Raw genomic sequence first — 143,249 nt, 5'->3', positions numbered from 1 at the left:
ACCGAGGCTAGCATCGACTTCTGGAGTGTTGCACTGTGGGTAGCTATCCCATAGCTATCCCATAGTTCCCGCAGTCTCCCCCGCCCATTGGAATTCTGGGTTGAGATCCCAATGCCTGATGGGGCAAAAAACATTGTCGCGGGTGGTTCTGGGTACATGTCGTCAGCCCCCCCCCCCGTGAAAGCAACGGCAAACAATCGTTTCACGCCTTTTTTCCTGGGTTACCTGTGCAGACGCCATACCACGGCAAGCATGGAGCCCACTCAGCTGACCATCACCATATGTCTCCTGGGTGCTGGCAGACGTGGGACTGCATTGCTACACAGCAGCAGCTCATTGCCTTTTGGCAGCAGATGGTGCATTGGAGAAATTGGAGAGGGTCCAGAGAAGAGCAACAAGAATGATTAAAGGTCTTGAGAACATGACCTATGAAGGAAGGCTGAAAGAATTGGGTTTGTTTAGTTTGGAAAAGAGAAGACTGAGAGGGGACATGATAGCCGTTTTCAGGTATCTAAAGGGGTGTCATAAGGAGGAGGGAGAAAACTTGTTCACCTTAGCCTCTAAGGATAGAACAAGAAGCAATGGGCTTAAACTGCAGCAAGGGAGGTTTAGGTTGGACATTAGGAAAAAGTTCCTAACTGTCAGGGTGGTTAAACACTGGAATAAACTGCCTAGGGAGGTTGTGGAATCTCCATCTCTGGAGATATTTAAGAGTAGGTTAGATAAATGTCTATCAGGGATGGTCTAGACAGTATTTGGTCCTGCCATGAGGGCAGGGGACTGGACTCGATGACCTCTCGAGGTCCCTTCCAGTCCTAGAATCTATGTAAGGAGTTTAACTTGAGCCAAGTCTAGTTGGTTAGGTTGTCATTATTGGGAAGTGTTTTATCTTCATGTCTCTTGTAATCATTTCTGACTTTAATGTCTTATACTTGTACTCACTTAAAATGTTTCTCTTTGTAGTAATTTAAACTTGTTTTATTCTTTAATCAAAACTAATCTAGTGTGGTGCTTTAACTGAATGGTTTGGTAACTCCAGTTAAAGAGCAAACTGTTGAATATTGACCCCTTACAAGGGTGTCGGAGAAAAACAGAGTTCTCACTCTCTGGTTGGGTGAAGCAAAGTCAGATACTTTATTCTTAAGCAATTGCATAGAGGGAGAGAGTGCACTAGGACACAGGGTTTCCCCCTCCTAGGCAGGTCCCTCTACAGGTAAACAATTACAGCAAGCATTTATACCTTTTGTTACATACAATAATGAGCAACAGCTGCATTTTGTTTATACATAGGTCATCCTGATATCTTATTTTTCACATCTATTTAGACTCTAGTCTACATTCCATATTTATCTACACAAGGTCGCAACAATTTCTCACACAGTTCTTTCCCATTCGCCTCAAACAATCCTCGCTTCTACAAATCTCGCGTTATTAGGCTAACAGCTAGCCTGACTCTTGCTCACAGAAGAGACTGTTTGCATCGAAATCCCCTTCAAATCCCTGTCAGTTCTTTCTCTACTTCCACAAGGGCAATGGCCCTATAATATCTGACCTGCCCAGGAGAGAGTGAGACAGCACAACACACATTTTGGGGACAATTTGGGAGTGTATTGGGGGTCACCCTATAAGCAGTAACCACGGCTGGTGGAAGCCAGAGAGTGGCTGGTCTGTTGCTGACAGGCTCCTGGGGTCAGAGTTGCTGGACCAGGGCTGTGACTATTCACAGACACTCAGGGTGTGACCTGCATGCTGTTTGTGAGTGATCCAGGTTGGGAGCTACATCAGCAAAGTATTGCAAGGCACCTGAGATTGACAATTCCCCACTGGTCTGGATTGCACCCCAGAATATGAATGGGAAATTGCTGTAAATTCATTCAAGAAACGGATTGACCATGCAGCTTTGCCCAGCATGAGTAGGATGGGGATCACACAGCATCGTACAGGGAGGAAGATGGGGATATTGTGGGATAATGTGGTGAAGAGAATGGGACCTCATGGTATCACACAGCAAAGAGAAGGGGATTGCGTGGTGAAGAGGTGAACATAACATAAGAATATAAGAACATAAGAACGGCCGTACTGGGTCAGACCAAAGGTCCATCTAGCCCAGTATCCTGTCTACCGACAGTGGCCAATGCCAGGTGCCCCAGAGGGAGTGAACCTAACCGGTAATGATCAAATGATCTCTCTCCTGCCATCCATCTCCACCCTCTGACAAACAAAGGCTGGGGACACCATTCCTTACCCATCCTGGCTAATAGCCATTAATGGATTTAACCACCATGAATTTATCCAGTTCTCTTTTAAACGCTGTTATAGTCCTAGCCTTCACAACCTCCTCAGGCAAGGAGTTCCACAAGTTGACTGTGCTCTGTGTGAAGAAGAACTTCCTTGTATTTGTTTTAAACCTGCTGCCTATTAATTTCATTTGGTGACCCCTAGTTCTTGTATTATGGGAATAAGTAAATAACTTTTCCTTATCTACTTTCTCCACGTCACTCTTGATTTTATATACCTCTATCATATTGCCCCTTAGTCTCCTCTTTTCCAAGCTGAAAAGTCCTAGCCTCTTTAATCTCTCCTCATATGGGACCTGTTCCAAACCCCTAATCATTTTAGTTGCCCTTCTCTGAACCTTTTCTAGTGCCAGTATATCTTTTTTGAGATGAGGAGACCACATCTGTACGCAGTATTCAAGATGTGGGCGTACCATCTATTTATATAAGGGCAATAATATATTCTCTGTCTTATTCTCTATCCCCTTTTTAATGATTCCTAACATCCTGTTTGCTTTTTTGACCGCCTCTGCACTCTGCGTGGACGTCTTCAGAGAACTATCCATGATGACTCCAAGATCTTTTTCCTGATTCGTTGTGGCTAAATTAGCCCCCATCATATTGTATGTATAGTTGAGGTTATTTTTTCCAATATGCATTACTTTACATTTATCCACATTAAATTTCATTTGCCATTTTGTTGCCCAATCACTTAGTTTTGTGAGATCTTTTTGAAGTTCTTCACAGTCTGCTTTGGTCTTAACTATCTTGAGCAGTTTAGTATCGTCTACAAACTTTGCCACCTCACTTTTTACCCCTTTCTCCAGATCATTTATGAATAAGTTGAATAGGATTGGTCCGAGGACTGACCCTTGGGGAACACCACTAGTTACCCCTCTCCATTCTGAGAATTTACCATTTATTCCTACCCTTTGTTCCCTATCTTTTAACCAGTTCTCAATCCATGAAAGGACCTTCCCTTTTATCCCATGACAACTTAATTTACGTAAGAGCCTTTGGTGAGGGACCTTGTCAAAGGCTTTCAGGAAATCTAAGTATACTATGTCCACTGGATCCCCCTTGTCCACGTGTTTGTTGACCCCTTCAAAGAACTCAAAGGGGTGCAGGTGGAAGCGGGGGGCTATGGTCTGTGAGGGGGGAATGTCGGGGGGAGAACAAGAGCAGTGGAAGCATGTGACCGTGAGAAGCAGGCCAAGGAAAAGGAGGGCTAGTGAGGGGGAAATAGAACTCAGGAACAGGTTTGGGTGTTTGGCTAACGAGGAGGGGACGCAGCAGGTGGTAACTGATGGTGGGAGGCAGAGGAAGAAAAGAAGGGCAGCTAGTCCAATAGACAGGGGGGAGGAGTTGATGGAGACAGCATCAATACTCGGCCCCGGGAGGATACAGGATGGCAATAGGGGGACTATAAGGGAAAATGGAGACAGACAGGAGTTACGGCCGCAGGGAACAGGGGATAGATTGGTAGATTGCGCTGCCCCTAGGCAAAGGCAGGTTTATGTGATTGGGGACTCCTTACTGAGGAGGTTAGACAGGCCTGTGACCAGGGCGGACACAGAAAACAGAAGGGTGTGCTGTCTGCCGGGCGCTAAGATACGGGATGTGGACCTGCGGTTGAAAAGGATCCTAAAAGGAGCAGGTAAGAACCCCTTGATCGTCCTTCACGTAGGAACGAATGACACGGTTAGGTTCTCGCTAGAGAGAATCAAGGGAGATTATGCCAGGCTGGGGAAGACGCTTAAGGAAGTTGAGGCTCAGATTATCTTCAGTGGGATTCTGCCTGTTCCTAGAGAAGGACAGCAAAGGGCAGACAGAATTGTGAGGATAAATAGCTGGCTGAGGGAGTGGTGCTATAAGGAGAGCTTTGGGATGTATGGCCACTGGGAGGCTTTCGGGGACAGACAGCTGTTCTCGCGGGATGGACTTCACCTGAGTAGGGAAGGAAATAGACTTCTGGGAGGGAGGCTGGCTCATCTCATCAAAAGGGCTTTAAACTAGGAACTTGGGGGAGACGGTTGGGAGATGTCCAGTTAATCTCCACGCCAGATTCCAACACTGAAAAAGAGGGCGAAGAGATAAGCACAGATATAGATAGGGGTAGGGAATTGGACATTAGAAGGAGGGGGCGGATGGACACTACGGGGTCCGTACCAAAGTGCATAACTAATGGGAGAAAGGATAGACAGCATACGGTAAGATGTTTATACACCAATGCGAGAAGCCTAGGTAACAAAATGGAGGAATTGGAGCTCCTGGTCCAAGAAATGAAACCTGATATCATAGGAATAACCGAAACATGGTGGAACTGTAGTCATGACTGGAGTACAGGTATGGAAGGGTATGTGCTGTTTAGGAATGACCGGAAAAAAGGTAAAGGTGGGGGTGTGGCACTGTATGTGAATAATGAGCTAAAATGTAAAGAAATAATAAGTGATGGAATGGATAAGACAGAGTCTGTCTGGGCAATGATTACACTGGGTAAAAGAACTACTAGAGCCTCCCCTGAGATACTGCTTGGGGTGTGCTATAGACCGCCGGGATCTAGCCTGGATGCGGACAGAGAACTATTTAATGTTTTTAAGGAATTAAAAACTAATAAGAGCTGTGTAATCATGGGGGACTTTAACTTCCCGGACATAGATTGGGGAACAAATGCTAGTAACAATAATAGGGCTCAGATGTTCCTAGACGTGCTAGCAGATGAATTCCTTCATCAAGTAGTAGCTGAACCGACGAGGGGGGATGCCATTTTAGATTTGGTGCTGGTGAGTAGTGAGGACCTCGTTGAGGAAATGGTGGTAGGGGACAACCTTGGCTCGAGTGACCATGAGCTAATTCGGTTTAAACTAAATGGAAGGATTAACAGAAATAAAACTGTGACTAAGGTTTACGATTTCAAAAAGGCCAACTTTAATAAATTAAGGCAGCTACTTAGGGAAGTGGATTGGGCTAACATACTTAGAGAGCTAAAGGCAGATGAGACCTGGGATTATTTCAAGCTGAAGTTGCACGAGCTGTCCGAGGCCTGTATCCCGAGAAAGGGGAAACGGTTAGTAGGCAGGAGAATTAGACCTAGCTGGATGAGCGGGCGTCTCAAAGTGGCGATTAAGAAAAAACAGAAAGCGTACAAAGAATGGAAGAGGGGACAGATCGGCAAGGAAACCTACCTTATTGAGGTCAGAGCATGTAGGGATGCGGTGAGAAAGGCCAAAAGCCGTGTAGAGTTGGACCTCGCGAGGGGAATTAAATCCAATAGTAAGAGGTTCTATAGTCATATAAATAGGAAGAAAACAAAGAAAGAGGAAGTGGGACCGCTGAAGCATGTAGATGGAGTGGAGATTAAGGATAATCTAGGCATGGCACAATATCTAAATGAATATTTTGCATCGGTGTTTAATAAGGCTAATGAAGGGCTTAGGAATAGAGGGAGCGGGACAGAGGGGAATAAAGGAGGGGCGATTGCAATTACAGTATCAGAGGTGGAAGCCAAACTTGACCAGCTAAATGGGACTAAATCGGGCGGACCGGATGATCTCCATCCTAGAATATTGAAGGAGCTGGCGCGAGAAATTGCAAGCCCCTTGGCGATAATTTTTAATAAATCTGTAAACTCGGGGGTGGTACCAATGGACTGGAAAATAGCTAATGTGGTTCCTATTTTTAAGAAGGGGAAAAAAAGTGACCCGGGTAACTACAGGCCTGTTAGTTTAACTTCTGTAGTATGCAAGGTCTTGGAAAAAATTTTGAAGGAAAAAGTAGTTAAGGACCTTGAGGTGAATGGCAATTGGGACAAATTACAACATGGGTTTACGAAAGGCAGATCGTGCCAAACCAACTTGATCTCCTTCTTTGAGAAAGTAACAGACCTTCTAGATAAAGGAAATGCGGTGGATCTAATTTACCTCGATTTTAGTAAAGCGTTTGATACGGTACCGCATGAGGAATTATTGGTTAAATTGGAAAAGATGGGGATCGATATGAAAATCCAGAGGTGGATAAAGAACTGGTTAAAGGGGAGACTGCAGCGGGTAGTACTGAAAGGTGAACTGTCGGGTTGGACGGAGGTCACCAGTGGGGTTCCTCAAGGTTCGGTTTTGGGTCCGATTTTATTCAATCTATTCGTTACTGACCTCGGAACCGAATGTAGGAGTGGGCTGATAAAGTTTGCAGATGACACAAAGTTGGGAGGTATTGCCAATTCGGAGAAGGATCGGGATATTCTGCAGGGAGACTTGGATGACCTTGTAAATTGGAGTAACAATAATAGGATGAGATTTAATAGTGAGAAGTGTAAGGTGATGCATTTAGGGATGACTAATAAGAATTTTAGTTACAAGTTAGGGACGCATAGGTTGGAAGTGACGGAGGAGGAGAAGGACCTCGGAGTCCTGGTTGATCGCAGGATGACTATGAGTCGGCAATGTGACGTGGCTGTGAAAAAAGCTAATGCAATTTTGGGATGCGTTAGGCGAGGTATTTCTAGTAGGGACAGGGAGGTGCTGCTTCCGTTATACAAGGTGCTGGTGAGACCTCATTTGGAGTACTGTGTGCAGTTCTGGTCTCCTATGTTTAAAAAGGATGAACTCAAACTGGAACGGGTACAGAGAAGGGCCACTAGGATGATCCGAGGAATGGAAAACCTTTCCTATGAAAGGAGACTCGAGGAGCTCGGTTTGTTTAGCCTAACCAAAAGAAGGCTGAGGGGGGATATGATTGCTCTCTTTAAATATATCAAAGGGATTAATACCAAGGAGGGAGAGGAATTATTTCAGCTCAGTAGTAATGTGGACACGAGAACAAATGGATATAAACTGGCCGTGGGGAAGTTTAGGCTTGAAATTAGAAGAAGGTTTCAACCGTCAGAGGGGTGAAATTTTGGAACAGCCTTCCGAGGGAAACGGTGGGGGCGAAAGACCTTTCTGGCTTCAAGATTAGGCTTGATAAGTTTATGGAGGGAATGGTTTGAAGGGATAACGTGATTTTAGTCAATTAGGCATTAACGTGCCATCACGGGTAAAATGAGGGTCCGGCTGTAGAATCTTGCCTGTATGCTCGGGGTTCTGCTGATCGCCATATTTGGGGTCGGGAAGGAATTTTCCTCCAGGGTAGATTGGCAGAGGCCCTGGAGGTTTTTCGCCTTCCTCCGCAGCATAGGGCAGGGGTCGCAGGCTGGAAGATTCTGTTGTGGGTGGGTCAGCTTTTGTGGCCTGCATCATGCGGGAGGTCAGACTAGATGACCATATTGGTCCCTTCTGACCTTAAAGTCTATGAGTCTATGAGTCTATGAACTCTAATAGATTAGTAAGACACAATTTCCCTTTACAGAAACCATGTTGACTTTTGCCCAACAAGTTATGTTCTTCTATGTGTCTGACAATTTTATTCTTTATGATTGTTTCAACTAATGTGCCCGGTACTGACATTAGACTTACCAGTCTGTAATTGCTGGGATCATCCCTAGAGCCCTTTTTAAATATTGGCGTTACATTAGCTATCTTCCAGTCATTGGGTACAGAAGCCGATTTAAAGGACAGGTTACGAACCATAGTTAATAGTTCCGCAACTTCACATTTGAGTTCTTTCAGAACTCTTGGGTGAATGCCATCTGGTCCCGGTGACTTGTTAATGTTAAGTTTATCAATCAATTCCAAAACCTCCTCTAGTGACACTTCAATCTGTGACAGTTCCTCAGATTTGTCACCTACAAAAGCCGGCTCAGGTTTGGGAATCTCCATCTTTGGATGGGGACAGCGTGGGATTGCCTGGTGAGGAGGAGGGCCATGGGGAAAGAAACCACATGGGATTGGCCAGTGAGGATGAAGGCAGCAGAGACAGGGAACAGGTAAGATCACCTGGTGAGGGGGTCACTGAAGTTTCCTGGTGTTTATGGGGGTGCTGCCCCTGTGGTTTGATCCCCAGGTCTGGTAGTTACCTGGGCTAGCAGGGGAGAACTGATGATCTGGATTACCTCACTCCCCACCCTTAAATAGGATTTGCATAAGGTGGGAGTCCTTTGTTTCCTAGTTTGACCTCCCCCCATCCCCAGCTTCTGTGGAAAAGTACAGAATTCAAGATGGGTTCCAGTATCAGGTGACATGATCACATGCCTCTGTAGGGCCCCTGTAGACATTCTTCACAGGCTGACCCACACGTTCACAGGAAGATTAAGCTCTTTTACAGTCCATTGTTTCTTGCACTGTTGGGCTTTTTCGTTGTTTACCTGAAGTGTTAGAGGGGGGCATCATCCAAAGTAACATAGTTGAAATGTAGATACATAGTCAATATTCCTAACTTCAGACACAGAAATGATACATGCATACAAATAGGTTAATCATATTCAGTAAATTCTAACCTTTCCAATGATACCTTACAAGATTTATCTTGCATAAAGCATATCTTAGTTATGTCATATTCCTACCACAAGCATATTTTCATAAAGAATATAGAGTATAATGTCACAGAGGGTCACACTGTCTGAGGATCCTGCTTGGGCTGGGAGGCCGTGGCGTTAACAGCGAGGGGAGAACCCAAATGATGGGAACTATTGATTGAGGTGGGTGCGGATTTCCTGCCCTGTTTTGTTGGAGGGAGAGGGAGGGGAAGGAGGAGAACAGCAAACCCTTGGGGGACACAGAAGTAAGCACTTTATGCTTGATAACCCAGCAGTGACAAAGTCAGCACTGCTCTGAGGTGGAGCAAGGCCTCCAGTATTAACCCTTAAAGTGTCTCCCAGCTCAGGAGCTGCCTTGATCTGTCTTCCAGTAAGCAGAGCTGTTGGGAACATGGTGCATTTCACGTTATGATGCCTGGGGCTCTTAATCTCCTTCCAGACTTTCAACTCCATCCCTCGTGTCCCAGAGGGCTATTTCTTGCTGGCTTCAGAATGGGAAAAAGCAGCAGCAAGAGCTGGGTTGAGTGGTTATTTCAGTGTTCTGCTGGAAGTCTCCGCCCTCGGTGTCTGAGCACAGCTCCAGTGATCCAGAGGCAAAAGGTTTAAAAAAGCCACAACAGGAGGGTGTTCTGTGAGCACAAATAACCAGGGCTGGCCTTACCATGAGGCGAACTGAAGCAGACGCCTCAGGTGCCAGACTGTGGGGGGCGCCACTAGGACCCAGAGTGTAGAAAATTGTGTCTGCTGCTGGTGCATATGTATTCTCTCTGCTCTAGATGCACAGAGTTGGTGGAATGCTGTGCTGGAGGAAGGAGGGCACAAGAGACATAACAGGCAGGCAGGAGAAAAGGTGAGAGGGAATAACAGAAAGCAGCAGGAGCTGCAGGGAGAGAGAGGAGGAGGAGCCTCTTATGTACCTCTCTAGCACCCCCAGGAGCCTGGACTGATTAACACCAGCTTCTCAGGGAGCTTCCTGTTTCCTACTGCTTCCCTGAACCCACTTGAGAAGAACAGGCAGTCAACTGAAGTAGTAGGAGCCAGTTAGGCCCTTAAGATGCTGATATCTTCCCTCACTCAGGCCCTGCTACCAGCCTGCTTATTTGTCCCCTTCAATTGAGTGTTGAGAGCCACTATAGCTGGCACAGGACAGCAGTTGTGAGTGAAAGAAGAAGATGCCCCTCTGGGGCAGCATTCAGAAAAAGAAAGAAAGCAAAGGAAGCTTTTCTATCTAAGCAGGAAGGAGCTCTCCTGAGATATATAGACACAAATGTTCATGGTGAGCCTTCCAGCCCCAGTGAGGATGTGAGTGGTGAGGAGATGCCTGATCTTCCAGTTAGTCAGAGTGCAGGTGACCTGGCAGCTACTGCAGCATCCATATCTCCATCTCAAATGGATGTAACCATGCACATTCCTGAAGAAAAGTGTAGATCAGAGAAGAGTGTGGTAGAGGCACAAGAAACAGCTGCTGCTGAGTTTAGTTCCTTAAGTCTAGATGATCCAGGACTGTGGACCCACTTGAGCAGTAGCCTGAGGGACTTCCTTGTACTGCATGGGCCATAGCAAGTGAAAAACTTCATGTTCCCCCAAAGACAATGAAAATAGAAGTTTCCATCCAACACATTACTGGTGTGAAATCCCCAATGGTGACAAAGTGGAGAGGCCATGGCTTATGTACTCAAAAACCCAGAATGCTGCATACTGTTTTTGTTGCAAACTCTTCCAGTCTAATGTTCCAGCCACATTGGGTTCTACAGGAGCAAAGGACTGGAAAAATGTGGCTAGAAATCTGGCATGCCATGAGAAGGCAGCAAATCACCAGAGAGCATTCCATAGGTGGAAAGAGCTTGAGACGAGACTAAGGTTAAAGGCCACCATAGATGATCAGCATCAAGAGAAGATTGCATCAGTCTCTTTACTGGCAAAATGTTCTGAAAAGGCTCATTGCCATTGTGAGAAAGCTTGCTACCCAAAACCTAGCACCGCGTGGCACTTCAGATCAGCTGTATGTGCTAAACAATGGAAACTTCCTTAAAATTGTGGAGCTGATGGCTGAGTTTGATGCTGTACTCCAGGAGCATCTAAGAAGAATCACCACACAAGAAATGTACACACACCACTACCTTGGAGTAGTTGAGCAGAAACATACATAACTTCAAATTTCTGTGCGGCTTAGTGTTGTGGCATGACATACTGTTTGAAATAAATGTTGTAAGCAAGAGACTCCAAGGTGTTGATCTTGATATATCTGGAACAATGGAACAACTGGACAAAGCAAAGTCATACCTACAGTCTTACCGGTCAGATGAGGGATTTCAAAACGTTCTGAAGCGTGCACAGAAGTTGGCAAAGGAACTTCACACTGAAGCTATCTTCCCACCCATTCAAGAATACAAGAGTCACCGAAGAAGAAGACATTTTGATTACGAGGCACAGGATAATCCCATAAGAGACCCCAAACAACAATTCAAAGTTGAATTCTTTAACCAGGTGCTAGATTGTGCAATACAGTTAGTTGAAGAACGTTTCATGCAGCTCAAGGAACACAGCAGCATATTTGGGATGTTGTATGATATTCCAAAACTCCTCACTATACCTGAAGAAGACCTACACCAGCAATGCAGGACACTAGAGACAATGTTGACACATGATGACATGCATGATATTGATGCGAGTGATTTAAATGATGAACTGAAAGCCCTTTCAAGATACATTTCAGCAGGATCAACTCCAAAGGCTGTTCTGGAATATATGTGCACAAATAAGATGACTACCCTCTTTCCAAAGGCTTTTGTTGCTCTGCGCATACTTCTAACACTTCCTGTAACAGATGCCAGTGGAGAACGCAGCTTCTCCAAGATGAAGTTAATAAAAACACATCTACGCTCCACAATGGCACAGGAGAGGCTGGTCGGCCTTGCAACCATCTCAATAGAGCATGAGCTGGCCCAGACTGTGGACCTTCGGCATGAAGCAGTTCAAATCTTTGCAACCAAGAAGGCACGAAAAGCACCACTTTGATTATTCAAACAGATAAAAATGCCAGTGTTTACTATGCAGACAAGAAAAGTTACATTTGCTGTTCAGGCGTTTGAAAGTTAAGTGTTACTTAAAATTTTTGAACAACGCATTTTAAGTTTAGTTCTCCTTTATTGGGGTAGGTAGCAGAGCAGTACCACGAGAGGAGTAGAACAGGAAGAAGGCAGAATTGAGACCTTTCAAAGTTTTGGCCCAAGTGAGGGGGCATGGGGATGTCATTTGAGCTCCCCGCTTCAGGTGCCAAAATGTTGTGGGCCAGCCCTGCAAATAACAGTCCTGAGGCAGCCAAACCACATCGGAATTCGGAGTGGGCAGCATGCTCCAGTCAGATGCTGCCCTGCACATCAGTGCCTGTGTTTCCAGGCATTGTGCAAGACCCCCTGCAGCCTGCTAGCATCTTTGGAGGTGCTGCCCTGACTGGCCATGACCAATCAGGATGCTGCAAGAGTGAGGAAATTATTGCTATGAGACTGTTACAAGTGTTTCTCAATCTTTTTGATACCAGGGACCGGCTTGCTGCCTTCCTAAACTGTATCAGGGAAATTTCAGGGACTGGCTCTGGTCCATGGACCAGTCATTGAGAAACACTGGCTTAGATTAAGAGTAAGACTGTTTCCCAGGTAGAAGGAGCAGCCCATGATCCCCAACATGCTTCGAAGGCAAGCTGCACAGGTAAACAAAGTGAGGTTGTGCCTTTGTTGTATAAAGATGACCTGAAAGTGTTAAAAATAATTCTGCTTGTCTTTTATAGAATCATAGAAGTCGGACTGGAAGGGACCTCGAGAGGTCTTCTAGTCCAGTCCCCTGCACTCAAGGCAGGACTAAGTATTATCTAGACCAGGGGTTCCCAAACTTGGTTCATGGCTTGTTTAGGGTAAGCCTATGGCGGGCCACAAGATGCTTTGTTTACCTGAGCGTCCGCAGGTACGGCCGCTCGCAGCTCCCATTGGCCAGGAACGGCGAACCACGGCCACTGGGAGCTGCGAGCAGCCATACCTGTGGATGCTCAGGTAAACAAAGCGTCTCATAGGCAATTTATTACAGTGCTTAATTACCCTGACAGTTAGGCTATGTCTTTACTACAACTTATGAGGTTAACAAGAACAATTTTTCTCCTTCCTCCTTGTAACAACCTTTTACGTACTTGAAAACTGTTATCATGTCCCCGCTGCCCCCAGTCTTCTCCAGACTAAACAAACCCAATTTTTTTTTCAGTCTTCCCTCATAGGTCATATTCTCTAGACCTTTAATTATTTTTGTTGCTCTTCTCTGGACTTTCTCCAATTTGTCCACATCTTTCCTGAAATGTGGCTCCCAGAATTGGACACAATACTCCAGTTGAGGCCTAATCAGCGCGGAGTAGAGTGGAAGAACTACTTCTTGTGTCTTGCTTACAACACTCCTGCTAATACATCCCAGAATGATGTTCGCTTTTTGGGGGGGCAACAGTGTTGACTCATATTTAGCTTGTGATCCACTATAACCCCCAGATCCCTTTCCACAGTACTCTTTCCTAGGCAGTCATTTCCCATTTTTTATTTGTGTAGTTGATTGTTCCTTCCTAAGTGGAGTACTTTGCATTTGTCCTTATTGAATTTCATCCTATTTACTTCAGACCATTTCTCCAGTTTTTCCAGATCATTTTGATCCTATCCTCCAAAGCACTTGCAACCCCTCCCAGCTTGGTATTGTCCGCAAACTTTATAAGTGTACTCCCTATGGCATTATCTAAATCATTGATGAAGATATTGAACAGAACCAGACCCAGGACTGATTCTTGTGGGACCCCAATTAATATGTCCTTCAGCTTGACAGTGAACCACTGATAATTACTCTCTGGGAACGGTTTTCCAACCAGTTATGCACCCACCCCATAGTAGCACCATCTAGGTTGTATTTCCTAGTGTTTTTATGAGAAGGCCATGCAACACAGTATCAAAAGCCTTACTAAAGTCAAGATATACCACATCTACCGCTTCCCCACCACCACCACAAGGCTTGTTACCCTGTCAAAGAAATAGGTTGGGTTGACACTATTTGTTCTTGTCAAATCCATGCTGACTGTTACTTATCACCTTATTATCTTCTAGGTATTTGCAAATTGATTGCTTGATTATTTGCTCCATTATCTTCTCAGGTACTGAAGTTAAGCTGACTGGTCTATAATTCCCCGGGTTGTCCTTATTCCCCTTTTTATAGATTGGCACTATATTTGCCCTTATATTTGGAACTAACAGGAGCATCAAGTCTGTTTTTCCCTGGTGGAGCTGGAGGACTCATTAGAAGTACCACATGTGGATGGAGGCCCCAATTTGTCCCTATGCAGCACAGGGATGGAGGGGAGGTAGACTGTGCTCCCCTGATCATGGGGCTGCTTCTCAGTTCTCAGGATTGTCTGAACTTATGTCTGGCTCCCTTGTGACAGCCATGGAATGGCCTGGGTGCAGGAGTTCCCTGGCCACACCATGACACTCCCCTGGAATGCCGCCTATACCCCGGGCAGGCTACATGCAGAGGAGATTCCTCAAGGGTTGAGTGGGTGCATGGGGGAATTTACAATCTCTGAGTTGGCATATTCTGCACAAAAGGAGTCACAAGAGACTGTTGAATTGCTCCTGTGAGCTTTCTTGGCCCTTTAATTGAAGTGCAGGGAGTACTAAATCTTTCATAAAAATATATTTTCTCCTAAACATTACTCGAGTCAAGCAAGTGGATATTACACACACACAATATATATATATAGCCTTAGACAATTTGAATTAAAAAGAAGTCACATCCTCTCTCAGTTAATCATGTTTCACTTGGATCAACCAGCCCTACCTGGTCTCCAGTCAGCCCAAGAGTTTTAGGAAAAACAGGCCAGACAAGGCATGGCTCCATTCACACTTCCTTCCTCTGTCTGTGAGCCCAGTTTGAAATTCTTTGATGGGCTGATTTTGCACCTTTGGGAGCCTAGTGGGCCCAATCACACAGCCACCTCTCTTTAAAAGAGAACTGCCCCAAACACTCACGGCAAACTAGAGACGAGAGCACAGTTGTTTCCTTTTCCCCTGTCATTTCTAGGCGTTCCGTTGTCAGCCTTGCTGCTTGCTGACTCTTTAATGAGAAGGGTTTCTTCCATCTCATAGTTTTCTCTTCTCCTTTGGTGCTGTATTGGGCAGAGATTGTGCTAGATCTTACATGCTAAAGCAAGGCTTGGCCTGCTCATTATTTAGATGGGAGATGCGGGATACAGAAGAGGTAAATGAATTTGCTCTGACATCTGGATAATGTAGAAGTGGTTCCCCAGGATGAAGGTCCTGGTCCCCTACTGATGGTTAGCTGTAGGCTCCATGCAGCTCTGAGAGACTGTTTGCATGTCACTACAGTGTTCTGTGCTGCCCAATAACTGATTTCACCACTGTCAAGCAGTTCCTGAGCTCACTGTATCCAATGGAAAAGCATTCCTGAGATGTTCTGAGAGCGGCTGTCAAAGCTGATTCCCCACTTTGAGTGCAGCAGGTGGGGGCCTGCAAGGATTCTAAAAATTAATACTGGCCACTCCAGGCTAGTATTAAACTCCCAAGGTCACAGCTTCTTTCTGTCCTTGGATGGGTAGATGCTGCCACCACCCAAGTGCAAAAAACCCCTTTGGACCTGGGAAGGCTCACTTGGGAATTCCTCCCTGTGGGGTGCCCTCAAGCAAAATCAGCCCATCAAAGAATTTCAAACTGGGCTCACAGACAGAGGGAGGAAGTGTGAATGGAGTCAGTGCTGAGCACGAGTTTAATTCAGGATCATCACACTCCCTTTAGATTGGGGCAGGACTGCATTGTTCCGCTCTGGCACTGGAGCCAAGCAAACCTTCTGTCATGTGCTTCCACTAAAGCCCTTGGAGGGAAGGGCCTGGGTGCAGGGAATGAGGTGTGTGTCATTGACAGTGCAGTACCAGCTCCCAAATACTTGCCTGGAATCCAAATATGAATGCAGTTTGCAGGAAATCAGAGCTGGTCTGACCTGCCAAGGACCGTCCATTGGCTACTTTGGAGCAAACAGAGGCCCTTTCCATGCCCTGCACATCCTGCCAGAGTGGGGGGAGATTTGTATTTTATTGATTAAAAGAAAATTTGCAATCAATTTTAGTGATTATGATTCAACTGAGTGACTGATTGTACTAGCTGCATATTGACTACAAAGGAAGCAGGTGCTGCTCTAAAGCTTCCCCTTACACAACTCTGCTAGTGCAGCTCAGTCCTGAACTGCAGCCCCTGCTATTCCAAATCTGACCTCCCTACATATTTCTGCCAGCACATCTCAATCTGGGCCTATAGTACCTCCTGCCATTGCCATTTTGAGCCACTCCTGAGCAGAGATTCTCATAGTGACAAATACATGCTGTTTTTTGGATAAAGACAAGTAGCCACTGGGCCCAGGTGAAAACCACTTATTTTAACAAAGCAGCTTCCCCATTGCTGTGTCTATTTTCATCATAGAAACAGAGCTCATCACAGAAACAGTCAAGTGTCTGGACTCAGACTGTGGCAAGTGACTGTGATGCTCTGTACCTCGGGGGAACACCCTCCACCCCCATGTTCATCCTTAAAATATGACTGTGTGGTATCCAATGCAAAGTTTGTCATGTCGGGTGTCTTCGGAAGGCTCATGATGCACTGAGCATCCAGTGGGCATAACTAGACACTGCAAGACAGAGGTTCCTAGGGTTGTGTCTGGGATCAGAGATATTGGCTAGTGTCATTCGGCTGCACAATCTGAGGAGCAGCTTTCATGCCAGAGGCTATGCGTCAACAGCCCAGGAGAGCAGGGTAAGGCTGGCTCCCAGAGTCGGGGATTGGAATGACCTAGCAGATCACTGGTCCAGATAACACCAGCGGAACGTCACAGTGGCGCAGCGAGCAGGGTGTATGTGCGGCTTGTTACTCCATGTGGAGTTCACATTTAAGCACTGATATTTGTGATTTTCAGTGAGTCTTAAGTGCAGTGGCTAAGAACAGTCAGGTGGAGGTCACAGTTTTGTTATTTTTTGTTTGTTTATTTCAGGTGAGGGAAATAAGCACAAGAAAGCAGAAAAATGACTAGCAGTGAGGCAGCTACAAAAAGCTGGCCAGATTGGAAGCGGCAGAGAAGGCAAAGGACCACGAGTTTCAAATGTGGCAGGCAGAAATGAGGCTCAAAGAAGCAGTTGCAGCCCGGGAAACTATGGAGGCAGAGGCAGCCAGAGAGGAGGCTGCACACAGAAGGGCCATGGAAGAAAAAGAGAGAGAGAGAGAGAGAGAGAGAGAAGAAAGAGAAAGAGAGTGGGAAGAAAGAGAGAGAGAGCAAAAACACCAACTGGTCCTGCTAGAGAAGCAGAACCAGAACCCCTCGACCCCAATGACTCCCATCACTCCAAAAATCCACAAATGGGAACACTTATGTCCTTCATACAATGAGGAGGATGATATTGCTGAATATCTGACTACCTTTGAAAGGCTGTGTGTAATACATGAAATCCATGATGATAAGAGAGTTCCTACCCTGATTGCGAAATTAACTGGTAAAGCTCGAAATGTATTCCATGGAATACCTATTGAAGATGCTTTAGACTATTGTAAATTTAAAAATACTGCTTTGTGAAGTTTTCAGATTAGCCCCCAAACATATCGAATTAAATTTAGGAATCTTAAAAGGGATATTGGGATGAGTAATGGGGAATAAGTAAACAAAATGGAAGATTTGTTGGGAAAATGGGTGAGGGGTAAAGAGGTGGTAAGTTTTGAAGGGATGCTTGATCTTGTTGCTTAAGAGCATTTCTTGAGCATAAGTAAGGCTGATGTAAAGCAATGTCTATGGGATAAAAATGTAAAGACTGGGGTGAGATGGCTCTTTTAGCTGATGCATTTGAACAGACTCAGGCATCTATTGAGGGCAGGCCACAGAAAGAGGAGTTTAAAACTGGTGGGAAGGGAGGATCCATTTTGCCCCTGGGAAGAGAGAAGGGGATTGGGAGCCTAAACATTCTCTTACCCAAAAACATTCCTCTAACCCTCATCCCAAATCTCCTGTAAAAGCAGAAGAGCCCAAAAGGTGCTATCAATGTAATTCCACTGATCACCTGAGGAATAAATGCCCTGTGCTAGGAGGAAGCAAGCAATCAGTAGCTCATGTTAGTTCTGCTGTCCTCAACACAGAAACCCCCCAAGCAATTGAAACCTATCATATTGGTTTTCTGAGATTAGCCTCTGCAGAACCAGATATGGAGCATGTTAAGGTTGTCCAAATTAATGGCAGGGAATGCTTGGGGCAGAGGGATACAGGGGACCAGATCTCTGGTTAAGCAGAGTGTGGTCCCAAAGGCCAGTATGTTACCTGGCCAAATGGCAGAGATTGTAGGGGTGGGCGAAAGCAGATTCCTTGTACCACTAGCTAAAATCCATGTGGTTTGGGAAGGTTTGGAAAGTGTTTTGACTGTGGGGGTAATGGAACACCTCCTAGTTGACCTGCTTCTTGGTAATGAATTTTTCCATGTAGCTCAGGTTTAAAGTATTTGCCTGCAGCAAGTGGGAGCTCTATGCTGGGACCCCTGAGGGAAAGGGTAAGGTCTCAGGAACTGCTGAGAGAATGGGAGCGAGTCTCCTTGATTCTTCTACAGCAGGGGGAAGCCACAGGCTTCCAGGTGGGAAGGTGGTTGAGACCAACTCCTGCACTGTAGCTGGAGGCAACACCACATCAGGAAGGGATGGGGGTGTAATGCCTGACAGGGAGAGGACTGTTGTTAGCTGCCAGCAGGCTGCAGCTGAACCAGAGATAAACCCGGCTCTAGGGAGCATAGAGCAATTTGCCCCAAGAGGAGAGCCCAGAGAAGGGGTAGGGAATCTCAGAAACCACAGAGGTGGGCCAGGATTCCTGTGATTCTGTAACACAGGGAAGCAGGGTGCTTCCAAGTATGGGAGGGGCTGAGATTAGCTCCTTTCCAACAGAAGACAACATGCCTTCAGGCGCAGTGGCAGAAGAGGTGTTGTCAGTGATTAAGGAAACTGTCCCAGTTGTTAGCTGGCAGAGTTTTGCAGATGAACCAGGGACAGAACCCTTCCTAGGGAGCACAGAGAAATGTGTCTTAGGAGGGGGCCCAGAGGAAGAAACTGGGGGTACAGGAATGTCTCCTCACTAGTCACTTGGGGCAGGATGCCCAGGACACTAAGAGGATGGCTGGGTCAGCATCTGTGCACCCAGGCACTCAGCCTATGACACAGGTTAATTTAAATTAAATTAATGGAGATATCCTATCTCCTAGAACTGGAAGGGACCTTGAAAGGTCATCAAGTCCAGCCCCCTGCCTTCACTAGCAGGACCAAGTACTGATTTTGCCCCAGATCCCTAAGTGGCCCCCTCAAGGATTGAACTTACAACCCTGGGTTTAGCAGGCCAATGCTCAAACCACTGAGAAGGAAATGTGTAACTGACCTCCTGGAGGGGAGCAGTCACACAGCTGATTTCTCAGGGACAGAGAAAGGGGTGGGTGAGGGTACCCCAATCCAGGTCATAGAATATCAGGGTTGGAAGGGACCTCAGGAGATCATCTAGTTCAATCCCCTGCTTAAAGCAGGACCAATCCCCAGACAGATTTTTGCCCCAGTTCCCTAAATGGCCCCCCTCAAGGATTGAACTCATAACCCTGGGTTTAGCAGGCCAATGCTCAAACCACTAAGCTATCCCTCCCCCCAATTTTTCAGGATGCTATTTCTGATAAGTTTTTGGAAAGTAACTGTGTCTCTTTAAATCAAGATGCAACTCCAATGCCTGTGATAACAGAGGACCAGGAAGTTGCCAGGTGGTAGTCTGCCAGAATACAGATGACCCAACTGACGGCAGGCATGGGGGGTGTCTTCCCCCACGCTGGTGAGACACAGAAAGCAGTTATGGGAAAGCTGCTGGGAAAAGGTGCATCTGATCAAAGGGTAAACACACCTCGCCCACAGAGCACAGATCATAGTCCTTTAGGAAAAGTGAGCAAGGAAGGACTCAGTGCTGGGAGGGGGAACACCGGGTAACCCCAAAAGGGGAGCTGGATTTTCTGCATATGTCCAGTCCTGGGGTTGGGAGACCGCTCCCCAAAGGGCCAGCCAATGTGCAGGATCCCCCTGAACACCTATCTTGCCAGACCCTGAGATACCAAAATTCCAGAAGCATGATTAAATTAAGAGCCCACACAGAGGGGAACACTGAAGGGAAAGAAAAGCCAGTGACTGATTACATGGGAGAGAGTCAAAGGACACCATGGGTAATGAACAAACTAACCTCAAACTACACTATCTGAACAGAGGGCGTGGTATCATAAAGATACTTGTAAACACCCATCTGTGATAAAAAATTTGGTCTTAATGTTAAGTTTTGGGGATAAGAATTTTGACACAGATGTCAAACCTTATGATAATGCTACTTTTCAATTAATACTGTACCTGTAAACAGACTTAAAGCTTACCACAGCGGATAAACCATAACAAACCTGGTTTGCTGGGTGAGGGGGAAACTGAGGCACACTGCCTCTTGGCCTTAATGGCTGGATGACAAGAAAACTATAACACAAACTGCCTTCGAGATAGTCAGAGACTAACCCTCTTGCAGTAAACTAAGGGGGTGGGGTGTGTCGCTTTGTACCTTGGGGGAACACCCTGCACCCCCATGTTCATCCTTATAATATGATTGTGTGGTATACAATGCAAAGTTTGTCATGTCGGGTGTCTTCGGAAGGCTCATGATGCACTGAGCATTGTTGTTATAGTAATGTTATAGATTGTAATTTCATGTATATAGTTATGAGGATGAAAACGTGTCCTCATGGCGTAAAACAAGCCCAGGCAAAACTCTCCAGGAACAGAGGGGGAGTTCACAGCTCATCAGGGCATGTATGGGACAAACCCAGCCCAGCCTCACAGGAACAAAGAATGCTGGCATAGGCATCAACAAAGGATCTGTTGGACTCTTGAGTGAGTCATCCCCCTTCCCTTGGTCAGTTGGGAACTACGATGAGGTAATGCTCACCTGACTCTCTCTCTTCCATCTCCATCTACAGACATCACCACCAAGCGACTGAAGTGCTGATCAAAGGGGAAAGTCTGGCAGAAGGGCAACCAGCCAGCCTGTGGTGAGAAGCATCTAAGTTTGTAACTGCATTGAAAGTGTTAAGATCAGCTTAGAATGCGTTTTGCTTTTATTTCATTTGACCAAATCCGACTTGTGCTTTGACTTATAATCACTTAAAATCTATCTTTTGTAGATAATAAATTTGTTTATTCTACCTGAAGCAGTGCATTTGGTTTGAAGCGTGTCAGAGACTCCCCTTGGGAGAACAAGCCTGGTACATATCAATTTCTTTGTTAAATTGATGAACATATAAGCTTGCAGCGTCCAGCGGACATAACTGGACACCACAAGACAGAGGTTCCTAGGGTTGTGTCTGGGATCAGAGATATTGGCTAGTGTCATTCGGTTGCACAATCCAAGGAGCAGCTTACATGCTACAGGCTGTGCGTGAACAGCCCAGGAGTGGTGGTTCTCACAGCAGAGCAGGGTAAGGCAGGCTCCCAGAGTCAGGGATTGGAGTGACCTAGTAGATCACTGGTCCAGATAACACCAGGGGAACATCGCAGTGACTCACCCCCAGATCAGATCCATCTCCAGTGCATGTCCCAAGGGTTTCATGTCTGTGCCTCGTGAGCGAGCAGGATTTATGGTATCTCAGACACAGTCTATCAAAAAGGCTATGGAGCTTGAAGTCAGCAACAACTCTGCCTTGTGGGCATGTGGCTGGCATGGATCGACTCCTGGCAAGGCCTTGATTCTCAGTCTGCCATTTGAAGCAGCCTGAGGAATCTGCTTCCTGTCTTTCCTCATTCCTTTGCTCTCCACAGACCCAGTGTTGCTAGCTTTGCTTGCCCATTCTGCCCCCCCCTTTTCCTCACCCTCCGCATATTATTTTTCTTGTCCTAGGTCAGGTTCTGGGACTGGCCTTGGGGCAGTCAGTGAGTGGAGCGATTCCCTACTGCTCATTAAAAATAACCCAGCCTCTGGGCTGCAGCTGCTTTGTTCCACACTGGTGTAAAGCCAGCCAGTGAAGGAACTGCTGAGGCTGATGACATCACCAAAGGGGTGGAGCCTACAGGGGTTGGTCAAGGTAACAGTTGGAGACAGAGTGGATCTCCAGGAGGGAGATCTGGGAATGGTGACAGAGAAAGCCGTTACAGGGGGTCAGACAGAGGGTCTGGCTACACTTGTCTGCAGAGAGAGGGCTACCTGTAGAAGGGTTGTCTCTGAGGAGGGAACTGGAAGATAGCTCAGCTTGGCATCCCGAGCCCCAGAAGCTCCAACATAGGTAGAGCATAGAGTGCTTTGGAGGGAAGAGATTCCTCAGTGAAAGGCAGGGTCCCAAGGCCATCCCAGTTACCCAGCAGCAAAGGGCTGGTGCTCGGAGGCAACATCAGACAAGGGCAGTTGTCATAAATATAAAGAAAAGGATAGCATAAAATCCCTCCTTGGCAGCTGTAGTGAATCACTTTACCTGTAAGGGGTTAAGTAGCTCAAATCACTGAGTTGGCACCTGACCAGAAGGAGCAATGAGGAAAGAAGATATGTTCAAATCTAGCGGTGGGGATGGAGGGTGGCAGAATTTGTTTGTGGCTCTCTTTTTGTTTGTTCCCTCTCCGGACCGAGGGAGAGACCAAGCAGGTACATCTCCTGAAAACATACCTGGAATGATCCATCTAAAATTACAGAAATTGTAAGTAAGGCAAGGAAATGTGTTAGGTTATCTTATGTTTTGGCTTGTGAATTTTCCTATGCTACAAAGGTAGTTTTATTCCTGTTTTTGTAACTGTGAAGCTGAGTCCAGAGGGGAGTCCTCTGTGTTTTATATCTTTTTATTACCCTTTAAAGTTACCTTCCATCCTGATTTTGCATCCTGATTTTAGTGTCCTAAAGATAAAGGGTCTAGTCTGTACTCACATTGCTAAGGCAATTAATTGGTATATTATTTACAAGCCTACCCAGGAAAGGGGGTGAAGGGGCTTGGGGGGATATTTTGGGGGATATAGATTCCAAGTGACCCACCCCTGAATTTTTGTGTAAATCACTTGGTGGTGGCAGCAATACCATCCAAGGACAAGGAAAGGAATTTGTGCCTTGGGGAAGTTTTTAACCTAAGTTGGTAGACTATAAGCTTAGGGGGTCTTTCATGTAGGTCCCCACATTTGTACCCCAGAGTTCAGAGTGGAGGGGGGAACCCTGACAGCAGGTCATGGCCCAATGTGTTTATATATTTGTAAATGATTCAGAACCTCAGTATGCATTGACACAGACAGGATAAGCAGTGTGGCTTCTGTGTATAAAACTGTTTCTTTAATGCCTCCCATTCCCTGTTAGATTAGGTTTGTTCTTGGTGTAATAAATAAGAGACTTTGTTTTCACTAACTGCAAGACTAAACCTGAGATGTGTTACTAGCCTGAGGGGTTGTGAGCCTTGGAACAGTCACAAGGGTAAGCTCTCTCTCTCTGACTCAACCACGTGCTACCTATCTCTGCTCTTTACAAAGGGCTTTCTTTTCCCTTTTTCTGCCATGTTCTCTCTTTTAACCTATCTTTATACTTTTCTCTTTTGTTTAACCCTTTTTAGATACTCTTTTCTTAACCTAACTTTATATTTAATATTTTAAATGCTTTTCTATTAACCTACCTTCATATTTTTTACCATGTGCTTACTAAACAGTCTTCACTTTATAAAATTCCCTTTTTTCTGCTATGTGCTCTTTTTTAACCTAACTTTATATTTAATAAACCTTTTACATCTATTTTAAATGTTTTTATTCTTTAATAACATGCAAACTAGTCTTTTAAAATCATCTCTCCTTACTAAACCTAACCAAACAATCTTTCTTCTGTTTAATAACCTTTCTTTCCCTTTTTCCTCTAAACCTAACGAAAGCTTTCTTTTTTTAATCTTTAAGCTCTCACTCTGTTCTTACAACCTTTTTCTCTAAACACTCAACCAAACGTATCAAAGCACTAGCATGCAACAATCCCCCTATTCAAATATAAAAAATAATAATAATAAAAAATTCAATATGGCCGACGGCACCAAACCTCAACACCAATGGAAACAGGAATGGAGGGCGAGACATAAGCCCTAAATAGGGCGTGGAAACCTGTAAAAAAATACATGGTGATGAATACTATCGAGCCGTATACTTCTACTGTCTGTGAGCTCTTTGGTCACAGCTGAGGATCTGGGGCTATAACTTTCCATTTAGAGATCATTTTTCATCTCAAAGGATCATGAAGTTCTTTACAGAGTGTCAGTGTTCACTCACTCATCAATGGAATGCAGTCACCTCTGGGGTGGAGCACAGCAGCCATTGTGTGCCAGAAAAAACAAACATACAACCCTTTGAAGGAAGAGAGAAGAAGAATAATTTCTCCTGATAAAACTACAGGGGGATTTAGGGAGATGGAAATTGGCTATTACCTGAGTTGGAGTTTAGCCCATCCACACTACTACCCTCTATTGGATGAGATCAGAACTACTTAGCTATGTGTGGTAAACCCTATATGGATGGGAACTAGCAGAGATTCTCCTTTAGCTTCTTTGGTAGATGTCTGTGTCTTTTGGAGCCTGAGTTTCTGTCTCTGCTGTTGCCCTGAAATCCCAAGTGGCCACAGTGTAAAATGCTAAACATCCACACATTTGTTGCCAATGATCTAAGCCTATAGGTCTAACCAGCTGTTGAATGAAAAAAAGAACAAACATTAGTGCCTCCCAGATAAACGGGGGGGGAGAGCTGAGAAGCAGAAAGCTGACCCTCAGCCCACTCTCTTTGCTTTGTGCTCACTATCTCCATGTCACTTCTGAAGCCCTGTCAGAATAGTAAGATCTTGCCAAGATAATGAAAACTTCCCTTCCAGCTTTCACTTGGATCCTTGATCAAATATTGGATGAGTGCAAAATTAAAATTGCAGATTGCTGCTTTTTCCTCTCTCTCTCTCTTTTGGTGGAGGGGGCGATGGCTTCATTATTAAGCACATTTTTATGCACATACCTTAGATGGTTCATTTTTTGAGAAGGGAAAATTAGCCAGAAATAATCATTTGGACAAAGAACATACAGTTTTTAAATTCCTTCCCTGCAACCCCTTTATTATTAATTCCAAGCAGGCCTGGAAGGATCTAATTTAAACTTTTAATTTAATTTCAATTCCTCAATCTGCCTTCATTTTCAATCATTTCTTTTGAGTTTTACATTTGTTTGCAGTGGGGAAAAAAGTCAACAATGCTCAGATACTGATTGTTACTTCCTCAGAGTCTAATGAGGGCAGTCGTCAGGATCTGTGGCAGACTCGGAAGTGAAATCCTAGATGAAAACTATGCTATCTGATAATATTGATATTTAGAGAACCGATTGCCAGATGGAACGAACAGCCAACCCCCCCCCCCCCAAAAAAAAACAAAAATCCCAAAAACAAACAACCAGCACCAGTTGCCTACAAGTGCTCTATGTTGCATGTAAGCTCTTTGTGGATAGGGACTGTTTATTTGCTCTGTGTTTGTATAGCACCTAGCACAATGGGGTTCTGGTCCATGACTGCAGCTCCTAGGTGCTACTGCAATATAAATAATGCTTTTAACTTAATCTCTCCAGGCCTTTTGATGGCTCAGGATATCAATTGTTTTTTGCATTGAGGTAGAAACTGACAGTGACAGACATTTACTGATTACAATCAAATTCTGCCACTTTTAATCACTTGAAAGATCTGATCCTGTAAGGTGCTGAGTGCTTGCAACTCTCTCTGAAATCAACAGGGCTTATGAGTATTCTGCACGTCTCAAGACCAGGCTTTTCCTTGGGGGAAACTGAGGCACAGAGTTTACTGCCAAATGTGACTCTGGGTGCCCCAATTTTTGGGTGCTCAACATGAGACAGCTTGTGTCTGACTTTCTGAAGTGCTTTTCCCTCCAGTTGAACTCAGTGGCAAGTGTTCAGCACCTCTGAAAATCAGGCCGCAGGTATCTCAAGTTGAGCACCCAAAAAAACCCCAGTTGCATTGCTGACTTGCCCAGCATCAAATAGAACCCAGGTCTCCTGATTTAGGACTTGTCTACACTACAGAGCCTTTCCCAGTATAACTAACTATGACAGCAAAGCCTCCTAGTAGAGACACAACATATACTGGCAAAAGGAAATCTGCCAGCATAGCTACACCGCTTCCCAAATGACCTTAGCTATGCTGACAATGGCACTCTTTTTTCAGTACAGTTGCACTTACAGCAGGGGATTTGCTGGCACGGCATACTACATCCACTGGGATGTGTGTGACTTTTTCACACTCCTAGCCAACACAGCTATTCTGGCAAAAACTGTGCTGTGCAGACTAAATCTCAGTCCTAGACTTTCGCAGGAGGATTATCCTTCCCCTCATTCATATGAGCCATGACCTGGGGCAAGCCAAGCAGCCAGTACTGCCAAGCCCAAGGACTCAAAAATCCTGAGTGAGCCCCCCTCAGATAATCCTGAGATTATTTTATAATCCTGCGATTATAAAAATAAAGAATGTCAGATTCTTTTTGAGTTCTTTGATTTCATCTTTTCTTCCGAATCCTGCGGGCTAGAAACTTCCTTTTTTTAAAAACAGAAAGCCAAAATTTTCACTTAGTCACCTGACTCCTGGAGCTGGGGCTTCAGGAACAAACACAAAACACCATGAAACTCATGATCAGTTCACAAGAGCTGGCGACACTGATGCGTCCATAGAGCCTGTCAGCCAGGCTGGAAACCAGGTTAAAAACAAGAAGCCATTTCCTGTGGGGAAACACATCTGACGCACACTTGCATGCATCTGAAAATGAGCTCCTCTAAGAAAATACATCACATAGCCATCATCTGAGCAGAGCTTCCTGGCAGAAATACATCACAAGCACAGAGTCCCCCCATAACAGAATGCCCCCAACTCCACCAGCACACCCCACTTACTCTTCTCTTACCAAGGGACCTTTCTCCTGTTTCCCTCTCCTATTCCCTTCCCTGTTTGATTGGATATTTCTCTGTCCCCAATCCCCACCCTATTATATGTCCATGCTCCTTATCTACCCCAGCCATTTCTGGGAGTGGAGGGTTGTGGGGTCCTGGCTGTATTCACAGAGGCAGATTGTTCTTGGTCACAGCTGAAAGGGATCACATTGTGTGTGTGTGTGTGCAGGGGAGGGGGCAGTTCTCAATCCTCCCCCTCTTGGCAGCAAGCCAATCTCACTAGCTTCAGCAATGTTTTAAAAATTGGAATGTCACAGTGTTGAGCTAAGATCCATTCAGGGCTTGAGTATTTGCTGCAGTTGGTGTGTTCCCAGGGAAGTAGGGCTGGGGGACAATAAAGCCTGACAGTCACAAAGATGGAGGGAGATTTTTGGTTTGCATTTGGCAAATACAAACTCCTGGTGGTAGAGGATTAAGGATCAAACTGTGCTCTGCTAAATTGCTAAATGCTAAATTGCTAAATGCTCCAAAGCACCTGAGATCAGGACCTCAATGTGCTGGGCGTTGCAATGACACAGTAAAGGGCAGGAACTGTCTCCAGGAGTTTACCATCTAACTAGCCAGGACAGATAAAGGATTCAAGGAAAAGCAACTTGCCTAAGGCCATTCAATCAAACACTGGCAGACCAACATTTAGCACTCAGGACCCTAGAGCCCCAGTCCTGTGACCTATCCACTGTACCACAATGGCCCCCACACCTCATTGTACCCCTACCAGATATAAATGGTTTTGAAGCCCCACTAATTTAGATGGACTAAAAGGGCCCAGAGAGTTTGCCCTGGTCTACACTACGAGTTTAGGTCGAATTTAGAAGCGTTACATCGATTTAACCCTGCACTCGTCCACACGACAAAGCCGTTTTTTTCAACTTAAAGGGCTCTTAAAATCTATTTCTGTACTCCTCCCCTGATGAAGGGATTAGCGCTGAAATCGACCTTGCTGGGTCGAATTTGGGGGTAGTGTGGACGCAATTTGACGGTATTGGCCTCCAGGAGCTATCCCAGAGTGCTCCATTGTGACCACTCTGGACAGCACTTTGAACTCAGATGCACTAGCCAGGTACACAGGAAAAGCCCCAGGAACTTTTGAATTTCATTTCCTGTTTGGCCAGCGTGGCGAACTCAGCAGCACAGATGACCATGTAGTCCCCACAGAATGTTCTATGTTCCCCCATCATCTCCGTCCCTGAGGTTATCGCAGATTAGAAGGCAAAAAAAACGCACTCACGATGACATGTTTTCCGAGCTCATGCAGTCCTCCCGCACTGATAGGGCACAGCGTAATGCATGGAGGCATTCAGTGGCAGAGGCCAGGAAAGAATTGCTGTGTTTGCTTAACAGCAAAAGTATCATGCCTCGCTATCGATCCTGCCTGAGCCAGGTCGCTGTGTCAGCCTTGGGCGGGGGCATCACCGCTTTGTGAGCAGGAAGGCCATAGATATAGACATTGCATTAGGTAGTGTTGCAGGCACAGAATGCCCGAGGCAAAGCAACAGCGAAGGTTCGTGGCCCGGTGTGCTTCGCGCCAATAAACACACCAGGTGGAGAAGCAAACAAAGTTTATTTGAGATCTCAAAGCGGTGCTAGGAGACAGGCACGTCTCAAATCCAGCACACTAACAGAAACAAAACTTTTTTCCTTTATACCTTTTGCAGTCAAGCCTCATTCCCCCCCTTCCCCCGCTACCCCTCCCTTTCTCCCCCCCATTTTTTTTTTTTTACCCCTCCTGTTCCTGGTAACAATTACTAAGCAAATAGCAATTACATTTAAGCAGTTAGTTTATGTTGGCAGCTATAGGTTCAGCTCGTTAGTAACACTTCTTGAACTACTATCTTGTCCCGTTCCTTTGATTTATTATTTTTTCTTCGGCCTGAGGTATGCAGGCCTCATTATTACCGCTTGGTACTGCAAAGGGGGGTTTACCACTGATATCAGGCTGCTTACACATTTCACTTGCACCTGGCTTTTGAGGTCGATTAGAGTTTAAACATGGAAGGAGTTTGGTTCAGGCCTAGTGCAGGAAGGCTTCATTGACACTTGTGATTTTCCACCCTCCTGAGTTACCTAGGGTGATGGTGATGCCTGGTGACGTCAACAACTCCCTCCTTTGAGAATACTCAACAAGCTTTTGGCTGAGTTTTCTTATATTCTGTGGACAAGATATGATTGAGTGCTATTAAGCTGGGGTTCTCAATGAGAGGGTATGCTGGGACTTCTGGGGAACAGGTGGCACAAAGCTTACGGAGGAGCATTTTAAAACAGGCAATTAGGAGGAGGGTGACCAAGCACAGTACCACGCCTGTGAGGAGGAGACGCACAAGGCTATTTCCCAATCCTCCTAGGTTGGGCAGCCAACTCCAAAGGGAATCGAAACCTGTGGGTTCCCTTTCCTGGGCCTTCCACTGCTCAAAAGCCTGTTCGGCTGACAGGACGTGCTTGTTAATGTCCTGTGAGTTTTCCGGAACATAAGTACAACATTTACTTCCAATAAGGGCACACACCCCGCCCTGGGAGGCTAAAACATAATTTAAGGCCTGTCTATTTTGCAGGGACAGCAACCGGAGCTGGTAAAGCTCTGAGTTAAGGCTTTTCTCTATGGCCAAGGTTTCATTGGCGAACTTGGTGAGAAACACAGAGAGCCTGCGATAAAATTGGGTTAGCCGTCCTACCCCATAGGATGGGAGGAGGATCATACCCAACCTGTCTTCTTCTGTAATGGGCGCTGGGGTGGCATACAAAGATCTACGCTGTCTGGGGCGGCCAGGGGGCAGTTTAGGGAGAACACGAAGGGGAGGGGCAAGATAGCCTACATAGCAGCTTCCATACCACCGATGCGGTAGCCACTTATAGGCAGAAATTCCGCAAATATAAAAGGAGTGGCCATTTCCTACCAAGCCATTATAACCGCGGCGCCATCTATTTGTTTCTTTGTTATTAAACGTTGCTAGCCGGGCGGTAGAGTCAGATTTGCCATTAACATAGACAGGGACAGAAGCATCACTGTCAGGGGATACATAATACTGACAGGTGCTATTCCCAGCGGACCAGGTGTGATTGCTGGACTTAAACTGTCGATAGCACACCAACCCGGGGGCCACTGACCGCAGCCTAATAGGGGAAGGGATCTGCGTTGAGTTGGCCCGCGGCTCCCAAGGGTCGTCCCTTAATGCATACTGGGATTCAATGGTACAGTTTTGCGACAAGGGGGTACCCGAGGTATTTTTTCCCCTACTGAACCATCCCCAACAGATATCTGACCAATTTTGGGGAACGGCCCTCCAGGGTAACCCTGCTGCGTGGTGCGGGACTTGGGAGCATACCCAGCAGTTAGAGAGGTTGAACTCTTGGGCAAAGCAAACCTTCAAGGACTCATATGTGTTTGTTTCCAAGTTAGTAGGGATTTTTTTCCATCCCGCATGTGGTCGGGGGGAAACGGGAGGTAACGAGAGGAGTGTCCCTATGGCAAAGAGTACCACTGTGGCAGACCCTGGACCTGAACTCATGCTGGGCAGGTGACCCTAGGGCCTGACAATTACAATTCCCCAAATACCCACAAAATAACAATTACCAATAGTAGGCAGATTAAAAGCAAAAGGGACCAGGCCACCAGGTTAGGCCGGCCCTGTGAGAGTAAACACAACCAACGCTTAGAGTTTTCGCAGGGAGTGCGCTGCGACTGTCCAAAGAGATCACAGGGCATTCCCAGCAGGCCTTATTGTCTTTTGAATAACAGCTTAAGTCCCAGGTCGTCGCTGGCAGTCTTCTCTGCAGGCTGGACGGTCCACCGTTCAGGAGCAGGCACTGCTTTCAGGCGAGAGTGATGAATCCAGTTCTTGTGTCCTTCGACCTTTGCTGCTGTATGGGAGACCAGCAGGACGGTGTGGGGTCCCTTCCACTTCTCTTGGAGAGGCTCGTCCTTCCAGGTCCGAACGAGTACGGAGTCACCTGGCTGCAAGGAGTGGATCGGGGCATCCAGCGGGAGAGGCTGCAAATCTTTGGTGTACCTGTGGAGAGAACAAAGAACAGCAGACAGAGAGCACATGTACTGAGATAAGAAACCACAGCCTACCTCCCACTCCCCTGCCAGAACCGGTGTACCGTTCATAGGCCATGCCCTTCCAAACATAATCTCGAAGGGACTGAGCCCTAACCTGCCCTTTGGGAGAGCGCGAATGCGGAGCAAAACAAGGGGTAGAGCATCAGGCCACTTAAGGGAAGCCTCTTGGCAGACCTTTGAGAGGTGCCGCTTAAGTGTCTGATTTGTGCGTTCCACCACCCCACTGGCCTGCGGTCGCCATGGAGTGTGGAGCTTCCAGGGGATTTGCAGGGCATCCGATATCTTCTGAACAACTTGGGATGTGAAGTGTGTTCCGTTGTCAGATTCCATCCACTGGGGGAGTCCGAAGCGGGGAATGATTTCCTTGACAAATTTAAGAGCCACCGTTTTGGCAGTGTTGTTACGACATGGGAAGGCTTCAGGCCATCCGCTGAATCGATCCACTAAGACGAGAAGGTATCTGAATCCTTGGGTCCGGGGGAACTCAGTAAAATCTATTTGCCAAACTAGTCCTGGGCCTGGGGTAGGTTCCAGAGTGGCTGGTGGCACTGACACTCCTGGTCGAGGGTTGTTTTTTTGGCAGACTAGACATTTAGCCTGCACCTGGGAGGCCAGAGGCCTAAATCCAGAGGTTAGAAAGTATTTATTCATAAGCTGGGTAAGACCCTCCCTGACAGCATATAATTCTTTGTCTCTTCACCAGGGTCAGTTCTTAATGTCTTTTGTAGTCAGGAATTCCTGGACTTTGTGGTTTCAATGAAGCAAATGTTTCTTTTTCTCTTTTCCTGAAACAGTGTGGTTTAGCATCATACAGGGGAGAGGTTACTAGCACTTCACCCTGTAATAGTTTTGCTTCTTTTTAGAAAAATCCAAAGGCACAGTAGGTCTGTCAGTGGACAAGGGAGAGGTTACTAGCACTTCACCTTGTCTTTTTACAGTGAGAAGCATGGGTCCAAGTAGGCAGTCCTTGGCACTTCACAGCGGTGTTAGTGGTTAACAGGACTTGGAAAGGGCCTTTCCAGTGTGGAGGCAAAGCAGTTTTTCGTTGATGGACTTTACGTAGACTCAGTCTCCTTATTTCAATGAATGGCAGGGCTGCTAGGGTCTTTGGTTAGCACTTCTTTTATCTGTGAGAAAAGAAACCTTACACATTTCATTAATGCCTGGCAGTGTTTTGCAGCTGTGGACAATGTCCTTGGATGGTGCCAGCACCTTATCTTTGGACTGAGCTTGCTAGCTATATTTTTTCCTCAGTTAACTTGTTCTGTTCTTTTTTCTTCTCTCCTTCTTGGCTTTTTTTAACTTACAAAGGAAACTTCCACTCTTCACTTATACACCTTTTCCCAACAATGAAGACATACACATTGCCATTATACACCTTTCCAGTAAAATAACTTCTATACAGAGCTTTGGAGCAACAAACCAGGATGAGCACACCCACTTTTGAAGAGTCCAACAAAGTTCAGGAGGCTCACAGTGGCTTTAAGGCAAGGGGTGAGACCCACAGCGGCAATTAACAAGTCATCCACATATTGCAGGAGGAGGACTTTGTCCTCATTGTCCCACTCCTTCAAGTCTCTGGCCAAAGCCTGGCCGAACAAAGTGGGGGAATTTTTAAATCCCTGGGCCAGCACAGTCCAGCAAAGCTGCTTTTTAACCTTTCTGTTGTCCTCCCACTCGAAGGAGAAAATCTCCTGAGATTGGGTGTCGACCGGGATCGTGAAGAAGGCATCCTTCAAATCTAGGACAGAAAAATGGGTGTACTGCCCCCCTATAGAGGCCAACAGTGTATACGGGTTTGGAACAAGGGGGTGCAGAGTCTTAACCCGCTCATTAACTGCCCTCAGGTCCTGAACCAGCCGGTATGTGCCATTGGGCTTTCGCACAGGCAGAATGGGGGTGTTCCAAGCTGACTGGCATTCTCGTAGTACACCGCACTCTAGGAACCGATCTATAGTCTCTTGCAGTCCCTCTCTGGCTTCCCTCTTAATCGGATACTGTTTGATTCGCACTGGGCTTTTTCCTGGGAGAAGCTGAATATGAACAGGGGTCTGATGGTTTGCCTTCCCTGGGACCCCTGATGCCCATACTAGAGGAAAAACCTGCTTTTCCCACTGGCTCCATTCTGGGGCTTGCATGGCTGAGGGCTCAGTTGCAAGAGTCATTATCCAGGCATTCTCTGGGGGTAAGGTGAGGGTTATTTCATCTTGGGTGAAATGCAGGGTGGCACCTAAGCGACAAAGCAGGTCCCGTCCCAATAGAGGCGTTGGACAATCGGGGAGGTAAACCAGTTTGTGAGATAGAGTTTTGTTTCCCAAAGCACATTCCGCTGGGGCATATACTGGGCACTTAGTTCCTTTCCCTGTGGCACCCACCACAGTGAGGGAATCTGCCACAGGCAGCTGCAGGGGTTGGTTCACAGCGGTTCGTGCAGCTCCAGAGTCTATTAAAAAGTCTATGTTTGAATCTCCCACCCGCATTTTTACTCGGGGTTCCGGGGGCAGGATAGTCCGTCTCCCCTGACACCCCTATTCTTGATCCTCCGCTGCCATCATAGGGGTACCTTTCCTTTCGGGACACTCATTTTTCCAGTGTCCCTCCTTTCGGCATCTGGCACACTGGTTGCGACCCAGACGCCTTTCCTGTAAGCCAGGGCACCCACGCCCACGGCCTTTCATTCCCCGGCCCCTTCCACCTTCCTGAAATCTTCCCCTGCCACCAGCCTGTACTGCTGCAACCATCATTTTCACTTGCCTCTTTTCCTTTTCTTTAGACACAACCTGATTACGCTCCACCTCAGACAGCAGGGTCCGCATAAGGACATTACAATTATTACAATCAGGCTTACAGCTAGCCAGGCACCCTTCAAAGACCGAGATAAACTTGCTTTTGCTAGGTCCACCGGGTTAAAAGGCACATGGGTGTAAACCTGCATAGTAGTGTCCTGATTCCTATCTGAGCCATGTCTGGACACCATGGTCTCAGTGATCAACGGATAAAATTCCACCGAGGGGGCAATCTCTGGGACCTGAGACACCTTGTCTTTATATGGTGGGGGTGTGATAGCCGAAGGGGACACCGACTCTGCCATCACAACCGGAGGAGGGTTCTGGGGACTAACAATAGTTACTACCGAACCTGTCGGAGTCAAATTACACTTTTGCAAAATATCTAACCTATCTCTTAGCAACATAAACCACTGTACATACATATGTTCATTCCATTTACCCGTTTGCTGACAAAACAGAAGTAATTGAAGGATCGTATTATAATTAAGTGATCCCTCCGGTGGCCACCTTTCCTGGTCCTCTAGCTGATATTGAGGCCAGTCTACTGTACAGAACCTTTTCAGTTTACTTTTAATCAACGGATCCGATCCAAACACTTTCCAGTTCACCAGAATGCATTCCAAGGGTGTACACCTTACCCTGCCTGCCGTACTCTGTCCCTGCCCCATATTAGGGAGACTCTGGGCGTCCCCAAGTCAAAACAGGTAGACACTGGGCGTCCCCAGGTCAAGACAGATAAAGTCCCCACTGGACTGTTCCTACCTTATCCACAGGACCGGTTCTGCACCGTCGCCCTATCGACGGTCCGTCGCCCTATCGACGGGACCGGTTCCCCACCGTCGCCCGCGGCCACAGCTGCTTCTCCACTACTCAAGCGCGTTGCACCGTTGTGCCCTCCGGGGCCGACCAAACTACGTCTCTGCCGAGGCCCCCCGATGAAGTTACCGGTGAGCGCTCTGGGCGTCGGTTGTCGTCGCAATCCGTCGGCCACCAGGAGGGATCCGGGCAAGGCTAAATTTCAGCCTCGAGCCCACCCAGGGACGCCAAAACTGTTGCAGGCACAGAATGCCCGAGGCAAAGCAACAGCGAAGGTTCGTGGCCCGGTGTGCTTCGCGCCAATAAACACACCAGGTGGAGAAGCAAACAAAGTTTATTTGAGATCTCAAAGCGGTGCTAGGAGACAGGCACGTCTCAAATCCAGCACACTAACAGAAAAAAAACTTTCTTCCTTTATACCTTTTGCAGTCAAGCCTCATCCCCCCCCTTCCCCCGCTACCCCTCCCTTTCTCCCCCCCATTTCTCTCTCTTTACCCCTCCCGTCCCTGGTAACAATTACTAAGCAAATAGCAATTACATTTAAGCAGTTAGTTTATGTTGGCAGCTATAGGTTCAGCTCGTTAGTAACACTTCTTGAACTACTATCTTGTGCCGTTCCTTTGATTTATTATTTTTTCTTCGGCCTGAGGTATGCAGGCCTCATTATTACCGCTTGGTACTGCAAAGGGGGGTTTACCACTGATATCAGGCTGCTTACACATTTCACTTGCACCTGGCTTTTGAGGTCGATTAGAGTTTAAACATGGAAGGAGTTTGGTTCAGGCCTAGTGCAGGAAGGCTTCATTGACACTTGTGATTTTCCACCCTCCTGAGTTACCTAGGGTGATGGTGATGCCTGGTGACGTCAACAGTAGCTTCTGTAGCTAGAGAAAACATTCCTGTGCATTTGGTAAAGTCTATGGCAAAAAAAGAGAAGCCCTGTAGTGTAGTGGTGTAACCCCCAAGGAGATTACATAGATTCCTGGAGCTCTGTCTGCTGGCAGCTCAGGGAGGAGGAGCCAAGGCAAACTCAGAGTCTGCCCGGCAACCAATAGGGAGTGAGATACCCCTCCAAGGGAGTTCAGGAGAGGGGAGAAGCCATTTTTGGAGAGGCTGGAGCCAGCCAGGGCAAGGGCAGGACTGGTTGTGTGGGGAGCTGGTGAGTCCCAGGCCTGCAAGCAGGGTTCCCCCTGAGAACTGGCCTCTAGGGACCTGACAGCCGATCCCTCACCTGGGTTTTCTTTCCCTACGGATGAGTCCCAATTGGTAGCATTCGCTGAGAAATTTCCCCAGCCAGGCTGGGTTCACCTCCAGCTCCCTAGGTGAGACTAGTCACCACATTGTCAGCTCTGCTAGTCCAGGGAAGCTGCCTGCTGAGTGTGTGACTGGAGGCTGGGCTAGGAGGCTACAGTTTGGACGTTAGGGTAGTTGTATAATCTACACCTTGAGCCCTGCACCCCTTTGTGGTGAGGGGAAATCCTGGGACCAACGCAGCCTGATTCCTGCTTGAGGAGGATCCCTGACAGCAGACAGCAGCCCCTCTGCAGTGACTGAAGAGTCCAGCGTCATCTTCAAACCTGAAGATCATTCATGGAGTTCGTGAGTGCACCATCTTTTAGTTAGTTAGTCAGGGAATTTGTTTTGGGGACCCCCTACTCCCTGAACTGTGGCCTCAAGCCAGGGAGTAAGGGTTTGAGGATTTTATAACCTGCTGCTTATTATACCTGTGGAGGGATTCACCACCTCCTCCCACTTGTGGGTCCTTTGGGCTGTACTGAACGCAGTCAGCCACACTGCTAAACCACTGCAGAGAATTTTATAGGTCATCAAGGGCCCCAGCAAAGTACGTGTACCAACAGGACACTAATTTTACACTTGTTACATCAAGTCACGGGTATTTTCAGTGTGGGCACCGGTGACCCTAAAAATAGTGTTTCACCCTGTTATGTTGTATTTGTTGCCTGTTTAATATAATTATTATGTTGATGTAAGCAGAGTCAGGATGAGCTCTACCCTGACATCTGGTGGTGAATTATGGCGAGTGTGGAAAAGAACTCCAGGGGCTGATCTTGTTTGCATAGGCACACCCACCCGCTTGGCATGAGACAACAGCAACTGAAAGTGGTTACTTTGGCTGGTGTGGGATCCCCAGTTTCTCTGTTATTGGGGCAGGAAGAATAAAGTTTTGTTACCCTGATTCTGTGAATCAAGGCCAGTGGAACTGTTGTATGACAGAAGGACTCACCATTAACTAAGTAGCACTTGCTTGACAAGGGGCATGGGTTAGCAAACCTAGTGAATTGAGAGAGAATGGGAACAGGTATTTGTACCTGATGGTATGGGCCCCCTTTGAGGGCCTGAAACACTAATTGCACCACCTTCTCTCTCTCCACTGTTGAATGTCAGAGCTAACTTTGATTCCATTAGGAGTCTAGTTACAGGCTGCTGAGCTGAATTCACTTTGGGCCAATGGTACACCAGCATTGGGGCTCCCTTACTATGAGCTGAACTCACTAAGAGCTGAAATCACAAAAGAACTAAAGTTACTAAGCACTGAGATCACTGAGTGCTGTGTTAACTAGTAGGGGAGCCTAAAGCTATATTGCTAAGCAGCTGGTGGAGCAGTTTGTGGGGATGGCTGGAGGAGCGGCGCAGAGCCTTGCGGGGACGGTTGGAGCGGCCCAAGGAACGGCGAGTGGAGCCGTTTGCGGGGACGGCTGGAGTGGCTCACAGGTCGGTGAGCGGAGCCATTTGCGGGGATGGCTGGAGCGGCTCACAAGTCGGTGAGTGGAGTGGAGTAGCTCGTGGGACGGCAGGACTGGCTTGTGGTGAAGGCTGCGGCGGAACCCCACGGCGAGACGGCTGGTCGGCCTCGGATCACGTAAGGTGCCCCTTAACACCCTGCATGCCCCCCTTTTACTCTGGGGCTGCACTGACCAGGGACAGAGACTTTGGGGGTTGTTGGACTTTTGGGACTTTGGGTGGTTGCTGGACCCAAGAGACCTTGGGGGTGTTGGACTTTGAGGACTCTGGGTGATTTTTGGGTTGCTGGATTCAAGAACCAAAGGGAAAGGACACAGCTCAATTTGCTGGGGTGGGTCTTTTGCTCATGGTTTGTGTTATGAATCCTGTTTGTGGCGTTTTTTCCAATTTAATGCTGATGTCGTTTACCTCATATTATTAAACATTTTCTGCTACACTCAGACTCCATGCTTGCGAGAGGGGAAGTATTGCTTCTTAGAGGCGCCCAGGGGGTGGTATGTAATTGTCCCAGGTCACTGGGTGGGGGCTCGAACCGGTTTTGCATTGCGTTATTGAAATGGAACCCCTAGATACAGAACCCGGCCCTTGTTGCTGCCAACTTAGATGGGCAGGAGGGTTACATTGAATATATTTTTATGTGTTGTGTTATTTCTTGGAAGTCTCCAACTATCTGGCAAGTAAGTGGGGATTACTCTGTAGTTAGAATTTTCCACCCAAGCTGCCCTGGTGACACTGCCAGGAAGGAGCGAGGGGGGTGGAGGCACCACCAAATAATTTCATAGAAAAAAAAAGAAAAAAGATTCACCCTGCTGAGTGGGTGGCGGGATCCAAAAGAACCCAGACCTGTCCATCAAAACCTGTAAGCGGATTGCCATTAAAGGAGGTAACCAGGTAGAGAGGGGCGCTACAGTGGTTATCATGTTCACCTAACACACGCAACATCACTGGTTTGAAACTGGGTGGAAACAGGTCACTGTTCCTTTTTCTGACTCCCCTCCTGCATTTTTAGTCTTAGAACAGACCACGCTATGAAATTTTACTTTGAATTATATTAATTATGAGTTAAATAATATGGAACCTCTGTCTCAGTTATAGTCCCGGGTTCCTTACCCTTTCAGCTGCTTAACATTTTTGTTAGCGGTGGGGGGAAATTTTCATGAAGCCTTTTATAGGGACTAATGCTATCTAAGACTCTGAAATAATCTTAACGTGGCCCATAGAGTGCAATCCTTCGTTCTGGATTTGTCATTCCACAAGTTGAACTGCTCCTTACTACTGTCCAGGCTTCATGAGCCATGGGAGCAAGGGGCAGGTTGGGGTAGGTGCGACCGCGCGGTAATGCTGGCTGGGAGAGCAGCCTGAGGCAGAAGCCTCCAGCTCGCATGATATTCCAGGCAGGACTGAATCTCCATGAGACAAAACTTAAAGAAGAGAATGACCGGGCGTCACTCCCATTTGGTGCTCTAAGAGGAGGATAGCCATGTCTGTCCAGGCACCCTGATCGACCTCACCAAGGTCTGCCAGCTGAGCGGGGCTGAGTGGGACCCCGGCTGGCAGGAGCCGACGGACGGAGCCCCAGACCGGCAGTGGGCTGAGCTGCTCACCCCGCTGCCGGTCTGGGGCTCTGTCCGCTGACCCGCTCAGCCCACTGCCTACCTGGGGTTCCGATCATCCAGGCAGGCAGCGGGCTGAGCGGGTCCGGTGGACGGGACCCCGGAAAAAAGGCACAAAACGATTGTCTGCCGTTGCTTTCACGGAGGGAGGGTGCGGGACTGACGACATGTACCCAGAACCACCCGCGACAAACTTTTTGCCCCATCAGGCATTGGGAGCTCAACCCAGAATTTCAATGGGCAGTGGAGACTGCAGGAACTGTGGGATAGCTGCCCACAGTGCAACGCTCCAAAAGTCGACGCTAGCCTCGGTACTGTGGATGCACTCTGCTGAGTTAATGGTCTTAATGGTCTTAAGTGGGGACACACACAACACTGGTCTACAATTTTTGAGAAGTCGTCTGCTTCAGAGATAAAATGTGCTATTTATTATGTATTTTGATGTGCTGAATTCAAATATGACAATTAAAACAACTGATTGGCTACTGTTCCTAAGATATTTAAGTTTTTACATTTTATGTCTATGTATATTGTGTAGATAGTAGAGTTTTAATCATAAATTGTAAACCTAGGTCTTTTCATGTGTTTATGGTTGCTTTACATGATAATATTTCACCTGTCCTGTTTATGTAACACTTTAAAAATCTGCAAAAGGGTTATATAAATAAAATTTATTATGAAACAAAAGGCAAAAAACTATTATGTACATAGTTTAGTCCTATTCAGTGTCTACTCAGCGCTTCTTGGCTTGTCTCTTGTATTCATTAAATGGAGCATCTCTTGTCACTGTCCAGCAATAGTCTGCAAGCATTGATGGGCTCCATTTGCCCTGATAGCGTTTCTCCATTGTTGCAATGTCCTGGTGAAATCGCTCGCCGTGCTCGTCGCTCACTGCTCCGCAGTTCGGTGGAAAAAAATCTAGATGAGTGCAAAAAATGTATCTTTAGTGACATGTTGCAACCAAGGCTTTTGTATGCCTTGAGGAGGTTTTCCACCAACAACCTGTAGTTGTCTGCCTTGTTGTTTCCGAGAAAATTTATTGCCACTAACTGGAAGGCTTTCCATGCCGTCTTTTCCTTGCCACGCAGTGCATGGTCAAATGCATCATCTCGAAGAAGTTCACGAATCTGAGGACCAACAAAGACACCTTCCTTTATCTTAGCTTCACTTAACCTTGGAAATTTTCCACGGAGGTACTTGAAAGCTGCTTGTGTTTTGTCAATGGCCTTGACAAAGTTCTTCATCAGACCCAGCTTGATGTGTAAGGGTAATAACAAAATCTTCCTTGATTCAACAAGTGGTGGATGCTGAACACTTTTCCTCCCAGGCTCCAATGACTGTCGGAGTGGCCAATCTGTCTTGATGTAGTGGGAATCTCTTGCACGACTATCCCATTCGCAGAGAAAACAGCAGTACTTTGTGTATCCAGTCTGCAGACCAAGCAAGAGAGCAACAACCTTCAAATCACCACAAAGCTGCCACTGATGTTGGTCATAGTTTATGCACCTCAAAAGTTGTTTCATGTTGTCATAGGTTTCCTTCATATGGACTGCATGACCAACTGGAATTGATGGCAAAACATTGCCATTATGCCGTAAAACAGCTTTAAGACTCGTCTTCGATGAATCAATGAACAGTCTCCACTCATCTGGATCGTGAACGATGTTGAGGGCTGCCATCACACCATCGATGTTGTTGCAGGCTACAAGATCACCTTCCATGAAGAATAGACTCATAGACTTTAAGGTCAGAAGGGACCATTATGATCATCTAGTCTGACCTCCCACATGATGCAGGCCACAAAAGCTGACCCACCCACTCCTGGAATAATTCTCTCCCTTGACTCAGCTGTTGAAGTCCCCAAATCGTGATTTAAAGACTTCAAGTCGCAGAGAATCCTCCAGCAAGCGACCCCTGCCCCATGCTGCAGAGGAAGGCGAAAAACCTCCAGGGCCTCTGCCAATCTACCCTGGAGGAAAATTCCTTCCCGACCCCAAATATGGCGATCAGCAGAACCCCGAGCATGCGGGCAAGATTCTCCAGCCAGACCCGCATTGACCATTGATACTAATTACCAGCGATGGCACGTTATTGACCTATTGACTAAAATCACGTTATCCCATCAAACCATCCCCTCCATAAACTTATCAAGCTTAATCTTAAAGCCAGAGAGGTCTTTCGCCCCCACTGTTTCCCTCGGAAGGCTGTTCCAGAACTTCACCCCTCTGACGGTTAGAAACCGTCGTCTAATTTCAAGCCTAAACTTCCCGACGGCCAGTTTATATCCATTTGTTCTCGTGTCCACATTAGTACTGAGCTGAAATAATTCCTCTCCCTCCCTGGTATTTATCCCTCTGATATATTTAAAGAGAGCGATCATATCCCCCCTCAGCCTCCTTTTGGTTAGGGTAAACAAACCGAGCTCCTCGAGTCTCCTTTCATACGACAGGTTTTCCATTCCTCGGATCATCCTAGTGGCCCTTCTCTGTACCCGTTCCAGTTTGAGTTCATCCTTTTTAAACATGGGAGACCAGAACTGCACACAGTACTCCAAATGAGGTCTCACCAGTGCCTTGTATAACGGAAGCAGCACCTCCTTATCCCTACTAGAAATACCTCACCTAATGCATCCCAAGACCGCATTAGCTTTTTTCACGGCCACGTCACATTGCCGACTCATAGTCATCCTGCGATCAACCAGGACTCCGAGGTCCTTCTCCTCCTCCGTTACTTCCAACTGATGCGTCCCCAGCTTATAACTAAAATTCTTGTTAGTCATCCCTAAATGCATCACCTTACACTTCTCACTATTAAATTTCATCCTATTACTATTACTCCAGTTTACAAGGTCATCCAAGTCTCCCTGCAGGATATCCCGATCCTTCTCCGAATTGGCAATACCTCCCAACTTTGTGTCATCCGCAAACTTTATCAGCCCACTTCTACATTCGTTTCCGAGGTCAGTAATAAATAGATTAAATAAAATCGGACCCAAAACCGAACCTTGAGGAACTCCACTGGTAACCTCCCTCCAACCTGACAGTTCACCTTTCAGTACGACCCGCTGCAGTCTCCCCTTTAACCAGTTCTTTATCCACCTCTGGATTTTCATATCGATCCCCATCTTTTCCAATTTAACCAATAATTCCTCATGCGGTACCGTATCAAACGCTTTACTGAAATTGAGGTATATTGGATCCACCGCATTTCCTTTATCCAAAAAATATGTTACTTTCTCAAAGGAGGAGATCAGGTTGGTTTGGCACGATCTGCCTTTCGTAAAACCATGTTGTAATTTGTCCCAATTGCCATTGACCTCAAGGTCCTTAACTACTTTCTCCTTCAAAATTTTTTCCAAGCCCTTGCATATTACAGATGTTAAACTAACAGGCCTGTAGTTACCTGGGTCACTTTTTTTCCCCTTCTTGAAAATAGGAACCACATTAGCTATTCTCCAGTCCAACGGTACCACCCCCGAGTTTACAGATTCATTAAAAATTATCGCTAACGGGCTTGCAATTTCTCGCGCCAGTTACTTTAATATTCTCGGATGAAGATCATCCGGTCCACCCGATTTAGTCCCGTTAAGCTGTTCGAGTTTGGCTTCTACCTCGGATACGGTAATGTCAACCCCCCCTCCTTTATTCCCCTCTGTCACGCTGCCTCTATTCCTAAGCCCTTCATTAGCCTCATTAAAGACCGATGCAAAATATTCGTTTAGATATTGTGCCATGCCTAGATTATCCTTAATCTCCACTCCATCTACAGTCTTCAGCGGTCCCACTTCTTCTTTCTTTGTTTTCTTCCTATTTATGTGGCTATAAAACCTCTTGCTATTGGTTTTAATTCCCCTCGCAAGGTCCAACTCTACCCGGCTTTTGGCCTTTCTCACTCCATCTCTACATGCTCTGACCTCAATAAGGTAGGTTTCTTTGCTGATCCCTCCCCTCTTCCACTCTTTGTATGCTTTCTGTTTTTTCTTAATCACCCCTCTGAGATGCTCGCTCATCCAGCTCGGTCTAAATCTCCTGCCTACGAACCGTTTTCCCTTTCTCGGGATACAGGCCTCCGACAGCTCCTGCAACTTCAACTTGAAATAATCCCAGGCGCCTTCCGCCTTTAGATCCGTAAATATGTTAGCCCAATCCACTTCCCTAACTAGTCGTCTTAATTTATTAAAGTTAGCCCTTTTGAAATCGTAAACCCTAGTCTCCGATTTAATTTTGTTAATCCTTCCATTTAGTTTAAACCGAATTAGCTCATGATCACTCGAGCCAAGGTTGTCCCCTACAACCATTTCCTCAACGAGGTCCTCACTACTCACCAAAACCAAATCTAAAATGGCATCCCCCCTCGTCGGTTCAGCAACTACTTGATGAAGGAATTCATCAGCTAGCACGTCTAGGAAAATCTGAGCCCTATTATTGTTACTAGCATTTGTTCCCCAATCTATATCCGGGAAGTTAAAGTCTCCCATGATTACACAGTTCCTATTAGTATTTACTTCCCTAAAAACATTAAAGAGTTCTCTGTCCATATCCAGGGTAGATCCCGGCGGTCTATAGCACACCCCAAGCACTATCCCAGGGGAGGCTCTAGTAGTTTTTTTACCCAATGTGAGTATTGCCCAGACAGACTCCGTCTTATCCATTCCATCACTTATTATTTCTTTACAGTTTACCTCATTATTGACATACAATGCTACTCCCCCACCTTTACCTTTGTTCCGGTCGTTCCTAAACAGCACATACCCTTCCATACCTGTGCTCCAGTCATGACTACCGTTCCACCACATATTGGTTATTCCTACGATATCTGGTTTCATTTCTCGGACCAGGAGCTCCAATTCCTCCATTTTGTTACCTAGGCTTCTCGCATTGGTGTATAAACATCTTAATTTTTGCCATTTAGCCTCTCTCACATTAGTTATCCAATTTGGTACGGACACCGTACCGCCAGTATGACCTATTAGTCTAGCATCCATCCCCCCCGTCTTCCTTATGTCCAGTCTCTTCCCCCCGGCTATATCAGTTCTTGTCTCGTCACCCTCCTTCTCAATGTTGTAATCTGGTGTGGAGATTAACTGGACATCTCCCAACCGTCTCCCCCGAATTCCTAGTTTAAAGCTCTTTTGATGAGATGAGCCAGCCTCCCTCCCAGAAGTCTATTTCCTTCCCTACTTAGGTGAAGTCCATCCCGTGAGAACAGTTGTCTGTCCCCGAAAGCCTCCCAGTGGCCATACATCCCAAAGCCCTCCTTATAGCACCACTCCCTTAGCCAACTATTTATCATCACAATCCTGTCAGCCCTTTGCTGCCCTTCTCTAGGAACAGGCAGAATCCCACTGAAGATGATCTAAGCCTCGATTTCCTTAAGCGTCTTCCCCAGCCTGGCATAATCTCCCTTGATTCTCTCTAGTGAGAACCTAGCAGTGTCATTCGTTCCTACGTGAAGGATTATCAAGGGGTTCTTACCTGCTCCTTTTTAGGATCCTTTTCAACCGCAGGTCCACATCCCGTATCTTAGCGCCCGGTAGACAGCACACCCTTCTGTTCTCTGGGTCCGTCCTGGTCACAGGCCTGTCTAACCTCCTCAGTAAGGAGTCCCCAATCACATAAACCTGCCTTTGCCTGGTGACAATGCGATCTACTAATCTATCCCCTGTTCCCTCTAGTCGCAACCCCTGTCCGTTCCTATTTTCTGTTATAATCCCCCTTATGCCATCCTGTACCCTCCCGGGGCCCAGATTTGGTGCTGTCTCCATCAACTCCTCCCCTCTTTCTATGGGACTAGCCGCTCTTCTCTTTTTCCTCACCCTTCCCCCTTCAGTTACCACCTGCTACACCCCTTCCTCGTTATCCAAGAAGAATGGGACAAGATCCTTTTGACGGTCATGGAACATGGAAACCCTAACATCACCTGCCAGGAGATTCCACTGCTGTAGTCTGGAGCCCAACAGCTCTGCCTTACTCTTGGGTAGTTCCAAATCCCTGACAAGGTCATTCAGTTCACCTTGTGTTATGAGGTGTGGTTCAGAGGAGGAGGATGGGAGAAAATGTGGGTCCTGTGACATTGATGGTTCAGGACCAGAAGTTTCATCCTCTTCCTCTTCCTCGTTTGACTCAAGTGAGAATGATTCTGGTGCATCAGGAACCGGCAGTCCTTCTCCGTGGGGTACTGGGCGTATAGCTGATGGAATGTTTGGATAATGCACAGTCCACTTTTTCTTCTTTGACACACCTTTCCCAACTGGAGGCACCATGCAGAAGTAACAATTGCTGGTATGATCTGTTGGCTCTCTCCAAATCATTGGCACTGCAAAAGGCATAGATTTCCTTTTCCTGTTCAACCACTGGCGAAGATTTGTTGCACAAGTGTTGCAGCATATGTGTGGGGCCCACCTCTTGTCTGATCTCCAATTTTGCAGCCAAAATAAAGGTGATAGGCTGTCTTAACCATAGTGGTTATACTGCGCTTTTGTGATGCAAAAGTCACTTCACCACAAACATAGCAGAAGTTATCTGCACTGTTCACACAAGTACGAGGCATCTCTGCTCACTTTGGCTAAACAGAAATGTGTCCCTTTGCAAAATCAAACACTGACAAATAAGAGAGCACGACACTGTATGATTTCTAGAGCTGATATAGGGCAATTTGTTCCGCAGGGTGATGTAAGCTTCGTTATGATTGCATCATCCATGACTTCTAGGAATAACATGATGCAATTCATATCATGTATGACGCAATACCAGCTTCAGATTGCATCATTCATTGTTTTGCCAAAAAAGGAAGTACTGTCCAAACCCAGTCATAGATTTATTCATAGATCCAGTCAAAGATGTATTTTAGTCATTTCTGGTTTAAATTGAGATCCCTTCCCTTTATAACTCACTTATCCTCCGCCATTCCCAAGTCAAGGGTCGTATATACTGACCCAATAGCATATCTTGAAAACTAGAGCCAATCAACAATTTTAAGCATCATTTTCGTTCTCAGTGACCCAGAATTAGTAAAGTTTGACTACATTTATTTCAGAAGCATTTTGGCTGTAGAGCAGTGCAATCGACTGTATAAAAGCGATTTCTAAAAAATCGACTTCTATAAATTCAACCTAATTTTGTAGTGTAGACATACCCTTTGTAACGAAGCTGCCCTTGGTAGGACACAACTGAGAGTATCAATTCAGGACGAATTGCTTAGAGCAGGGCAGTCATAGCCGAAAGCTGGGTGTCCTTTATTATTAAGGTACGCCAAACCAGCCAAACAGAGAGGACTTTGGTTTTACCCCACTGACTAACCATAAGTCACACAAGCAATTCCTTAGACACTCCAGTTTCCCAGTATCGCCACCAGCACTGCTCCTTATGGGAATGACTGGTTATGAAAACCGATACCCCAGTAAAAGAAAAAGGGTTCTCCTGATCCCAAAGGACCAAGCCCCAGACCTAGGTCAAATGATAACTTAGATCTTACCCAAAATACATGCTTATAGCCAATTCTTATTAACTAAACTAAAATTTATTAAAAAAGAAAAGAGAGGGAGTTGGTTGAAAGATCAATATACATACAGACTTGAGTTCAATTTCTTGAGGTCCAGATACATAGCAGAGATGGTGAGTTTGTAGTTGCCAAAAGTTCTTTTAGAAATAGTCCATAGGTTATAGTTCAATGTCCATATTCAGGGTGACTCCAGTCAGTGACTGGGGATCTCAATTCTTATGGCTTAGGGTTTCCCCTTCTTGAAACCCAAAGCAGATTTGAGATGAAGAAGGATTGTGTCCCAAGGTTTTTATACATTTCCAGCAGCCTTTTGGCCTGAGAAAACAATAGGCTTAACTTTCCTTCTCCCAAACATCATGGTAATTAGCATAGGGTAATTTATCCATTAAACAGTTCAGATACAGGTTACCACAACCTTCAAAGAGACATATAGACAATAATACTATTTCACTCAAGTGTCTTTCTAAATATTAATACTCCTTTTTTTGATCTTTGAATCAAAGCCATAGTAATTGACAAGACTTGTTTGCTTACATCACAGGACCCGAGCAAACAGCTACCCTTCTATCTCTAACAATGCAGGCTTGCATTTCAAAGCTCTATTCATTTACATATCTTCCTAACAAGTCTTTAAAGTTTGGCCATGGGTCATGTCAGCCTGTGAGTTAATTAACTCTTTCTGGCCCTGTGTCACCTTTCAATGAGATATTATATTACACTCATAACATCACAGAGTTAAAGGTGTAAACAGGAGCCTTTAAATGTCCAACATTAAATAGCGTTAAACACGGTTCAGTGTTTGGCACACAGAGACCTCAGCCTGCTCAGTACCATGGTAAACACACCATTGAATGTCTTTGTAACCTTTTAGTAAAGATGCAGAAAAAGAAGGAAAAACGTTAGAGCCTTTGAAATGTAAAGTATTAAATAAGGCTTCCATTTTAACAGCATCCCTTGTTCCTGTAGCTATAGACATGTTTCAGAGTGGTAGCCGTGTTAGTCTGTATCAGGGTATGTCTACACTATGAAATTAGGTCGATTTTATAGAAGTTGATTTTTAGAAATGGATTTTATACCGTCGATTGCATATGTCCACACTAAGCGCATTAAGTCGGCGGAGTGCGTCCTCACTACTGTGGCTAGCATCAACTTACGGAGCGGTGCACTGTGGGTAGCTATCCCACAGTTCCCGCATTGGAATTCTGGGTTAAGCTCCCAATGCCTGATAGGGCAAAAACATTGTCGCGGGCAGGGTTGGCTTTAGGCCGATTCCCCCGATTCCCCCGAATTGGGCCCCGCACCTAAGAGGGCCACATGCAGTGCCGTAACAAGGGCGAGGCGATCAGGCAGCGTCCCTGCTGGAAGGAAAGCTGTGCGGCTCTCCCGGAAGCAGCTGCTGCTGCTGCTGCTATGGCAACAAGAGACGCTGACGCTGGCCAGCAGAGGGCTGAGGCAGAGGCAGCGGCTGTTGCACGTCAGGGGTGTGGGGGGGGGGGGAGGACGGAGGCACACACGTACTTCACAACCCTCCCCTTCCCTCCCCCGGCACCCACCTGGAGGAGATGCCGAGGGGGCTTCCAGTCCGGTGAGAGATAGGATCATCTGTAGTGGACCTCACTCACCTGAGCAGCTCTTGGGGCTTCGGTGAGTGTTTGAACCTGTGATTCCCCCCCAGCCACCACTCCTGCAAACACTAGGCAAGGGGCAGCCCCATCCCCCACCCCCAGTGAGGCTATGGTGAGGGGCAGCAGAGGAAGGAAGCCACATGTGATGGCAGTCCCCTCCCCCCCAGCACCCACCACCCCGTCTCCGGCCCCCAAACTCTGTCCCAGAGCCTGCACCCAGCCCTCTGCACTCCCTCCCAGAGTCTGCACCCCTCCACCACCACACCCCGTGCCCCAGCCCGGAGCCTGCACCCAGCACCCAAACTCCATCCCAGAGCCTGTACCCCCACCCCCCCTCCAGCACCCAAACTCTGTCCCAGAGCCTGCACCTCTCCCCCTCCCCACACATCCCCTCCTGCACCCAAACTGTCCCAGAGCCTGCACCCCTCCCCCCCTCCCCACCCCCCCCCTCCTGCACCCAAACTCTGTCCCAGAGCCTTCACCCCAGACTCCATCCCAGAGCCCAACCTCTCAACTGTCCTACACCCCAATCCCCTGCACCAACCCAGGGCCTGCACCCCAGACCTCCTCCCCCCACCCAAACTCCCTCGCAGAGCCTTAGGCAGGTGGGGGGCAGAGTTCGGGGGGGGGCGGGCTCTGAGCGTTCTGGGCACCACCAAAATTTCTACAAACCTGCCGCCCCTGATACTTGGGGGGGGGGGGGGTGTGAGGAGGTGGTTTTTTTTTTTTTAGTCATCCCTGCCGGGGCTCCGTCAAAACTGTTCAAATTGGGCCCTGCACTTCCTAAAGCTGGCCCTGGTCGCGGGTGGTTTTGGGTAAATATCGTCATTCACCCCTCCCTCCGTGAAAGCAACGGCAGATAATCGTTTCGCGCCAGACACCAGGGTGATTAGAAGAGCACAGCAAGGCACGCTGCGCATCAGAGAGGCTTTGAAAACCAGTTTCATGACTGACCAGGCTTCGGTGTGACAGTTGTGTGTGTTTCTTCTTGATGCAAACCCACCCCCTTTGTTGATTTTAAGTCCCTGTAAGCCAACCACCCTCCCCCTTCGAAATAAAGTAACTGTTTTGAAACCATGCATTCTTTCTTTATTAATTAAAAAAAAAAAAAAAGAGATAACGGACAAGGTAGCCCGGGTGGGGTGGGGGAGGAGGGAAGGACAAGGCTACATTGCTTATTGTAGCCACACTAAAAATCAAACTGTTTGAATGACAGCCTTCTGTTGCTTGGGCCATCCTCTGCAGTGAAGTGGCTGGGTGCCCGGAGCCTCCCCCTCCGCGTTCTTGGGCATCTGGGTGAGGAGGCTATGGAACATGGGGAGGAGGTTAGGCGGTTATACAGTGGCTGCAGCGGGGGTCTGTGCTCTTGTTGACTTTCCTGCAGCTCCAACAGATGCTTCATCATGTCCGTTTGCTCCCCCATTAGCCTCAGCATCACGTCCTCCACTCTTCGCGCTCACTTAATTCTTTCCTGGCCTCTGCCACTGAATGCCTCCATGCATTAAGCTGTGCCCTATCAGTGTGGGAGGACTGCATGAGCTCGGCAAACATGTCATCGCGAGTGCGTTTTTTTCGCCTTCTAATCTGCGATAACCTCAGGGACGGAGATGATAGGGGGAGCGTAGAAACATTCTACGCTCTACGATTCTGGGGGGATTGCATGGTCACCTGTGCTGCTGAGTTTGCCACGCTGACCAAACAGGAAATGAAATTCAAAAGTTCTCGGGGCTTTTCCTGTGTTCCTGGCTAGTGCATCGGAGTTCAAAGTGCTGCCCAGAGTGGTCACAATGGAGCACTCTGGGATAGCTCCTGGAGGCCAATACCGTAGATTTGCGTCCACACTACCCCAAATTTGACTCACCAAAGTCGATTTTAGTGCTACTCCCCTCATTGGGGAGGAGTACAGAAGTCGATTTTAAGAGCCCTTTAGGTCGACGGAATGGGGTTGGTTGTGTGGACGCATTCATTTTTAAATCGACCTAATGCGGCTAAATTCGACCTAACCCCGTAATGTAGACCAGGCCTCAGCAAAAACAACGAGGAGTCCTTGTGGCACCTTACAGACTAACAAATTTATTTGGGCATAAGCTTTTGAGGGCTAAAACCCACTTCATCAGATGCATGGAGTGAAAAATACAGTAAGCAGTATATATATTACAGCACATGAAAAGATGGGACTTACTTACTTACTGTATTTTTCACTCCATGCATCTGATGAAGTGGGTTTTAGCTCATGAAAGCTTATGCACAAATAAATTTGTTAGTCTCTAAGGTGCCACAAGGACTCCTCGTTGTTATATATTGACCTGGGTCTGGGGCTTGGTCCTTTGGGATCGGGAGAACCTTTTTTCTTTCACTGGGGCATTGGAATGGAATTGTTTGTATGACTTATGGTTAGCCAGTGGGGTGAGACCAAAGTCCCCTCTGTTTGGCTAGTTTGGTGTGCTTTATTAATAAAGAACACCCAGCTTTCAGCTGTGACTGCCCTGTTCTAAGCAATTTGTCCTGAATTGATACTCTCAGTTGTGTCTCACCAAAGGCAGCATCATTACACCTGCTGCAGGGATCTCCATCTGCTGATCCAAGCCATCTGCTCTACAAATAGTGCTGAGGTGGGGGGATGAGGATAAGGATGTCATGTTGTGTTTTTTGCTGTTCTTCACTGTTGTTGCACAACGTCACTTCTCCCTTGGGGTATGGGTGTCTCTCCCTGTCCAGAATCAGCGCAAATTCCTTTCTTAGCTATTCCCAGGTTGGACTGCTCCCACAAGCCTCGCAGCTTGGCAGCATTTGGTGCTAGTGTAGTGCAATCCCACAATAAAGTGGGTGCCACATTCTGTTATTCAGTGCAGGTGAATCGAGATGGTCTTTTCTAGGAGTGTGCTTCCCAAGGGCCTGATGTCCTTCCTTTGTATGCAGGGCTAGGTCTGAGTCTCAGGCAGCACATAACCCCGTGGCTGCACACAGCCCTATAGTTTGGGGTTCCTGATTTGTCAGGACCCTCCCCCCCACTATAGAACCCTCTATAACCCCCATAAGAACATTTTACACTTCTGGATCAGCTGCCACAACAGTCTCAAAGCACTTCCCAGCCATTAATCCATTAACCCTGACAGCCCCGACAGGCAGGGGAGACTCCTTTGCCACATTTTCCAGATGAGGCAAAGAGCAGGGAACCAAATTAACTGAGGTCACTAAGAGAGTCACTGGTGAGAACAGAACTGGGCCCTTTGGCCATCCCCACCCCACTAAGCACTTTTCCTCTGCTGGGACCCTGGTGTCCCCTGCCCCGAGTCCAGCTGGGAGCATAGGCGAAGGAAACCAGGTCTCCCCTCTGATGCCTGTTGGAACGCAATGGAGGGGAGATTGGAGTAGGAGGATGAAGGTTTTGCTGTAACACAGGCACCGTCTCTCCCAAGCTGGGGCATTTGGCATGTCCACCGGCTGCTCCTCACCCCACCAGCGGACACTTTCCCCTTGCCAGAAGGGGGAAGGGAAATCAGGACCCTAAGCCTGACAATCCCCAGGGAGAATGGGGAGAGGCCAATGCTCCAGGTCAGCCTAATTGACAGGGCGGGCAGGCTAATGAGGGAGTCAGGAGGCTAGAGGGGTCCCATCCTCCTTGTGAGCTGGAATTGCTTGAAACAGAGTGGGGCCGAGCAGGGGCCTGAGTTAAGCTGGGGAGCAGGGCTGTGCCAGCTAGAGAGAACCAGAGAAGCAGCCCAGGGAGCAGAGACACAGCAACAAAAGCCAGAGAAGCAGCTCAAGGAGCAGACCTGCGCTGGGAGGAAAGCTGCAGCAACGCGAGCCAGAGAAGCAGCTCAGGGGGCTGGAGGCAGAGCAGCAGCAGTGCTCGGGCTGGAACAGTCTGGAGCCAGGTGCGATGAGCATCTGAGGAGAGCGAGGGGGGACTCTGGGCAGCGGGTCCAGTGCAGGGAAGATGCCCCCACGCAAGATGCCTTGCAGGCCAGACTTGGAGGGGGATTGTAACCCCGATGGGGGCAGGGAGGCTGACGCTGGGAAGAAGGGCCCTACCACCTCCGCAGCAAGTGGCTGACCTGCGGCATCCCTGCAGCACAGCCAGGGCTTGGGCAGGAGGCCTGGGATATGTGAGGAACAGACTGTGAACTGCCCTGACATTTCAGCCATGGCTGTTTGTGGTTCCCTGTGCCCACAGAGTGGGGTGATGGGTTTTCCTTTAACCTTTCCCATTCCCCCCCCCTTACTTTTTGTAATTAGTTGCTATTTAATAAATTGTATTTGCTTTAAACTGTATGTAATATCAGTGTGTCAGGGAAGCGTCCAGAGTGGAGAGAATACCCTGGAGTGGGGACACCCTAGTCCCTGTCTTAAGTGACCATGACAAGATTGGGGGTCAAGCCCCCAGGAATCCTGGGCCCAGCCTCGTTGGGGTTAAGAGGACTCTGCCACACTGGAGTGTGGAAAGGGAGCCCTCAAGGGCAGGGAGGCCTCTGGGTAAAGGGAGTGAGGACTGATCCTTTCACTAGTCCCTTTCACTGGGGGCTAGCAGTCCTTCCTGCGTATAAGCCAGGAAAGTTCCCCACAATAGCGGGATCATTCCCCCACTTATACAGGTCTCCCCTCTGATGCTCCTGGGAACCCAATGGAGGGAAGGTTGGCGTAGGAGGATGAAGGTTTCGCTGTAACACAGGCACCATCTCTCCGAAGTAGGGTAAGTTCAGTTGGCATGACCACTGGCTGCTCCTCACCCCACTTTCCCCCCGCCAAGAACCCGAGCCCCGCCTGCAGCCCCCGCTCTCACTGCCGCAGCCGGGGTCCCCTTCACGGGCAGCGCGGTGTCTTCTTCTCGCCCCGGCTCGGGGTTGCCCGGCCTCGGCCCCCAGCCCTGCCCGGATCCGGGCCCCTCCGGGGGCAGCCGGCCTAGCCAATCGGGTAGCTCCCCCGCAGCCTGGGGGCCGGGATGAGATCACTCCCGGCCCAGGCAGGCGGCCCCTGCTGGCGCTGCGCCAGCCTCCGCCTCTGCCCTCTTCGCCCGCGGAGTTCGCTGCGAGGCCTGCCTTGTCCGGCCGGCTCGGAGCCCTGACCGCCGCCCCCCCTAGCAGGCGGGGGAAGAACCCGGCCGGTTCCTCTGCGAGTTGCTGCCGCCGACCCTGGCAGGGTGAGTGCTCGCGGGGCCATTGTTTGAATGAGAGGCCGGGAGGGGAGCAGCCCTCAGCTGCTGGAGGGAGAGAAACTGGGCCCGGCCGGGGGGGGGGGGGGTGTTCAGCCGTCGCCGCTTGCAGTTCCCCTGCGAGTTTGCAAGGAGTGGGCTGCCCCATGCTTGCGGGCAGGGTGGGGCTAGCCAAAGCACCAGGGGAGTTAGGCGGTGTGTACCTAACTCCCCTGGGTGCTTTGGCTAACCCCACCCGAGCCACGCACCCCTTTATAGTGTGTAGCTCTCTTGCCACATATTTATCTATGCCTATCTACGAGAGACGCGCTGCAGTACGCGTCTCATAAAAATCACTCATTAACTTCAGTCTTAGAACCCCTAGGAGCTCTGCCTGGCTGCGGGACCGAGACATCCCTAGGAGTTTCCTGCTGGATTGGGAACATTTTGATAGGGAGCAAAGAGCCAGCGTGGACTGGACTGGCTTTCGGAGCTGGAGGCTGCTTGGCGTGGTCCGCAGGCAGTAGGGAGTACTGTGGAGTTCAGTGCGGGAAGAAGCTGGCTAGCTGCTGTTTCTCTGTCACGTGCCTAGAGCAGGCGGGTTGCTGGCCAGAGCGAGATGCCTGAGTGACTGAAGGGACGGGGGGATCCAAGGCATCAATATAAGATTCTCTGCCTAGGGTGTCCTGGGGAAAGGGAGGGCCACACTTCACACTCCCCCATCTAGACAGGAATCGGACCTGCTTGGGAGACTCTGCGCTGCTGGGAAGGGATTGGATTCTCTGGCTCCTGGTTAGGATATTATGCTATCCACCACTGTGGGCACCATGTTCTCTCCCCCCACCCTCTTATGGTTCCTGGAAGTAGCTGCCTCAGTAGCATGGTGCATGTGGCAGTACTGTGGGGAAATGCTGATTGCAGAGCTTTGATGTCAGGCTGGGAGGCGGTGCTCACAAAACTGCAGGCACACAGCATGGGTTTAGTGGCATTGTTGCAGGCACAGGGTAGGCACTTGACCCCAGACCTAGTTCCATCAGGGAGCTCCGTGTGAAACAAATCTCTGTGTGCAGTTCCCACTAGGCAATGGGTGCCTATAAGTATGCCAATTGGCTCCAGTTAAAAGGGACATTGCCAACTTGAAAGTTATATTTCCCTCTGAAAATACCTGCTGTTGTTACAGATCACACTTTGATTCCTATTGGTGAAAGAGACAAGAGGTGGCAACAACTCTATTTCTTTTCCAGTTCATTTTGTGCATTTGACAACAATTGCTGTGTAGCCGGTTTCATTGTTTTGTTGCAATCAGGTGCACTTCTCATCTCACAGCTTAGCATGAGGACATCATTCCTAGTCCATACTCCTCGGCAAGGTGCTCACTTATGGCATGCTCTGTCCCAAGCCCTGGTCTGCAGGAAACTCACCCCTTCACATCTTAATAGATTTATAAGGCCAGGATGGATCACTGTGATCTAGCCTGGCCTGCATGACACAGACCTTAGAATTTCCCTCAGTGATTGCTCATTTAAACCCTCTCTTCTGGGTGAGCAAATGTGTAAGTACTTATATGGCCCCCATCATCACAGAATGCACTCATCTTCACAAGTACCATCACCCCCATAAGGTGCCACCACTCCCCTAAGGTGCCACAAGTACTCTCCTGTTCTTTTTGCAGATACAGACTAACACGACTGCTACTCTGAAACCTATCATCCCCATAGTCTCCCTGGTGGTTGGTCCCTAAGTCACTTGACCAAGTCCCCCACTCTTCAGCACAGCAGGGAATTAAACCCAGCTCTCCTGAGTCTCTAGCTAGCAGTGGACAGTCCTTCCTGTGTACCAGGCCCTGCAAGAGGGTGGTCAGCAATGGAGCTGAAACAGAAACCAAAGAGGCAGCTGGCAGGAGTGTGCAGAGTGGAAGGGCCTGAGCATGTTTATTGGTATTGGTCTCCGTTCCACCCCAAAGACCCTTCTGAACACGAGCAAGACAACACGAACCCCTCTAACAGCTTTAAAGGAATAGGGATATTTTAAAATCAATACTATTTAAAGGGGGATCTTAAAAAAAAAAATCCAGTTTCTGATAATTTGACAATTAGAGTGGACAGTATCCCTGTCACGGAGTAAGGGGGGACTCAGGGCCCTGCACCCCCGGCTTCCTGCGATTCACCATGACTCTCAGCCAGCCAGTAAAGCAGAAGGTTTATTTAGACGACGGGAATACAGTCCGAGACAGGTCTTGCAGGCACAGACAACAGGATACCCCTCAGTTAGGTCCATCTTGGGGTCCTCGGGCACCCCAGCCCCCCTCCAGAGGTCAGAGCCCTCCCTGCCTGCCAGCCACCTCACCAGCCAGCTTCCCAGACTCTGCCTTCAGCGACCCCTCCCACAGCCTTTGTTCAGTTTCCCGGGCAAAGGTGTCACCTCGCCCCAGCCCCCTCCTGGGTTCTCATGTTACAGGCTCAGGTATTTCCAGTCAGTCTCCCATCCCCCAATGCAGACTATCCCAGCCACACTCCCGTCAGCACTCACAGACCGCAGTAGGAACAGTCCCAGTTCGTCACATCTCCCCCCTTCGAGACCGAACTGAGCGGGGTCACTTCAGCCAGTGACCCGGGGAAGTTCGAACCTACCCCCGTTCCCATGGATGCCCCAGCATCCCTCCCATTCCTTGGTGAGAATTACACCAGGCCCCTCCAGTTTCACGCCCCCCCTTAGGTCGGGGGTGCTCGAGGGCATTCGCAGTTCACATGTGGGAAGGGTTATGCGGCCTGTGCCCTTTTCCCACCCCAATACCCCTGGGGTTCCAACTGGGCTGTGGTCTTCTCCCAGCGCTCCAGTCTGGAGGTCTGTGCTTCGGGCTCTCTTGGTTCAGAGCCCCCCTTTTAACCTTGGCCACCCTCCGGAAAGGCTCCTCTATGCTGGGCAAGGGTCCTAAAGCCGTTTTCCCCTTGTCCCGGGCCTTCCTTCCCCTCTGACAGGGGTCACAGGATCGGCAGTACTGCCGGACAGTAACAAAGACCCCAGGCCAGTAAAAGCTCCGTAGCAGCCTCTGCTAGGTACGCCAGGTTCCCTGGTGCCCTGAGAGGGGGGTGTCATGGGCCCGGTACAGCAGCTGGCGGCGATACTTCTGGGGTACCACCAGCTGCCTCCTGATCCCCCCTGACTCCATTTTCCCTGGGGGAGCCCATTCTCGGTACAGGACCCCCTTCTCCCACAGGAACCTTTTCCGGCCACCTCTCCCCCTGGTCTGTACCGCACCGAGGTCGGCCAGGTCCCTTATCTTCCGCAAGGAGGGATCTTTCTGCACCTCGGCCTGGAACTCAGCAGCTGGGACAGGGATGGTCACCTGCTCTTTCTCGCCGGCTGGGTCTGAAGCCGCAGCCTCCCTGAGCTGTGTCCCTGGGTGTTCCCTCCCCACCAGGTTAGGGTCCTGCGCCTCAGGCAAGGCACCCTCCTCAAGGCCAGGGCGCAGGGCTCCTCGCCGGCTCTGACTACGGGTCACAACCAGTGCATTCTGGGGGTTGCTTGGCCAGTCCTCCAGGTCCCCCCCCCCATCAACACCTCAGTGGGCAAATACGGGTGTACCCCCACGTCCTTGGGGCCCTCCTTGGCCCCCCACTTCAGGTGTACCCTCGCCACGGGCACTTTGACTGGTGTCCCGCCCACCCCCGTCAGAGTCAGGTAGGTGTTGGGCACCACCTGATCTGGGGGCACCACCTCGGGCCGGGCCAGCGTCACCTCTGCGCCCGTATCCCAGTATCCATCGACCTTCCTCCCATCCACCTCCAGGGGAACAAGGTACTCTCTCCGGAGGGACCGCCCCGCGCCCACCGTATAAACCAAAAACCCTGAGTCTGGAGCATCCAGCCCCCCAGAGGAGCAGGCCTGGAGCTCTCCTCCCTCCTTAGCAGGTGGTACTCTGCCAGCCCCCCTTCCCTGGGAGTGCTGCCTTTCGCCCGGCTGGGTCTCTACCCAGTTAACCCTCTGTGGGTTTGGTCTGCTCAGTCTGTCCCTGAGCCTGGGGCACTGGGCCCGTATGTGACCTCTTTGGTCACAGTGATAGCAGACCGTGTCCCAGGGGTCCCCTCGAGTGGGTTGGATGGACCTGACGCTGGATCTTCCCCTTTGGTGGGGTTTCTCCGTATTTTCCCGCTGGGATGGCCCATGGTGACTCTCGCTCTGCGTTGTGGTGGGACTGTTCCTTTGGGACTCCTCCCGGCCAGCCCCTGACCGGCTCTTCACAAACTCATCGGCCAGCCGGCCTGCATGTCGCGGGTTCTCTGGTTTTTTGTCCCTCAACCACAGCCTCAGGTCGGATGGGCACCGCTCATACAGTTGCTCCAGTACCAGCAGTTTAACAAGATCCTCCTTTGTCTGGGCCCCATCAGCCCACTTGCTGGCGTATCCTTCCATGCGGATGGCTAGTTGCAGATATGAGATCTCAGGGGTTTTATCCTGACTCCGGAACCTTTCCCGGTACATCTCAGAAGTCAGCCCAAACTCACGTAGCAGGGCCTTTTTGAATAGTTCATAGTCCCCTTTTTCCGCCTCTTCCAGTTGGCGGTACAAGGCCACGGCTTTGGGGTCCAGTAAGGGGGTGAGAACCCGGAGTCTGTCTGCAGGATCAACCTGGTGCAGCTCGCAGGCCGTCTCAAAGGCATCCAGGAAGTCACCCATGTCCTCCCCCTCCTTGCGTGGGGCCAGGATGCACTTATCAAAGCTCCGTGCAGTCCTGGGTCCCCCCTCACTCACCGCAGCCGGGGGCTCGCGGCCCTTCAGCCTCGCCAGTTCCAGTTCCTGCTGACGCTGTCTCTCATTCTCCTCCCGTTCACGATGCCTCTCTCTCTCTTCATGCTGCCTCTCTCTCTCCATGCTGCCTCTCTCTCTCTTCATGCTGCCTTTGTCTCTCATTCTCCTCCCGTTCATGCTGCCTCAGTTTCTCTTTCTCCTCCCGTTCATGCTGTCTCTGGTGTTCACGATCCTCCAGCTCTCTCAGTTTTAGCTCTATCTCCCATTCCAGCCCATTCCGCTCCACGGATGCTGCGCGTGGCCGGGAGGATCCCCTGCTGGCCGGCGAGCATTGCCGGGAGGATCCCCTGCTGGCCGGGGGGGTCCCTGCGCCCTCGGTATTTGCTGGGCTCCTCCCCACCCTTCCCCTAGGCGTAGGAAGGAGGGGTCTCGGGAAGCCCTCAGCAGCCGGCTGACCACTCCCAGATGGGACAGACACTGGGGCCTGCGCTGCATCTGCCAGGCTGCTTCCCTCAGAGACAGGGATCAGTTCATTTGCGCGATCTCCCTTCTCCAGCTGGGCAATGAGCTGTTCTTTGGTGAGCTTCCCAATGCGCACCCCCCTCTGCTTGCACAGCTCCACCAGGTCGCTCTTATAGAATCATAGAATCATAGAATATCAGGGTTGGAAGGGACCTCAAGAGGTCATCTAGTCCAACCCCCTGCTCAAAGCAGGACCAATTCCCAACTAAATCATCCCAGCCAGGGCTTTGTCAAGCCGGGCCTTAAAAACCTCCAAGGAAGGAGACTCCACCACCTCCCTAGGTAACGCATTCCAGTGCTTCACCACCCTCCTAGTGAAATAGTGTTTCCTAATATCCAACCTGGACCTCCCCCACTGCAACTTGAGACCATTGCTCCTTGTTCTGTCATCTGCCACCACTGAGAACAGCCGAACTCCATCCTCTTTGGAACCTCCCTTCAGGTAGTTGAAGGCTGCTATCAAATCCCCCCTCATTCTTCTCTTCTGGAGACTAAACAATCCCAGTTCCCTCAGCCTCTCCTCATAAGTCATGTGCTCCAGACCCCTAATCATTTTTGTTGCCCTCCGCTGGACTCTTTCCAATTTTTCCACATCCTTCTTGTAGTGTGGGGCCCAAAATTGGACACAGTATTCCAGATGAGGCCTCACCAATGTCGAATAAAGGGGAACGATCACGTTCCTCGATCTGCTGGCAATGCCCCTACTTATACAGCCCAAAATGCCGTTAGCCTTCTTGGCAACAAGAGCACACTGTTGACTCATATCCAGCTTCTCGTCCACTGTGACCCCTAGGTCCTTTTCTGCAGAACTGCTACCTAGCCATTCGGTCCCTAGTCTGTAGCAGTGCATGGGATTCTTCCGTCCTAAGTGCAGGACTCTGCACTTATCCTTGTTGAACCTCATCAGGTTTTTTTTGGCCCAATCCTCTAATTTGTCTAGGTCCCTCTGTATCCGATCCCTACCCTCTAGTGTATCTACCACGCCTCCTAGTTTAGTGTCATCTGCAAACTTGCTGAGAGTGCAGTCCACACCATCCTCCAGATCATTAATAAAGATATTAAACAAAACCGGCCCCAGGACCGACCCTTGGGGCACTCCGCTTGAAACCGGCTGCCAACTAGACATGGAGCCATTGATCACTACCCGTTGAGCCCGACGATCTAGCCAGCTTTCTATCCACCTTACAGTCCATTCATCCAGCCCATATTTCTTTAACTTGGCGGCAAGAATACTGTGGGAGACTGTGTCAAAAGCTTTGCTAAAGTCAAGGAATAACACATCCACTGCTTTCCCCTCATCCACAGAGCCAGTTATCTCATCATAGAAGGCAATTAGGTTAGTCAGGCACGACTTCCCTTTGGTGAATCCATGCTGACTGTTCCTGATCACTTTCCTCTCCTCTAAGTGTTTCATAATTGATTCCTTGAGGACCTGTTCCATGATTTTTCCAGGGACTGAGGTGAGGCTGACTGGCCTGTAGTTCCCCGGATCCTCCTTCTTCCCTTTTTTAAAGATGGGCACTACATTAGCCTTTTTCCAGTCATCCGGGACCTCCCCCGATCGCCATGAGTTTTCAAAAATAATGGCTAATGGCTCTGCAATCTCATCCGCCAACTCCTTTAGCACCCTCGGATGCAGCGCATCCGGCCCCATGGACTTGTGCACATCCAGTTTTTCTAAATAGTCCCGAACCACTTCTTTCTCCACATAGGGCTGGTCACCTTCTCCCCATATTGTGCTGCCCAGTGCAGCAGTCTGGGAGCTGACCTTGTTTGTGAAGACAGAGGCAAAAAAATCATTGAGTACATTAGCTTTTTCCACATCCTCGGTCACTAGGTTGCCTCCCACATTCAGTAAGGGGCCCACACTTTCCTTGACTTTCTTCTTGTTGCTAACATACCTGAAGAAACCTTTCTTGTTACTCTTAACATCTCTTGCTAGCTGCAACTCCAAGTGTGATTTGGCCTTCCTGATTTTATTCCTGCATGCCTGAGCAATAGTTTTATACTCCTCCCTGGTCATTTGTCCAATCTTCCACTTCTTGTAAGCTTCTTTTTTGCGTTTAAGTTCAGCAAGGATTTCACTGTTTAGCCAAGCTGGTCGCCTGCCATATTTACTATTCTTTCTACACATCGGGATGTTTTTTTCCTGCAACCGCAATAAGGATTCTTTAAAATACAGCCAGCTCTCCTGGACCCCTTTGCCCTTCATGTTATTCTCCCAGGGGATCCTGCCCATCTGTTCCCTGAGGGAGTCAAAGTCTGCTTTTCTGAAGTCCAGGGTCCGTATTCTGCTGCTCTCCTTTCTTCCTTGTGTCAGGATCCTGAACTCGACCATCTCATGGTCACTGCCTCCCAGGTTCCCATCCACTTTTGCTTCCCCTACTAATTCTTCCCTGTTTGTGAGCAGCAGGTCAAGAAAAGCTCTGCCCCTAGTTGGTTCCTCCAGGACTTGCACCAGGAAATTGTCCCCTACACTTTCCAAAAACTTCCTGGATTGTCTGTGCACCGCTGTATTGCTCTCCCAGCAGATATCAGGGTGATTAAAGTCTCCCATGAGAACCAGGGCCTGCGATCTAGCAACTTCTGCTAGTTGCCAGAAGAAAGCCTCGTCCACCTCATCCCCCTGGTCTGGTGGTCTATAGCAGACTCCAACCACGACATCACCCTTGTTGCTCACACTTCTCAACTTTATCCAGAGACTCTCAGGTTTTTCTGCAGTTTCATATCGGAGCTCTGAGCAGTCATACTCCTCTCTTACATACAACGCAACTCCCCCACCTTTTCTGCCCTGCCTGTCCTTCCTGAACAGTTTATATCCATCCATGACAGTACTCCAGTCATGTGAGTTATCCCACCAAGTCTCTGTTATTCCAATCGCATCATAGTTCCCTGATTGTGCCAGGACTTCCAGTTCTCCCTGCTTGTTTCCCAGGCTTCTTGCATTTGTGTATAGGCACTTAAGATAACTCATCGATCGTCCCTCTTTCTCAGCATGAGACAGGAGTCCTCCCCTCTTGCGCTCTCCTGCTTGTGCTTCCTCCCAGGATCCCATTTCCCCACTTACCTCAGGGCTTTGGTCTCCTTCCCCCGGTGAACCTAGTTTAAAGCCCTCCTCACTAGGTTAGCCAGCCTGCTGGCGAAGATGCTCTTCCCTCTCTTCGTTAGGTGGAGCCCGTCTCTGCCCAGCACTCCTCCTTCTTGGAACACCATCCCATGGTCGAAGAATCCAAAGCCTTCTCTCCGACACCACCTGCGTAGCCATTCATTGACTTCCACGATTCGACGGTCTCTACCCAGGCCTTTTCCTTGCACAGGGAGGATGGACGAGAACACCACTTGCGCCTCAAACTCCTTTATCCTTCTTCCCAGAGCCACGTAGTCTGCAGTGATCCGCTCAAGGTCATTCTTGGCAGTATCATTGGTGCCCACATGGAGAAGCAGGAAGGGGTAGCGATCCGAGGCCTTGATGAGTCTCGGCAGTCTCTCTGTCACATCGTGTATCCTAGCTCCTGGCAAGCAGCAGACCTCTCGGTTTTCCCGGTCGGGGCGGCAGATAGATGACTCAGTCCCCCTGAGGAGGGAGTCCCCGACCACCACCACCCTCCTCCTCCTCTTGGGAGTGGTGGTCGTGGAACCCCCATCCCTAGGACAGTGCATCTTTTGCCTTCCAATCGGTGGAGTCTCCTTCTGCTCCCTTCCCTCAGATGGGTCATCTAGTCCACTCTCCGCATTAGTACCTGTGGAGAGAACATGGAAACGATTGCTCACCTGTATCTCCATTGCTGGTGCATGGACGCTCCTCTTTCTCCTTCTGGAAGTCACATGCTGCCAAACCTCTTCACAATCCTTCTGTCCCTGCTGTGCCTGCTCTGAATCTTCAGAACATTGTGGCCGTAGAAGCATCTCCTGACGTCTGTCCAGGAAATCTTCATTTTCCCTTATGCAACGCAGTGTTGATACTCGTTTCTCCAGCCCTCGAACCTTCTCTTCCAATATGGAGATCAGCTTGCACTTTGTACAGACAAAGTCGCTTCTGTCCTGTGGAAGAAAGACAAACATGGCACAACCTGTGCAGGTTACAACAGCTGATCGCTCACCTTCCATATCCCTGTCCTCTTAAGAGCTTCCTCAGCTGTTGCAGGAACTACTCAGAGAAACCTGCAGATGAAAGCCTCAGTGAGCTCTCCCCAGGCAAACTCCCTCTGTTAGCCTCTGCTGTTCGCCGCTCAGCTGGTTCGCTGCTGACTGCCCTTATATACCAGTCAGGCCCACTCAAGGCCCACCAACACAGCCCCCCAATGCAGCACTTAGCGTACCTCCTCTCGGACAGCTCCCAGGCAAACTCCCTCTGTTAGCCTCTGCTGTTCGCCGCTCAGCTGGTTCGCTGCTGACTGCCCTTATATACCAGTCAGGCCCACTCAAGGCCCACCTGGAACAAAGCACTCCCAATTCACACTTTTCAAACAAACAAGCAAGCAATCAAGCACACGGTCAAACTGACCAACTGTCCCAGCAGCAGACACTCAGATACTCACCAACACAGCCCCCCTAATGCAGCACTTAGCGTACCTCCTCTCGGACAGCTCCCAGGCAAACTCCCTCTGTTAGCCTCTGCTGTTCGCCGCTCAACTGGTTCGCTGCTGACTGCCCTTATATACCAGTCAGGCCCACTCAAGGCCCACCAACACAGCCCCCCAATGCAGCACTTAGCGTACCTCCTCTCGGACAGCTCCCAGGCAAACTCCCTCTGTTAGCCTCTGCTGTTCGCCGCTCAGCTGGTTCGCTGCTGACTGCCCTTATATACCAGTCAGGCCCACTCAAGGCCCACCTGGAACAAAGCACTCCCAATTCACACTTTTCAAACAAACAAGCAAGCAATCAAGCACACGGTCAAACTGACCAACTGTCCCAGCAGCAGACACTCAGATACTCACCAACACAGCCCCCCTAATGCAGCACTTAGCGTACCTCCTCTCGGACAGCTCCCAGGCAAACTCCCTCTGTTAGCCTCTGCTGTTCGCCGCTCAGCTGGTTCGCTGCTGACTGCCCTTATATACCAGTCAGGCCCACTCAAGGCCCACCTGGAACAAAGCACTCCCAATTCACACTTTTCAAACAAACAAGCAAGCAATCAAGCACACGGTCAAACTGACCAACTGTCCCAGCAGCAGACACTCAGATACTCACCAACACAGCCCCCCTAATGCAGCACTTAGCGTACCTCCTCTCGGACAGCTCCCAGGCAAACTCCCTCTGTTAGCCTCTGCTGTTCGCCGCTCAGCTGGTTCGCTGCTGACTGCCCTTATATACCAGTCAGGCCCACTCAAGGCCCACCAACACAGCCCCCCTAATGCAGCACTTAGCGTACCTCCTCTCGGACAGCTCCCAGGCAAACTCCCTCTGTTAGCCTCTGCTGTTCGCCGCTTAAGCCGCTTGGCATACATCTTCCTGCTGGCCACTCACAGGCCTGTGTGCTCACCGCTCCCCACAGTCTCCAGGGAGACCCCTAGTGTGCCAGCCCTTCTCGAGGTCACCACCTCTCTGCCAGGGTCGAGCTGCAGACTCCTCCGCCCCTGGGACCACTCGCTGCGATCCCCCGGGGGACCCTGTTACTGCAAAAGTCCTTCTCGCTGGTCACACACTCCCAGGGGTGATAACCGTCTCTCTCTGACTCCTCAGCACGCCTGGTCCCCGTCAATCCCCCTTCGTTTTACTTCTCCCCAGTCACTTACTGCAGGAAGCGCCGTCCACGGGGTGCAGTAGATCCCGCCGCTGCCACCAGTTGTCACGGAGTAAGGGGGGACTCAGGGCCCTGCACCCCCGGCTTCCTGCGATTCACCATGACTCTCAGCCAGCCAGTAAAGCAGAAGGTTTATTTAGACGACGGGAATACAGTCCGAGACAGGTCTTGCAGGCACAGACAACAGGATACCCCTCAGTTAGGTCCATCTTGGGGTCCTCGGGCACCCCAGCCCCCCTCCAGAGGTCAGAGCCCTCCCTGCCTGCCAGCCACCTCACCAGCCAGCTTCCCAGACTCTGCCTTCAGCGACCCCTCCCACAGCCTTTGTTCAGTTTCCCAGGCAAAGGTGTCACCTCGCCCCAGCCCCCTCCTGGGTTCTCATGTTACAGGCTCAGATATTTCCAGTCAGTCTCCCATCCCCCAATGCAGACTATCCCAGCCACACTCCCCTGTCAGCACTCACAGACCGCAGTAGGAACAGTCCCAGTTCGTCACAATCCCTTTAAATGACCTTCCCCTCCCCTCGCCCCCCAGTTCTGAGGTGTGATGGGAAAAGTAGAGATGGCATCAGAGAAGTTTAGAATAGTTTTCTAAGGCTCTTTAAGAATGATAAAGTTTGGGCACTGAACCTCCAACACTCATCTCTCACTGGTCTGGAATTGGTGCTGGCTGTTTGTCTTTGCTCCAGGAAGAAGAAATGAGAAAGTCTTTCAGCATCCTGTCTTCTTGTGCCATGGCAGGAAGACAGGAGAATCTGTGGTTGGGGCCTGAGGGCGGAGAGAGCAAAGCTGGATCTAGGAGGAAGCCAGCTGGGAGGGGGAGAAGCAAAGATGGATGCAAGAGGAAGCCAGTCGCCCAGCATGGTTGTCTGGAAACTTGTAGACTGTGCTTCATTGATTGGGAGTTCTGGTAACCCACAGCATTGTCCTGGCACTTAACAAAGGGGAGGTGCCAGGTCTGTAGTGTGCAGACCCTTCAATAACAAAGTGCTTGGGTTTATTTAATTGCCTGGGTGGTTTGTCTGTTTTCAGAGCTGATTGGCCAGAGAGAGCATACTCCAAGGTCCATTCAGCATATGCAGGCTGAGCCCAGTATGTCCCTCTGCTCTCCTCCCACACTTCACAAACGAGATCAATGGTGGCATTATTTACATGCCAGGTTTTGACACACAGAAATCAGTCCCTGCCTGCGGTTTTGGCCAGAGGCAGCCAGATAACACTGATTCCCCTCCTCCCCCCCTGAGTTTGAAACAGATGCTTCATTCAGAGCCGGGATGTACAGAAGGGATGATTACACCATAGAATGATTGCCTCTTCATCAGCTTATTAAGCACAGTCACTCTGTGGTGCCTGAAATAATGGAGAGAGAAAAGAGTCTCTTCCAGGGGTTGGGGGCAGGAAAAACAATGTCCAGGGCCTGGCAGGGGTGGTGTAGGGGTCTGAGCATCAGGTGTGATAGGTTAGTGCTATCTGCACACGTGATCAGCTTAGCCCTTCCAACGCAGGTAAATGGGAGACACCTGTGTGGGGAACTTTAAGGAGAGATCATAAAACCTCAAGGCTCTGCTTACCTGGCCTGGCCGAGCTGGGCTAGATTGGCCCTTAGTGCCCACAGGCATGCTGCATGGGCACAGGGGCCATTCTCTAGTGAGACAGATCTTGCCTGGGGGCTCCCAGGAGTCACACCAGTGTGACAGCTCTACTGTCCTCAGAGAGAGTGGGGTGAGCTTTGTGGCCTGACTCTCGTCCCACCCTCTTCCAGGCAGCTGGCAGCCATGGGGCCAAGAGAAGGGGGCAGAGCCTGCATTTTTAGCCCCACTATGGCTGGGCCCTGTGCATGGGCTTCTTGCTTTCGCCTTAGGCCCCCAGGCAGAGGCTGGCTGCAGCTTGGTCCTAGCAATCCCAGAACCCTTTTCCTAAGAAGTTATGCTCTGGTGTCCAGTCTGTCCTCTCACTGTGCTATGCACAGGTTGGCTGCTGCCCTGCACACCAGAGGTGGATTTTGCAGCCCTGCTGAAATGCAGCCTTTGGGCTGGAGATGGGCAGAGCTAGAGGAATATAAATGACCCTAGTTATGTTACTTTATTATAGTTGGTTCAGTCATGGAGGAATCTGGCCTCTCTAGCATCCCAAGTCCTCTGAGAGGGCTGGCAGGGCAGGGGAGAGTGCCTGGGGTCTATTTCATGGACAACCACCACCTTCTATCCTATGCCTCAATGCTATTCCTCCCATGGTGTTACCCATGGCCCAGCCTAGCTGGGCCCCCCCATACATTCCCTCTTGATCACCAACAGCTGTGGAACCTCACCAATAACTGAAGGGGTTGCCAGAGCCTAGGAGTGAGGGTATCGCAGCCAGGACAGAGTAGCTGGAGGTAGAGTAGGGGTGCAGAGCTGGGACTGAGGCTGGGTCCCTGCACACCTCAGCCCAGATTTTCAAACTCAAATACGAATACTTATTTATTGTGGTAATGCCTAGGACCTGCAGTCATAAGTTAGGGCCCCATTATGCTAGGTGCTGTATTGTGACAGGGTTTGACTCACTCCTGCTGGCTTTCCTGGGGATTAGCTCTGTATGCTGGTGTGTTCTCTTGTGGTGATCTCACCACCATCACTTCTGCTCCAGGGACCTATGTCACTCCCAGGATCACAGCATCCTCTTCCTGACACAGCCCTTTCGCCGTGCCACACTCCATGCTCCCCCCTTCCAGGGAACAGTATCACAGTCCCACAGTCCCTCAGTCCAGCCACTTTCTCAGTGGCGAGTGGGGGCAGTGGTGACCCAGGCCCACCCACTGCTCCAGATCCTGGTCCAGTGACCCTGTAGGTGGCCACCACTTGCTGCATCCCCACTGACTCCTCTGTAGATCTCCCTGGGCCACTTCCCCGCAGCCCTAGCACTCTTTGCCCTTGCCTCAGGGCCTCAGCCTGCAGATCCCTGCAGCCCACCAGGAGCTACCTTTAGCTCCCCAGGTCTCTGCCTGCAGCACTGCTATGTCCAGGGTGCTTGTTCCCCTCCGCCTGCAAGGCAGCCAATCCACCTTCCTCCTCAAGCTTCAGGGGGTGACAAACTGTTCTGTACTGCAGCTCTTCTTATATGGGCCTGTCCAACCCTGACTGGCTGCTCCTATAAGCCCTTCGGTGATTGGCTGCCTCCTACACAGCCTCCCTAGGGCTCTATTAACCCCTGAGAGAACTGGCTATTCTGCTCCATGGTGTCCCCAGTTTTCCCTCTGTGCTTTTGCATTATCTTGCGCTATTCGCAAGGCCAGCTTGGTGGCTTTCAGTTTTTCCCATAACCCTGGCCCTTGCTCCACAGGCTCTCCCAGTATCCCTTTTCCCAGGGTCTGAGCCCCTACCACAGCTTGTCTTGCTACAGTGTGGATTCCCTTGTCTGTCTGGGTCCTCTCCATCCTACTCATCATATCCACCCTCTCCCTACCACCCCCTGCTGAGCATGGGAGTTGGCCCCCTGCCTGGTCCATGGTCATCCCTGCCACATCCCTCGTGGCAGCCCCTGGCCTAGCCGGATTCCTGGGCAGTCCTCTTCTATCCCACCATCTCCTAAGGGGGCAGTGCTGTTTGATATGGCTCTCTTCATGGCACCAGAAGCAAGTCCTTTGCCTTCCCTTGGCCATATTCCTCCCATTGCTCAGCCCTTTCCCCTGGGCTAGCTTTGGCCCTACAACTAAGAGGGCACTTCCCTCCTCAGGTGCCCCTGTTGCCCACAGGCCCAATATGCCCATCCCCTCCCTGTTCTCACAGGTGGGACTCTCTTGGGCCCTTGCTTCTTCACAGTCTCTGGGAGAGGCTTCTGTCCCCCAGCCTAGTAGGGGCACTCTCTTCCAGTGTCCTTGTTGTCTAAAGGCATGACATTCACTCTGCCTCTATGGACCCCCTCTCACAGCAGCTTAAGTATATAGAGCTGCTGCTCAGCTAGCTAGCTGGGCCACAGAGACCTGCAAGTACTCCTGTACCTCCCACTAGCTCTGTTGGGTCTTAAGTACCTGCAGCAGCAGGGCCTGAAGTTGCCCTGGGTGCTTGTCAGCCCCTTTTCATAGGGGCACCGACTCAGTTGTCCAATCTGGGAGGGTATGGATTGAGAACTGGTTAAAAGACAGGGAACAAAGGGTAGGAATTAATGGTAAATTCTCAGAATGGAGAGGGGTAGCTAGTGGTGTTCCCCAAGGGTCAGTCCTAGGACCAATCCTATTCAACTTATTCATAAATGATCTGGAGAAAGGGGTAAACAGTGAGGTGGCAAAGTTTGCAGATGATACTAAACTGCTCAAGATAGTTAAGACCAAAGCAGACTGTGACGAACTTCAAAAAGATCTCACAAAACTAAGTGATTGGGCAACAAAATGGCAAATGAAATTTAATGTGGATAAATGTAAAGTAATGCACATTGGAAAAAAATAACCCCAACTATACATACAATATGATGGGGGCTAATTTAGCAACAACAAGTCAGGAAAAAGATCTTGGAGTCATCATGGTTAGTTCTCTGAAGACGTCCACGCAGTGTGCAGAGGCGGTCAAAAAAGCAAACAGGATGTTAGGAATCATTAAAAAGGGGATAGAGAATAAGACTGAGAATATATTATTGCCCTTATATAAATCAATGGTACGCCCACATCTCAAATACTGCATACAGATGTGGTCTCCTCATCTCAAAAAAGATATACTGGCACTAGAAAAGGTTCAGAAAAGGGCAACTAAAATGATTAGGGGTTTGGAACAGGTCCCATATGAGGAGAGATTAAAGAGGCTAGGACTCTTCAGCTTGGAAAAGAGGAGACTAAGGGGGGATATGTTAGAGGTATATAAAAATCCATGAGTGATGTGGAGAAAGTGGATAAGGAAAAGTTATTTACTTATTCCCATAATACAAGAACTAGGGGTCACCAAATGAAATTAATAGGCAGCAGGTTTAAAACAAATACAAGGAAGTTCTTCTTCACACAGCGCAGTGTCAACTTGTGGAACTCCTTACCTGAGGAGTTTGTGAAGGCTAGGACTATAACAGCGTTTAAAAGAGAACTGGATAAATTCATGGTGGTTAAGTCCATTAATGGCTATTAGCCAGGATGGGTAAAGAATGGTGTCCCTAGCCTCTGTTTGTCAGAGGATGGAGATGGATGGCAGGAGAGAGATCACTTGATCATTGCCTGTTAGGTCCACTCCCTCTGGGGCACCTGGCATTGGCCACTGTCGGTAGACAGGATACTGGGCTAGATGGACCTTTGGTCTGACCCGATACGGCCGTTCTTATGTATATAAATCCTCAGCAAGACATGCTTCTGCATATTGCAGCTCCATTGTCTCTCCACGTTTACTGTCTCTCAAATAGTCTTTCCAGTTCCTCTTGTATCCGGGTAGCAGTCAAACAGTCTCTGAGTCCCTCACTCAGTCCCTTCCTTCAGGGGCAACCAAATACTCATGTTCTCCACCACATGTAATAGGGTTCAACTCACCACTGCAACCTCTCCTGCTGGCCATCCTGTAGATCTCCCTGGGCCACTTCCCCACAGCCCCAGCACCCTCTTTGCCCTTGCCTTAGGGCCTCAGCTGGATAGATCCCTGCAGCCTGCCAGGAGCTGCCTTTGGTTCCTTGGGTCTCTGCCTACAGCTTTACTATGTCCAGGGTGCTTGCTGCCTTCTACCTGCAAGGCAGTCAGTCCACCTCTCTTTTCAAGCTCCAGGGCATAACTGAAAGTGCATAGTACTGCAGCTCTTCTTATATGGGCCTGTCTGGCCCTGATTGGCGGCTCCTATAAGCCCTTCTGTGATTGGCTGCCTCCTATGCAGCCTCCCTAGGTCTCTATTAACCCCTGAGAGCCCAGTGTGGGGCAAGCGCCCCATCACATGTATGAACACAGGACAAAAAAGGGTCCCTCTCCCCTTTTTTTAGGTCCATCAGTGACTATTAGCCAGGATGGGCAGGAATGGTGTCCCTAGCCTCCGTTTGCCAGAAGCTGGGAATGAGCGACGGGATTGATCACTTGTTGATTAACTGTTCATTCCCTCTGGGGGACCTGGCACTGGCCACTGTTGGAAGACAGGATACTGGGCTAGATGGACCTTTGGTCTGACCCAGTAGGGCCATTCTTATGTTCTTATGAGTGTACACACTTTGGTACTCACTCTGTGTGTGCATGTGCATGCAGCCCTCTCCCCAGTGCCTCTGTCCATGTCAGGTGCACCTGAAAGTTTCTTTCTTTTGGAGATCATGCTTCCCAGGGTGCCGTCCTACACAGCTAGTGTCTGGGATTCCCCACCAATCCTCCGCTGAGTCCCTCCCACTTAGTCTCTCCGATCCCCATCTGTACAATGGGGACAATAGCACTGCCCTACCTCAGGGGGTGTTGTGAGGTTACGTGCATTAGGCACTCGGATCCTGTGGTCATGGGGCTGTTTATGTACCTTAGATGGTGAGGTTTCCAAAGTGTTGGGAAAGGACAAATCCCAAAGCGGTGCGGGGGTCCCCAGGGATGCACAGGGGGGAGTTAAAGGGCAGAGGAGGGGTGGCTTCATAAATGTGTTTCTCTTATAAAATGTCCGCTTTTAGCTAAATAAATACTGCATTTCAAGAGGCACATTCTGCACTGGTAGAAATAGCCTATTGCTAGTGAACTTGTTATTCCTGGCCCCTAGACTCTTAAGTGAAAGGATAATTTTCCTCCCTCCCCAAAGAACAAGTTTGACACCCCTTCTATAGCCCCACCACTCCCAGCATTCCCTGCTGTGCTGGCCCCCATTCTAGGCTAAAATCAGGCAGAGACTGATCCCTTAAAGGGCCAGCCTGGCCTATTGCAGTTTGGAAACAGACTATTCCTTGCTGTTTTTTCTCTTGCTGCTGGTGGAGGGGCAGGGTTGGAACTAGGAATGGATGAAATAATTTGTCCCAGTGTAGAGGTTTTTGGATTGCAGGAGAGGAACTATTGGGGCTAGCACAAATCCTCACCTCTCCTCTGAAAAAAATACTTTAAAGGAGATGAGTGAAGGCAAAAGGAAAATCTTCCTTCAGACATTTTTGAAACCTGGGCGCATAATTTTAAACACGTGGATAAGGGCAGATTGGTTAGGTCAGTGGTTCTCAAACTTTTGTATTGGTGACCCCTTTCACACAGCAAGCCTCTGAGTGCGACCCCCCCCTAATAAATTAAAAATACTTTAAAATATATTTAACACCATTATAAATGCTGGAGGCAACGCGGGGTTTGGGGTGGAGGCTGACAGCTCGCGACCCCCCATGTAATAACCTTGCGACCCCCTGAGGGGTCCCGACCCCCAGTTTGAGAAACCATGGGTTAGGTTGTTTTCTTGTTGTATCATTTCCACTTAGGAGTTGGCCAGGGCAGAACGTTCAGTTCAATATGCAGGGTACAAATGCAGTGTTGCCAATCCTTGCAATATTGGATGTTTTATTTACAGCCCCAGCTTCTGGAGACAAGAGATTATAAGGGAATCCCATCTTGCTATTTTTAAGTGAAAGTTTCTAGCCCTTATGGTTGCAGAGAAGCTTGAAAATGTGACCTGAGTGCATCTTAAAAGTCAAAACCCAGAGGGCAAAGAACCCCAGTTTTTTTAATCCCCTGATTTTTAAACCAGTTTTAGGATTGTTGCGGCCCTGATTCATGATTTTTGAACATTTGGGGTTGTCCCATGCAAATAATGGGTGTTAATACCCGAACCTTAACTAAAAAGTGGATTATGCCTGAGCTGGTGACTTCAGTGCACTTCCTAATGGGCAAGTGTCCTCTTCACAAACCACCACAGCTGACACTAAGGGCTTGTCTTCACTACCTGCCTGGATCGGCGGGTAGAAATCGATCTCTCGGGGATCGAATTATCGCGTCTCGTCGGGACGCGACAATCGATCCCCGAATCGACGAGCGTACTCCACCAGCCCAGGTAGGAGTAAGCGCCGTCGACAGGAGAGCCGTGGCGGTCGATTTGCTGCCGTCCTCACAGCGGAGTAAGTCAGATCGGGTACGTCGATCCCCCCTCCCCAGTGTAGACCTAGCCTGAGTGCTCCCCTTGTTCATGATCTCAGCGGAGAGGCTGAATTCCCCTTTCAGCCTAGGTTTGCTCTCTTCATGTTTGTGCTGGGAGAACCTTGCTCTGCTCTGAAGCTAACTCATAGACTCATAGACTCATAGACTTTAAGGTCAGAAGGGACCATTATGGTCATCTAACTGTAGGACTTCCATGTGGCGCCTCTGGACACTGAATCCTTTGCGCTCTATCCATGTACAATCCAAATCATTCAGTAAAGGAAACCATTATTAATTTGCTTTTCCTGTGCTGGTAGGAGCATCAGTTGGACAAGCCACACTTCCCTAGGAAGAGCAGGTTGAGAGAGCAAGACCATGTAGCTAGAGCCCTGCAAATCTCTGGATATCCGCTTTACAATCGCGGATATCCACATCCGCAGACCTCACACACTTGGGGCAAGCTTGTCTAACAGGCGTGCTGTGCACTGGCTTAGCATGTGTGAGCATAACTCTCTCTAGTAGCAACTATAACGCCCTGCTACTTAAGCGTGGTTAACAGTTATTCTTTTCGCTCAAGTGGTTCTTGTGCTGAAGGTGTTAGGTTTGATTCCTTTGGGTGCTTAGACTCATCTATGCAAAGGGAATAGGTTCTTTTCATAGCCCATGATGCTTTCTAGGGAGTAAAGTACTCTTCTGAAATGGAGGTAGAAATTCTGTATCTCTCTAAAAATGGAGTTCACTAGTAAATAGTGCATGGAAACTAGTGATTTATGTTCTATGTGGTTTGTATTTAGTTTACTAAACAGCACACGCGCTGTGAAAGTGTGGTAACCAAGATTTTAAATTGTTTACATATGTTTGATGAAGTGACTTTGTCTATTTATATACTTGTTCAGGGCCAGATTCTGATATAGGATTGCCAGGCATCTGGTTTTCGACTGGCATGCCAGGGCGAAAGGGGGCCCTGGCTGCTCCGGTCAGCACTGCTGACCAGACTGTTAAAAGTCTGGTCACCGGCGCAGTGGGGGCCTGGGGCTCAGGCACGCTCCCTGCCTGCCCTAGCTCCGTGCAGTTCCCGGAAGCGGCCACCAGGTCCCTGTAGCCCCTAGGTGCTGGGGCAGCCAAGGACTGGGGGGCAGCCAAGGACTGGGAGGCTTCGCGTGCTGCCCCCGCCCCGAGTGCTATTTCCGTAGCTTCCATTGGCTGGGAACCGTGACCAATGGGGGCTGAGGGGGGCGGTGCCTGCGTGCGCAAAGGCAGTGCACACCACACAGAGCCACCTGGCTGCCCATGCACCTAGAGGCTGCAGGGATCTGGCGGCTGCTTCCTCAGAGCCATGGTAAGTGCCGCCAGGACCCTGCACCCCATCTCGCACCCCAACCCCTTGCCCCAGCCTGGAGCCCCGTCCTGCATCCCAAACCCCTCATCCCTGGCCCCACCCCAGAGCCCACACCCCCAGACGGAGCCCTCACCCCCCGCACCCCAACCCCCTACCCCAGTCCGGAGCCCTCTCCTGCACCCCAAACCTGTCATCTCTGGCCCCACTCCAGAGCCCACACCCCCACCCGCACTCCAAACCCCTCGGCCTCAGCCTGGACCCCCCTCCTGCACCCCAAATCTCTCATCCCCAGCCCCACCCCAGAGCCTGCATCCCCAGCCTAGAGCCCATACCCTGTCCTGCACCCCAACCCCCTGCCCCAGCCCAGTGAAAGTGAGTGAGGGTGGGGAAGGGTGAGCGACAGAGGGGGTGGGGGATGGAGTGAGCGGGGGCAGGACCTTGGAGAAGGGCCAGGGCATGGGTGGGGCCTTAGAGAAAGGGTAGGGCAGGGGGCATGGCAGGGGTGTTTGGTTTTGTGTGATTAGAAAGTTGGCAACCCTGCCCTTACTCACACACGGTAATATCTTTATGCACAAATAAGGTTCATTCGCTTTAATGGGACTTGAAGTTAGTTCCAGCTCAGTATGGGTGTGCCAGAATCTGTCCCTGAGACAGGGTGACCATCCATCCCTTATTTTAAGATGTATTCCCATGGTATATTTCAGTTCTAATACATTTCAAACAATAAATTAAAGCTTATGATAATTGCATTGTGTACTTGGGGGCAGTAGACAAGTACACCTGAGAAAAAAATACATGATATGCTAAGAGAATTGTGTGCCTCTAAAATGTCCCTTTAAAATGAAGGATCCCCGCCCCCCTTTTTTTAATGTGGTTTTCCCTTAATTTTCCATCCAACAAAGGTGGCCCCCTCACCCTGAGATTCCTTGGAGCCTTCTTCAGGCTATAGGAATTCTTAAAAATACAGTCAAACAGTACAAAGTCCCCCAGTCAGCCACTCTGTGAAACAAATAACAAAATCTTCCTCCAGGCAACCCAATACCTGTTTAAAATCATGGGACTGCAGTACACCCTGCAGGACCGCAGCCCTGGGCTTTGTGGGACCAAGGTGGGGCCTGGTTCCAGCATCAGCGATGCCCTCCTTGAAAAGGCTATCCCGTAATAACATGGGCTGTGAGATCCAGTACTAATTAAGTGTAGAATGTGACTGTAATTGTTCATGGGACCTTGGCACTAATTTATATGACTGTGCTGGCTGTGATTTATACTGCTGTATAAATCATGTATTTCCTCTAAACTGAGGACTGGAAACACATGTCCAGGATATGTAAACTGGAGATTATATCCCAGAGCACTGATTTACAGACACCTGTGACCTTCATTTCTCATGCAGAGTGAACAGTGTTTGGCCTTCACTGTCTGGAGGGTTAGAACTTAAAACTATGTTCCCCTATAGCAGGGATTCTCAACCTTTTTCTTTCTGAGGCCCCCTCAACACGCTATAAAAGCTCCATGGCCCATCTGTGCCACAACAACTGTTTTTCTGCATATAAAAGCCAGGGCCAGTGTTAGGGATGGCAAGCAGGGCAATTGCTCGGGGCCCCATACCGCAGGGGGCACCATGAAGCTAAGTTGCTCAGGCTTTGGCTTCAGCCCTGGGTGGTGGAGCTCAAAGCCTGGTCTGCAGACCCGCATGGCTGGGCTTCGGCTTTCTGCCCTGAGCTTTAATGAGTTTAATGCCAGCACCTGCTCACGGCCCCCCTGGGAGTCCCGGACCCCTGGTTGAGAACCACTGCCCTATAGCACGCTCATCAGAGTGGGTCAATGTGACTTAGACGTTAATTATTGAAGCCTGACATTCCCTGTGTGCAGTGGGCATTATCTGTCTCCTACAGATGGGACCCTGAGTCACAGAGAGGTGAAGTGACTTGCCTGCAAGTGGCAGAAGGATGATTGAAACCCAGAAATCCTGAATTCTAGTCCCCTGCGCAGACCAAGCTCCCTCCCCGAGCTGGGAACAGAATCCAGGAGTCCTGGTCTCCATCTAACCACTAAACACAGTGCCTCCCATGCTTCCTCTCCCTCTGCTATCTATGAAACAAAAAAGTCCCTTCCTCTCATGGGGGATGTGCAAAAAGGTAGAGCCCCAGATTCTTAGGACGGCTTTGTAAGTGTCAGTGTGCTGGCTGGGTATGAAATTAAGGACTGGCTAGTTGCATATTTGTTTGTTTTTTGCTTCTGGACATGTGCACATAGATTGCTAAGCCCCACTAAATTAGTTTACCGACATTAAATCTAAAGAGACTTCCCATCAGCAGCCACTGTAAGCAGAGAGGCTCCACCATTGCCACCTTGGACAAAAGCTTTATGTAGTGCCATAAAGGCCAATGTGCCTGGGCTGCTGGACCAATGAGGGGAGCAAAATCCAGAGGAGGTAGCCCTCAGTGAGAATGTCCTGCCTCAGATGTTCAGATCTAGGGACGATGCGTGCAAGAGCTGACTGCAGTGGTGCATAAGGGGAGAGGCACTTACATGGGTAGCTTTGACCCAAATCAAGACGGTCTTTACAGGTCACTTGGAGCCTAGATACCATGGTGACTGTCGCTATGTTATTGCCTAAGATCTAGAAGTTGATGTGTCAAGACCATGAATGGCATTCAGAAGCCAAGAGAGGTGAAAACATTATCTATTCTCCGTGGCTAACGCAGCTGAGCAAGTGTGATACTGGAATAGAGCGGTTACTGGGAGAAACCCATCTAGCCCAACCTGGAGGTCCCCCAGCAGTCTGGATCCCTCTGCTGAGGCTGACATCTCAGAGAACTGTCACTCCAAAAACAGATGGGCTGGGGGGAGTCACTGCTGGCTACTGGCACCACCTGGGACTCTGGGAGAAACTGGGGGTCTGGAAGGACTTCTGGTACTCCTTCAGTCAAGGGAGCAAGCATCATCCCTGCACTTCTCCCATGTGCTTTCACCAATCAGCCAGCATCACCTCCACCTCGCTGGGGGTGAGTCTCAGACAGTTTGCTGTCAGCTGGACAGAGAGAAAGCAAATGTACTGCACCATCTGGGTGTGTGTGAAAATGAGTCTTAGAGCCGGGGTTCACCTGTGTACTGATAGCACTGCATCCCGGATCATCTTGGTATCTGTTCTAGTGGCCTCAGCTATATGTCAAGTAGGAGGGATGGAGAAGTACATCCCTGAAGAACCTTATGGGTGTGTGAGACGTTACCCATCGCCACCCCAATAGGTGGGATAAACTCTGGATCTGGGTAATCAAAGCCTTGTTAGCAGGCAAGGGAAGTACTGTAGTGGTGTTGGTCAAGTTGCAGGATATGATGAGTGCCTGAGCTTTGTATTTCTCCAGTGGCAGCTCTTTCCATAGCTAGAAAACAGGTGGCTCTGTATGGCTTGGGTGGTGCTTAGGAAAATATTGTTCAGGCGCTGGATAGATAAAGGCCACACCCAGATATGCAGAATGGTGCTGGAGAAGCTGATGCAGCATCTGTTGGTGAACCAGTGTGTGTGTAGGGGACACTTGTTAGAAAAGACTGGCAATTTTCTTTAGTGCTAGTGAAACGCCAGCTGGAGAGTCCAGGAGACTGAAGTCCTCTCTCTTCCCCCACTTGTATGAAGCAGGTACGATAACAGTGCGAGCTTCCCACACTCTGCTCCTCAGTCATCCCTGACTACACTGAAAACATCATATGAGATAATCTTTTACACAACACAGAATTAGCCTGTGGAGCTCAATGCCATAGGATATTGGTGAGGCAAAGAGCTCAGGAGAATTTGAAAAGGGACGAGACCTTTATGTGGATGACACAACTCTCCAGAGTTAGAATAATAAATATAACAAAATACAGAAGAGTTTTGTATGGGATCTAAACTCGCCTGCTTTGAGACATAAAGTCTCTATGTGTGAAGGCTAGGAACTTTGCCTATGGACTGGTTATCCCATAACTGCCTACTGGAGTGCTTCCTCCTCTGAAGCAGCTGTTGCTGGCCACTGGACTAGATGTCTTATCCAGCATGATATTTCCTACGTATCTTGAGGTATCATATTTAGGGGGCAAAAAGGCGATTTGGTCTCCATGCATATTCAGTTGTAAGGTCCCTGTCAGGCTGCCTTCCAGAGATTCCCACTCCTGCCTCTTAGGAGGAGAGCCTGACCAACTCATTCCCCCCCAGAGCTCAGTAACTTTGGATTTGTTATCATACTGAGCTAGATTTGAACAGCTGACACAGAGGTGAAAGGTTTCATAGTCCAGCACTAAGCCCCCAAGCGCTCATTTGAGGGACTCAACAGGGTTATACTTAGAAGCTGATTGTATCTTATTTTCTGTTTTTTTTCTTGTAAGTGTTCGCTGTGTTCCTCTCTCCATGAGCCTGTAGCTTTCTGCCAAAATTGTCGTGAGTGGCCATTCTGGGTACCCAATTTGAGAGCCTGGGGGCCTGGTTTTAGACTCCGGGGAGTGCACTCAGCTCCCACCGAGGGTAGATTGTTCCCTTCCAGGGGATGGAGGTGAGGGGCCGGGAAAAGCTACGAGGCTGATTGTAGGGAGGAGCATGAAGGTCAGAGGGGCTGTTTCCTCCCAAACCCATGATTCTTCTTTGAGTGCTTGCTCATGTCGATTCCATTCTAGGTGTGCGCAGCCATTGGAGATATTTGCCTTAACGGTACCCATCGGGCCGGCTGTGGCACCCTCCAGTGTGCCGCGCTCACGCTGTGGTATATCAGGCCCTGCCGGCCCACGCCCTCTCAGTTCCTTCTTACCACCCATGCTATTCAGTCAGAGCGCCTCTCTTGCTTGTCAAGAGCTAGCGGTTTCTTCCATTGGACTTCGTGCCTTCGGGTCTCTTGTACATTGTTGATAGTGTTAAGTAGTTGTTAAGTGCTAATTAGCTGATAGTTAAGGTCCCAGCCGGGACTTTGCCCCAAGCCGGGCATGCCCCGAGCTCCTGGGTTTAAGCTCTGCTTGGTCTGTGGCAGGCTTATGCCTGTGAGTGACCCCCACAACTGCTGCCTTAAGCGCTTGGGGGAAATCACACATCAAGGAGCATTGTTGGATCTGTAAGAACTTTCAGCCTCACACCCAGAAGGAGAGGGACACTTGCCTCAGGGCCCTCCTGATGGAGTCCGCCCTCCGCCCAGCTTCCGAGCCTTCTACGCAGGCTGCACCGAGTACTTTGGCCTCCGTGCGCAGTGCACCACTAGCGCCCGGCTCCTCTCGGCACCATTCGCTGTCGCTGGTGCTGAAAAAGAAGTCAAAGAAGTGTTCACCAGCACCAAGCAAGAAGGCCCAGGGGTCATCTGGTAAAGGACCAGGGCCTGCCTGCCAGCCAGCCTTCTCCAGAGCAGCGCGAGTGTACCTCCGCGGCTGGGGCTCTTAGCCCTCTTAAAAGTCCATCACTGAGCGGTATGGGACCCACCATCCTGCCTGCACCGTCATCATTCCAAGCCCAGGTGCAGAGAGAGCACAGGTCTCCACCTGCTCCTATGACATTTCCAGTGCTGCAGGACCGGGACAAGGCTCCCCGAGAGGGCAAGCCAGCTGTTAAGACCCCTCCAGGGGTGGGAGAATGCCATCGGTCGCTGAACAAGCAATTCCATGGCAGGTTGCAACCGCGCTGTCGGTCGTCCAAACTCTCCCCCCCGGCCGCCGAGACGTTATTCCCCAGTGTGGGGTCAACGCTCCCCATATTATGACCGGACGCCGTTCGCTCTCTCACTGATCCGCGTCTAGACGTTGGTCTCAGTCGCCGGCACCGTGGGACTGTTCCCCCTTGTGTTACCGGTCTCCGCAGCACCATTCCCCCTGATGCCAATCTCCCCGGCACTGGGACTGTTCTCCCCAGTATAGCCATCGGTCGCTTACACCTGGTCAGTGCTCACCGGTAGCCATGACCAGCAAGCAGACCCAGGCGTTGATGGCTCCTCCATGGTCACTAGAGAGTGGTTCCTCTGGAGTGAAGGCCCAGTTCAACCCATCACCCTGGGTCTCTGCAACAGGATTGGGCACCGGCGACTGCTCCGCCATCCATGGCACTGCAGTGGCAGCAGGGCCAGTGGCCAACATAGTGGCTGTATTGTGAAGCGTGAGGCGTTCCGGTGATGATGATGCCCCTTTCTCAGTGCGCTTCAGTGGCCGCATCGGAGCAGAGGTTGATGGCCCCACCAGCACCGGGCCCGGTACCGGAAGCTTGCTCCGAGGTCAGGGTGGAGGATCTGGTACCCACCCCCAAACCTCCCTCTCCAGTGGATGCCGAGCCCTTAGCGCCTCCACAGGCGGCCAGGGCCGCCTCCTCTTCCCCGACGAGGCAGTCGCGGGACCTTCCAGGGCCAGCCCCCCGGATGGCTTTAAGGAACATCAAGCCCTTCTCAGGCGGGTGGCTGAGAACTTGCGGCTGGAAGTACAGGAGATGGCGGAGCAGGAGGACACCCTTTTCAATGTCCTCTCGGCCTCCACGCCCGCCCAGATCGCCATACCTGTACGCGACGGGGTCCTCAAGATTGCTAAGGCTCTGTGGCAGACTCCATCCTGACCACCTCGAAATAGGCCGAGAAAAAGTACTTTGTGCCAGCCAGAGGTTTCGAGTACCTGTATACCCACCCTCCCCCGGGCTCACTGGTGGTGACGGCAGCCAATGAGAAGGACAAGCAGGTCCCCACCGCCTCTACCCCCGAGAACAAAGAAGCCAAAAAACTTGATTTATTTGGCAGAAAAATTTATTCAACAGCCAGCTTACAATTCCTAGAGGTGAACCGTCAGGCCCTGCTGGGCCGATACAATTTTAACCTCTGGGACAGCCTCCAGAAGTTCCAGGACTCCCTTCCTCAGGGTCAGGCTCAAGAGTTTGGTACCCTGGTAGAGGAAGGAACCGCGGCAGCCAGATGCTCCCTGCAAATGGCATGGGACACGGCGGACTTGGCAGTGAGGGTGGTTGCATCGGTGGTGGTTATGCGACGCAACTCCTGGCTCCAGACAGCGGGCCTCTCCGAGGAGATGTAGGCCTCGATTCAAGACCTCCCCTTTGACAGAGCAGGGCTCTTCTTTGATCAGACGGACGCTAGGTTACACAGGTAGAAGAACACTAAGGCTACCCTTCGCTCGTTGGGCATGCATACCCCAAAGTCTGGCAGAAAGCCATTCCGGTCTCTGCCGCTGTCGAGGCCTTGGCAAGCCTGGCAGGGATCTGGGTTTAGCCCTTGCCACCCTTCCTCCTCTCGCTCACCAGCCCAGCCCGGACCCGCTAAGCACCCGGGGGGACAAAAGTGATCGTTTTGAGGGTGCACTTGAGAGCGACCCCCCAGTCATCTGGCCAGATCCTGCCCGTCCTTTCCTCAACCACCTTTCTCTCTGCTGCTTGGCCTGGTCATGGGTTACCTTGGACTGCTAGGTCCTGGACATAGTAGCTCGGGGCTACACCCTGCAGTTTGTGGGTACCCCTTCTTCCCACCCCACTGCTTCCCTGTCCCTTTTCAGGGACCCCTCTCATGAGCAACTCCTGGTCCAGGAGGTCGACAAGCTCCTGCAGTTGGGGGCTGTGGAGGTGGTTCCTTGAGACATGGAAGGCAGAGGATTCTACTCCCGATACTTCCTAATCCCGAAGGCCAAGGAGGCCTCAGACCCATCCTGGACCTGCATGGCCTCAACAAGTCTCTCAAGAAGTTGAAGTTCCGCATTATCTCCTCCCGGGAGCCGGGGGACTGGTACACCACTCTTGACTTAAAGGACGCTTACTTCCATGTCTCCATATTCCCAGGACACAGACGTTTCCTGTGCTTCATAGTGGCAGGGCGCCACTTCCAGTTCATGGCGCTACCCTTTGGCCTGTCCACAGCCCCCAGGGTGTTCACGAAATGTGGGGCCCCAGTAGTGGTTTACCTCAGATGTCGGGGGGTGGGGTGGGTCCAGATCTTTCCGTACCTCGACAACTGACTCATCAGGGGCAGGTCTCCAGGACAGGTGCAGAGAAGCCTCGATCTGGTGCGCTCCACCTGCAACGACCTGGGCCTGTTAATAAACACAGAAAAGTGCACATTAACGCTGATCCAGCGCATAGAGTTTATCGGAGTGGTTCTTGATTCCATGTGAGCCAGGGCCTTTCTTCTGGAAGCACGCTTTCAGACCATGGTGGATCTCATTGCCCACATAAAGAGACATCCGATCACCACGGCGCACACTTGCTTGCGGCTGATGGGCTACATGGCAGCGTGCACGTACGTGGTCAGGCACGCCCGGCTCCATCTGCGAGCCCTGCAAATGTGGCTGGCAACGGTTTATGTTCCCAGCAGGCACCCCCTGAACCGAGCGGTCACGGTGCTGGACTGCATCCTTTTGTCCTTGAACTGGTGGCTAGACCCCAAGTCAGTGCTGCAGGAGTTCCCTTTGTGTCCTTATCACCGTCGCTCACCCTGGTCTCGGACGTGTCAGATCTGGGCTGGGGAGCCCACCTGGGCAAGCTCAGCACCCAAGGTCGCTGGATGCAGCACGACTTAGCTCTTCATATCAGCATCAGAGAGCTCAAGGCGGTGTGCCTGGCCTGTCAGTCATTTTTGCCCCACCTGAAAGGCAAGGTGGTGCAGGTCCTCATGGACAACGTGGCCGCGATGTATTACATCAACAGGCAGGACAGCGCCATGTCCTCGGCCCTGTGTCAAGATGCACTCAGACTCTGGAACCTTTGTGTGCAGAATGCCATACACTGGTGGCCGCTCACCTACCTGGAACCAGGAACGTCCTGGCAGATCGCCTCAACAGGACCTTCTCCTCACCACGAGTGGTCACCGAGAATGGAAGCAAGCACTCGAAGGAAAAAACGGTTACCTACCTTTTGTAACTGTTGTTCTTCGAGATGTGTTGCTCATGTCCATTCCATTACCCGCCCTCCTGCCCCTTTGTCGGAGTTGTCGGCAAGAAGGAACTGAGAGGACGTGGGCCGGTGGCGCCTGATATACCGCGATGTGAGTGCGTCACAGCCGGCCTTACAGGTACCTCTAAGGCAAATATCTCTGGCCGCACACACACTTAGAATGGAATGGACATGAGCAACACATCTCGAAGAACAACAGTTACGAAAAATGGGTAACCGTTTTTTCTTGGCGGTCTACCCGGAGGAAACCCCAGTTCAAAGGATGGAGGCTCAATCCACATGGATGGCTGCTCTGCCTCTCCTGGCAGCATGGAGGAGCTGCATTGCACCGAGCATGTCCCCCTGGTGTAGTAGCAGATTCAGATGGGCCCAGTGGGATCTAAAGCTACTTCAGCATTAACTCCTTGTTAACTGCCCTGATGGGAGTTGGGAAGTATACTCTACAGAGTGGCTGGTTCCCCAGATCCCTCATTCTGCTCTGCCCCAAAGGGATAGGGGGGAAACTGAGGCACAGAGCATGGAAGTGACTTGCCCAAGGCCACTCAGTGGACTAGAACTCTAGTCTTCCCAGTCCTAATCCAGTGCTGTAGCCACTAGCATATTTGGGAATCCTGCTAGCTAGACTTGCAGGCTTACTTCCTACACACACAGCCCTTGTCTCTGCTGCTGAAAATCCTTTGTTAAAAGAAATGATTTGGAGTGTAAAAGTCCCTAGTCATGACTCACTCTAGCTGAAGGAGAGATGTGGTAAGTTGGACAGCTGAGTGTGATGTGTCTGCCCCACTGCTCCCTCCCACCATGACTCACTCGCTTCCTGCCTCCTTGGGGTTTTGGGGGTGGGGAGGTTGGCTTCTTTCTCTCCAGATTTAGAAAAAGCTGTGCTCATCAAGAGAGAGGACAGTGGTTAAAACCAGCCCAGCCCAGCCTCTTGTTTCTGGGACAGAAACCATGTGCTTCAAAGAGAATAGAGGAGCCTGGGAAGGAGAAGTGGGTCTGTTTCATCTCTGCTCTTTTCCCAACAACCAAAATTGCTATGTAAGGGTAACAGAGGATTGACAGAGGACTGGGCAGCTATTGCTTGTGAGGAAATGTGGTCAGGGAGTCTGGTTCTGTTTCTGGATCTGCCAATGGGTGACCATGGGCAAGAACTTCCATTTTTCCGTGCCTCATTTTCCCCACTGATAAAATGGGGATAATGACACCTCGTAAAGTGCTTTGAGAACTATGGGTGAAATGTGCTAGCGGGTTGCTACGTAGCAGTATGGCTTTTCTCTTCCGTTTCTGCAAGCCCATGCGAGATATAAAAAATGTGGTGGTCAGCAGTCTGGTCCCCAGAATGACAGCGACGGATTGAGGGTAACTGCACTGCTTGGGGCTGATCCTGAGGCATTGCTATGGGGGGTCTTTGAAGAGTTGTGGGCAGGAGCTGAAGTTCCAACAGAAAAAGGTTTGGAATCTCTTCTGTGCAACCCTTCGATGCTGTGCTCTCCAGGGAAGAGTCCTGCTGTGGCACTATGGTGAGCTTGTCATGTTTTGGGGCCATTGCTGGGGAATTGCGTTTGTAAAGCAGCAAGTCCCTTCCCCTGTCTGTGCCTCGGCTTCCTCTCCCAACCTTTTTGTCCTGTCTGTTTAGACTGTAAGGTCTTTGGGGTGGCGACTATCTCTCGCTGTGTGTGGCTGTAACCTACTGGTCAGTGGGTGTTAAGCATCCGCACCTTGCAAGTGGGGATTTGGGTGTTTTAGCTCTCGGTGTGTTGGCTAAGGTGGTTGCCGTTGCATGTACAGCACCTAGCACAATGGGACCCTCATCTTGGATGGGGGACCTCTAGGTGCTACTATACTGGAAGGTGTTAATGGCCGCCATTGAGTGTGTCTTTGCTCTATGGATCAGTCACAGAGACCGTTAAAGCTGATGGGTATGTAGCCACCATTCATTCCAGCTAAATGGAAAGAGTGAGAATCTCGGGGTTTGAAAAGGCCACACCCCAGAGTGACGTAGTTATACTGACCTAATCCCTGGTGTGGACAGAGCTGTGTCGACAGGAGAGCTGCTCCCATCTACATAGCTACCGCCTCTTGGGGAGGTGGAGTAACTACGCTGACAGGAGAAGCTCTCCTGTTGGCTTAGTAGCGTCACTAAAGCGCTACAGCGATGCAGCTGCAGCGCTGTATGTGAAGATAAGCCCTTAGTCCCTCTCCTAGAGAAATTACGTACTTGCACAATTGCATTTTTAATATAATGGACCCCAAGGTATTACATCTAATTCAATCAGGTTTAACTTAATTCAATAAAGTTCATTCAGGATATTGCAGGAAATTCAGTGTGTCACGGCCACCACCTGGGCACTTTATGGAGTGAGATTGCTAGAAATAATCAGGAGCCACTGTCCCAGGTCATGGCAGTTGCACTGGTATCTCCTCTCAGTGGCCCAGCATGGGCACCCGCTCCCAGCTCCCCAGCTCTTGCTTTTCTTGGATGGAGACCCGCGTCTCAATCTATTCTAAGCAGGGTATTTCCAGGCTGCTGTGTTATTCCCAGCACAGACAGGCTGCCCAAGGACACCTGGCTGCTTCTCTTCAGAGATGGTTACAGTGTGACTGCCCCCGGTTATAGATACCACCCAGCTCTTTTTATGTAAGCCTGTTTTATTGTCTTGGTAAAGACACTATGGAGAAAACATTAAAACCAATGAAAGAACCTGCACACATGCTAATACTGGAGATCACCCCAACTCCAACATGGGCTCTGGCAAGAGCAGTCCTTCAGAGCCCCACAAGGGGTCTCTTCTATGGTCACAAGTTCATAACAGCCTCCGTTCAGAACCAGCATGCTCACCACAGGTTTAGTCCACCCTTTATATAGTTCAGGAGTCTCTACTCTTGAATTTCCAGGAGCAGGTAAATATTAGATCATGGGATTTGGTCCCCAGGGCATAGTTTCCAAAAGGGTTGATTCCAAGTGGATCATTTGCATTCCCCTTATCCCCAGGTACGTCCTAGGAAATCCACTTCACACGTATCAGGAAGTTCCTAATACCTTCTGGAGGTTGCATTAGGCCACGTCTGCACTACAGACCTGTTTCGGTATAACTATGTATCTCGGGGTTTGAAAAGGCCACACCCCAGAGTGACGTAGTTATACTGACCTAATCCCTGGTGTGGACAGAACTGTGTCGACAGGAGAGCTGCTCCCATCTACATAGCTACCGCCTCTTGGGGAGGTGGAGTAACTACGCTGACAGGAGAAGCTCTCCTGTTGGCTTAGTAGCGTCACTAAAGCGCTACAGCGATGCAGCTGCAGCGCTGTATGTGAAGATAAGCCCTTAGTCCCTCTCCTAGAGAAATTACGTACTTGCACAATTGCATTTTTAATGTAATGGACCCCAAGGTATTACATCGAATTCAATCAGGTTTAACTTAATTCAATAAAGTTCATTCAGGATATTGCAGGAAATTCAGTGTGTCACGGCCACCACCTGGGCACTAGGCCTTAGCAAGAATGAACTCAGTGAGAATGAGGGGTTTATTCTCTAATTACGAACACAGAAGCTGGGGCATTTGTTGCAGAGGGTGTGTGTGTGTGTGTGTGTGTGTGTGTGTGTGTGTATGTGTGTTTCAGAGCCTGGGAAAGGCAACCAGACAGCACAGAGAAAAGCCAGCAGACTGTGAGGGCAGCTGTCGTGAGCATGACCCTGAGAGGGACAGAGGTAGAGCCCCTTGGGGCACAGGACTGACTGGAAAACAGGCTTGAAAATTATGAGCAAAGAAACTGCCTCCAGTTTCAGGGAAACAGGACTTTGTGTGCATTCTGTGTAAATTAAGCAGGATTGCATTACAGAAATACCTGACTCCATCCTCAGTTTCTCCTTCTGATGGAAAGAACCCAGGAAGGCCCCCAGTATTGGCTCACCGTTTGGGTTAAGGGGCCGCAGCATTAATAGGCTGCTTGATCTGAGGCCAGAGAGGTCTCTGGTTAGGCAAAGTTTGGATATCCTCCTGCTTGGGTGAGCGACAGCTGTGTGTTTGTCTTTCAGGGTGGGTTCTCTGCCATTCTCTGGGTTAAAGGTGGACGCTCTAGATCAGGGGTAGGCAACCTATGGCATGCGTGCCAAAGGTGGCACACAAGCTGATTTTCAGTGGCACTCACACTGCCCAGGTCTTGGCCACCGGTCTGGGGGGCTCTGCATTTTAATTTAATTTTAAAAGAAGCTTCTTAAACATTTTAAGCTTCTTAAACATTTTAAAAACCTTATTTACTTTACATACAACAATAGTTTAGTTATATATTATAGACTTATAGAAAGAGACCTTCTAAAAACGTTAAAATGTATTACTGGCACGTGAAACCTTAAATTAGAGTGAATAAATGAAGACTCGGCACACCACTTCTGAAAGGTTGCCAACCCCTGCTCTAGATGGAGCTGGCACGCAGGGTGTCATCAGCTGCTAGCTCCAGGTGCTGTGATGACTAATGGGCTGCTACAGCCCAGCCTGTCTGACTTTCTCTGTGCTGCAGGCTGTGCATACCCGGCTTTGTTTGCAGAGGGCTGCACACCTGCCCTTTGGGTGCCTGGATGCCATAAGTGGCAGACTCCCTTGTGTAAAGGCCAGGCAGGCAAGGGTATGAGTGGGGCTGAGGGAACATGTGCAGGCTAGTTGTGTGCATAAGACCAGGTAATTAAACTGGCGGTTGGTAGGGGAAATAAAAAACCTTTGGGGCAGGGAGGAAGGAGAGATTGGAAAAGACTAGGAGAGAGAAACTGCCATGGAATTAAAAATATAAATACATAGTTTCTAAACAGTCAAATCCCAGGACTGCCAAAAATAGGGCTGAAGGTATGGAGCCATAACTGGACAGTGAGGAATGGGGAGCAAGAGGGTGTCCTTGCACAGCACATGGTGTTAGATGCAGGGCCGCCCGGGGGGGGGGGGGGAGGGCAAGTGGGGCAATTTGCCCCAGGCCCCGGGGCCCATAGGCCCCCCACAAGAATATAGTATTCTATAGTATTGCAACTTTTTTTTATGGAAGGGGCCCCCGAAATTGCTTTGCCCCAGGCCCCCTGAATCCTCTGGGCGGCCCTGGTTAGATGCCATGCTTGGTGCTCTCCGCCTGCAAAGCATGTTACAGTCCCCACTCCTGGGAGGTGGGTGAATGCAGTCTTACCATCCATGCTTTACGGATAGTGATTTGGGCAGAAACACTAAGGGAGCTGCTCAAGGCCTTGGACATAGGGACACAGTATCAGAGAGATGAGAACTCAGGAGTTCCTGGCTCCAGCCTAGACTGGGCCTCTCTCTAGGATAGTGATGATTTTGAACATAGTGAATATTCTCCTGCCTTGTAACAATCCTGGCGTGGTCCCAATTAGGTGAAACCAGGGGTGGATTGATCATCCAGAGTAAGATCTTGTTGCTCTGTCTGTCTCTCCCTGCATTTGGCTGTGTATGGTATTTATAAGATGCCCATTCTCTTGATCTCCAAACCCCTGATCCTGCAAAGAGACCTACAGCTATGAACCCTGTAGGAGTAAGAATCCATATTTATAGGTCCCTTTGCAGGCTGGAGCCTACGAGCCAGATTATTAACCATGTTTATTGTTATTATTGGTTATTTTTATTACTGTAGCGCCTGGGAGCCCTTGACATGGACCAGGACCCATTGTGCAAGGTGAACAAAATGACTGTTCCACCCTGCCCCAAGGGTTAGAGACAACAGCTGGGTATAGACACAGGGGAGTAGACGAAAACAAGGAGCCAGTATTGGTCAGCATGACCAGTATTGGTCAGCATGGTGGGTGGTCTCTGCACACTGACAGCCTAACTTTTGCTGAGCTGTTTTGTAGGCCACAGGGCTGAGGAGGGACTTTGACAGATAATGAGGTAGCTTTGCAGATGTTTACTGGGAGCAACTCGCAAGTGCGTGGGGCAGGGTGGCAGAAAGCAGGAAGGTGTTTGTTTGAAAATGTCACCAGTGGGCTGTGGAGACTGGCCTCCTGGGCTGATTTGAGGTGAGGTTGATTTCAGTGAGAGGTGCTTAAATACCTTTTAGAAATCTGGGCCTAAATGCTTCTTGCTTTGGTATTTCTCTTGTGTGCTGGCCCATTGTCCTGATAGATTTCCTCCTCAAAAGTTGGGCTGTCTATAGAATAATGGATGTCGGTGACAGCTAAATTAGTATCAGAACCACCCCAAAGCCAGCAAATTCATACTCGGGTGCAAATCTGAAGTCTGGGAACTTTTGAAGTTGGAGTTCAGGTTTGGTCCCATCTCTAGTAATAATTCATGTCTTGCTGCTTACTGAATATTCTGTTCCAGTTGCTTTCCCACCATAGCCTCCCAGCATGCCTGGTGCTGACGGGTGTGGTCTGGACACTGGGACTCAGAGGGGAATAAAATAAAAAGCATGCACGCCCCCATCATGATAGCAGCTGAGCTCTGTGAAACTAGGCTTAAACCACCTCGCTCGAGGGAGGAAGGAACTATCCAAACCTATGGAGCAGGCACCAGGCCACACAGTCTGGGGCACCCACACCTCCGCCACAGCAGCTCGGAAACAAAGAGCCAAGCCCCCTCAGCAGGGCATACCCACAGGGCATTCTGGGCAGGGGCTGGCTAGGAAGGGAGGGGTATGTTGGGATTGTAGGGGGTCTGGCCAAGGCAGACCTGTTTCCCAGGGATTGTCCACCCCGGCATGCTCCAATGGGTTTATGAAGCAGAGGCACAACTTAGAGCAACCCTGAGGGCTGCCTTAGCCTGTGCCTGGGCCATGCTGGCCTGTGCAACCCTGAAGAGAGGAGGCCCAAGCTGGCCTCCTCTATTGCTGGGCCAGTGTGTAAGAACATGCACAGTTATGTTGGATGGAGGGAATCTACACTCTCATGGTTCACGGCGTAAGGCAACTTCTAATGGCCATGGGGTCAGAAGAATCTTCTTTTAGGGGCAAGTTATCCCATAACTATCTTCTCTGGGGTTGGTTCCCTTTCCTCCGAAGTATCTGGTGCTGGGTGTAGTGTGAAAAACTGCTGTCTGACTTAATTTGCTACTTAGGGTGTACTGAACATGCTCCCACAAACTGAGCATGCTCAGTAACATCTGCTGAAGCCACTGCCCTTCACCCTGCCCTTCCTTGGCATCAGATTCTGCAGACTGCTTTTTATAGGGGTTAAAAAGGGGCAAAGGGGACAAATCGGAGTAGGGGGTGGTCAGGGGGTGAGCAGGTGGTGGAAATTGACTGGCTGTGGGACAAATAAGAATAACCTTAGGTATCAGTAGCTGCTACTGGTTACAATTCACTACCCCGTACCAATAGCAGATTAGGTCAGATAGCAGTTTAATATCAGTAACTACTACTGGTAGCAAATTACATCAGATAGCAGTTTTTCACACTACGCCCGCACCAGGTACTTCAGAGACGGGATACTGGTCTGGCAATTGTTAGCTCTCTAAAGGGGTGCCTGCTGATCGCTGTGCTTTTTAGGCACCAGAGAGTCTTAGCGACAGCCTGGCAAAGAATTGGTAGGTCCCTGGTAGGGGGTTATTAACGCTGTGTTGAACTGGATCAGTGGTTCTCAACCAGTGTTCCCTCTAATTTTTCCCACCCATGTGCGGAATGAATTTTGTTATGTGCACCAATATGGAGGTGATGTAGACTCATAGACTCATAGACTTTAAGGTCAGAAGGGACCATTATGATCATCTAGTCTGACCTCCCGCATGATGCAGGCCACAAAATCTGACCCACCCACTCCTCGAATAATTCTCTCCCATGACTCAGCTGTTGAAGTCCCCAAATCATGATTTAAAGACTTTAAGTCGCAGAGAATCCTCCAGCAAGCGACCCCTGCCCCATGCTGCGGAGGAAGGCGAAAAACCTCCAGGGCCTCTGCCAATCTACCCTGGAGGAAAATTCCTTCCCGACCCCAAATATGGCGATCAGCAGAACCCTGAGCATGCGGGCAAGATTCTCCAGCCAGACCCACATTGACCATTGATACTAATTACCAGCGATGGCACGTTATTGACTTATTGACTAAAATCACATTATCCCATCAAACCATCCCCTCCATAAACTTATCAAGCTTAATCTTAAAGCCAGAGAGGTCTTTCGCCCCCACCGTTTCCCTCGGAAGGCTATTCCAGAACTTCACCCCTCTGACGGTTAGAAACCGTCGTCTAATTTCAAGCCTAAACTTCCCGACGGCCAGTTTATATCCATTTGTTCTCGTGTCCACATTAGTACTAAGCTGAAATAATTCCTCTCCCTCCCTGGTATTTATCCCTCTGATATATTTAAAGAGAGCAATCATATCACCCCTCAGCCTCCTTTTGGTTAGGGTAAACAAACCGAGCTCCTCGAGTCTCCTTTCATACGACAGGTTTTCCATTCCTCGGATCATCCTAGTAGCCCTTCTCTGTACCCGTAACCCTTCTCTGTACCCGTAGCCCTTCTCTGTACCCGTGTGACACATCACCTTCATATTGGTGCACATAACAAAATTCATGTGGTGGGGGTGGGGCCGAGGGGTTCAAAGTGGGGCAGAGGGTTGGGGTGCAGGGGTGTGAGGGCTCCAGCTGGGGGTGCGGGTGAGAGGTTTGGGGTGCAGGAGGGTGCTGCGGGGCTACGGTGGGGAGAGAGGACTCCCCCCCAGCTCTCTCTCTCTGCAGCAGCACCTGAGCTGGGGGGAGAGGTGCCACTTCCGGGGCTGGGGCCGCAGGATAGGTGTCCCTCCCCCCGCAGGTCCGGGCCGGGGCTGGGTCCGGGCTGGGGGAGGGGTGCCTCGGCCATGGCTGGGTTCAGGCCGGGGGAGGGCCGCCCCGGCAGGTTGGGGGCTGGGCTAGGTGGGGCCGGGAGAGGGGTGGCCCTGCCCCGGCCACGGCAGATCCCTGGGTGGGTTCCCTGAGCTCCTGCGTGGCACTAAGATGGCTGCTGCATGGCAGCGCAGCTTACAGGGAACTTAGTTCTCAACCTATTTACCATTGTGGGCTGCATATGCAGCTCTCTATGTGGGCCACATCCACACAACATATATACTACCTGTATGGCCCTGAGGATGTCGCATGGGCCGCAGCTGTGTTCTGATTGGGCTGCGGGTTGAGAACCACTGAACTAGATTGTGATGTAAACATCTTGAGAATACTTAGGGTTACCATATTTAAAAAATAAAGAAAGAGGACACTCCCCGGGGCCCTGGCCCCGCCCCTTTCCCACCCCCGACTCCGCCCCAACTCCACCCCTTCCCGCCCCGACTCCGCCCATTCCCCGCCCCTTCCCCAAAGTCCCCGCCCTAACTCCCCCTCCTCCCTCCCAGCCACGCGAAAAGGGCTGTCCGAACGCTACCGGCTTCACGGTTTGCCGGGCAGCCCCCAGACCCTGCGCCCCTGGCCGGCGCTTCCCCAGCGCAGCTGGAGCCCGGGAGGGGAAGCGCCCAGCCAGGGGCGCAGGGTCTGGAGGCTGCCCGGCAAACCGTGAAGCCGGTAGTGCTCGGGCTTCGGGCAGCCCCCATGCCTCCGGACCCCAGCCGCCGGCCGGGCACTTCCCCTCCCAGGCTCCAGCTGCTCTGCTCCTCCCCTGATTCTTCGGCTCTGTTTAAGAGCCAAGCTGCCCGAGCGCTACCGGCTTCGGGCAGCCCCCATGCCTCCGGACCCTGCGCCGCTGGAGCAGAGCAGCTGGAGCCCGGGAGGGGAAGTGCCCGGCCGGCGGCTGGGGTCTGGAGGCAAGGGGGCTGCCCGAAGCCGGTAGCGCTCGGGCAGCTTGGCTCTTAAACAGAGCCGAAGAGTCAGGGGAGGAGCAGAGCAGCCGCGGGAGGGGAAGTGCCCGGCCGGTATTTTCCTGGACATGTTCGGCTTTTTGGCAATTCCCCCCGGACGGGGGTTTGATTACCAAAAAGCCAGACATGTCCGGGAAAAACCGGATGTATGGTAACCCTAGAATACTTTACAGTGATTGCTTGTGACAGGCTCGTCTACTGCCATTTGTCGTGTCTATTTAGACTGCAAGCTCTCCAGGGCAAAGACTGTCTCTTTCTCTGTGTCTGTACAATGCCCCGCCCACTATGGCCATGATCCCTGCTAGAGGCTTGTCTGGCCCGCTAGGTTCTAGTGTAATACAGATAACACTAATGATTCCCATTGTCTGGGTGTGGCCAGGCCTCTCCCGGGAGAGGCTGGAGGAAATCCTGTGTTATTCCTTGCCTGGGCTTGCTGTTCATTTCCCTTGGAAGTGCTGCCTGGAAGCCCTGTTGGGTGCTGCTGGCTTTATGCCGTCCCAGCCAACCCATGGAAATGCCTGGGCCTTGCTGAATAAAGAGGCTGTTGATGTGGTGGGGAGGTGCTGGTATGAAAGGTGAATGGCTGCTTTTGACAGGAACCAAGCGGCTGCTCTTTTCTGTCTGTTTGTTGTCTCCCAGCCTGCACTGGCTCTGATTCCATGGGAAATCAAACTAAGCTGAAATGCATATGCAGGTCCCGATCCTGCTCCATTGGAGTCAGTGGTAGTTTAGCTATTGGGTTTGGTGGGAGCAGAATTGGGCTCTTAAAAGGAGCCTGTGTAACACCGACAGATTCTGGTTGTTGGTGGGCGGGATTGAACTGGGGATCTCTGGAATTTAGTGCATGAGCCTCTACAGCATGAGCTAAAAGCCAACTCCCTGTTAGCTAGGGCAGTAGAGCCGACTCATTTAATCTCTCTCTAAGTGGTCTCGGTGCCACTAGGTGGGACAGAACACCACACCCAGAAGGTGTGTGGGTTACATCTGCACCTGGATCTAAAACTCTCAGTGAAGAAATAACTAAATCCAGGCAGAGGTGGATTAAGATTTACTGGGACCCTGGACACAAAGAACAATTGGGCCTCCCACACCTCAGGGGCGCCGGAATCATGAAGTGCAGCACCTGCTAGCGGCCCCAGCCTCTTCCCGGTGCGGGGCTGAGGTGAGCCTTAGCCCCCATTTACTATGGGGCTCCACCCCATGCTTCTCCTTTTCCCTCTGGGGCCCCACCTCCTGGCCAGGCCAGAAGCTGGAGCTGGGCCATGGTAAGAGCTGCCCAGGTAGCCCAGGCCACTGTGGGGAGCCCCGGACCCTCCATCTGCCCTGGGTGGCGCACCCTGGGGGGGCAGGGACACAGGCCAGGGACTGCTGTCGGGTCCCCTGAACCCCCATCCATGGCAGGTGGAGGGTCCAGAGCTCCCCACAGTGGCCTGGGCTCCCGGGTGGCTCTTACCACAGCCCAGTTCTAGCTTCCAGTCTGGCCATGGGGCGGGGCCGCGGGGGGAAGAGGAGTAGTGGGTGGGGCCAAAGTTCCGGGGCCAGTGGCCCCTCACTTCTACACAGGTTTTGGCGCTCCTGTGGGGACTGAATTGCCTGGGGCCCTGGGCATAGGGGCCGTGGGCCCGTGCATTAATCCACCACTGGATCCAGGCAACCCTCTATATGGGAAAGAGCAGTGAGCAGTTCAGTGCCCCAGGGAATGCTACATCCTGGGGAAGTGGGGTGGAGGTAATACAGAACGGAGCAAACTGTTTGAGCTCCTGTGTTTTATGATGTGTGAAAGGCCTCCGCCAGCCCCCCCCCCCAAGCTCTGCCAATGCCCCCAAGTCTTGGCCTGCAGCGCCCCCTGCTATTTCAATTATGCCCCCCACCCCCCGCTTAGCCGGTGCCCCTCAGGCCTGGCCTGCAGTGCCTCCTGCTATTCCTGGATTAGGCTCCAGGCTTCAGGCTTGCCCCTTCTCACTCCTTTGCCTCCCCTGTGCAGAGCCTAGCTCAGACTTGTACCAAATTGAGCATGATTTGGACAAATGACCATCATCTACCAAGCTAAGACCTGCCAAACTGCTTTCACTTGTGACCTGAACCCCAGTGCCCATCAACGAAAGAGACCGGGGCATATGAACACAACTGTGTTAATGGTAGACCCATTCATAACACTAATTCCGTGATACTGCTGGAGCCCAAGAGGTTACTGGCAGGGGATCGCCTGGCCTGAGCATAGGGATTGCCAGACTGCGTCAGAAGAACTGAAGTCCATGTAGTCAAGTGGCCTATCTTTGGCGGTGGCCAGCACCAGATGCTTCAGAGGAAGATATAAGAACCCTGCAAATCTGCCCCCACAATAGGTTTTATTCTGCTCTCTGATAGTCAGAGATTGGCTTAAACCCTCAAGTATGAGGCTTAATATCTCTTCCAAAAACATCCTTATTAATTATGACGACTCTGGATCTTCTTGGTAGACATTTGTATCCAATTTTTTTAACCTTAAATTCTTGACCTCAGCAGCTTCCCGTGGCAGTGAGTTCCACAGCTTACTGTTTCACACGTGTAATTATTTCTTTTGATTGCTTTTGAATTTCTCACTTTTCAGTTTCATTGAATGCCCCCTTGTTCTTGTGTTCCGAGACAGGGAGAACAGACGCGGCCAATTTCCATTCAGTATTTTTTATACTCCCTCTTGTCTGTCTACTTTCTGAGGTAAACAATCCCAGTCTTTTCAGTCTATCTTCATAGGAGATTTTTTTCCAGGCCCTTGATCGTTCTTGGTTTCCTTTGCTGAACATGTTCCAATTCTGCAATGTCCTTTTGGAGGTGGGGTGACCAGTGTTACCCAGATGAGGCCACACCATTGATTAGATCAGGGCATTGCGTTTTCAGCATTATTCTCCATCCCATTCTTTATGCATCCTAACATCTTGTCTTTTGACTGCTGCGGCACACAGAGCAGATTGTCATTGAGCTGTTTCCAAGGTTCTCTCTTGGATTCCACTTTGCCTTGCTGATTTATCTTACCCACTGGTCTGGTAGCTGGGCTGCTTTGGAGGCCATGGGGATGGGAGGGAATTCCGGCAGAGGAAGCAGGTGCTGCAAAGCTCTTCCCCCACTCTGTGGTAGCCCTCAGGGGACAGGATGTGGAGGCAATGAAGGAAATACCCCATTAGTGGAGAGAGCGATTGCAGCTTGGGGAGGATGTTGTTAGCAGGGAAGGAAGGCCAGACTTCTTAGCTGGCTGAAGCAAGTGTGCCCTGCCTGTGTAGCAAGATGGGCTGTGTCTCCAGTTGGGTTTTTCCTCTCCTGCCAGGAGCCAGTGGAGTTAGCCCCTTCCCCACTGTCGCCTGACGGGATGGTGGGACTGTTGATTCCACTTGATTGCAGAAGTGCAGCATTTTGGGGGTGGGGGAGGGATAAGGGGGCAGATGTGTTAATCTTCCAGTGCTGCTTCCTCCTCAGATCCCCCAGTGTGCCAAGATGCTGGTGATCTGTAATCCCACGCCAGTGCATGGGACAACATTCATCCCTGGAGTAGTGCTGTTCAAGTCAAGCCCAGCATAGGATTGTCCACCGGCACTGGACTCCTACAGTCCCATGGGTTATTGTGGGTGAACAAGTACATGAAGCAGCTGCACTCAGTCACCACGATACATTCCTCTGAGTCTCCATGGATTTCACTGGATAACAGCTTAACAGCTGGGCCGGTGAAGTCTTGGCCTTGAAAATGACTGTTCTGTGCTGTCATGTAGCATCTCACAGTCTCTCTGTGACCTGGCCCCCTCCTGGCCTCAGCTCTCAATGTGTCTGTTGCAGAGCTTTCCCATCTGAACCCCCCTGGAGCCTGTGCCCATGTTCCCCAAAGCCCGGGGGTGGGGGGGGGGCACATGGTTAGTTGCACCTCCACAGGGAGCTGGGTGCTCATCTGGACGGAGATCTCCAGATTGGCCTGGGTCAGAGAGCCCCTGGCTCTGAGCACTTCCTGGGCTCCAGCGGGGTCAGTTTGGGGATGAATGTGTGATTTGGGCATCCAAGGGCTGCCCCAGGAGCCCCCAAATTAGTCAGGACAGAGGCAGGTCTAAGAGGGAGGGCCTCAAGCGGTGATGGCTCGGCAGCCCTGCAGTGTGTGCACCCTGCGACAGTCTCCAAAGAGGGTCCCTGACCTCCCCGGTGCACAGCTGAGTGGGTGACGAGTGGGGCCAGGCTTGCTGGGATTGGACTGGGGAGGGTTCGGGGCAGGGCTGGGCTTGGGAGGTGACTGGAGAAGCAGCCTGCTCAGAGCACAGCAGTCTGGGTGTGTCTGGGATGTACAGTGCCAAGGAGGCTTGATATACATGGCAAGGTGGCTTATTCAGATTTCTCCGTAATGACTTCACTTTCCTCTTTCTCAGCAGCTGAGTGCAGGAATCAAAAGCCCCTGTAATTGGGGACTCCCCTCCCCCCACTTCCTAGTGAAGGGTAGCAGATGAGAGATAGAAATGGGGAGCAGAATGGTGCCTGGAAGAGGCACCATTTGCCAGCGCTGAGGGGTTGAAAAGCCCATTCTCCAGCTGAGTGTAGATACCCCCTTGAACTCCCCGAGCTGGGAGCAAGTGATCAGAGCAGACCCACTGTCCACGGTTGGCTCTGGAATTTCCCACTCTCATCATAGCACCCAGAGCTCAGACTAAACCCCCAGGGGAATCCGTTGTGCACCCAAGAATCCCCCTGCCAGCGTCTTGCTTCCCTGGGCCTGTCCTCTTTCCTGACCACTCACTTAGCAGAGCTACTTCCTAGCTTCTCCCTCCCTAAGCCCATTGGGAATGAAAGGTGCAGGCTCCAGGGCTGGCTTGGTGGTTGGCAGAGAAGTCCCGCGCCCTGTTGCTGACACGTTCCTGAGGAAGGAAACGTAACCCCTGGAGTTGGCACCTGTGTGGGAACCGTGAAACGGAGGCAGCTACTCCCACTGCTTTCAGGAGCTGGAGAGCTGAGGGTGCATTTGGAGCACTACTGCTTAGTCAAGCTGTGACCCAGAAACAGCTGCTGCCAGGGTGGAGTCGGCCCTCATGGCCAACAGTGTGTTAGGACGCAATAAGATCACCATGCTGCTGTGAGAAGTTTCTGGCTTTCCCTCTGGAATTGCGTTCCAGGGGAAGTTTGCAGTTAGTCTCATGCAGGGTCAGGATCCCCATGAAGCATGGTGTGCCAGCATGAGATTGGGACAGGATCTATGACCTCTGGCCACAAGGCACAGAGCCTGAGCACTCTCCTAGGCCTCGGCAGTGTGGGAGCCACAAAAGAGAGAGGGAGTCTGGGGTTTCCCTGTTTGCTGAATGTCTTATGGGGACAGCATTGGCACAGGCAATGAACGGAGCAGTCTTCTGAGGGGCCAAGCTGACAGCATGCAGCAGGGGTCAGAGGAAAGGGAAGGGCAGGGGAGGTGAGTCTATTGCTGACCGGGCTGGAATATCTGGGACTTGGAGGTGTTTTTCTGTATGGTAAATGTTGCAGGTGAAATTAACGAATGCAGTGGAATTTTGCAAAATTTTGGGGATGGGGTGTGTGAATGGGATGGGAAGATGCCAGCCCGCTGCCTCGCTTTGCACGATTCCATCTGCAAACGGGTCATTCAGCAAGAGAACCCACCAGGCTGCCTGCTCCAGATTTCCCTGCCCCGTGCAGGTTTTGGATCCATCCCTAAAATGCTCCCAACCCTTTTCTATAGGGCGCCTCCCCCTTCTCCAGCCTATTCAGTAAAGGTTGGCTATTTTTGTTAGCATGGGATGGGTCGAATCTCATGGATTTGGAGGTTTTAGGTTCCCAAAACTTGCTAGGAGTCTGCAAATGTTTGCAAGCTCTAGGGGCAACCTGCGCTATGGAGCAAGCAGGAGGGAGGCTGCTGTAGCTGGGGGCCCTGCCTATGCGTGCTGGTCAGTCTCACCTCAATCCCTGGAAAAATCATGGAGCAGGTCCTCAGGGAATCCATTTTGAAGCACTTGGAGGAGAGGAAGGTGATCAGGAACAGCCAACATGGATTCACCAAGGGCAAGTCGTGCCAGACAAATCTGATTGCCTTCTATGATGAGATAACTGGCTCTGTGGATATGGGGAAAGCGGTGGATGTGATATACCTTGACTTTAGCAAAGCTTTCGATACGGTCTCCCACAGTATTCTTGCCAGCAAGTTAAAAAAGTATGGATTGGATGAATGGACTATAAGGTGGATAGAAAGCTGGCTAGATCGTCAGGCTCAACGGGTAGTGATCAACGTCTCGATGTCTAGTTGGCAGCTGGTATCAAGCGGAGTACCCCAGGGGTCAGTTCTGGGTCTGGTTTTGTTCAACGTCTTTATTAATGATCTGGATGATGGAATTAATTGCACCCTTAGCACGTTCGCGGATAACACTAAGCAGGGGGGAGAGGTAGATACCCTGGTGGGTAGGGATAGGGTCCAGAGTGACCTAGACATATTGGAGGATTGGTCCAAAAGAAATCTGATGAGGTTCAACAAGGACAAGTGCAGAGTCTTGAATTTAGGATGGAAGAATCCCATGCATTGCTACAAACTGGGGACTGACTAGCTAGGCAGCAGTTCTGCAGAAAAGGACCTGGGGATTACAGTGGATGAGAAGCTGGATATGAGTAAGCAGTGTGTCCTTGTTGCCAAGAAGGCTAACAGCATATTGGGTTGCATTAGTAGGAGCATTGACAGCAGATCGAGGGAAGTAATTATTCCCCTCTATTCGGCACTGGTGAGGCCACATCTGGAGAATTGCATCCAGTTTTGGCCCCCCCACTACAGAAAGGATGTGGACAAATTGGAGAGAATCCAGCGGAGGACAACAAAAATGATTAGGGGGCTGGCGGCACATGACTTATAAGGAGAGGCTGAGGGAACTGGGCGATATTTGGTCTGCAGAAGAGAAGAGCGAGGAGGGATTTGATAGCAGCCTTCAACTATCTGAAGGGTGGTTCCAAAGAGGATCGAGCTAGGCTGTTCTCAGTGGTGGTAGATGACAGAACAAGGAGCAATGGTCTCAAGTTGCAGTGGGGGGAGGTTTAGTTTGGATATTAGGAACAACTATTTCACTAGGAGGGTGGTGAAGCACTAGAATGGGTTACCTAGGGAGGTGGTGGAATCTCCATCCTTAGAGGTTTTTCAGGTCCGGCTTGACAAAGCCCTGGCTGGGATGATTTAGTTGGGGTTGGTCCTGCTTTGAGCAGGGGGGTTAGACTAGATGACCTCCTGAGGTCTCTTCCAACCCTGATATTCTATGATTCTATGATGCTGCTACAGCCTCTCCTAAGTGCACGGCGAACCCACTGACACTTGACTCCCAAGTCCACGGGCCCTGCGTCAGAGCTGTGCTTGGCTGCAGCCTGGGGGCAAGAGGGAGTGCACAGGGAACAGGTAGCTACATGGCACCTTTTTATTGGCCCCTGGATGCTTAAGGTGGCTGGGAGTCGTCCTCATCCCTCTCTCCGATGTAAACGGCAGCATCTCCAAAGCCAGCTCTGTCTGCCAACAATTGTCCCCAGCACAGCCCAGAGCAGCTGCAGAGCAGTGTGCTCTCGGCCTCCCCTGAAGCGCCCCCATGGCAGAGATTCAAGGGGAGGTGCACTGACATGACTGTGTGGGGGTCCAGGACTGCAGTGTCTCGGGGGACTGCAGACCAGGGTTGAGGTTCATTAACAGGGCTGGGTGAGGGCTCTAGTACTGAAGTAATGGGGTGCTGCAGATCTGGTGCATTGACAGAGCGGGAGGATGTGTTTGTGGGGAGCATGGGGGGCTGTTTCTGGACTACAATAGCAGGGCTGTTGGGGGGCAGAGTGCACTGGCACATGCTCTGCCTTTGCCTCTGGATCTCCAGCCTATCTCCTCCATCCCACACTTCCACAGCAGGACTAAAACCAACCAAAACAAACTGCAAAGCCCCTGGAAGGCGGGGGTCTCCTGAGCACCTTACCCCTCCCCTTCCCATGGGCGTTGCCGACTTCCTAGGAGGAGAGCTGAGGTCTCAGCAAGGACAATACAGTAGAATCTCAGAGTTAAGAACACCTCGGGAATGGAGGTTGTTTCTAACTCTGAAATGTTTCTAAATCTGAACAAAACATTATGGTTCTTTCAAACGTTTACAATTGAGCATTGACTTAATACAGCTTTTACTCCTGGGGGCATTCTGTGCCAAAAAATGAAAATTCTGTGCACAATATTTTAAAATTTTGCAAAATTCTGCAAATTTTATTTGTCAAAATAACACTACATAATCACACCAGTTTCAATTATTTTGGTAATTTATTTCAAAATATTTGTCAGCAACTATGTCTGTAACAATACAGATGCACACAAAATTTCCCCCAGGAGTAGACAGCTAAAGAAACCCCTATTACTACCCAGTTCCTGTTCCTCTGCCCCCTTCGCACCCCCCCTCCCAGCCCAGCCATGGTGCCCCCCCAGCCAATACTCCCAAACCTCCTTTCCCCCCAGAGCCCAGCCACAGGGACCCCCCTTGCCCAGACTCCCGCCCCCACCCCTGTTCCCCCAAAGCAAAGGGATCCAGAAGGGGAGACAGCCTGATGCTTGATCCCAGGCTTGTATGGCGTTTCCTGTGCACTGCCCTCTGCTTCCCTCAGGGCATGCTGGGAATTGCGGCTGCCAGGAACCCTCTTGCTCCTTTCCCCTCCCCCCAGCAGTGTCTTCTATGTGTGAGCTGGGCTATGCCAGGTCCAGTGTCCCCTAGTGGCGACCAGCAGCACTGCAGCCCGTTTCTGTGGGGGGAAAGGAAATTCTGCGTGCACAACGTTAATTTCTGCAAAATTCTGCATTGCGCAGTGGCGCAGAATTCCCCTAGAAGTAAGCTTTGAAACTTTACTATGCAGAAGAAAAATGCTGCTTTTAACCAGCTTAATTTAAATGAAACAAGCACAGAAACAGCTTCCTTACTTTGTTAAACATTTTTTTAAAACTTTCCCTTTATTTTTTTCATAGTTTCTATTTAACACAGTACTGTTGTATTTACTTTTTTTGTGTGTGTCTCTGCTGCTGCCTGATTGCTTACTTCCGGTTCCAAATGAGGCGTGTGTCTGACCGTTCAGTTCGTAACTCTGGTGTTTGTAACTCTGAGGTTCTACTACTATGGTCCCCAGACTGTGGGGTGTGCCCCCCTAGGGGGGCGAAGAGGAACATTTGTCTGTCCCCATCTCTGCTCCGGCCCAGTCCCAGCGACAGCTCTGGCCCCGGCTTCGGCCACTGGCTCCTGGCCCCACTCGCAGCCATGGTTCCAGCTGCAGCTTTGGCCCCAGCCCTGGCTCGCGGCTCCTGGCCTCGGCCCCTGGCCCTAGCTCCAGACCTAGTCTCCTGGGTGGGCATGACTGGGTAAGGGGAGGTGCGACCAAAAAAATTTGGGGACCACTGTTCTATTTTAATTTCCCCAAATTACCCAGCATACTTTGCTTGATGTTATATGTAATTTATCTCCCCTAGTCCCCACGTGGCACTAAAATCCCTGTTGACCTAATTAAAGCAAACCAAGGCATCCAGCAGGGCGGCAGTGAAGGATGACTGGAGGAGAGACCATCGGGCTCAGGCAATGGGACAGGCTGCTTGTGTTGCTAAAAGTGTGGGGGCATTGTCTAACCCAGGAAATGAGGGCCAGAGGCGCAGGGTGGTGGGAAAATGAAGTGCTCAGGTCTTCCCCAGCAGGGCGAGATTAGGGCTCAAGCCGGGCAGGATGAAGGATTTGTGGGAGGGCTAGTGACATGATTATTTTTGGGCTGGCCTCTCAAACCATCCCGGGATCATTTAACTGAGGGTATGTGGGAGGCTATGGGCAGCGACCAGCGCCCTCTGCAGGAGAAGTGGATCCTAGCAGCTGTGCTGCAGTCTGTACCCTTTGCCATCCTTTGGACTGTAAGCCAGTCAGGGTAGCCACCAGCCGGTTTATATATGCTGTACAGCACCTAGCGCAGTGAGGCCTTGATCCCTAGCTCTAGGATGCTATCACAATGTACGTTATTTCAGTGGGCTATTCAATTTCAGGGCAGGGCTGGGGACTGCTGGGCCCCACCGGCTGCAGGGCTGTGCGCGATCTGGGGCTTGCCATGTTCTCTTTCAGCTGTAGAGTCCAGAGTTGCCAGCAGTGTCAATGGGACAAAGGTCTTGGGGTCCCCATGCTCATTTCAGGGCTGTTTGGTCTCTTCTTCTGCCCTTCATGTCCTCCCCACTGCTTCGTGCTCTGCTGTCCATCCTGCATGGCCACTGCAGAGGAACACTGGAGAACTGTGTATGTCCAGGTAGGGGGTTGCCTTGTGGGGGAGGGGAGGAGAGCCTGCCTTTTAATGCAAACTCTGCCAGTGACTTTGTGGGCTCCCCTAGCAGCACTTAAAGGGCTGGGTCCTGTGGCAGGGAGAGGGAGGCTGAGCTTCCTCCCCTGCCCTTGGCTTCAGCACCCCCCAGGGTCTGGCCCAAAGAGAAGGGGAAAGCATTATGGGTCTACCAAAGCCTTTAAAGGGCAACGATCCTTTTTGCTCCCCTCCTGGCCTCTCCCCACCTCCATCGCTCCCGCTGCCCTCACTGTTCTGCCTCACGTTCCCATGCTATCTCAGCCCCTGCACCCTAGAGCCGAGCAGGGCTGCCAGGCCTTGCTCTGAGCCTGCTTAGCCCTTCTCAGCCTTGCCAGCCCCACATATTCACAAATCTTGAGTTGGGCCCCCTAAAAATAATGGGAGTGGCTTAAAAATCCCAATTTTGACCAATAACAGCCTATTTCTGGCTCTCTGAGCCTTCGGGGGTCTCGCTTTCTGGCTTGTCTCTGCCAGAAATGGACTCTTAAAAAAAAATGGAAAGAATTTTTTTTAAACTTTCCCTTTATTTTTTTCGTAGTTTCTAGTACGTAGTTATTAGTTTTGTAGTTTCGAGATTCTGCTGTATTCGTTTGACTCCAGGAGTTGGGGCAAGCCACCGACAGCACGAAGCTCATGAGAATTGGCTGTCCTGCCTCCTGGAGGAGAGACCTCTGACTCCACCCGTGGGTCCTGGCTCTGTGGGGGTAGGCTGTGAAAAGTGGCGCCCAGAGACTGAAAGAGAGGAGAAGGAATGGGAGGAGGAGAGCAATACGTAATTATAAAAGCCCCCCATGGCATATAACACGTATGGAGGGTTCCCGTGTGCCAGCCGAGGTCTTGTGACTCTTCTCGCCCTTGGGCTGCTCCGAAGCTGGCTGGAGTCTGTCCCATTGCACGTGTTCCAATGGGAATGAAGCCGGACAAACCTGGCCTCTTTGAAGCATGTGGGCGAGAGAGGCAGTGTGTTCATCACTGGTAACAGTGGCCGTTGCTGGGGGCAGGATTATTTGCATTCTGGTAGCATGTAGCGGCCCAGTTGAGGTTGGGGCCCTTTGGCTGGGCACCGTACGCACGCCTCAGGAGAGACTGCCCCTGCCCCAGACAAGACAAGGGCTGTTTATTCCCAAAGCACAGAGACCAACTGACCTTCCCAGGGCTGTGCCAGGAGTCGGTGGCAGCAGGTAATAGAGTGCAGCTCTCCGGAATCCCAGGCCAGTGCCTGACCCACACAGCCATCTCGGGTGGTTGGACTGAGCATGGCAGGAGGTGGGATCCTGAGCTGGATGCACTCACACTCTGAGCTAGTGCAGCCACGGGGGGAAATACTGGATTAGGAGAACCAATGGCCAGACAGTGGGCAACTGGGCTGTATGGGCCGATGGCCTGTCTGAGCCGATGCAGGAGGCAAGCCAAGTTTGACCCCTCCAAGAAGGAAGAGTGCTAGAAAGTCCATTATGTGCACTAGGGACCTTGCTATTGCTGTTGTATGTGGAAGGTGCTCATATGCCACGGTGATGGGCAGCAGTGTAAAGCCCTCAGAGAGATAGGTAGTGGCAGGACACAGGCCGAGGCAGGTCTCTGGCTGAGCTGATGTGCCGACTCTTCTGTGCCGGTGGGGCTGAGCTCAGCCCTGCCTTCAGCTCTGTTCCTGGTGGGCCCAACCCGGAGTCCCTGCTGTCCACGGCAGTTCATGCTGATTGTTGTGTCTCTTTCTTTTCAGCTCAGGGCAGCTCCTGCCGAGAGGGAAGATTCCCTTTGCCAAGGACACGCGGGGCCTTGCTCTCCCCTCCCCGCCGCCCCCCACTGACGCTCTGGGATCTCGCCCTGCAGCACAGATGCCCTGCCCATTGCTCATCCTGGGCCTGCTGGTGCTCGCTCCAGCAGGTGAGTGAGGCTGGGCAGTGTGGGGCTCTTCAGGATGGGAGGTGGGACACTATGATGGTCCAATGCCCCGAGTGAGACCTTTGGCCTGAGTTACAATCCCCACAGGCTGCCATAGGCCCAGGTCCCATTCCCATTGGGGTCAGTGGGGGCTGTGACTTGGTGAGGAACAGGATCGGGCCCTTTCTCCGTGGTGCCAACTCCTGGGATGTGTGGTGTGAGGGTCGGGATTTCAGAGAGGGCTGGAGCTCATCTGGCAATGACGTGAGACCCTCCCACCCGGCTGTCTCTCCCCTCTGCTCCCGGCCCTCGCAGGGGAGTAGGAAGGAGCAAAGAGCCCAGCAGCTCAGTGCGGCTTTGCTCCCTCCTCTCCTGTGAGCACCAGGGGCAGAAAGGTTCCTCTCCCTGCCCCTCTTCCGCCTGCTTCTTCCCTGCAGCATCCAGTCTGGGAAGGAGCAGAGGGCAGGTGAAGAGCCTCTGGAGCTACCCCCCTCCCCCCCAGCCTGGAAGGACCATTCTGCAGCCCTCCCAGGGTTGGGAGAGGGATGGAGACCCCCAGGAGGAGCAGAGGTGAGGCTGGAGGGGGCAGAATGAATGGTGGGGATAGGATTAATTGTTGGGCAGGGGACGGGCAAATGTGGGGTGAGAACTCCAGCAGTAGGGGCCAGATCACCTCCTGCAATACACTACTTGTCACCCACGTGCTGGGTGTGGGCAGGGGAGTTGGCCATCAACAGATGGACTGATGAACCACAATAGAGTCTTTGGACCTGCAATTGATCCTATGGGAATCTCTGAGAACAGATGTTCTCATGATACTTCCCAGATCTGCAGGTTTCAGCTGGGCTGTCAGGAGAATGGTCTTTCTGGCTGCATTTCAGTTGCTTCCACTCCTGGCTGAAACCTCAACACGACATAGTGTTTGTTTCCCACTTTGGGTGTAAACTCAGGTAGGTTTTGACTTCTCTAGAGTCACAGAACCTGGCAGTGGTTCTTGGGAGGGGCATGCTGGGCGGGCGGGAGATGTTCTGGCAGCAAAGGGCAGAGGCAGGCATGGTTCTGGTGGGGGAAGCATACTCACTAGCAGCCCTTGCTACACCATTGGGCTGGGTGCAGTGGGTGCAGGGTGGTTTTCCCCTGCACCCACTGCAGGGCAGGACCAGAGCTTTGGTCCAGTATTGCTGGTAGCACTAGTGGCCTCCGTGCTTGTGTTCACAGGAGCTTCTGCAGCCGTCTCATGGCTGGCCCCTGTGCAGCAACGTCGGCAAAGGTGAATTCTCCAACAGTGGGGCAGCCCTATCAGATCCAGAGGCGGAGCAGCCCCATTAGGTCATATAGTCCCGCATTCTGCCAATGCCATAGGGGATCGAAAGACGGATCTTGTGTGGCAGGGAGACCAGCTGAATTCAGATGGTTTCGTTTGTCCCACCTCCAAGTCCTGGAGGAGCTGTCTAATTGGTGATGCACCATGGAAGCGTGGGGCTGGGGGAAGAGGCTCCAGCGGTGTGACTCTTGTCCAGCTTGGGGGCTTGGAGCCAGGCTGGTTTGTGCCTCTGCAATGGGTGTTCCCAGCAGGCTTGGCAGGACAGGGCTAAGTGTGGGAAGTTGTAGCCCTGGTCGAATAGTGCAAATGGAGCAGTGGGGGAGCAGGGGTGACGGCTGGGTTGGGAACGGGTTGCAATGGCAGATCAGAGGGCAGGGGAGGAGGAGAGGACCAGAACAGCAGGGGGCACTGGACAGTACTGAACCATCTAGCACAGGGGAGGGCAAACTACGGCCCGCAGGCCAGATACGGCCTGTCCTGGCCCCGCGCCGCTCCCGGAAGCGGCTGGCACCATGTCCCTGCGGCCCCTGGGAGGGGAGGGGGGCAGAGGGCTCCGTGTGCTGCTCTCGCCTGTGGGCACTGGCCCCCCACAGCTCCCATTGGTCAAGAACAGGGAACCGCGGCCAATGGGAGCTTTGGGGGTGGGACCCACAGGCAAGGGCAGCACACGGCGGAGCTGCCTGCCCCACCCCACCCCCAGGAGCCACTGCCGGACAGGCTGGCCCCTTCTGGAGGCGGCGCGGGGTCAGAGCAGACAGGTATCCCCCACCCCAACCCCCTGCCCTGATCCCCCTAACACCCGGCCCTGAGCCCCCTCCTGCACTCCGCAGCCCCTCCTGCACCACAACCCCCTGCCCTGAGCCCCTTCCTGCACACTGGACCCCCTCCCACACCACGCACTCCCTCCTGTATCCCAACCCCCTGCCCAAGCCCTACATTCATGGCCTTGCATACAATTTTTCCACCCAGATGTGGCCCTTGGGCCAAAAAATTTGCCCACCCCGATCTAGGGTGACCAGATGTCCCGATTTTATAGGGACAGTCCTGATTTTTGGGTCTTTTTCTTGTATAGGCTCCTATTACCCCCCACCCCCTGTCCCGATTTTTCACACTTGCTGTCTGGTCACCCTACCCCGATCTAGCAGGTCCTGTTTTCCCAAACTTGATTTAAAGGCTAGCACAGATGGCATCCAGAGAGGAAGAGACAGGCAGGTGAAGTAGGGTCATTCCCTGATGTGGCTGGAGGTTTGATAAAGTCAAACCTCTGGTTCCATCTAGTGTCTGAGAAGGAGTCACACACAACTTCCACTGGGCTTTATGCCAGCTTGCAAGTACTGATGTGGCTGCTGCACAGTACCTGTTAATTGCCTGACACCTGTGGCAGCGGCAGGATGGTAGGAGTCCAGAGTGGTGTCGCGCCCTCCCCACTCCCCACCCCTTCCAGAGCTGGGATAATTTTCAGATTTTGTTTTTTCTTGAAACATCTAAACCACTGTGTTCCCCTTGCATGAGTTAGTCCATTATTTTTCCTCCTTTTAAAATATTTTGCTTCCTCTCTTTTTTCCTCTAACATCTCTCTCCCAGGGCATGTTTACACTACAAAATTAAGTCGGCCTAAGTTACATCGATATATAGTAATTAAATTGCTTTTGCATGTCCACACCACATTTCTTGTGTCGGTGGTGTGTGTCCTCATTAGCAGTGCTTGCATCGATGCAGAGAGCAGTGCACCATGGGTAGCTATCCCCATGGGCGGCATGTGAACTGCTGGCTGGGGGAGGCTAGCCCCAGCCCTGCCCCTTCTGTCAGAGGCCCCTCCCTTTCTGCCCCCCAACTGAGCCCAGAGGCCCCCCACCGCGGCCTCCAGCCCAGAAACCCCCCACCGCGTCCTGTGTCTCCAGCTCCCTCGAAGTATCCAAGGGGAGCTTGGGGTCGCTGCTGAGGATGGCATGCAGCTTCTTATAGAAGCGGCATGTCTGCAGCTCTGCACCAGAGTGACTGCCTCCCTTGCCTTCTGGTATGCCTGCCACAGCTCCTTGGCTTTCACACAACGCTGCTGTGGGTCCCTGTTGTAGTCCTTTTCCCCTGGGCGATCTGCTTGTTATATGTCACCATTTCTACTGCTGGATTGGAGCTGTGCCAGCACAGCCTCTTCTCCCCACAGACCCAGGAGATCCCCCTGCTCCTATGTAGCCCAGGCAGGCGCATGTTTGCTGCATGGAGCCAGCAGGGTCAGCTGGGCGGTTGCTATGTGAACTCTCCATGCTGACCAAACAGGAAATGGAATTTCAAAAATGTGTGGGGCTTTAAAGGGGGAGGGGCATGTTCCTGCGTACCTGGCAGCTGGGCAGCAGAGTTCAAAACAGTGACCAGTGTGGGGCATTGCGGGAACCTGTTGGAGGCCACTAAAGTCGACATGAGTAACGCAGTGTCTACACCGATGCTGCGTCGACCTAACTATGTCGACCTAAACGCGACTCCTCTCGTGGAGGTGGAGTTATTAAGTTGGAGTAGTGGGTGAGTTACATCGGCGGGAGTGACATTGTAGCATAGACGCTTCCAGAGTTAGGTTGATGTAAGCTGCCTTATGCTGACCTACCTCTGGAGTGTAGATCAGGCCTCATTCACGTATGGATATTTTCTAAATCCCCCTTTCTCCCCATCTCTCTGTTTTCTGTCAATCCATATTTGAAACGGGGATATTGGTAAAAGCTGTGCTGGCAGAGCTGTGTGCGGTGGGCAAGTGCCATTTGTGCAGGCTCACCCTGCCCCTGTGCGGGGCAGGAGGCCAGAGAAAGGCAGCTGGGAGAATTGCAGAGGCAGGGAATGGTTGCACCTGTGGAGCTGGTTGAAGTAGATGGGCATCTAACTCAAACCCCACAAGATGGGAAACTGGCAGAGCGATGAAATGTACAAAATTGGATTCATCCTGAGGCAGTACGGCCAGGGCCATTAGAGCCACATTCAGAACGACTCCTTCCTGTGGGGACACACACACAGGGCTGTGTCATCGTCTGTTGTTTAAATGAGATCTTGGGAGGGGAAAGAGATCCACAGGGAACAGATGGGAAATGTCACGTTGGTTCTGGAATGGTGGTAATGGAGTTGAAAAGAACAATGTGTGTTCCTCCAGAATCAGGTTACTGCTTTAGGGCAAAGCATAGAGCGAGCATGCGTGCATGTGTACACATGCACGTTCATGCACCCTTCAGTGAGAGAACATGGGTCATTGAGAATGTTCCCCTAAATGCCCAAAGACAGCTGGTGCCTAAGGACTGTGCTGGCACTTGGGAGATATGGACTCTCCTTTCAGCTCTGCCATTGACCTGCTGGGTGACCATGGACAAGTCATAGCCCTGCTCTGTGTCTCAGTTTCCCCTCCCACCCTTTGTCTCTTGTTTCTTTAGCTTGTAAGCCCTTTGGGGCAGGGACTGTCTCGCTATGTGATTGTACAGTGCCTAGCACAATGGGGCCCTGATCTCAGCTGGAGCCACTGGGCACTGGTGGAATATCAATAATAATGTTTTGGGGCCGATACCTCTATCTTCACTTCAGCGATTGGTTTGAATCTTTGTCAGTATAACATCCGGTATAGCGTGCTAACATCAGCTTGCTCTCCAGATTCCTCTGACAGCAGAGACGCAGCCAAGGGTAAAATCTCTGCAGACTCTTTCCCTGCGAGCACCTTCCCGTTACAGCCAAGACAAGAGCCATGGGTATAAAAGGAGACCGCTGCCCTCGTTAATGATGCTGAGTTACTCTTTCAGGATGGCTGCGCACTGTTGCGATGACAGACCTAGAAGGAAGAGGATTTTGACAGAGGATGGTTGTTTGCTGTAGGGCGTGCTGCTATCAATATCACAGAGCTGGCAGGAAGGCTGTGGGTTGACTTACAGGCACATTGCCCAGGCAGAAGTTACAGCCATGAATACCCTGCACCAATACAGAGCTGAGCTGAGCAGAGTGTCCCTTCTAGGCTTGGGTAGCTGCTCTGTACCCTGCGATTCCCCTCGGGCGGCGCCATCCTTGGGTCTCTGCCATTGGAAGAGGGTTCAGTTAGTGGTGGTGGCCAGCTGAGGGCAGCAGTGCTGCAGATGTGGGGGATAGCGCCTATTCTGTGATGCCTGCTGAGACTGGCTCCTGCTGCGGCAGGCTGTGTTGGCTCAGCTCTGCCATGCCCTAACCCAAAGGGACTTGGTATGGATGCTGTGATTTAATGGGGCTTTCTCTGCAATCACACCACTGTGAGCTGTATTCCTGTGAGCTCCCACAAGCTAAGCAGGGTTGGCTGGGTCATTTCTGGGATGGGAGACCTGCAAGCAAAACAGAGTGCTGCAGGACAGAGTGCTGGTGAATCAGTAGGGGGCATTCTTCCCTGAGAGCCAGCACTGGCCAGCAGTAGGGGGTGTTGTGCTGTTGGGTGAGAGCTCACATCCTGACCACTGTGATCATTAAGGATCAGAAGAAGAAGGGTTGTTAACCCGTAGTGTCCTGGCCAAATTCCAACTGTACAGTTTGCCTTCCTCAAATCCCTCCAGCAGTGCCAGCTGGGTTCAGAGTGCTCCTTTGCTTTCTGCCCTAAACTGCTATGTTCTGCTGCCAGGCAGCTGCTATGTTCCTCCCCAGAGGTGGCCATAATGGTTGTGTCTGTATATGCAGCACTATCCTGCAAAACCCTGGTGTGGGGAGTGCCTGTTGACTCCATGTGCAGAGAAGGAAACGGAAAGGCACCTCAGTGCTTTGGCCCTGGGGGGTAAAGCCTGACCTCCCCAGAGGCCCCCTCCCAGTCTAGGGGAAGGGAAAGCTGGGCTGAGGTTACCCCCTCGTTGTCCAGGGGCCCTTTGCCTCTAGCCCTGGTTTGCATGGTGCTGTGGGCTGGGAGGGGTTGTGCCATGGCAGTGTTTTTAGAAATGTCTCACTGTCATGTGCCTTTTTCTCCTCTCCCGCCAGGTTCAGTGGATATCCGGGTCCCCGATGACCCTGTGATCGCCCTCTTTGGTCGGGACGCCGTCCTCCACTGCTCTTTCTCGCCTGATGCCAGCTTCAGCCTCACCGAGCTCAGCCTCATCTGGCAGCTGACGGACACCAAGCGGTTGGTGCACAGCTTTGCCAGCGGGCAGGACCAGCTGGCTGACCAGGGCAACGGCTATGTCAACCGCACGGCTCTCTTCTACGAGGAGCTGCCCCGGGGCAATGTCTCGCTGCTGCTGCGGCGGGTGCAGATCTCCGATGAGGGCAGCTTCACCTGCTTTGTCCGGGTCCATAGCTACAGCAGCGCGGCGGTGACGCTGCAGGTGGCCGGTGAGAGACGGGAGGAGGGGCTGGCTGTGGAGAGACACCTGGGCAGGGCCCAGCCCCTCATGTCCCCTGGCAGAGCCATGCTCACCTGGGGCTTACCCCAGGTTTCACCCACAATCTAGTGTCTCATCCCCTCACCCTCTTCCCTCCCACAGCACCTGCTGTCCTGCTCCCCGTAGTCTCCCTCCATCCCTTGCCCTGTTTTCCTCTGCAGTTCCTGTCTCTTTCCCCTCTTGCCTGACCCAGAGCCCAGCCATGGGTGGGTGGGGTCTGGGAGGGTTCTGGGTCCTGAGCTGGGTTTTGTGATTCTCTCTCTCTCTCAATAAGGGCTGAGCTTGAACCCCAAATCCAACCTCCCCAGCTCTGGGAAGGGTTAGACGTGGGGCTCCCAGCCCCCCCCCCCCACTTTCGCAATTTGGGCCCATCTCTACCCCCTCCCGCTGTACTCCCCTGCCCCGGGGATCCCCTCTCAGATGCTATGGGGACGGGAAGGATTTAAATTACCTGGTTAGCCTGTGTTCCCTCCTTCCCCTGGGGAATGCCAGCTGCTAGCCCCAGGAATCCATTGTGGGGCTCAGCTGAACAATTGCATCAAAATCCTGCAGCTGGCCCAGTGCAGTTAGCCTTCATGGTTAGAATATATGGAGATCTACCTATCTCATAGAGCTGGAAGGGACCCTGAAAGGCCATCGAGTCCAGCCCCCTGCCTTCACTAGCAGGATCAAGTACTGATTTTGCCCCAGATCCCTAAGTGGCCCCCTCAAGGATTGAGCTCACAACCCTGGGTTTAGTAGGCCAATGCTCAAACCACTGAGCTATCCCTCCCCACTTGGAGCATGCAAATTGCTGGCCCTGGCCTCTGATGTGCTAGATGCTGTTTGCTGTCCACGGAAACCCCCCTATGGGGAGGGGAAAGGGGGTACGTTCTTAGCCCCCAGGTCCCATTAGAGTGAATAGGTGTCACGTATATTGGGTGGGGGGTTAGATGCCATGAGCCCGACCGATGTCCAGCGAGAGGGTGCAGAGGGGCTGCACTTTGTGGGGTGTTTCTGCATAGCTCAGCGTTTTGCCTGGCGGGCTGTTAAGCTATCTGGGGCATCTGCAGCTCCCTCCCCCATCTCCAACTCCCTGGGTCATCTTCTCCATGGCCTCCCAGCAGAGAGCATTGTGGGAAAGTTGTCCCAGCATGCCCTTTGCTGTATTTCTGAGGCGCAGGGAAGGGGTGGGTTGGGAATGGTGGCCTGGGTCCCAGTGGTGTGATGACTGTAGGGTGAGAAGCCCATGGGGGAGGAAGGGGAAATGACCTTGCATTATTCATCAGCGCCCCCCTCTGGCCAGCTGGCTAACTTCCATTGCATCATACCGGCTCTCCTTTCCTTTTCAGCTTTGTATTCCAAGCCCAACTTGAACCTGGAGCCCAGCAAGAACCTGAAGCCAGGGGACCTGGTGATGGTGACCTGCCACACCTTCCGCGGCTACCCTGCGGCTACGGTGCTCTGGCAGGATGGCCAGGGCAACAACATCACGGAGAACGTCACCACCTCCCAGGTGGCCAATGAGGAAGGGCTCTTTGATGTGCAGAGCATCCTCCGTGTGGTGCTGGAGCCCAACAGCACCTACTCCTGCCTGGTGCGGAACCCCGTGCTGCAGCAGGAGACCCACGCCTCCGTTACCATCACTGGTGAGCCGAGCAGGACGTTATGGCAGGGATGGGCCTACTGCCCAAAGGCCCTGGGCATCCAGAACTCGGATCCTCAGGCTGGAGCTTTGGCCTCCCAGATAAAACCTAGAGAAGGGTGAAGGTGGTCCTGGAAAACGAGGACTGAGCGAAATCTTCCCCCTAGACGCCAGCCCAGCCTGTCAAGGGGCCCGGAGCTTGCCTAGGCAGCAGTCTCCCTGCCTTTCCTTTGGCCTCTTGGCCTCTGCCTGGCCTCCATGCCGTGCTGCAGGAATCTGGCCCTCGCTGGCTGATGTGAGTCTCTCTGATGTGCCGCACTGCAGGGGGATCTTGGGCTGAGTCAAGAGGAGTCCATGGCAAATCATTCCACCAGCTGGACGCCTGTGTCCATAGAGGGGCAGGCTCTGGGCTGTGGGAGACGCCCCGCTTGGAATGTGCAGCCTGGGAGGAGCAGGGGGGCAAAGGTGGCTTCACATCGCCTGCACTCTGGGCTGCTGCAGGGACGGAAGCAACCTGCACCGTAACCTGGAGCAGCCCAAAGGGTTGGTCTTATGGCAGCCTCCCCTGCACTGCTCAGCAGCCCCAAATCCCCGTGTTTCCTCCTACCCCTGGCATGCCACCAACACTGGGGGCTGAGGAGCGGGGCAGTGTGGGGCTGTTTATGCTGGGAGTTTTCCCTTGCCCGTATACGCTGCGGGAGCAGCATATAGGGCCAGAATCTGGCTCCTAGTCTCCACTCTGTCTGCAGTCCTGCCAGCTGCTTGTATGACAGACCTCCAAAGGACCCTTGGGAGGGAGGGGATGTGATGTGCATGGTTTGGTAGGTGGCGCTCTTCTCTCTGAGTCAGCATAGAGCTAGTGCCCAGCATGGCACCAGGGGGCGCTATGCTGCCAGAGACACAGTCCCAGCTGAAATGGAAATAGAGGTCCTGACTGCTTGAGATGATTAAAGATCATTTTAGTGAAGCCCCAGCATCTTGCATAGACCTCAACTCAGGCAGTTACATTCCACCAACCTAAATCACCTTGGTACGTTTCAATAGGGTAAGGTGTTTTTCACGTTTTTTCTTACACTGTTGTGCAGCTGTGAGCTGTTAAAGAGTTGGTGTGTTCCCCACAGAGCACACTGGGAGCCTTGGGGCTGTAAGATTACCGTTAAGTTCTACTAACATCCTAATAAGTAACTTCCCTGAGCAAATCCCTGCTATTCCTGGGCCACGAATATACCTGTAATTACAGTAATCCTTCCAACCAGGAGCCTACCGTTTTTCAGTGTAACTCATGTCCTGGTGAAGTTCCTGGGTAGTTCCGTTCAGCTAATATGCTGACAGTTTGATTCCCACAGGCTGTCAGTGGCACCGCTGCATTGTTGATGGCTGATTGTTCAGTGCTGTTCCCTCCACTTGATGACAGAGCAAGGAGGAGGAGGGAGCTGCGAAAACAGATCATAAATATAAACAGGCCCAGTTTATTAAACACTGTTTATTGTACAGGAGGTTCTGCGTCGTAAGAGCATCGTTCAACTTAGCCACTTCCCTCTGACAGTGTCTTGCTCTGCTGGCTCGATAAATAAGAATTGTCACAGCTGGGGCTGCCAAGGGAGCACAGTCAGGGCTCGCTCAAGGAGACTGGCAGCTGATAATGCCAAGGTTGCAGGCTAGTTCCCCATACAGGCCACCACTTGCAATGCCTGTACCCTGGGCAGGTTGTCTGCAGTGGGGATCACACCTGGGGTGTGGATGCTGGATCTTAAAGCGTGACCTTCTACTACTTGAGCCAAATCCCAGCTGTCAGCCTAGGCTGCAGCAGGCGTAACCTGTGTATGAGCCCAGCCCCGGCTAGAGGGGATAAGAGTGCCACAGTGAGTGGGCGAGCGGGTTACACATGCGCCACCCCCTCCACCCAGCTGGGTGAGACTGACTGGCTGCAAGACAGCCCATGGCAGAGCAGCTCTTCGTACTGCAGCGTGATGGGCACAGGCCAGGCCCAGGACACATGGAGCACGGACCATGACTGTGATATTGTGAGCCTGAGGGACCTAAGGAGAGTGGCCACCGTCCACAGCCCTTAGTCGAAGGAGGCCTGGCAAAGGAGACAGCAATGCTGGGAGGGTTAGAGCTATCTGGGGCATGCGAGGTTCCTTGGTCGGCAGAGCTGTAACAGCCACACCTTCCCCCAGACCTCAGACCACGGGGCAGCACTAACCTTCCCCAGGGACTAGGGACCCCATCTGAAGGGGAGATAGGCAACAGTCCAACCAGATCCTCTGCTCCACCCGGGTCTCTCTTGCCCAGCCAGTGGTTGTGCTGTGGCTCAGCCCTTTGCCTCCCTGAGACTCGATCGGCGCCCCTCAGCCCTCTCGCTGAAATTCACCCAGCACTACAGTCCTGCTGGCACCCCTTCCGGTCCCCTTTCCCCTTCAAAACACACAGTCCACCCATCCGGCTGCTGCTGGGGGACACGACTCCTGAGCAAACTGGGGCTTGGGGATGCAATTTGTGTGGTGTACGTCAGCCTAGAGCGATGCATCAGGCTGCTTTGGGGTGCAGACGGTGCTGGCTGCCCCGCTGTCCCCTGCCGTCCCTGAAGAGGGAGCAGGGCTCAACCCTGGCTCTGGGAGGGCGGAGGGGAACGTTCATGTGGCTTTGCTCTTCCACCTTCCTCCTGTTTTCTCTGAGGAATCTTGCTCCCCTTCTCCTGGACACCAGTCATGTTCCCCTGCTCTGTGTATATGGTCAGCTCCCCTCCCCCTCTCATTAGTGCCTAGATCATAGAATCATAGAATATCAGGGTTGGAAGGGACCTCAGGAGATCATCTAGTCCAACCCCCTGCTCAAAGCAGGACCAATTCCCAACTAAATCATCCCAGCCAGGGCTTTGTCAAGCCGGGCCTTAAAAACCTCCAAGGAAGGAGACTCCACCACCTCCCTAGGTAACGCATTCCAGTGCTTCACCACCCTCCTAGTGAAATAGTGTTTCCTAATATCCAACCTAGACCTCCCCCACTGCAACTTGAGACCATTGCTCCTTGTTCTGTCATCTGCCACCATTGAGAACAGCCGAGTTCCATCCTCTTTGGAACCCCCCTTCAGGTAGTTGAAGGCTGCTATCAAATCCCCCCTCATTCTTCTCTTCTGGAGACTAAACAATCCCAGTTCCCTCAGCCTCTCCTCATAAGTCATGCGCTCCAGACCCCTAATCATTTTTGTTGCCCTCCGCTGGACTCTTTCCAATTTTTCCACATCCTTCTTGTAGTGTGGGGCCCAAAACTGGACACAGTACTCCAGATGAGGCCTCACCAATGTCGAATAAAGGGGAACGATCACGTCCCTCGATCTGCTGGCAATGCCCCTACTTATACAGCCCAAAATGCCGTTAGCCTTCTTGGCAACAAGAGCACACTGTTGACTCATATCCAGCTTCTCGTCCACTGTGACCCCGAGGTCCTTTTCTGCAGAACTGCTACCTAGCCATTCGGTCCCTAGTCTGTAGCTGAGCATGGGATTCTTCCGTCCTAAGTGCAGGACTCTGCACTTGTCCTTGTTGAACCTCATCAGGTTTCTTTTGGCCCAATCCTCTAATTTGTCTAGGTCCCTCTGTATCCGATCCCTACCCTCTAGTGTATCTACCACGCCTCCTAGTTTAGTGTCATCGGCAAACTTGCTGAGAGTGCAGTCCACACCATCCTCCAGATCATTAATAAAGATATTAAACAAAACCGGCCCCAGGACCGACCCTTGGGGCACTCCGCTTGAAACTGGCTGCCAACTAGACATGGAGCCATTGATCACTACCCGTTGAGCCCGACGATCTAGCCAGCTTTCTATCCACCTTACAGTCCATTCATCCAGCCCATACTTCTTTAACTTGGCAGCAAGAATACTGTGGGAGACCGTATCAAAAGCTTTGCTAAAGTCAAGGAATAACACATCCACTGCTTTCCCCTCATCCACAGAGCCAGTTATCTCCTCATAGAAGGCAATTAGGTTAGTCAGGCACGACTTCCCCTTGGTGAATCCATGCTGACTGTTCCTGATCACTTTCCTCTCCTCTAAGTGTTTCATAATTGATTCCTTGAGGACCTGCTCCATGATTTTTCCAGGGACTGAGGTGAGGCTGACTGGCCTGTAGTTCCCCGGATCCTCCTCCTTCCCTTTTTTAAAGATGGGCACTACATTAGCCTTTTTCCAGTCATCCGGGACCTCCCCCGATCACCATGAGTTTTCAAAAATAATGGCTAATGGCTCTGCAATCTCATCCGCCAACTCCTTTAGCACCCTCGGATGCAGCGCATCCGGCCCCATGGACTTGTGCACGTCCAGTTTTTCTAAATAGTCCCGAACCACTTCTTTCTCCACAGAGGGCTGGTCACCTTCTCCCCATATTGTGCTGCCCAGTGCAGCAGTCTGGGAGCTGACCTTGTTTGTGAAGACAGAGGCAAAAAAATCATTGAGTACATTAGCTTTTTCCACATCCTCGGTCACTAGGTTGCCTCCCTCATTCAGTAAGGGGCCCACACTTTCCTTGACTTTCTTCTTGTTGCTAACATACCTGAAGAAACCCTTCTTGTTACTCTTAACATCTCTTGCTAGCTGCAACTCCAAGTGTGATTTGGCCTTCCTCATTTCACTCCTGCATGCCTGAGCAATATTTTTATTCTCCTCCCTGGTCATTTGTCCAATCTTCCACTTCTTGTAAGCTTCTTCTTTGCGTTTAAGATCAGCAAGGATTTCACTGTTTAGCCAAGCTGGTCGCCTGCCATATTTACTATTCTTTCTACACATCGGGATGGTTTGTTCCTGCAACCGCAATAAGGATTCTTTAAAATACAGCCAGCTCTCCTGGACCCCTTTGCCCTTCATGTTATTCTCCCAGGGGATCCTGCCCATCTGTTCCCTGAGGGAGTCAAAGTCTGCTTTTCTGAAGTCCAGGGTCCATATTCTGCTGCTCTCCTTTCTTCCTTGTGTCAGGATCCTGAACTCGACCATCTCATGGTCACTGCCTCCCAGGTTCCCATCCACTTTTGCTTCCCCTACTAATTCTTCCCTGTTTGTGAGCAGCAGGTCAAGAAAAGCTCTGCCCCTAGTTGGTTCCTCCAGCACTTGCACCAGGAAATTGTCCCCTACACTTTCCAAAAACTTCCTGGATTGTCTGTGCACCGCTGTATTGCTCTCCCAGCAGATATCAGGGTGATTAAAGTCTCCCATGAGAACCAGGGCCTGCGATCTAGCAACTTCTGCTAGTTGCCAGAAGAAAGCCTCGTCCACCTCATCCCCCTGGTCTGGTGGTCTATAGCAGACTCCGACCACGACATCACCCTTGTTGCTCACACTTCTCAACTTCATCCAGAGACACTCAGGTTTTTCTGCAGTTTCATACCGGAGCTCTGAGCAGTCATACTCCTCTCTTACATACAATGCAACTCCCCCACCTTTTCTGCCCTGCATGTCCTTCCTGAACAGTTTATATCCATCCATGACAGTACTCCAGTCATGTGAGTTATCCCACCAAGTCTCTGTTATTCCAATCGCATCATAGTTCCCTGACTGTGCCAGGACTTCCAGTTCTCCCTGCTTGTTTCCCAGGCTTCTTGCATTTGTGTATAGGCACTTAAGATAACTCACTGATCGTCCCTCTTTCTCAGTATGAGACAGGAGTCCTCCCCTCTTGCGCTCTCCTGCTTGTGCTTCCTCCCAGGATCCCATTTCCCCACTTACCTCAGGGCTTTGGTCTCCTTCCCCTGGTGAACCTAGTTTAAAGCCCTCCTCACTAGGTTAGCCAGCCTGCTGGCGAAGATGCTCTTCCCTCTCTTTGTTAGGTGGAGCCCGTCCCTGCCCAGCACTCCTCCTTCTTGCAACACCATCCCATGGTCGAAGAATCCAAAGCCTTCTCTCTGACACCACCTGCGTAGCCATTCGTTGACTTCCACGATTCGACGGTCTCTACCCAGGCCTTTTCCTTGCACAGGGAGGATGGACGAGAACACCACTTGCGCCTCAAACTCCTTTATCCTTCTTCCCAGAGCCACGTAGTCTGCAGTGATCCTCTCAAGGTCATTCTTGGCAGTATCATTGGTGCCCACGTGGAGAAGCAGGAAGGGGTAGCGATCCGAGGGCTTGATGAGTCTCGGCAGTCTCTCCGTCACATCGTGTATCCTAGCTCCTGGCAAGCAGCAGACCTCTCGGTTTTCCCGGTCGGGGCGGAAGATAGATGACTCAGTCCCCCTGAGGAGGGAGTCCCCGACCACCACCACCCTCCTCCTCCTCTTGGGAGTGGTGGTCGTGGAGCCCCCATCCCTAGGACAGTGCATCTTTTGCCTTCCAATCGGTGGAGTCTCCTTCTGCTCCCTTCCCTCAGATGGGTCATCTACTCCACTCTCCGCATTAGTACCTGTAGAGAGAACATGGAAACGATTGCTCACCTGTATCTCCATTGCTGGTACATGGACGCTCCTCTTTCTCCTTCTGGAGGTCACATGCTGCCAAACTTCTTCATCATCCGTCTGTCCCTGCTGCGCCTGCTCTGAATCTTCAGAACATTAGTCAGACTCTGGGGGGATCAGGGATGTTCATGCTTCATTTTAAAGAGGAAAGCAAGGGGAACAGAGTAAATTTGGTCTGGGAGTAGCCAGGCATCCTGGGTTGGCTACTCGTCCTGGGTCATTTTCTGCCCTTTGTGTTCCTGCTCCATGATTGAACTACCCCAGCTGCTCCATTGGTAAAAGGGGTGCTTGAAATCTCTGCCCAGTGCTGGCCCCAGGCACAGCCGCTCCCGTTGTATGCGGCGGGACCCAGGTGGGTCCCAGGCTCCGTTTCCTGGAAGCTGAGCTCGCAGGAGAAGTTCGACTTCTCATTAAAATACTTTATGGGCCTGTCTCGGTCGTGCAGGTGACTAGCTTGCAGCTGGGTTATAAAGGGCTTCCAATTGTCCTTGCTAGCTCTGCTTTTATAGCTGCCTTGGAGATCTTTATAACCTAGTACACTTACCGGTAACATTAATTTAGTGCTTAATTATCCTTGGAACAGCGCTTGCTGGGATGTGAAGGAGGGTCCCTGGTGGAGCATAAAGCTTTTGGCTGGATTCATGGTGCTCCTTCCAGCAAGCTGAGCACTGCTGTGCAGATGCTGGCTGGAGGCTGGAGGACCAGGATTTCTTCTGTACAGACATGGCTAGTGCTAGCCACCGCCACTAGAGGAATAGAGGTGGTGGGCTCGGGTGGCATCAAGGAACTGCATTCCCTGGGCCCCAGACGTCTGCTGAATGTCCCAGGGGAGTGCGTGGGGAGGGCAGTGACACGTGAGCACTAGACAACACTCCTTGCAGAGCGCTAATGGAATCTTGTCCAGCTGTGGTAAGCTGTGATTTCGGCGTACAGTGGAGTCGCATCATAGGCGCATTTAACTTACGCGATTTTAACTATATGCGCTCAGCAAAACAAAAAAAAAGAGAAAAATAACAATTTAAATACTGTACCTGTAGTGCGGGCGATTCCGCCCGCCATTCCACTCAATGAGCGTTTGACTATACGCGATTTTCGCCTTACGCGCTGACTTCAGAACCTAACCCCCGCGTAAGATGCGACTCCCCTGTAGTTACACGGGTTGAGTGTGGGAGGGCTGGTCTACACTAGGGGGGGGATCGATCCAAGATACACAACTTCAGCTACGCGAATAGCGTAGCTGAAGTCGAAGTATCTTGGATCGAATTACCTGGGGTCCACACAGCGCGGGATCGACTGCCGCGGCTCCCCCGTCGACTGCGCTACCGCCGCTCGCTCTGGTGGAGTTCCGGAGTCGACGGTGAGCGCGTTCGGGGATCGATATATTGCGCCTTAACGAGACGCGATATATCGATCCCGGATAAATAGATTGCTACCCGCCGATACGGCGTGTAGTGAAGACATACCGACTGTGATGTAGCGCTGACTCAGATCCAGCATATGCCCTCTGCTGGAGAAGGGTGGACATGTACTGAAGAGCACTCGCTGAGACAGTCCTGTTTACTGAGTCCATAAGTCCCAAGCTGGAGTGCTATTGCCTCCTCTCAGCGCCAAACATACATCTGTGGTGTCTGGCTTCACTCTGGTATCTGAGTGTGGGTGGCCACATATCGTTCCATAGCCCCAGCCCGCCTCTTCTTGGCTTGGGTGGCAGAGCCTGCTAGGCGAAGGTCCCAGAATCCTGACCTGTGAAGAGAAAGAGGTAGGATACAGACCCCTTGTCCTCCCCAGGGTCCTGCTCTATAGACTGTCTGAAGTGGATAAGCTTATTGCAGGGAGCACCAGGTGGCACTTTTATAGTCTGCCTTGGGAAGACATGCTGTGTTGTAGTTAGATTTTGGTGAGGCGAGATTCTGGGGACAGTCAGTGTCTTGTGAAGAGGGAGCTGCGTGAGCGTCAGAAGAGATTTTTGTGTGCCTTGAACTCTGAGAGTTAATTCCCGAGGCAGCATGGCCCTCTGGGAACCAAGCATTGGTGCTGAGCTGAGATTCTGAGGGGCTGATGTACAGGTAAATAAAAAAATTACACTTGGAATTTACCCAGATTTCACAGCACTGATTTCTCCTCTCCTGAGAAGCTGCAAGATCCTGGACTCCTGCTGCCTACCACTCAACTGAGAGCAATGCTGGGCTCAGAATGGAATATTTATAAGAAGAAAGGGCACCACTGGCTGTGAAAAACATGTATCTTCCCAGACTTTCAGCACTTCCTCTTAGAGCACTAAAGGAATGTGAGTGGATAGGACTATAACTGCCCCAGTTTTGCAATTTTCTATATGGGCTTGAACATGGCTGTTTATCCCTCTTTAATCCTCTCCCCACCCCCAGTAAGATTCGCAAACTCATTTCTCTTGAGCAAGGCCAAACTTCTAAAGCAAGTGTGCAGCTTCTCGGCCAACCCATTGCAGAGCTAGAAGGAGCCCCAAGGCTTGTCTCCTTTGAACCGAACTTCCCAGATGAAAGTTCTCCTGCGATAAGACAGGCCATGGCAAATCTCTGGGCTCATGAAGTTGTGGGTGGCGCTCTAATGGGGAGCAAGCTTCTATCTGCACTATGCAGAGACATCCCATTGACGCTGCTGTCCGGCCTGCCTGCTTATAGGGTTCCACCCTCAGACTGCTCAGCCCGTACCCTGGATTCTCTCTCCGCAGACCCTGGACAACAGAATTCAGTGCCTGGAGAGAAAGCTTGGTTGGTGCATTCTCAGTAGAGCACACAGCAGTGGGCTGTGTAACTGACTCACTATTGAATCCATTGCAGTTCATCATGTGCAGCCCACTTGAGGTTTCCCTTGGAAGTCGTGGTGCTTTCCTGCCACCTCCATGTGTTTGTCCAATGGGCAAAACAATGATATGGCATTTACTCCCCCACATCCTGTACCCAATGCCCAAGTCCAGGATTCTCTTCTCCTTCAGCAGGCTCCAGGGCAGGACTCTGGGATCAGAACTGTCCAGCGTTTTCTGTAGCTGGCTGGCAGCCCTTGCTCTGTGTCTCATGCATTTTGATGTGTGTGCTGTCATGCTGCTCTGGCATTGTACCCAACTTTTCTTTCTCCTCCCTCCCAGCGGAGCGAGCTTGCACCACAGAACTAATTGCTGGGCAAATTAGCATGTAAATGTAAACAACTCATTTGATCCAGTTTTGTTTCTTGGGCGAGAGGGGTGTATGTGTGTGTAGGGGAGGCGGGTGTTGGGTTTGCTTCAGGTTCTTAGTGGCAGCAGCAGGAGCAGCAGACTTTGCTGTGGCAGGACCATATGTACATGTGTCCTATATACTCCACTCTCCTTTCTCCAGCAGCGGCCAGTGCCAGATACATGCAAGCCACTGTAATTGACCTGCTTGTGCGATACCCTGCAGAGCCATGGGAAGAAATCCCTTCCTGATCCCTGCTGGCGACTGGCTGTTTCCCTGAAGCCTGAGGATTGAGGGGCCTTTTTGTTTTTAATCCCAGCTCGTGTAACCACAGGTACTCCTGTATTCTCATTCCTCAAACAAAATCCAGATCTCTTGTGACCAAAGCTACTCCTAATGATCAAGAAATTCGAAGACAAAATGGATGAAGAAAAGAAACTGCCTATTTATTTACTACTTGGCTGCCTCTGAAGGATCCGCACCCAGGTCTGCATCTTCCTTTATTTAAAACAAACCCAGTGAGCTGTTTATTATTCAGGAGTAGCCCAAACACTTCCACTTTGTGTAACACCCCCACATTATGGGCTGCCAGCAGGCTTTGAACTTGGGACCCTTGGCACTAAAAGCACAGGCCTCTGTTACCTGAGTTAAAAGAAAAGCTTCATTAGTTGGCACTAGCAAGCAGCTTTTTATCTTCTGTTTGGACCAGCTGCTAGAGGGAGCAGTCCGCTTAGCCAGCATATTACACTGGCTGTAGAATTGCTACAGTATTTGGGCCATTGCTGTACCATAACAGCAGTTCTAGCTCAATTCCTCCCTCCCCCCTGTAGATCTCGGTACCTGACCCATGTGTGTATGCCCCAGGTTAGTTTCCATGGCCAGACACCACCCCCAGCCTATGGGTGGCCCACTGAGGTGCATGCCAGGACGTGTGTGAGTACCTCTGAACCTGTGGTGGGAATGTGCCGTGCCTGCTTCTAGCACTGCTGGAGTTAGATTGCAGGGGAAGGATGAAGCAGCACCTGAGTCTACTCTCTGGACTCCTAACATGAGACAGATCAGCATCTGATTTGAATTTATTAGTATAATTATTTAAAGGTTAATGAAGTGTTTTATGGAGCGACTCAACCGGCTGCTTTCCTGCCTTGCCTGCTGCATCCAGAACCATGGCGGAAGGTGGCAGTTAGAACATCCAAGGATCCAAGTGGCCTGAGAACACTACACGGTTGTACAGGTGCTGTTGAGATGACTGAGAGGCTGCAGCTGGACTAGTTTGACAAGCAGTCACCTGATCTACCACTAGCTAATCTAACTCTAAAGCCCCATCACCATGGGCACAAGGCCTAGGCACCCTGTAATAATACCTAGCTCTCACAAAGCCCTTTTCACCTGTAGGTCTTGAGGGAGGTGAGAATCGGTTCCATTTTATAGATGAGGAAACTGAGGTACAGAGCGGTGAAGCCAAAGTTCAGGCAGCAGACCAGTGGCAGAACTGGGACTAGAACCCAACTCTCCTGAGTCCTAGTCGATACTCTATCCACTAGGCCATGCTGCCTTACTTAAAGCCCACTTCAGCCATATGGGATGGAGTGAGGAAATTAGCAGCTGTGAGAAGCATCTTTGCAGATAATTGCTGATGGGGAGGCACTTGTAGCATATTCTAAATAACAGGACCAATCCTCACACTATCTTCCCCAGCAAACGTCACCAGAACATGCAGCATATCCCGTAGGATGCGCTGCAGTCTCTATTGCTCTGCTATGCTGAGAGCTAGAGTATGTTCATCTAAATACTATCTAACAAACCCTGAAGAGAGAAAGTTAAACATATTAACCCAGTAACATGAACTGTGGTTAAAGTACTGTCACAGCAAACAACTTTCCTCTATCTAATTTATACAGACACATATCTGCCCCTGCCTTCTCATCTTCACTCACTCTTAGGATAATTTAGGTCTTGGCTGTACCAGGAGCGGCTCCCCCTCCTTGTTGTTAGCGGCTTGGACCAATGCTGCTGTGAAGACTTTTTAGCTGCAAGCATAGGCAGGACCAATCCCTGGTCAGCACCAACAGCTGAGCCTGGCTTTGATCTCAGTTGTACATGCTTTGGTCTTTACGGTACTTGCAATTAAGCCATTTTCAGTACTGGTTCAGGCAACACCCACTGCTCAGGTAAATGGGGTCGAGCTAAGCTGGCAGGATGGGGACTCTGGTACTTGGCTGGCCCCCATTACCATGTTATTGGAATACTTCACAATCTAGCATCCCTGGGAGGCAGGGCAGGGCTGTTCTCATTGTACAGATGGGGAAACTGAGGCACAGAGAGGGAGTGACTTGCTCAGGGTCACACAGGAAGATGATAGGAGAGCAGCAACTTGAACCCAGATCTCCCTAACCACTGGGCCATCCTATCTCTCACATAGAGAACCCACTTGCCCTGCAACTAACTGTGGGGGGCTCCATTCACCAGGGCTGCTGAGCCAACGCTTTTCAACATTATTAAACCCACACAGATTTTCCTTTTGAGCTGAAGTTTATGGTTATAAGCAAATTATTTGTGATTATGCAAATTAGGCTATTTGCATAAACATTACACAGAGGCTGCACAAAGCAATGACGGAGAGAACTTAGAAACCAGGTGGTTTTGAATGGTTCTTTGCAAACCGCAGTTCACACACTGGGTTTTTTTTATTGCTACATATATCTGGGAGTGACTCATTCTCTCCGTTGGCTTGGTTCAAGATCTCTCAGCTGAACGAGTCAGCTGCAGGCCTGGCGGCCATCCCCGTTCTGTGTAACGTGTGCACCCATGACCCCATGATGGGAGAGTTTTTCTCACCAGTCATTGTGTTTGACTGAGGTAGTCTGAAATGCAGGTAACTGGCGGAGGAGTCAGCCTACCCCACCTAAAACCCCCTCTGCCGTGGGGAGAGGAGACCCTCTGAACTGACTGCCTTTTTCCTTAGTGCTCTGGGCATCAGCTAGCCTCGCCCCCTCGTGCAGAGCAGGATAGGGATGGGTGATAAAATCAGACTCCCCCATCTTTATCCCAAAGCCCCCTTCGCTCTGTTTATGAGGTGTCCGTAGCTGGGCTGGCTTCCTGGCCGCAGGAGGTGCTGCGCGGCCACCCGTTCTGGTGAGATTTCCCACTCTGCTCTGCACACTCATGGACTTGGAGACGAACCCTGACTAGGGCTGTGTCATCCCCACTGAGCCACCTCCACCTTTTTGCGGGCTGCCTATCACCGCAGCAAGGGGGACTGTGATAGCTCCTGAGCTCCGGGGGGCACTGAGATCCCCCCGGGTGCTGGTCTGGGGTCATCTGATGCACTCAGGCATCGACTCAGTACATGCCTAACTCCAAGCATGTGAGTTGTCCCGTTGAAGCCAGTGGCAATGCTCCCCAGCTTGCAGTTCGGCATGTGCTCCAGTACCTTGCTAACGGGCGAGGCACAGGACAAAGAGCCCCTCAGTGTCCCTGTCCCACCAAACGCCCTTCCCATAGGAGAGGAACCTGGAGCCAGGGCATAGCTTCTGGCGGCCCCCTGGGAGGTGCTCCCCCCTCTCTCTGTGGCAGCAGCACTGACCATGGTGGCATTTCTGTTTTTCTCTCTGAAGGCCAGCACCTCAGCTTCCCTGCTGTGGCTCTCTGGGTGACTGTGGGACTCGCTATCTGCATCTTGGGGCTGCTGGGCGCACTGGCTTACGTGTGCCGGAAGAAAATTCGCCAGAGCTGCAAGGAAGAGGAAGAGAATGCAGGTAAGGAGCCCAGAGTCTGGCGCTCCCTCGTGTGTGTGTGGGGGGGGTGGGGGGGTGAGTGGGGGTGGAGGGGTGTGAATTCTCAGTCTGTCTGCTCTGAGCCCAGAGGGCCTCATTCAGGGTCGCACTTATGCATGGACTTGAGTCCCTCTGAATTCAATGGGCTCGGCGACTCCTCCGCTGGGGAGATGTGGACAGTTTCCGCTCCCTTTGCCCCAGCGTGCGTGAAGCACTTTGGGATCCTTTGGGGAAGAAGATGCTGGGCACCTGGCAGATCTGATGCCCATCTCCCTGGCTGTGACTTCCCTGCTGAGGGCAGTGTAGATGTTGCTGGCCTGGGAGGAGCCGGTTATTCCAGATGTTATTGACTGGGTGGAGAAAACCTCCTGAACTATGGATTGCCACCACTGGCATGCACCTCCAAGGATGAACCCAGCTTCAGGGAGTTCGCCCTGCTGGGGGCAGCTGTAGGTGGTGGAGAATGCAGAATACACACAGTGCCAGGGGGAAACTTCACCACTCAAAGGCCTTTACCTGTGTCAGTGAAGGGTGAAAGGCTCTGCTGAATGGTGAGAAGCCCTGTATGCTTGAGAGGATTGAGGGGTGTTAATGTGGCTTGGAGCAGAGCTGCGGGGGGCTTTGCTAAGTGAGAGGCAGTAGAGGCAAAATTCTCCCACCCTGCTTGATGGATGGTCGTAAGCAGCCAGCTCCACTATCCCCAGGCCTGTGACATGGCCAATGGGGAGGTACCAACATGTGCATGTGCATGCGTGTTTCACTGCTGCCTGATCTCAGCAAGGCTCTGTCCAGGAACGTACCCCAAGGGCTCTCACTGCCCTCTGGGCGGGCAGGAGGTTTGCAGACAGCTTCCGGCAGGAGCCTGGGTTAGAGTGAATTTAGTGAACTTAACTGTGAGCAATATGGGGTGTGGGGGGTGGGAAGAACCTGTTTTGTGCAGGCTGGTGCTGCTCAAACTCGCACAGTGCACCTCCTGCCTGAGCCCTGGAACCCCACCCTCTCTGCCCTGGCCTGCACACTCCCTGCTGTTCCAGTGCTGGGGCCAGCGCGTCATAGCCCTGGCCCCTCTGCTGTGCCAGCCCGCTCAGCTGCGGCTGAAGGTTGGGGTGCGCTGGCGGAGCTGGGTGTGGGAAGGTTGCCATAGCGCTGGCCTGCCTTGTACCTGACTCCATGGAGAGCTAATGGCCTATTGAGCTCCTGTGTGCCACCAGCACCCCCTAACTCATTTGAAATAGCCTATGGCATGTGCTCTGCTTTCCTTACCCCCCACAGGAGGGGCTAGTCTCCCCCTCTGGGGGACCCAGCTGTGCCAGAGGGGTGCAGCCTCCCAACTCCAGTCCCGTTTGCTTTTGAAGTGTCTGTCTTCCCCCACCGGCACTGATTGCCTTTGCAATCACCATCGCCTCACAGTGGGGGAAGGAAACAATTGCAGATGAGCAGCATTCTGCCGGATCAACCCTCTGCTGGGCTGCACACCACCTGGGGGCAAGGGGTGAGAATGAGGCAGGCCAGTCCAACCACCGTGTGCCATCAATCAGCGGGAGGTGATGGAAGATCAAGGAGCCCATGTGTACGTGGGGATGGTTGTGGTGCCCGGTTTGTGTTGCAGGGGGTTGTCTGGTAGCCCTAGCCAATGTGTTGCCTGTACTGATATTGCAGTACCATGGGAGGGAGGCCCATAATACAGGAATGGGCCTGCCCACAACGCTCTGTGCCTTGTGTGTATCTGCTGCTCTCCAGACATGTGACTGCAGCATGTGTAGGGATACCCAAGCATGCTTTGATCAAAGCTCAGGGTCCTGCAGGGGCAGGGCTAATTCCAGCTGCCACAGCGTCACTGCTGGATCAAAGCCAGCTTGGGTCTGTCTACGTGCGCCGCAATCACACATTTTGATTGCTGTCTAGACATGCCCATTGAATGGCCAGGTGCAGTGCCCCCATGTGGCAGAGAAGAGAGGGGGCTCATTTGTACTGCTATTGAATTCAGGCTGCTCGACCCAGACAGGATCCTGTGGTTTGCAGAAGGGAGTGCTGGGGACTGCAGCACAGCAGGGGACTGAAACACCCGAGAATCCTGCCAGGCCTCCAGGGCACCAGGAGAGCAGGATGCTTACCTGGCGCAGACCCCTGCCTTCTCGCAGTCAGGGACTGCATTGTGAGAGGGCCCCAGGCTTGCTGCCCTCTGTGTGGCCCAGACACAAGGAATTGAATATGAAGTCTCCTGGCACTGACGAATGGCCCTTTCAATCAATAGCAATGGAGATGTTGCCAAGGTGCGGAGAAGTCTCAGGGTGAGCCCCTCTGCATGGCTCTCTGGCTTCCAAAAATGGCACCATGCCTCGGAAGTTAACACAGCCAGAATTTCCCTGGAAAGTAGCAGTGCTGGAGGGCTGCCATGTTTGAGTGGCTGCATCCCTACAGACCCCTGACTTGTTAGCGCAGCCACATGCATGCAGCATAGCAGACAGAACCCAGCACACTGGAGTGAAAACAGATGCTGGCACTAGCAATAGGGCTTTTAGCTTCTTTAGGCCTCCAACCACTAGAGGGCAGTGGTAAATACACATACATTAACCAGCACTTTCAATAGCGGGTTTACCTACAACTCATGCTGCCTGCTGCACCCAGGCACCTGCTACATTGAATGGGACAGATGTGAGGAGAGTGCAGGTTTGTGTTAGGCAAAGGGGTACTGCTATGGGAGGGAAGTGGAGCGGAGGAACTGGTTTAATACTACATATGATACTGACTTCTAGTCCCAGTGCCAGCTGGGTTATGGATAAATTCACAGCCTGTCGCAAAAAGGAGAGAGAGGGGGAAAAAAGAAACCAGGGATGGGAGGGGGGGGAATTGCCCATCAATAAAATCTGTGAAAATGTTTAAATGTCAGTAAAAATTGGCAAAATAATCTAAGAATTCTTACCCCACCTCCTTAATCCTCTGCCATGAACTCAGCAGAGAACTAAATAAAGGCACAGAGAGTGGAAGCAAGGAGTGAGTTTCCCATGCTCCAGCACTGATTCCCTGCTCTAAATGGACCAGGGAAAATCACCCAGCAGTGATGGATTCTGTAAATGACACACTGGGTTCTTTAGAATGGGAGTTCAGGCTGGGCTCTGCACTTACTTGAGGTGAGCCTTAGGGAGGCAGTGTGGCCTAGTGGATGGAGCACAGGACTAGGAAGACCTGGGTTCAGTTCGTACCTCTGTTACTAGTTAGTTGGGTGATCTTGGGCCAGTCACTTCACTTCCCCAGGCCTCAGTTTCCCCATCTGTAAAATGGAGATAATGACACTTCTTTGTAAAGTGCTACATGTAGAAAGTGTTTCCATCTGTGAAATGGGGAAATGTGAAAAGTCCACACCTCCCAGCAGGGTTGGGAGGCATAACTCATTCCAGGGTTTTGAGATCCCTGGATGAAAGATGCTGGAAAAGGGGCAAACTAGTGTTCCCACCTCTACCAGAAGGCTGAATCAAAATGACTGAGAAGCAGGTTTCAGGGTTACATGGCTGGTTTTTCAGTCAAGACACATTTAGTGGTACTATATTTGTGGGGGCGGCTGGGTGAAAGCTTGCAATGCTGCTACTACAAAATGGGACCAAAGAAATTGGACTACAGGATTTTATCCCTTTTACTGCGATGCCCCAGTTAGCCCAAACTGGGTTCCTACGCTCTGGGGTCGTAATAGATGCACCAGGTATCTCTCCCCTCCCCAGCCATGTGCATTCCCAGAGTTTGGACGCACCCCATGCTGAGGAGGGGTCCTGTGTTGTCCACACGTGTCTGCCTAACCCCAGCTATGGGGCAAGGACCCAAGTTAGCAGCAGCAGTCTATCCCCTTGGATGCCTTGGAATGGATGCGCCTGCTGCAAACATTATGCATCTTCTCCCTGGGGAGCAAACCGAGATGATCTGCCTGCGGGGGGTGGGGATCTTTGTTGTTGAGGTTTGCAGCTGACATTTTGGAAGCAGCGAGGTGGCGCCAGCCAAGAGGCAGATGCTCAGAACCTGCCTCTCAATCTGGTCTGACATTTCCCTTCCCAAGCGACTCCTCACCCCACCCCCGATGGAGGAGATGTGACTTGCAAAGTGACAGTTGGCCAAGTGCAAACACACACAGGATAGTACACACTCAGGATAGTTCGCACATGCGGGTGTTTCCTTTCTGCACCCCTCCCCATTCTCATCTGAGAAGACATCACTAGCATTTGCCACCATGGAAATGTCAAGCGCATAGACACAAGGAAATAGCATGAGACACAGATGCTATATGCTCTGCCTCTCATGTTCCTTTATCCCTGCCCGCGTGTGTTCAGTTTGGAAAGAATTAATTAAAGCCCTGCCGATGTCTCGCAGGAAGCACTTTGAAAGCCCCTGTTTGAAAAACCGTTCTCCCCTTTTCTCTGTATTTTCTGCATCCTTGTCCTTTTCCCTGCTCTTTATTTCTGAAGGGCATTTGTTTGAAAAGGGGATCTTTGTTCCTTTAAGTGCCGTTGCACATTTAGAGTGGCTGTAAAACCAGCTTTGTTGGCATGCCGTACTTATTGTCTCCCACTGGTTCTCCCAATGGGCTTAATTTGCCAAGGCAAAAAAAGGTGGGTTTTTCTAGCTGCCACCACTGCAAACTCCACCCGGGCATGGGAAGTTTGGCTGGGTTCTTTCCTCCTCCTCCAACCTTGGAGCCAGAGATGAAGAAGATTCTACAGACGGAACTTGCTTCATGAGTCTGTTGTTGCACAAGCAGAATAGAATTCGGCTGGCTCTCCTGGTAGGTGGGCTGCTTCTACATGACTGATGAGAGTGATTTTTGCCAGTGAAGTAAGCAAATCATGATGAACGGTCAAGAGAAGGTAGACAGGGATCATCTCCTACACAAGAACAAGGGGACAATCAATGAAATTGTTAATAGATTCCTAGGTCAGAAGGGATCATTAAGATCATCTAGTCAAATCTTCTGTGTAACACGGGTCATAGTTATTTTTCATTTCTGCTGCCCTGGGATTTAAACCCAGGACCTTTGCCATAACCCTACACAACAGGGCCAGCCATTTTCTTAGCTTCTGTGGCAGATTAGGTGGGATTTGAACATGCCGCCACTAGCATACACAGCAAAAAATGTTTCATTGCTCCACCAAATTAAAAGGGTAAATTTATAACTGATAAAATGAAATCCTTTTTTCCCACACAAATTTGACTGTATCGTTTGATTGTGGAACTCTCTGCCACATGACATTGTTGAGGCCAAGATCTTAGCTTGTTTCTAAGAGACTGTTACGTCTACATGGATAACAAAAATATGCAAAGTTATCTTAGTTAATGCTAACAAATTTGGGAAGGGATAATACACCTGGTACTTCAGCCAGTTTCTCTCTGGTAGAGATCAGTGTAAATTGTAATGTGGGGGCAGATTATTTCACAGCTGTTGTGTGGGGTTCTTACCCCTTCCTCCGGAGCAGCTGGCCACTGTCGCAGACAGGATACTGGACCTCTGTTCTGATCCAGTCTGGCAATCCCAATGCTCCTAAGTGCAATAAGTGTAGGCAGGGCTGGCGCAACCCATTAGGCGACCTACGCGGTTGCCTAGGGCACTACAATTTGGGGGGCGGCGACCGCGGTGGTATTTCGGCGGCGGGACCTTCCGCCGCCTCTGTGGGGGGTGGCATTTCGGGGTGGGACCTTCCGCCTCCTAGGGCGGCAGAAAAGCTGGCGTTGCTCCTGAGTGTAGGTTGCCCTTGGGGGCCTGTTAAATTTGGTAGTGCCCCTTTAACGGTGCATTAGTGTCATGGAATAGACGTGGAGTTTGCTGGCCTGTTTGCTTGCTACATGAGCCTTCCAGGGCTGATGTGGGACCCTGGTGACGTTGCCATCTCGGCATGCCCCATGCCATTTCAGCAGTCTGGCTGCTGGGGTGGGGCTGGGGGAGCGGCATGCCCTGCGAAGGATCCAGGGGAGGGAAGGAATGCGAGGGATGCTCTCTGGGACTTGTCAGGATGGATTCCTGCAGAGCAGCCGGGGTGCACGTCCAGGGTCTGTTCTGTTGAGGGCAGGTGCAATCCCATAGACACTCCGAGGGGTGTTACAAGTGGTGGGTCAGTCTTGAGTGTAGAATTTGCAGGGCCCTGCCAGGCAGCACCAAAGCAGGGTGATGTCACAGCTTGGTTGTGGCTTAGCAGCGTCAGCACAAGGCTGCGGAGCCAGGAGCTCCTGGGTTCTAGCTCAGTATCTCTGATAAGGACTCTTCTGTGGCCTTGGGTGAGTCAGCTAGGAGACAGTCGTTACAGCGTGTCAGTAGCAGTGGCCTATCGCCCTGTGTGGAGGCAGTGTTACAGCAGGCTGTGCACATGTTGCAATGGCATGATGCAGTCCTGCCCTTACGGTGCCCCACAGGACAAATACTAAGGGCTGGAGACAGCACAGCCTAGTGTGACTGTCATGTCCTGCTGCGGTAGGCTTGGAGTGAGGAGGATGAAGGTGGCATGCTGACCTTGTGGATCAGTGGATTCACATGCCACAGCGTGCATCATTCAGTGCATACATGACTGCTTATGCAACATGTGTTCATGTACCAGTATCTGCAGGCAGAAATGCGCATATGTGACGTGTGTTCCAGTATGTGCTCACGATGTGTTGTGTGCATGGAAGCAGAAGGAGCATACCTTGGAGAGCAGATGCCAGCGATCGGAACTCTCCTGGGTCTAGGCCCCTTTGGAGCTCTCCAGACCTGTCCTCTCCCCAGGTCTCTGCTTGGGGATGCTGAGCCTTGTTAAGCCACTCAAAGAGCGCAGCTCCAGATGGCAGCTCTGCTATAAATAGGGGAGCTGGCGGCGGGAGAGCCTTTGTTTGGCAGCCAGGCGTCTGTGTCACGTCAGACTGATTGGTGGGTCTCCTCTGCACTCCAAGGAGAGGGGATCACACTTATTGGTCGCTGCTTCAGCCAAGGCCCAGCTCTGCACTGGGATGGGGAGAGGAATGGCCATAGCACCAAAGCATTGTGTAGACTGCTACAGTGCGTCACAGCTAGGACAGGACAAGGGTCTGGGGCTGGGATCACAGGGTCCGCAGCCTGGGGCTGACTGACCAGCTGTCAGAGGCTAAAATTGCCTTCTCTGCAGGCTCCTCAAGGAGAGTCCTGTACACACAGCTGGTGTCTGCCCCGTCAGACAGACACAACCTGCAAACAGCCTCCCCCTTTCGTGTTAGCTGCTAATGAGCCATTATCCCCAGCAAGTTCCTGCCTGTCTCATCTGTATCAGAGAATGTACGCCCATCACTGTCACATATAAATGCTCCCCTCTCCCATTCCCACTGCAGGTACACGGGCTCCTGAGGGCTGGCATTGGGCTCTCCTCTGCTCAGTCCTTCCCGCTTCAGATAATGAGTGGGGGTCCAGGGCTGGGATAGCAAGAGGGGCTGTGGGCCAGGATTGAGGAGCATCAGCAAAGCTGTGGGGGCAGGGAAGGGCTGGGATAATAGGGCTGCAGGTTGGGACCTAGGGGAATCGGCAGGGCTGGAATAGCCAGAGGGCTGTGGGATGGGACAGGGGACCATCCGTAGAGCTGGTCTGAGAGCCTCCCCTACCAACCCTTCCCCATTTGCTCAGTGATTTCTCTGCGCATCTCCGGAGGCTTCATGCACACATGGCTTTTGTTTTGCAGGGATGGAGGAGCAGAGTGAGGATGGTGGAGAACCCAAGACAGGTTGGTGAGATCTCAAAGCCCACATTCTGTGTAGATGAACAGGGTGGGGGCTGGGGCACTGAATTTCATGTTGTGGCTGGGATTGCTAAAGGAGAAACCAACGTGCATGCTGGGAAGGTAGGTCCTTGTGTTCCCACCCCAGCCTCTTGCATCAGTTCCAGGGGGCACCCCGTGGAGGGGGCTGGAATGGATGGTTGGGTCTGATTCCTCCCTGCACCTTCCCACTGGTTTCTGTGCTCCCTGGCTTGTTTCTTACTATCCACCTGCTTGGTCTTAACTAGGGTTGCCAGGCATTCGGTTTTCAACTAGAACACACAGTTGAAGATGGACCCTGGTCAGCACTGTGACTGGGCCACACACAGTTCTTGCTCTTAAACAGTGACCCTTGCTGGGTCGGCTGCACCCAATGCTGACCCTGTGGTCAGCAGGAGGTAGTTTCTCTAGTGCAGATGAGACATGGTATGTTCTTGTATGAAACTCACAAGAGTATTAAGGAAAAAAGGAGCTGCCCAGCCCTGAATCAGAGAGTATGTCTGACCTGGAAGATGGAGCCGATGTGCCACAGCCTGGGTGTGCACACAACATATCGTGAGCACATACTGGAACACACATGTCACATATGCACAGTTCTGCCTCTATATACTGGTATATGCACACGTTGCATAAGCAAACAGTCATATATACATTGAATGATGCACGCTGTGGCATGTGAACCCACTGATGCACAAGCATGTGCATACACAGAGTGGTGCACACTTGCATGTGCACACACTGATGCATGAGCATGCGCACAGTCCTGCATGAATATAAAGGCACACGCACACACATACACATGCTAATGCATGGGCATGTGCAGACAAACGTGCATGCATAGTGTCACACACTCTTCCATGTGCACGCATGGATACACAAGCATAAGAACACAGTCGTGCATCCATTTAAGAGCCCATGCTCGCACATGTACACACTAATGCATGAGCATGTGCACACAGTTGTCAATGCATATTGCATACGTGCACACAGATACACTTGCACATGCACACACATTGTCAAGTATGTGCATACAGTTGTGTATGTTGCACACATGGACTGTTGCAAACGTACACACTGATGCAATGAAAATGCGCATAGTCTCACACAGAAGTGCACTGTCATGTGCATAATCACATGCATGCCAATGTTAGGTAAAAAGCAAGTCCTTACTCACCTCTCCAGCACCCGAGTTCGTGCGGAGTTGGTATGGGGCTCACAATCTGTCAGAGACCAGACACCAATTCGTTGATCAACGGGCTCACACTATCCTTAGCTTAAAAGGCTTCGGAGTAAGTGTGGCAAGTTTATTAGGGGTGAGCATCAATATTTATACACAGAAGTAAACAAAGTGATTAACAGATCATAATGGTCATGCATAATCAATCAAGATTCTACAGGATAAAAAAGGTTAAAATGTAGATTCAAAAAGACAAAAGGGGAGATAGCTACTTAAGGGGAGGGGGGGTGTCATGAGTAGTTCGCAGGTCAGAGCTTTGATTAAAAGTTCAGACAGAGACATCAAGTCTGGGTTAAGTTTAAGCTCATCAAAAGTTCAGACTCAACATTCCTCCATTTGTAGCTTTGGGATAACTATTTACCAAAAGCTACACGCCATTTTAAGGAGCCAAGGGCCGCTTGGCAATTTCAGCCTGGGCCAACTCGAAGAGAGTAAGGCCCTTGGCTGAAGTAGGAAAAGAATAAAGTGACCCACATGAGTCTATGAGGGAGGGGACACACTGAATACAGCAACACAGTATTATAAGGATTACTATGGCCCCAACAATACCCACCAAGAGTTTTTTAACCCACCCAAATCCAGGCAGCCAATTCCATAAGGCTCCCCACCAATCATAAGGTGGCTGGCCAGAGGAGTAGTTCTTAGCCATTTCCCTTAGATGTTTGGTACGTTGAAAAGTGTCAGAGTAGGTGTCATTTACAAAAACACAGCATTCTTCATTTATGAGGGCGCAAGTTCCTCCCTGGGCTGCTAACATTATGTCTAAAGCCATTCGGTTTTGCAAAGCTAACTGGCGCAGCTGGGACATTTCCCCGGCCTGATTCTCAAATAGGGTCGCAGTTTCATTGGTTAAAGATTCTAGTAGTCCCTGTAGACGGATGACACCACCCCTCAAGCTAATGAGACCAGCCCACCGCTGCCACGACAAACCATCACGGATATTAATATCTCTGAAGGTTTCACGGATGTTACGAACGTGGGGAAAATGAGGGGGAGTGAGGGAGATGCGAGAAGGCGGTGTTAGCCACGCTAAATAACATGACCCTGCCCAATCAGGGGAGAGAAAGTAATAAGCTTTGGGCCCGCACACCCAGTATGTTCCATACAATGCGTTTCGGGTATTCCATTGCTCAAAGTAGGAGGTAACCCACCACCCGTTGGACCACTGTTCCCCTGGTAATGCAGAGGGGTCGTTGTGCGAACTGCAGAGGCACAATTTGGTAGTGGTGTTTTCAAAGTGCAGTGTAGTACTGCTTGAGCAGTTGTAGAAGGCAATCGTATATCCCTTAACAATTAGTTGGACACCCTCGTGATCTGAGCAGGGCTTCTTAAAAGCTGACTCTGAAGGCTTGCCCACCCATGAAAAAGTTGGATCGGGGTGAGGGATCCACATATGGGATAAGTGGGATGCGCAAGGCTTGAAGCCAAGATTTTTACTAAAGGCGGTGCCATTAAAATACATGTTGCATTTACTTGTTCCCACAAAAGTTGACCCCTTTTCTTTAACAAAACACAGTGATCCTGTCTGATTGGTTACCCTGAGATATCTGTTAATTGGCACTCCTGTTTTGTCCCATGTAAGATTGTGTTGGACTGGATTTTTTTCTCTAGCCGGTGGCATCCAAGTTATATTAGCAGTGGTCAGGGGAATGGGTGTGAAGGGGAGTCCCTGTTCTGCATTTACTGGAAATTGAGTACATACCCAGCAATTACTTCTATTTCCTAAAATACGAGTTTTAACCTCGTGGGAATATCTAATAAAAGCATTATCTTCATAAGCAGAAAATAAACTAAAAAGGCATAATAAAAAACATACAGTTGTCAGAATAAAAAGTCCTCTCATTTTTGCCGAGTCAATTTAAGTCTGATGTCTGAAAGAGGTAAGCTGGTCCACTGGTCGGAGGCAGTGTCCTCAGTGGTGGCAAGAGCTGCTGGTCCGTCACTGTGGTCCACTATGGCTGGCTTGACGTGGGAGTGGTGGATCCAGGATTTGCGTCCTTCCAGGAACACTGCAGTCTGGGTTGTTAAAAGAACCTGGTGGGGTCCAGTAAACCTCGGCTGGAGGGTGTCGCCACGAACGAACTTTTTGGCCCAGACGAAGTCCCCTGGTTGGAACGGGTGGATCTGTTCTTCCAGCGGCACGGTCTGGGAAAACTGCGAGGCTTTCCAAAGGGTACGGAGGCGAGCCTGTAGGGAGAGAAACTGGCACGCGGTCATATGATCCCCTCCCAATAGTGAAACATCAGCACGTGGTAGCCCCCCGCCTTTGAAAGGGGGGTGTCCATAGAGCAGTTCAAAGGGGGATAATCCCAATACACGGGTTGGGCGAGTACGAAGGTGAAACAGGACCAAGGGAAGTACCTGAGGCCACTTTAACCCTGTTTCCTGACAGTATTTAGCCAATGTAAGCTTAAGCTCCCTATTCATACGCTCAACTTTCCCGCTAGACTGGGGGTGGTAAGGTGTATGAAAGGAGTGTGAAATGCCCAGTCCTTGTTCTAAACGGCCAAGGACATGACCAGTAAAGTGGGGTCCGTGATCTGAGTCAAGCACGAGAGGGATGCCAAAACGGGGTACAATGTCTCTAAGGAGAATCTTCGCCACTGTGGCAGCAGTACAATTAGCAGTAGGAAAAGCTTCGACCCATGAAGTCAGAGGGCAAACCAAAACAAGGAGGTGCTTTTTCCCAAAAGCCTTTGGCATATCTGCAAAGTCAATTTGAAGATGTTGAAATGGAGCAGCAGGCGGAGGTCTTCCACCCTTAATTTTGTTAAGAGGTGGAGCAGGTCCATTACGCTGACATGTGCTGCATGCTTTCACTATTGACAGGCAGTAGGGTTGAATGCCTGGAGCATACCAAAAGCGAGCGATGGTGTCCACAAGGGCGTGCGTGCCGTAGTGACCCCCCTTATCATGGTGCCAGCGAACTGCCACGGGGTATGTGGAGCGAGGGAGGCAGGCTCGGCCATCCGGCATAAGCCAGGTCCCTTTGACCAGAGTGGCTCCGAGGCTCTCCCACGACTGTAGTTCAGCAGCGGGTACTGGTACGGGGTGCGGTGGAGTAAAGGAGGAGGTTACAATAGCCAACGTGGGCATGGCTAAGGGTAAGACGGCAGCCGTCTTGGCGGAGGCGTCAGCCAAGGCATTCCCACGGGTGACGGGGCTATCATCTTTAGTATGGGCCCGGCAGTGAACTACAGCCAGGACCGAGGGTTCTTGGAGGGCGTCCAAAAGCTTGTGGATGAGGGGGAGGTGCTGAATGGGTTTACCGGCAGCTGTCTGGAAACCTCAAAACTTCCAGAGGTGGATGTGACAATGCACAACTCCAAAAGCATACTTGCTATCAGTAAAAATGGTAACGGTCTTACCAGCGGCCAACTGGCAAGCTCGGGCCAGGGCATAGAGTTCGGCGGCTTGGGCTCCCCAGTTGCCTGGCAGTGAGGCGGCCTCTTGAATGTCCCATTCAGAGGTGACTGCATAACCAGTGAAACGCTTGCCATCAACATAGAAGGAGCTTTCGTCCGAGAAGAGGATGCAATCAGGGTTGTCCAGTGGCACGTCAAACAGGTTGTTCCTTATCTGTAAGATGCTATAAACTACTTCCACACAGTCGTGCTGATCCTGGAGGACTGGCAGGTCAGGAAGCAAGGTAGCTGGATTAAGGGGCCCACACCTTTCAAAAATTAGGTTAGTGTCTTCTAAGAGTTCGGCCTCTAGCTGTTGCTGACGATGGGCCGAAAAGACTTGGGTTGTGCCCCTACGCAGAAGGGCTGACAAGGCATGAGAGGTCCAAACCATGGTAAAATGACCCAGGGTCAGGCTCTTTGCCTTTGTGATCAGCAGGGCAGCTGCTGCCAGAGTCCGGGTGCAGGATGGGGTTCCCTGAGCGACAGGGTCGATCTGCTGAGAGTAGAAAGCAAGCGGGAAATGGTGGGGCCCGCTCAGCTGGGTAAGGACGCCATTAGCAATTCCGCCCCTCTCGTGGACAAAAAGGTGAAAGGGTTTGCTGTAATTGGGGGGGCGGAGAGACATGGAGGAGGCCACTGTCCTTGAGTAACTGAAAGGCTTGGATCGTGTCTGGGGACCACTGCAAAGGGTCAGGAGCAAGGTTAGCAGTGAGTCGGTGGAGCGGTTTGCTTAACTCCCCGCAGGACGGCAATCAGGGGCGACAGAAGCCAATTAATCCTAAGAAACCTCGAAGTTGTTTCTTGGTGTTTGGCAGAGGGCAGTTTTGGATAGTCTTTATGCGGACTGGGTCCATTTGTCTCCCCTCTGGGGTTAACAGGAAGCCCAGATATCGGACCTTCTGTGAGACCCACTGAATCTTGTTAGGGTCTACCCTGTGGCCTCTGGTGTGTAGGTATAATAAAAGTGCCTTACCATCGATGCGGAGGGCAGCTTCTTCGCGGTTACCTAATAGGATGTCATCTACGTATAGGACTAACGTGGATCCCTGCGGACTGGTGAAGCCTTCCAAGTCGTGGCGGAGGCATTGGCTGAAAATCGTGGGGCTGTCTCTGTAGCCTTGAGGAAGTCGTTGCCAGACATAACTTTGTCCCTCCCAGGTGAAACCAAAGAGATACTGAGAGTCTGGGTGCACAGGAATGCTGAAAAAGGCTGATTTTAAGTCAATAACAGTGAACCACTCAGCATCCCAGGGGATTTGGCTGATGATAGTAGCTGGATCAGGAACTACTGCATGAAGAGGGACCACATACTGATTAACAACCCGTAGATCCTGTACAAAGCGCCAACGAATAGGGTCTCCGTCCTTTTTAGGAGGCTTTTTGACAGGCAGTATAGGGGTGTTACAGGGAGTGCGCTGAGGGCGGACTAGCTTTTGTGCAATGAATCCCTCGATAATGGGGCGGATGCCCTCCCGGGCTTCCAGCGACAGGGGGTATTGAGGGACTGACGGGGGGGGTTAAGGAGGGCTTCACTTGAATCCTTACTGGCTCTGCCGAAAGGAGCAGGCCAACATCAGTGTCAGAAATTCCCCAGAGGGTTAAAGGCAAGTCAGTGAGGTCAGGGGAGAGAGAGGGGGGGTTTTCCCAATTACCCTGAGTTGGGGCAGAATCTCCTAACACTGTCATCAATAATCCTACCCCTTCAGGAGTGCAGGTTAAAGTAGCCTCAAGCTTACAGAGTAAATCCCGGCCCATCAAAGGGATCGGACAAGCTGGGGAAAAAAGAAAACGGTGAGAAAAACATTTATCAGCATAAATAACATTTAGAGGCAAAGTGAGTCCCAGAGACTGTGGGTTGCCCTCCACCCCAGTTGCAGTTTTAACCTCAGAGGATAGCCAGGGAGAGGGGGCATGATTTAAAAGAGAGAAAGTAGCTCCAGAAAACGGTGAGAAAAACATTTATCAGCATAAATAACATTTAGAGGCAAAGTGAGTCCCAGAGACTGTGGGTTGCCCTCCACCCCAGTTGCAGTTTTAACCTCAGAGGATAGCCAGGGAGAGGGGGCATGATTTAAAAGAGAGAAAGTAGCTCCAGTATCAGTGAGGAAAGAGACAGGCAGTCCTTGGACTGAAAGGGTTAGACGAGGCTCTTTGCTGGGAGGGGAGAAAGTGAGGAAGGAGCCGGCTAAAGACATTAAGGAAATAAGACCATCACATTGTTTGCCTTCGCCCCCGGGGTACCGTCATTGAGGAGGCTGAGTTTGCTGCAGCTGCTGCTGTTGCCCGTAGTTGATCCAGGCCTGAGGAACGGGCTGGGCTGGTGGTGCAGGGGTGTATTCGTCCCTGGTGTAAGTATCTGCGGATGCGACCGGACCCTCTGGGCGTCCCCAGGGGAGGGATATGCATCCTGCTGCATTTGCTTGATCTTTTGCCTAGTAATTACTCCTCCCGAGGTGTGCCCTTCCATTTCCCCCTTATCCCTCTGCAGAGATTCCGATCTGGAGTCCTGCAGATTCCCCTCTGCGCTCTGGAGAGAGTCCCCCTGCGGAGGAATAGGGGCAGGCGCAGTGGGGACCAACTGACGAGTCAAAACACGCCGTGGTTTACACCCTTCATCGAAATAACATGGAGGGGATTCACTCTCGGGAGAATACCTGACTGTCATAATTTTTAAAGATTTCCACAGCTCTGCTGCTGTGTCCCAACAAAACCAGTAACATAACTGTCCCGGATGGTCTTTTTCGATCTGGCTCCTTACTCCTCTTAAGGCAGCCTGTTCGAAAGAGCCATACGAAGGCCACCTCATCTCCGGGTCGGCCAATACCGCGGTATACCCAGTCCAATTCCTTACACACAGTGTGTACAACTTCCTCCTAGACATTTCTGTCTGTACTGGGAGTTTCCCTTCGTTCCATAACTTATTTACAATCCCCAACGGACTCTCAAGAGGCACGCTAGTCCCTTGACCCATGGTGTCTGACAGGAGCCCTCCAACTGGCGTTTATCCTGCTGTCCAGTACACGACCCCTCAATATTGAATTGGCTGGGAGAAATCTCCCGTGGCGCCTGCCAATTCGTATATGAGTGGTCTGACCACTGGACAGAGGCACCGCACCAGAAGGAAATCCCGGACGAGCCCCCAAATTGTTAGGTAAAAAGCAAGTCCTTACTCACCTCTCCAGCACCCGAGTTCGTGCGGAGTTGGTATGGGGCTCACAATCTGTCAGAGACCAGACACCAATTGGTTGATCAACGGGCTCACACTATCCTTAGCTTAAAAGGCTTCGGAGTAAGTGTGGCAAGTTTATTAGGGGTGAGCATCAATATTTATACACAGAAGTAAACAAAGTGATTAACAGATCATAATGGTCATGCATAATCAATCAAGATTCTACAGGATAAAACAGGTTAAAATGTAGATTCAAAAAGACAAAAGGGGAGATAGCTACTTAAGGGGAGGGGGGGTGTCATGAGTAGTTCGCAGGTCAGAGCTTTGATTAAAAGTTCAGACAGAGACATCAAGTCTGGGTTAAGTTTAAGCTCATCAAAAGTTCAGACTCAACACCAACACAGCCAGTCTCATGTTGGCGCCTGTGCCATCTTGCACGACTCTTTGAGGCAGGCCAGCTGGCTGTCAGTGAACCCCTCCAAGCTGTGAGCAGACTGGCAGCTTTGCAGGGCTGAGATAAGCTGTGTTATCTTTTAATAAAAAGTGATAGTGGCGCTCTGCTGTAATCAAATGAGTTAATTATATGCCTGGTGATTCCCTTTATCTGCTCTGAGCACAACAATAGCTTTGGTGTATACAGATTGGCTTGCGCCTAATCTCTCCTTGGGAGAGAGCAGGCTCCCACCGCAGGCTTCTTGATGTTTGTAGCTGCCTGTGAGATTTAAGGGCTGGGGTTTTGATTGGTGGTGGAAGTTGGCGAGTGTAATTACTGTGGAAGGCTGATAAATGCTATGAACTGTTAAATGGATTTTCCCCCTCTACCTTCATTAATGGTGGGAGATAAACCACGCAGCCTCCCCTCCTCCAGCCCAGTCCTTTCTCCTGACCCCCCCAAACCAACAGGAGATTGATTTCATATGTATACTGTAAATTTCAGCAATTAATTGCCAGAGCCTCAGTGCCAGAATTTGGAGGCTGAAGATGTGGCAACAGCCTGGCGTTTGTCCTCATTTTTCATGTTGTGACAGTAGTTTCCATAGGGGGGATTTGTGTATGGGGAGATCGTAGTCAGAACGAAGCACCCTGTCCCTGCCTGATCAGGAAATTCACTTCTGTTAAGAGCTGATGCCAAGAGCTGCCCAGAGGAAGCCATGTGCAGGCTACAACCACTGCCAGTGTTTAGCAAACTCAGCTCCGTATCTTGAGCGCCATATCTATTAATGGCCTAGTTACTAGAGCATTCCTGAAACCGCACTCAGGAGACGTTGCTCTCATTACAAATTACAGGGGGTGAGTGGAGGGGAAGGGAGATCTTGGATTTTACTATAATTAAAAGATACGGCTGGGTCTCTGTCCATTTCCTAATCATCCCCATCACAATCCCACCACTAATAATTGGCACTGATAGGCCCCCTGGTTAGCAAACTAAATTAGAGAAGCCAACGACTGAGCAGACCAGGGATTCCAAACTCTCCACTCATGCCTAGGCTTGGTGTCTCCAGAATTGGACTCCGGTTCATAAAAGAGGGGCAGCTTGGGTGAATCTTGCATTGCTGCTGCCCCTTCTTTGGGTACGTAGAGAATGTGATCTCTAGGGCAGTCAGGCTGGGGGCTCTGCTCAGTGTCCCCCTCTGGGTCCCTTGTTTTGATTGTCTGACCTGTACTCAGTTGAGGTCTGGGCTCTGTGGCCCCTCTCTCACCTGAGGGGGCGGGCTTTTGTTGTTCTCATGGGCTCTGCCCACTGACCT

At 50.7% G+C, this 143,249-nt stretch overlaps 1 protein-coding gene across 1 annotated transcript; it reads left to right on the top strand.

Moving 5' to 3' along the window:
• Positions 1 to 81,551: 81,551 nt before the first annotated feature.
• Positions 81,552 to 133,663, top strand: CD276 (CD276 molecule). Its single transcript, XM_065412689.1, has 7 exons — positions 81,552 to 81,640; positions 81,781 to 82,242; positions 104,092 to 104,255; positions 110,527 to 110,877; positions 112,259 to 112,555; positions 125,800 to 125,940; positions 133,614 to 133,663. Exons 1-7 carry the CDS (start codon positions 81,552 to 81,554, stop codon positions 133,661 to 133,663), a joined length of 1,554 nt encoding a protein of 517 aa, XP_065268761.1.
• The last annotated feature ends 9,586 nt before the right edge of the window (positions 133,664 to 143,249 follow it).

This window comes from Emys orbicularis, chromosome 10 (assembly GCF_028017835.1).
Source record: "Emys orbicularis isolate rEmyOrb1 chromosome 10, rEmyOrb1.hap1, whole genome shotgun sequence".
Lineage (NCBI taxonomy): Eukaryota > Metazoa > Chordata > Testudines > Emydidae > Emys > Emys orbicularis.
Note: the sequence above shows the minus strand (reverse complement) of the source record. Positions and strands in the feature narration are given on the sequence as shown.

Excerpts from the sequence above, each read along its gene's own strand:
- CD276 (XM_065412689.1), top strand. The coding sequence starts at position 81,552 with ATGGTGGATCTCATTGCCCACATAAAGAGACATCCGATCACCACGGCG. Across the intron at positions 81,641-81,780 it reads GGCTACATGGCAGCGTGCAC|ACCCCAAGTCAGTGCTGCAG; the intron begins GTACGTGGTCAG and ends ACTGGTGGCTAG. Across the intron at positions 112,556-125,799 it reads CGCCTCCGTTACCATCACTG|GCCAGCACCTCAGCTTCCCT; the intron begins GTGAGCCGAGCA and ends TTCTCTCTGAAG.